Here is a 144,179-nt window from a genome sequence, read left to right on the forward strand (position 1 = left end):
TGTCAGCTGTTTGATGATATTTTGACTGTCAACTGTTTCATTTTTCATCAGTGTAGCCAATTTAGCTTTAGGGGTGTCTGACCAGATACAACCAAACATACCATTACTTTATTCTGTTCAGATTGGTCCTTTATGCATGGAACATGCAAATATTGATAGGTCAAAACGCTAGTACCCTATCTTCCGAAAAGAAGAAGAAAAGGAATTGTTTTCTGATCAGTTAGGCGCGAAAACGACAGTTGTCTGCCCTCCAGGTGTTTCTGGTTTTGTTCGGCTGACGAATCCTGAAGTTATTAAATGATCCTTAGTGGATATTTCGTTCTACCCATCTTATTATCGACCACTACGTCCTGGCTTCTGATAGAAGCCTATATTGAACATTTACGACAATTTGGTGTTTGAATATTTGTACCACGCCAACGCCTTTTTTGTTACAAGATAAAACCCTTCACAGAAGGTGAGTTTTCTTACTTTTCTTTTCATTGTTCTCTTGCTAGCAATAATATAGGACAATTTCTATAAAAAAATATTCATAGAGTTGTTGTACACGGAGGATTTTCACCCAGGGAATTGTCACGGTTTCTGTTCTGGTTGGTTATCTCCCAAGCTTTGGTTTAACCCCTCGTTTACATTTCAAGGATATTTTTGATATTATGGTTCCAATAGGACTCATTTGCCCGAAGTGTACACTCCATGGTTCAGCCCGATAAACATTTGATTGCATTCAGAAAGTATGACGCTATCGTATTATCGTCCCACTCATCACTCCAGTCCTGGTTGGCCTGGGATTCCGTATTCAGTTTTCAAAGTGCTGTGGCCAGAGAAACAGGTTTTACTTATATATTTCATATACAGGATAAAATCCTACTATTTAAATTTTTTAATTATTAATGTACATTCAATCTAGATATACTCAGGTTGGAGTATATGTTTTTCAACGAATAGATGTAAACCACAAGATAGTACTATGCGCTGGGAAATTGATTTCCTAAATCATTTTCTACCTAATCAAATAACCTCTCGAAGTATCTAATATTGAATATTATTATTAGAAATACAAGTCTTATTTCTGGGAACTTTTGCTTTGAACCATTGAAGAGTTATCAATAATAAATGTTTGTATGTTTTACTATGTTTTATTTATTTATTGATTGACACTCATCAATTTGATAACATCATATGGTAAAGTCTCTTATAGTTTTGGGTATAACAACTATTTAGTCATTACTCGGTTGCTCAACTTTCCAAGTAAGTACTCTTTGACATAGACATTTTAAAAGTTGCAGTGGCGCCCCTCCTATTTTTTTGCCCAATCAGTTGCTGTACTTTTACTGTACAATACTTTCGTTTGTAAACGAACCCATAGTGCCAACCGACGAAGAGCTGCCGTCGGCATTAGCTCCTTTTCATTAAATAGAAAATTGTTACAAATGGCGCCCAACGTGGGGCCGAGTTAGAATTTTGCATATTTTATATTGTTGCCAGCAATTAGAAAGTTGAGAGTGTCCATATCGATAAATAAATGAACAATATATCAGAAAATATCGACAGGAGTTTTAGAGAATACTTTGGTGGTGATTTTTTACTAGTTATTATTGAAATTTCTATGCGTTGTTGGAGTGTTGGAGTATATTGCGTTATTGGAGTATATTGGCGTTGTTTGAGCATATTATTGTTTCTAGCTGCTGTGTTTTCGAGAGTTTAGGTATTGATTCATTATGGATATAGCATTCAGAGTTAATCATTTGCTTCAGGATGAAACAAATTATGAATTGAGAATCAGGGGTGTAATTTCAAATCGTTACCAAGATGATAAAAGAAAAATCCTTGGTAGACTTCTTACTAAAGAACGACAAGCTGGTGCTGATGTACATATTTTGTTTGATCCTCACTATGACTTTTTTTATAGAAAAAAAAATAAATTCAAGCTACTTTAGATTCAATCAAGTTACTTATAGAAGGTTTTGAAGGACCCACTACTGACTCAGTATATAAAAGAGCTAGCTCTCGTTTATATCATATCTGCCTTAGAATTCAGAGAATTAAGTTGAGTATTGAAGATACAAATTATTCTGAAGTTTTGAATTTCAAAAATGAAACTTATGCTACAGCTTTAAAAATTAGAAGCAGAACTCAATGAAAATATTCAGGAAGAAGAACATCTTCTTGCTAACTCTACAATTTTTCAACCAGCTTCTAATGTTGCAAATGCTTCAAGCGCAGTAAATATCAGTAGAAATATACCGAGTACACCTAAATCTTTTCCAGTGTATAAATTAAACATTCAATTTAATGAGGAACCACAAAATTTAATATCATTTATTGAGCGGGTGGAAGAATTGGCACGAGCCAGACATATTAGTAAGGTAGATCTTTTTTAGTCCGCTAGTGATTTATTCACTAGCGGACTTGAGGAAAGATTTTTTAGTTTCCAATTATGATGATGAGATTTGGGATCAAATAAGAACTAGGAAACAAGGTAGAAATGAGCCAATTCTTATTTTTATTGCTTGTATGGAAACTTTATTTGGTAGACTTAGCCGAGATACAGCGGAACCAAATGAAATCAGATTTATCAAGTTAGGTATCCAAGCTGAATATAGAAAACATCTTGCTCATAGTGAGATAGATAGTTTAGAAACATTGAGTGACTTATGTTAGAAGTTGAAGGAAGCTGATATACTCAGTTCAGCTTCAGGTTCTCAAAATTTTAGAACTACTCACTGTTTAATTGATCCTGAACTTGCCCATCTTTCAGATATACAGTCTTCTCATGATGACAGGAATGTTAGGAGAAGTAGTAAACCTCAAAGAAAATTTTTAGGAATAAAAAACATGACAAAAATTCGAATTTGAATCAGTCTAGAGATAAGCAGGTTTATGTTACCAATTCTAGTTCAAGTCAAGTCTTATGTTGGCGCTGCTTACAACCAAATCATAATTTCAGAAATTGTAGGGCTACAGATTGTACAGTTAAAAAAAATTGTTTCAAATGTGGTCGCCCCGATGTGACTTCCAAAGATTGTACAAAATGTCAGGGAAACTAAATAAGGAGGGAAATCAGTTAAGCTCGGGTTTTCCTCCGCAATCTTCTAGAGCAAAAGACCATTTTTATGAACAATCGAATTCAAAAATTTTTGACATTGACCTCAAAATATCTAAAACAAATGTCACTTCTATATCTAAATTATACAGTAAAGTAAAAGCTCCAATTTCAAATAAACAAAAATCCAATTTAGTATACAAAATTTCTTGTATGGATTGTTCTAAAACATATATAGGACAAACATCTAGACCTCTAAGTAGTCGCATCACTTCCCATAAGAGCGACTGTAGACGAAATGTTAATTCTTGTGCATTAACAGAACATGTTAATTCGGAGGATCATAAAATGAATTTTGAAAATCCAAATATTTTAGATAGAGAAACCAATACAACGAAAAGAATATTTTTGGAAATGATACATATTAATAACGAAGAACATTCAATGAATAAACGAACTGATATTGATAGTCTTAGCAAAATTTACACGTACCTACTGAAATATGATAAAGAAAATAAAAAATCTAGTAATTCGAGTATCATTCAGAATTTTCCCACTTGACATTGTCAGCCAAAAATTTTTATCAACTGTCATTTATTAATGTTTTTCTATCTGTTTTTGAACCATTTTATATTTTATTCTCACGTTTGTAAGTTCTCCATATTTATATATTTTTTACAAGATATATAATCTTATTATTGTAGTTGTCCTGACGAAGGTGTGAAATATACCGAAAGCTTGACATATAACAAAGAGTTTTCTTTGTAACAGCCCAGCTATTGACTGCAACCTCACGAATTAAATCGATTTATATATATATATATATATATATATATATATATATATATATATATATATATATAGATTTTATCGAGTGGGTATGATATAAAAATCAAAAATGAAACAATTAGTGGACACAACACTCCAAAAGTAGGGCAAACCGCGGACACGTGTTTCTGGCTATTGGCCTCATCAGCGCGGTGCAGCCAAGTGTAAAGATGGGCAACACTTGTTTGCCGAAAGCAGGAAACAACACATATGCACGGAGTCAACACATATATATATATATATATATATATATATATATATATATATATATATATATATATATATATATATATATATATATATATATATATATATATATATATATATATATATATATATATATATATATATATATATATATATATATTAACGTACAGTAAAAAGTATTTCTTTTAAAGAAGATCATAGGTTGCTCTGAAATTTTTATCTCTATTGGAGAAAATAGTACTTTATGCCAACAGCGCCATGTTCCACAAGAGAATTATTATTTTTTAAACGAAGAAATCAAATTTCTTGGCCTTTCAACGACATAATTCGTTTGATTATATTATTGCGAAGATGAACTATTTTGAATCAAGAAAATATATCATCATCTCAAAATCTACCACCTATGTGAAAAGAAAAATAAACTGTTTCAAATAGAGAGCAATATCAGCTTGATCTGAACAATATTGTTTGTTTGAATTCAAAACTGTTTTCCTTCAAATAACAAATTCGTTCATAACAAGAGTTTTGTGAATCTATATGTATACAAAACTATATTATGATCGACTAAAGATAACAGGAATGTTGTATAGAGTGAATAGGGTTTCTTTTGAAGAAGTATTTCATTCCTTTCGGTGTGAAAAAAACTGTTTCATTTGAACCTAAATATTATTGAAGAGAATTTATATTTAGTATTATGAGAAACTAACAATGTAGAATAGTGTTCGCGTACGCGCCAGTATGTATTGGAAAGTGACGTTGGTGTGTTGTGATTTTAGGAGGAAGTGTTTTATGTGTCTGTAGGTAGTGCAATTCTTTTCCGATTATTTTGTATTTACCATAATGAAACAGATTTTACAACACTGGGGTCTCACACAGTTAGAAGATATTTTCATGGTAAGTATTATAATTGGATAATATTGAGGTGTTTGGGTTACTTGAGAAAAAATCTCCGCTATATCAGTAAGTACTGCATTGTATACCTTACTTTGACAGTAACTCTTGATTTTGCCCCCATTTTGCGAAAATTATATCAATTCTTCGTAATTTTTCACACATGCATTATTACATTTGCCGAGCTTTGTAAGTATATATTAATTTGAAATGAAATATCCTCCACGTTGATTCAAATTCTCCTATCTCTTGTTTTAAACATATATTTTATCTTGTTTTAAATAAGTATATTTTCTGTGAATAAAATTTGATTTTCTCTTAGACCGAATACATTTTTTATTGAAAGAGAGGTACTTATAGTTTCGACAATACAATATGATACAAAAAATACCAAAATAGGCACCAGTCGGTATAAAAAGCACCTATATATGACAGCCATTTTCTGATTTCAACATGAAAATGTTTGTTGAATCCCGAAACGTATTTGCTTTCTGTAATCACTTCAGAAATGTTTTTATGTTATTCATTGAGAACAAATTGAATATACCCTACTCAGCTTGAAATTATTTAATATATTTCCTTTAGGAATGTAAGAAATATGTGGAAATATTCTAAACCCACTAGAGGAGAAATCAGAATTTCCAAAAACGAAAAACAGTGAATTTTTTTATTTAAATAGCGAATCACATACTTTTAAGTACATTAAGTAAGTGAGTACTTTTAAGTATTATACTCACACAAAACTTTGAATTCTTATAACGGTTTTGAAAGGCAATTTTTCTGTAAAGACTTCTGTCCACTTCAAAGGGATTTGTGGTACGTCTTTTGGATTGATTATTTATTTCTGATCAAGGAATGTTTAAGCGCCTTTTAACTTGCTAGGAATCGTATGTTAAAGAATAAGACCTCAGACAAGTTTAAAATTTTGAGGATTGTTGTTCGTATGCGGACAACAATTGGGTTGGTTAACAAAATATACCCACTCATATAGTTTTTTAGTAAAAAAAAATATTTTTGTTTGATTAGGTGGCAGCTGTTTTCATAGTTTTACCTTTCTAGATATTTGAAATAGTGGCTAACGATGATGTGCTGATTTCTTCTTTCGTTTCAGAATCCAAGTGATGCTCCGAATTATAAACAAAAACAGAATGCAGAACTTGATAGACGATAGTGATTTTTTTAATGTTTGACTTTCAATATGACTTTTTGGTAGTATTCGTTTTATCTTTCAATTTAGTTTTCAAATTCTTCATAGTTTTAATTTTTTTGTTGCATATTTTAATATTTTGTTCATTAAGAAAAAAGATACATTTCCAAGGTTAGGTATATAGAAAAATTAATAGGTGAACAATCATTACATACATTTCTGTTGATCGAAATTTGTATTACTGCCAATACTGAAAATTATTTTATTGAGAAGTTTTCTGGGATAAGAATTTTCGATCAATATGTGTCTAAGAAGTCTAAAATTTTTTTGCTTGAGGAAAGGATGTACTAATTTTTCTATTCTTTTTTCAAACAGAGTATTAAATTGATTTTAACTGATTTGGGTATCAATGCCCAGAAACACGTATTCGCGATTTCTCATCAATGATGTTCATCAAATGCATTTCTAATTTTGAGTTTTGCTTATAGGATTTCTTGGTTTTCTGATTTACTTTGATCATATATGTGTATATAATCTCGAAAGGTTAATGCACTCAAGCTGCTGGAAAATAATTTCATGAAAATAAAAAGATGAATAGATAGTACTATTCGGATCATTTCCATATTGATTTCAATTTAACAGCCATTTCATGGTTTCGTGATTATTCACATTTTGTCTTCGATTGAGGACCGCCTGCCCGGTACTGACGATTCCCAACATGCTGTAACAGCTGTTTACCGGTGGCTCTGAAATTGAAATCGATATGGGAATGATCAGAATAGTATAATAGTATATAATATGTATATACTATTTATATAATATGTATAAAATATGTGAGAAGTATTCGACAAAGAGCCAATTTCTAGTTTCACTAATTTGTGTGTCTTGTCATCATTATGTAGACATCTACCACATTTATTTCCCCAGAAAATAAATTATTTCTAGTAATTATTGACATGACGTATACTAATGTGAACGACAACATGGGTAGGAACCACATTTTTTATGGAAAATTAAAGATTATATATATAGAATTCTAATCAGTATTAGCATAAAGTTTATAACGGGGATATAAGAATATTCATATTTTTCACATGGACCTAGTTGAATCTACTTGTTTAAATAAATAGTTGATAATTCAACTGGCGAAAGTTTCCATAGAATATTTCCTCAAAAGTTGAAATGAACAAGTCTAACAGGTCTGTTTTACTATACGTGTTCCACTTTCCTCATTCAGTGTTGATTTCACTATTAACACCTTCAATATTAGTCAACCATCATATATTTTTCAACAGAGCTCGTTTGGCACATTACAAAAAATGGAAAATGTTTTTTCAATGGAGTGATCCAAAAATGATTTTCTGACCTCTAAAAAGCTATATTTCCGACTCTGAATTCTGCTATTGATACAAACTTGATAGGAGGAGTATTTTAATATGAGTAACATAAATTTTTTCAGTCAGTAACTTCTAATGTAATAGGAATACACTTCTGATCTTCTTCTTCGTCTTGCGAAGTTTATCTTTCATCCTGCAGCAAAGCCCTGCTGGAATCCATCCAATAGATCACCTACTTACCGCTTTCGGATTATTACATCTCATCAGTGCAGGAAAGATTTGATCCAAATAATAATAATTAATGATGATAATAATTTCAACGCGGCTCGCGTTGTTACATCCTTCCTCTAAGAGAAATATTGTTAAGCAGTAATAGCAGAAAAAAACGTTACACGTACACTTTTTCCTGCAAACTAATCTCTCCAAAAATATCATCTTTTCAATTGAACAAAAATTTATACATATATCAGTATAGTATAAATCAATAAATAAAAAAAAAATATAACCCCTTCAATTATCATCCAAGTACAAGGTTGTCAATACTTGGTTGCAAAAACAGCAGGACTGCACGAAGTTATCAACGGAAGCCACTTGCAATTTTTCATTTCGATCAGGTCACCTCGGGACGACCACTGATAGACCGGTTACAAAGTACTAGCTCCTCGTCAGTACCGGGAGGGTTATTTCAGACGGAGTCTGTGTATCATATCCCGGAAAATATTAATCATTCTGTCTCCCACCTCGGGGAATGTATTCGTGGAGTTGCTTCCGGACTCTGTCTGCAGGTGGCGCATTGGTACATTCTACCTAATCAACTGCAAATAGAGTTTATTACTAGTTGGAATCAATTTTGTTTGTTCGGGACATACAACAGATCACCAAGTAAAAGCATCTAGAGGCTGACTTTCGACCAAAGAAGGTCAGATGTAATTCTTGCTGAAGTGCTCATCAGTAAGATGAGGACCGCTCCGGGGGAGCGGGGATGGATGGACGGGATGGGATGTTCTGCACACATTAACCGTGTGGAAAAAATTTTAACTCAGGGTACTCAACCCGGGAGGGGGCAAAGGGGAGAGGGAGTTCGTTAGGGATACTCAGACGGTTCACTCTGTCTAAAATGACCCTTCTGGTACTGACGAGGCGCTAGTATTCCGAAACCGGTCTATCGGTTGGTCGTATTGATCAAACGAAATTAATTTCCGCTTTTCATAGTGGAAAATAACTTGCGACGGATCTTCCAAATCGAAGACGTTGCACAGGTGCCTGATGGTTTCGCTTCAACTTTCTGCGTGCCATTAGCTGGGTAAGTTGTTGTTTTTCCATTAGATATCTACCACACATACCTACCTGCAAAGATGAAGGTCTACATAAGAGGCAAGGGGAAAGTTGTTTCCACCTGAACCTGGAGCATGTCATATGCACTCCTCTGGAATATTAATCACTATTCCGACTCTCACCCCGGCGTGGTCTACATGAGAGGCAAGGGGTAAGGTGTTTTCACCTTCACTTATCCGGAATATCATTCATTATTTCGACCCCCACCCGGAGTACGTTAGTGAAGTTGTTTTCTGGCTCTGTCTCCAGGTGGCGCAGTGGACAACCCACAGAACCAACTACAGAGAGATTCTGGAATTATATTTGTTTGGTCGTGATACTCAGACAGTTCACACCGTTCTGAACAGACCATGCCCGGTCGTGATGGGGAAATCACCCCGAAACCGGTCTATCGGTTGGTGGGATCGACCAAACAAAATTAATTTCTGCTTTTCATAGTGTGACAAAAATTATAGATCACTTACATCATTGAAATCTCACTGCATTTGCAAATATCTTAATAATCACAATGGTGCTGTGACAAAATTTTCAACGTCACATTTGCATTCAACTATTCGGCTTTTTGACGTTTGGAATAATATGCTTTTTATTTTTTAACTAAACTTTGAGAGTCTTTTGTAATATTTTAATTACTATATAATGTTTGAATCATATTTTTTCTGTAGATATTCTTTATAAAGAAAAAAATTAATTTCCGAAAGCTTGAATAGCAGAAAATAGTGTTTTTATAGCCACAGAGATTTGACTGAAATACCGTGGCTGATAAAAATAACCACACACACCATATATATATGATATATATATATATATATATATATATATATATATATATATATATATATATATATATATATATATATATATATATATATATATATATATATATATATATATATATATATATATATATAAAATTAGTCACACTATATATATATATATATATATATATATATATATATATATATATATATATAGTGTGACTCATTTTTAATGGAAACACCCCCCTAAAATTTGAAGTTGTGAATCGATTTCAATGATTTATTTTTCAAATGTCAAGTACTAAAAGGTTCACCTTGATACAAAATTTGAGATGTTCATTGAAGTTTCAGGGCATACTACGATATTTTTTCTTGATCGAAAATCGGATTTTTAATTAACGATTTTTTTATTGAAAAAATCACTCGCCACTAGATTCAGAGTGCCTCAAAATAGGTGTGACCAAAATTTCATGCAAAAATATTCATTATTAACAAAGTTATGACAACTCAAAAATTCGAAAACTCACACAGCTAACAGTCACAATATATAATTTTTTTTATGATTTCAACAATAAAGTGCCGCCTGATGAAAAAAAACAAATAGCGTAAATATTTTTAATTAAAATAACGAAATTACATTCACACAATTCAACTAACAATTAAGGCAAAAATTTTGATGAACGTAACTAATAACTAATTATTGAAATGTTTCGATTCTGTGCAACAATTCATTCTAACTCATATTCTAGTAGCCTCTACTAATCCCCCACGTATTTCGATACATGTTGTTACCTCACAAACCACAAGAGGAGACTAAATCATCTGTCGGTAACAAATAAGATGGGTATCCGCGGCTAAGCTAAACAGTGGAGACGGGAGTGGGTTGAACAAATTAGCAAATTTCAAATAGATCTTAATGGGCGCCAGGTAAATTTAATCCTCCAGATACCCTAAGTAACTCACAATATCAATAACTCACCAATTAATATTGGAAATAAAAGATAAGATATGATTTATTCAGTAATCCTAACTTACATGGATTAACCGATAACGCTTCTAAGACAACAATGCGATATTCACACTACTACGCGATGTTCAAATGGCGCGGTGTATATAACCACACATTCAATCAGTCATAAATTAAGGAAGTGATGACGCTTAAAAGAAAACTACAATACGTCAAGTGAAACTACCACGAAAATTGAGTAGGTGAAATCGTAAATACTAGTATTAGAAGGTAAGACAATCTCGTTTGCGTCGCGTGATCTCAGGCGTAGGCGCATCGGTATCAACAAACAATTGTAAAAGAAAGAAAACACCTCAATTTGCGTTTCACAAATGAATCACTATATCAATCAGGTATCAATAAACAAACACTATATTAATAAACGATAAACAAACACTATACCAAACAGGTATCAATAAACAAAAGGGCAAACAATTATTTGAATAACTCAGTATATCACAAATATTCAAATAAACCAATAACTTGCGTGCTCCTTCTGGGCCACCCGGTGTTAGGCTACCCCGTAATTCGACGGAGGTGGATCACCCTGTAGTACGGCGGAGATGGATCACTCTGTAGCACCGCATAGATAGATCACCCTGTAGCACCACCAAGATATATCACCCTGTAGGGCACAACAAGCTGGACCAGTGATGGATCACCAAATAGGACCCCAAAAGAAAATAAAATAAAACCCTACGAAAGAAAATTCTCAATCAGAATCAGATAAAACCAAAATGAGATTCAACCTCATTCAATAGGGACTAGTTGACTAATCGATACACTTGGTATATTTTCATTAAGAAAAGTAGCAAGATAACAAGAGTATATTTTTAGGTGGCCTGTATAACCATATAACCCGTAAAAAAAATCAAGAAAATTGAATGAGTGTTGAAACCTCTCTTCAAAACTAATATTCAGTTGAATTACAACGATGGAATAAAAAATTACTAAAATAATTAAAAACACATTTAATTGTATAATTCTTACCCTGGCCAAGGGGTAAGAATTATACAATTCGTGTGCGATGCTCTGCACGGAAGTCCTACTGGGACGAGTGACGAAGGGCCTTCTGTTTCTTATGAATCTAGGGACGAGAAACGAAGGTTGTAGAATTGAAGAGATGATATCATTGCTAAGACCACATGAGAGATGCGATAGTGATTCAGACATACCTGATTTCGGAAATCCTTCCACCTGGCACAATGAGTTCGGTAACCACCACAAATCCTCAAAAGAGTTTAAGTTTCAGACTGCAAATGTCCACACCAAAATGACCAATCAGTCTTCCACTATACAATCCTGACTTGTAGAAATAATCCCCGTGAAGGATGGCACAAATACAACCATATATATCCTACAAATCAGACTGATGGTACACTTGAACTCTCAACCAAGCTCATCGAAGGTCAACCCCGAAATCCGGGAGACTACCACATCTGACAGCTAACCAGTTGTTGCCACAGTGTGTCCAAACTACACTACAAGCACCAAGGGGGCGCTGTGCACAACATCATAAATCTATCAATTCCTCCATAGCCACTCGAGACATCATCAACAAGTCCATTACCCATCAAAACTCCTTCTCAAAGCAATGGAACCCTAAAATAACCCTTGACAATTTGAGTAACCGATCAATCCCTCACTCGTTAACAACTGTAGAACTAGTTCGGTGTAGGTCGTCGGAACGACACTACGAAAGTTCGGCAGATGTCAACCAACAGCTTTCTCTTAACCTTGTTATTAAATATTTACAAAATTACCAACTCTAACCTATTTTCAACTATTTACCGATGGAATAGAAACATATAAGGTAAGTCGCCACATTTTTCCCATTCAGTACGAATATTTGAACATTCATATTATGCAGAATATTTACCGAAAATATCAAACAGTATTCAGAAACCCAGAGCTAACTAATATTGTTTTTCAGGCGATATGGCTCTAATATGTAGTAATCCTTCTGGAAGTGATGAATAACAATCTATGCAAGAAATATTCTTGGAAAGGTATAGAGAATGAGGCAGACAACGGCTGAAAAATGATAGGTGAAGTGAACTGAGAAACAAACAATAACAACTTTCTCAACTTAGCGAGGAATTTCGGATCTCCAACGTCGATTGGCAATAGGAGAATGCGTAAGTACTAGTCAAAGCAGTTAGTCAGGGAGCATACATATATTCTTGTACATTTCAGGTATGGTTTTCTATGGAACGGAAGATTCCCATTACTATGATGTTAAATGAATAAAATCAACTTGTAACTGAATTACATTGTTAACATCTTCTGAATAAAGATCTTAAAAGGTAAGGTAGTGTTTTGAAAGGTCACATAGGAGCAATTTTGATCTAGTGCTAAATTGAAACGTAACAATGTGTCGTAGCGCTTACGAATGTTTCTGATTACGTTCCTTAGTTCTTGAGGGCTAATATCTGCACATACCTGTCGAATTCTTGCACAAAGTTCATTTGTATCTCTTGAGCGGTTTTTGTAAACCTTTTGTGTGAGAAGTCCCCAGAGAAAAAACTCCAAAACTGTGAGGTCTGGAGATCTGGGTGGCCACTCTATAAACGGACTACCACGGCCTATCCATCGGTTTGGAAAATGTTCGTTAAGCCATTGCCTCACAGCTCTGGCATGATGAACTGAACACCCATCTAACTGGACAATTAAATTTGATCGTTCATTGATTCGCAGCTCGTGACTAGCATCCGAAAACTCTGTGTTTGAAAATTCTAGAAATTAATGTTTTCCTCGAGAAAGAAAGGACCAATAATTCGTTCTTTCAATATCCCACACCAGACGTTGATTTTTTGGGAATACTGGCTTTTACAGTTTATTACCCAGTTAGGATTATCCACTGCCCAATAGCGACAATTCTGTGATGACACTTCTACTCCATTTGTACTGAAAGTGGCTTCGTCGGTATATAAAATATTTTTTAGGAAATTTCTATTGTTTAAATATTCCCCTTGGGCACATAAACAATATTCCAGGCGTCTTGCTTCGTCGCCTTCTTGAAGTGTGTGTAAAAATTTTGGCTTGAAAGGTTTAATATTCTTCGCCTTGAGACATCTCCAAATAGTTTCTCGTGGAATATTCAAATCTAAAGTGGCATTCCTTATACTGGCATCAGGATTATTTCCGAAATAATCTGAAATGATTTGATCATTCCTGCCATTCCTGTTTCGTCTTTGTACAGGATTACTTTTCAACATCATTTTTGATACTGCACCAGTTTCATTGAATATTTTATTTATTTTATTTATCGTACCGCAGCTAATACGAGGACGATCTGGATGTCTCTCATTAAATACTCTACAAACCTCTCTAGCACTTCTAATGTCATCTTCCGAAAGGCGTACAATTTCAATTTTCTCTCTTACGCTCAATCTTGCAGCCATGACACAAAATAATTCGAAGAACTGTAAAGTGAATATTGTTGACAATAGTACACTTAAATCTTTCACAAGTGTCAAACTGTAATATAATTTCCATGGCAACTAAGATTTAAATTGAAATATTAGGTCTTAGTTTTAGTTAATTTGCGTGAAAACTTGAATGTAATTCCGTTATTTTCATTAAAAATATTTACGCTATTTGTTTCTTTTTCATCTGGCGGCACTTTATTGTTGAAATCATAAAAAAATATTCTCATGGCTATATCTGTTGATATAGGGTGTTTTTTGTGACTGTTAGCTGTGTGAGTTTTCGAATTTTTGAGTTGTCATAACTTTGTTAATAATGAATATTTTTTCATGAAATTTTGGTCACATCTGTTTAGAGGCACTCTGAATCCAGTGGCGTAGTGATTTTTCCAATAAAAAAATCACTAATAAAAAATCCCGATTTTCGACTAAGAAAAAATATCGTAGTATGCCCTGAAACTTCAATGAACATTTTGAATTTTGTTCCAAGGTAGACCTTTTAGTACTTGACATTTCGGAAAAAAAATTATCAAAATCGATTTACAACTTCAAATTTTAGGGGGGTGTTTCCATCAAAAATGGGTCAGACTGTATATATATATATATATATATATATATATATATATATATATATATATATATATATATATATATATATATATATATATATAATAATTAAATTCTATCAAAACAACGATTTAAATAAAATAAAAACAACATTAAAAATCAATTGGCGCTCCGGGGCGACTTCATTGATTTCAGTGGCGCATTTGCTTTTTCAGCTGCAGGAAAACCCGGAAAAACCTGCAGCAGTACATCATCTGGAGATCTTGATCTAACAAAGTCCTCTCTCTTATAAAACAAAATGTAGGGTGTCTTCAGAGGCTCCAATAAATTCAATGCATCGCCAGAACACTTCGTGACACGACTATCGTCGAACTTAAACCAGTCCGTTTCTTCTTTGACCAAGGCGTAATAATGACCAAATTCAACGCCAGAACCACAGTGAACAATGACTGCATGAATATTATAATAGTGGTCTGCTAGTTTGAAATGTACATCTCTTTCGAACCTTCCAAAGAGTTTCTTGCTTCCGTTAGAGGTTGAGTCTTGTTTGAAAATCATCAGTGTTATTATTAGATTGACTGGTGCCTCAGCTATACTTGTTTCCTTATAACAGTCAGTTAGTTTGGCCCATGTTTGACAATACAGTTGTCGATCAGTCGATCATCACCTGTTAAAAATTCCATTTTCAGATTCTTTAACAATGAACTTTGCACGGACTGGTTATTAGTCATATTAGGAAAAGCTAGATGAAGTTCCAGAAATTCACATAAGTTTTCGGTACTTTTTGAACATTTACCACAAAGTAAACAAGTGAAGATTTTTCCAGCAAAAGATTTACAAACACAAGACGAGATGGGCTGTACGGTATCATTCAGTCCAGAGCAGTCAGGAGTATTGATTTTGCTATTGTTTTGCTCACGAAAAGTATTCAACAAGAACCCGAAGAATTCGGAACAATCCTTTTGTTGTCCTTACGAGTATCTAGTGGACTTCAAAGACCCCAGGAAATCGGTTGGAGGGAAAGATGATACCTTCTTACGAAACTGCAGCTGCATGAACAGGTGTTTGAGTTTGATGAATAAGTAGGAAACATTCCCGTTCGCGTTCATCATTAAAACTTCGTTCTTGAAATTCTTCGTCATGAACAACACTTGTAAAATGCTATTCATGTAGCAAGTGTTTCCTAAATTATCCAATCCAATTTTCTTCTCTAGATTTTCAGGACAACTATCTACTTGAGGAAGAACATGTTCCACAGAATCTCCATAAGAACCATTTCTCAAGCTGCGATCGATCCTTCCAAGTGAAGAAGGGTTTCGTAGAGAGATCGATTCGGCTCTTGCTTCATGAAGCTCTTCCACTGAAAGGGAACCAGTTCTACGAGGACTGCAACTCATATTTGGGGGGCAAGAATGACCTGAGTCCACTGACCGCACTGAAAAAGTAGAAGGTGGATCAATCACTTGTGAATTAACCTTGATAGGAGACTGATGAATATCCACATATCTTGGCTTGTTTCGAAGAGGTTTCAGTTCCGTACTGAAATTAGGGCAATGCATGATATCATCAAAATTATGTGAAGGAGGAATAGTTCCAAGTACTGAAGCAGCATTGCCACGTTGAATAGCAATACTTATTCTTCTATCAAAAAAGAGGTAGAACGGTGATCTTTCGTTGCTTGGCCTATTCTCCTTCCGAGTTCATGTACGAATAACAGAGACTCTGGGCCATGAACACCAAAAGTTTCAACCGCTACTGGATGAAACAGATAGTTGTTTCCAAGACTTTGGTATTTTTTTCTTTTCAATTTCTCGCCAGACAATGCTGCAGATCCAGCAGACTTGAAACTTTCGGCTAGATGGGAAGCCGCGACCGTGTCAACGCAAGTGAAGTCCCAAAATATAATATTTATAATAAATATATATATATATATATATATATATATATATATATATATATATATATATATATATATATATATATATATATTGCGTGTCAACGCAAGTGGGTTCCAAAATATAATATTTATAATAAATAAATATATATATATATATATATATATATATATATATATGAAATCTAGAAAGGTTAATGGTTTCAAGCTGCTGGAAAATAATTCCATGAAAATCATAATTCATGAAATCCGGTGGCTCTCAAATTGAAATCAATATGGGAATGATCATAGAGTACTCATCTATTCAAACTTACCAAGTTTCTATGTCGGTGTTGGTGGTTTGACCAAACAACTGACAACTGCGGTAGCAGTTCTTCTTCTCCATCTCCATACAAAAAAAAAAATGAGAATTTTCAAAAGAAAGGAAGGAAGCATGCAATTCCAAAAAATTGAATGTAGTTCATGCGAAGGAAGAATATTTCAGACACAAACTGGAAGACGAAGCCCTCTCGAAACAAAAAATACTTTCGAAACAACTATGAACACATAATTATGCAAAAAACACTTTTCTTTATTCAGTTTGAATCTGATTCATAATTGAATCAGATATCATTCACAGGATTGCTACACAATATAGCAAATGATAGAGGTAAAATTTCACTTATATGGAACACGTCATTCGCATTGGTGGACCAATATGAATAACATAAGACTTCTTCATCTTCATACAAAAAAATACAAAGCGAGAATCTTCCAGAGAAAGAAAGGAATCGATGAATTACAAAAAAATATCAACTCCATACAAACATGTACAGGTCATGCAAAGAAGTATCTGACACCTACTTTCATATAAACATTCAAATACCCGAGAGAAAAATACTTTTGTAATAACTACTTTTATATGATCACTGAATTTTATAAAAAACACTTTTCTCTATTCAGTTTGAATTACAAACATTCGTTATGAAATTGAATCAGATATTATTCACAGGTTTGCTACACAATATAGTACATGAAAGAGGTGAAATTTCACTTGGAACACTGTCATCTTCACTGATGGACATAGGACACTTGTATTATTGCCTCAGTACCAATCTGGATAACGATATAAGATGAAGCACTCAATTTATTACGACTTTATGTCACAGGGCATAATTCACTCATTTGAATAAATTTGAGCCATTGAAATCTAGTTTAAATTGGGAGAAGCATATTTTTAGAAAAGAATAATTTTTGGAAAATTAATGTTTTGACTTTCTACGTTCCCATCTTCTCCTCAGTCGTTTCATTTTACGATGTTACTTTTCAGTTTGCCCTCAATTACATCTCAGCAGATTGTCTCTTGATTGAGTTTTGTTCATTTCTTGAATAGTGAAAGATTGTATACTCAAAATAAATTTAAAAAATTGACTTCTTCACAAAAAATTCCATTCAAATGATAATGTTGTCATCTTGACCGTGAATGAAGCGATACAACGGATCGTTTGCATTATTGTCGAAATTTCCATGTCTGACCTGCTAAGCCAGTCCACCCGTGGGGGCATCCTCGAACACCTTAGACTAAGTGTGCCAAGAAATGACGAGTAAATGGCCGCCACTTCTTGTATTCGCTCAGTGCCGGTCGGAGAGAGAGAACGTCCGTGTCCTGATTATGTGGTCCAGTTCTGTGTCATGTAACAAGTGAACATCTAATCTAGGATGTTGTGAAATGAAAGTGCTTTATTTTTTAACCAAAGACATGTTCAAATACCTCATTATCATATTCGTGTGCAATGTTTTCAGTGCCCATAGTGTTTCGAACGTTACTATTGACAAAGCGTTTGAAAATATTACCGCCGAAAATGAGTTGTGGTTAGGTTTGGTGAAAAATTGCCAAAAACCAACTTTCTCATGCATTAAAAATAGCATATATGACTATCTTAAGAATACTTTAGACTATAAGAATGACGTGCAGTTTACTAGTTTCATGAAATTCACCAAAAATGCCCTAGATTATACCAAAAGTTCTTCAAAAGCAATTGATTCCTATAATGATACTGAAGAAAGGTCTTCAGAAAATGAAACACCTTTCGAAGAAGTCTCAAGATCTCTCACTGAAGATACTAAACATTTTTTGATGACTCACGATCTAGAAGTTCAATTGCCGGATACGTTTTTTCTTGGTAGTACACTCAAAATTTCACCGAGATCATTGGATACCAGTGGCACAATTGTGAAGTTGGAACTCATTCCTAGGAAGCTCGACAACTCTGTTGGAGAAGGAAGGATTTTTTTCAACAAAATAAGTAAGTTATTTCACGTTGAACTTTTTGTCAGCATGATACTTAGATAAAAAAGATATGTACTTTTTTCCACGTTACGCATAGTCGTGCTTATACTGGGAATTTTCATAAGCTTTCTTATAAAAATTATTTTTTGATCTCAGATTCATATATCACTTCAAAAATAATATTATTTTCTTCATACATTCCATCTGAACAAAAATTACCAGTGTGTTTGAAATTGCTTGATAATTATCTCCTTTGAACAATATACCATCTCCATACTATGTAGTTTATTCCAATCAAGTTGGCGTCATAAGAATTTAAACTACACTGTGAAGCCGAATTAATTGATGAAATGCGAAAAGAGGTAGCGGAAAGACACACGAGGAGGTTTGTATCAAGTCAGTCACAAAGTCGGCCACGGTATCGCCCACAACCATTTCTGAAAGCATTTGAAATTATTACAAATAAAGATATAAAAGATTTCCCAATGAGCGGTTGGTCAGTTACAACATTGTTAATATGTGTATCAACTGAAGTACAAACGTACCAGGACCATTTTCAATTTGCGCATCGCAGCAATGTAGATCACTTCAACCATTGTCGCATCGATTTTTCTATGCCACAGTAGCAGAAGAAACGTCTTGTATAAAAAACTGCAGACCACGGCTGATAAACCCAAAAATATCGGACAATTACTTAGACTAAAGAAACTTTGAGAAGATCCCTCTCAAGGTTATTTTCTAAGAGTATTCGTTTATAACTGTTCTTCCTTGTATGTTCTTGAGTGAATTTTTCAGTATTTTCGAAGGTAAGCTGAGGTCCTATGAATAGAATTGATGTTCCACGTCTGACACACTCATCAACGTTTCAGAAACCTGTGATTTCCGAGTGTCGTAACATCCAATACATGAGTTTTTGAGTTTTTCTTGGTTTCCAGACCAGTGTCGATATCGCTCTTGTATCAACGCCGAAAGGGCAGCTTGGCTGTCTGTGAGAAATCGAAGTTTCGTTGAGGCTGGCAGTCATTGTTTCTCGCAGATTGCAGGATTGCTCACACTTTCACTTGGAAGAAGAATTGATAATAACCAAGTGGGTAGCTGTTTTATCTACAATATATACCAGCATCCGACATATACCAGATTTTTGTGTCTAGCACATTTTTGTGATCACCGCTCATCTTCAAGTTTTGATAATTTCTGACTTCAACTTCGTAGTTTGTGTCAAATGTAGTCATTGAACTTGTTTGGTGTTTGTTCCTCTACATATTCAAAAGTGTATGTTTTGCCCGATTCTTCATAGTTCAGTAAATTTTTCAATATGAACTGACCTCTAATTGAGAAGATTAGCCGATACTTGATCAAAATCTATATATCAACAATACATTATTTCAGTAATTATTGTTGATTGACTCTATCATCTTTCTATTTATCACAACCTGTAAGCGGAGTGCCTTTGAAAGTATTACCGTTGCTGCATATGGTGCAGTCCTCATTGTTCTCAATATTACTAAACAAGTATTTCCGGGTTTGTTTATTTCATATGCCTAAAATATCATCTTCAAATACGGTAAATATCATCGAAGAGAATAAGACAACGAAAGCAGTGCTCTGATTGTCCTCACTGCCCGCTATCTATTTCATTGTCTGGGTTTTTGGTTTTATTTTGTCGGTGGTGAGAGTGGCTTCGTTTCTTTTGATTGATTTTTCATGTGCAATTTGATGGAAGTAGCCAGACCTCATTCATGTTAATTTCCTCTTCATTTCGATTGAAATTTTCTCTATGTTTATGAATTTCTTTTGCTCCCTATATACTTTCCGATAGTAATTATAACTTTTGTCAAATACGCCTGTGTTGCTTCCAACAAAATAACGTGAGCGCCTTCTTTGAGTGCCTATTTGGCTATATCTGATTCTTCTTTTCGTGGTTTCATTGTAGACCGACACCGAGCTGGGGTGGGTGCTCCATGCCAATTCACGTAAACTTGGTATGGAGCAAGTCGGTTGTTTGCATATTTGTGCATACCTTGTTTGGACAGACGCATCTTCAGAGCAGATCTATTCAATTTTTACTGGTTCCCGAGATATAGCATAGCACTGGTTCCAAGATATAATTTCCATTGACAAGTCAGTCTGGACTTGATTTGGCGTTCTCGGTCCTGAATTGTATCGACTGCTCAAATTCGACTCTGCTATACTCATGTCCTTCAAAGATATTTTTCAGATGATTCAGTTTATCTGAGAGACTTTCACGTTCAAAGATGAGTCGGGTTCTCTCAACTGTTGTTTCCTCACTTTTGTTTTGACTGTTGGTTGGTTTTATGGACCGATCAGTTTGTTGAAAGAGGTCGCTCATTGCATTGTTCAGCTGACCTCTAGAACGAAAATCTTCATGTCATTATGAGTCAAATCATAATTGTGTATCAGCTACCATGTCTTTTCGTAGGTGCGTCTGGTCAGTATAAGGGCGATCTCCGCCTTTATTTTTTCCAGATGTTGATCCCAAATTATCAGTCTGTGATCTACTAGCCCTACCAGTTATTCGACTTTGTTCAATACTTTTATTTCATTATCAAAAGACATAGAAGATGATACAAAACTCATCTCGATACTTTTCGTGGATTCTACCATGTTCAATTTCGATGGGTAGTTTTTCTTTGGCCTATTTTATTATAATGCCTACTGCTTGCAACTCATCACAATATCATTTTACTTGCTATTACATAGGATTCCCAAGTCGATTGTATAGTCGATTACGTTATGTTCATTGTGATCCAAAAGACATAGTTACTCGTCCATTAGAAGATTCATAGAAGTTAGCACAACAACAGATGAGGACAGCCGTTGCTATCACTACTATTTCACAAATTATTTTTCACTCTGCTACCAAGCGTTCAGCCTACCCACTTGCATATTATGAAAAGTTAGGCTTTCACGATCGGAGTTACAATGGGAAAAAAGTGCCTTTGCCGCAAAAGCAAAACTTATATTTCGAAGTATCATCAACAGATGAAACCTTTGGTCCAAGTTCTATTCGATCCGGATGTTGTTTTCTCTAATCACCTCATTATTGTTTCGTTGACCTCTCATCTTGGATGCTTGCTTCCGAAAATGTAGTCGATGAACATATGTATCACATGAAATAATACTAGTTTTCTTTATGGAATGTTGATGAGGCATCTGAGATTGATTGTGTGACTGTCAAAAAATCAATTTCAGAAAATTTCTCACCTGAAATATATATGCAATTCAATGATTGAGTTCTTGACCAAATCAACTTTTTGAACCAACTGAAGAATACAATTTATGAACTTCCTCATCCTGAAAATCCACTAATTTCATTTTGAGCTTTTTCCCAAACTCAAGTTTTAATATTCAGACTAAATTACAGAAATCATGTGACCCCTCCAATCAATCAAGTGAATTGGTTAAAAATTAAAAACAAAAGAAAATTGCATTTCGCTTATTCCAATCACAAACTACTACATAAACGACGACTCATTCATTTGGTGGAAAAACTTCTTTTCACACATCATATAGATTCAAGGAACCTTATATATAATAATAATTTTGACATTCCGAATTATAAAAGCATTGTCTATAAACGTACTTTCACGTATCATGCTGTGACAAGGTTTAATTCACTTATTGAATCTTTGGAAAGGCATCACTACCGTTATTCAAAATCGAACTCAAAATTGAATTGCTCAGTCAACAGTAATATAAGCATAAACATTTGTATTCATTCAACTATTGTCCGGAAAATAGATTTATATTATGCCATTTCTTAAACTTTTTTTTTCAAGCGTGGTTCAGTAGAAGAATGGTGGTTTGCTCAATACTGCCATAAAAAAATGGAGATCATTTATTATTATCAATATTCAATTATTCGAACAAATATATTGATCAAAAGTTCGAAGAGATACGGTCAGACGAGAGCTTCTTCATTATTGATTTTAAGTTCCGCTCATGACACCACCATATTAACTACTATCGTCTGATGCGTTCTTTCATGCTATTGATCTTGTCATCGCCCTGTAAATCGAGACATCAATATTACCCATGTCACAAAAAACTAGTTATTTTATGACCATTGCAATTTTGATGATTTGTCATTCATTTGTTTTAATTTTCATTCTTGTTTGAATGTCTCTAGACTATTCTCCTAAGTTATTCAAGAAAGTCATCATGACATAAAAATGAAAGTATATGTTTTTCATCTGGAAATTTTGTCAACAATATTTCACAAATATTCAAAGACCTTGAAACCAAAGACCATGAAAGTATCAAAGCAGCAACAATAGTAAATTGATACTCCAAAACCACAAACAAATATCGACTCAATATAATGACATTCTGAGTCATTCAACCTGTTACTTGCTTTTCAAATTCTCCTTATACGTATGTGTGCATAACAGTATATCAGGATACATGACTGGTTTTTTAAATCGTTATTTTATTGTAATAGGACAATACCGTGTTCCAGATGTTGAACAATGGAAATAAATAGGCCTTGCTGAAATATGATGGGCTTTTGATTACATAAAATGTAAGGACCATTGAAAATATTGAATACAGCAATCGAACTTCATACAACAGATCATACTTTGAAATATCAGAAATACATTGAAAAAGATTATTTGATGTTTGGAAATGCAATTTCTGATATTTAGAAATAATTGATAGATTTAATGTGGAAACATTTGATTCGCATTGGTTGACTATGAATGCCAAATATCATTCGTTGAATGAAACTTCATGCTAGTAACCAATAATTTATGTCTCATTTCACAAATTTGAAAATGTCGTTCAAAATTATCTTCGTTGAGCTCATGTAGTATTTTGGATGGAAATGAAAGTTTATATGATGTCCTGTACAAAGATGGCCGAAATGACTCGAAGGTTAGGTTAGGTTGACCATAATGTGGAGCAATATTTCTTGAAGGGTTTTATTGCTGATTGGATACATGAGAAATGAGAAGCCCTGAATTGTCTGAAAAATGCAACCACCTTCGTTTTAGAAAAATCTACCTCTACAAAAAAATATTCAAGACATTAACCTCCACCTTGATCTTTACATCCAGATGAGGAGGTATTAACCTTGATGATACAAAATGAAAAATTGAACGATTAGGTTAAAAATATTCCTACCCCTCACTTATAAAATGTCCCAGAATTCCCGCAAGATTTTATTTTTCAATAAATTGATGTAGCCGTTACTACGTGGTAGAAAATCATAATGAAGAAAAGAGAATTGAAACTTTCTATGTTTTTTACCACTTTTATTTGTAACTAACGTTAGTGCAGTTTCGTCCCATAAGGACATTTTCAACATTTTCTAACTACATTAACTAAACTGAACTAGTTCAATGTTTAAGTTTGAAAATGTGGTAAAAAACATAGGAAGTTTCAATTTTCTTTCCTTCATTTCATTTTTCATTGAATTTCAAGACAAATACGATGCCATTATTTATGGAATAACACATATTCCATGACTATTTTGTCAAATAATCATAAAAAATCCGGAGAATCCCACTATCTAAGAGGCCAATTCTGTTCATCGAAGCAAGAGATTACACGACTTGGAAATGTCTCATGCAGTATTTAAATTAATTCATGTGTGGCACGTGGTACCAGATCTTCGAAACCACATATTGGCCACATCCAACTTTGGCACAAAACACTGTTTTTTTTTGTGATTGATTCGGCCGTTACTTGATGAAGATCCATAGTAATTTTAAAAACTACACCTCACGATTTGATCTTCACAAACTTTGTGGAGATCAAATCGTGAGGTGTAGTTTTTTAAATAACAAAAAACTGTGTTATCATATCACGATTTCGAGCAACAGTCACAGTTAAGGTGAAAATAAGCTTGAAATAATTTTGCTCAAAAAATCAGCATTCAGTTGTTGATGTTCAATAATCCATTCAACAAACTCTCTTTGCTGTGTATGGTCATCAGCCTTTAATTATTCTGTTAACTAAATTATATAAGCATGGAGACCTGGTTCTTTAGTGGGTATATGCTGTGAAGAGCTTCTTGAAATTTAAAATTTTTGTCCACGACGCTGAATTGATGTTTCGGAATTTTCAACAACACTTTCACGCAGTTCTTCGATTTCGACATTTGAACTACTTTTTGGACGATCACTGTGTTGAGTGTCTCCAACTAACACAGTCTGCCTGAACCTTACAATTAATCTCATCACAGTTAATGAAGTCAAAACAATACTCCGACCATATTTTGTATAACATTTTCGAATTGCAGCAGCCAAACATGCATACATTTTGAATTATGTTCAAATGTAAAAACACACTTTTCTATCGTATGAACAATCGCTCCACTTTTACAAAGCCTAAACTATCACCTGGCAAATTGTTTTTAGGGTTGCCAACACGTTAATGTATAATTGGTAGCAACTTCAAATCTTGCGTTATTTTTGGAACACCCTTTATGGGTGTGTGGAACCTTTGAATACATCACAAAAACCCTTTCGATGGAAACATTTAAAAAAATATAACTGGAATAATAACCGATCTGAAAATTTCTGTGTTCTCAATTCAACATCAAATGGTTATCTTTAATCTGCACCCCAAAAATTCGAAACAATACACATAATTATTGTACCTGTATGCATTTCAAAAGTCCCTGATGCGTTAACACTTCAGGAATTAAACCAGTGGTATTAGATAACCATTAATTGTGAAAATGAGTTTTTCCAACCCAATCCTCACTACATGGAACAAAAACTAGCCGACGATTATTACCTGTACTCATAAGAACTTGTTTCATAGCAATTAGTACAAGTTGTTTATCAAGATTGATTATCTTCAAAATCCAAAAAACTTGAATTACTCGACTCAGAGAAGGCGTATGCACATCATGTTAGTGATTATGTTGCCTGCGATTCGAATTGAAATATGTTAGTTACATTTTATTTTATTTTCAGAAAATTTTTGTGTCTAACGAAAATAACCATCGAAACAAAAATATTCATTTCAATCATTTATGGATATTTATTTCTTTCATTTATAAATTTGTTTTTAATTAGTTCACTCCTTCAATATATACAGTAATTTGACAACAAGCGCTGCTCTCAAACATCAGAACACACTCCTCTGGAGGTGCGTTTCACCAACCAAGTTGGTCCCTTCAGAAGATGAAGCAGACTCAGAATAATATTTAACGATGAATGAGAATACATATCAAAATATCGAAATGTTACTAGTTCTTCGTGGTACCTAATGTGAGCAAATTGAAAAAAAAATCAAATACGTTTCCCAATATTGAAGGTCATTGCAGGCGAGTTATATTTCATAGGATATTCTGGTTTCTACCGCAAATCTATTAGGTGGTTAGGTTAGGTCCAAAGTGAGTGTGTCTATTCGACCCTCCAACGCAACCCGCAAGGGTTTATTGTGGCTCACACCTATTCACACTCGGCAAATAAATCCAGCTTCTTCACGAAGGCGATTAGTTTGTATGATAAGTGGTCTTTCAGGTCAGATGGTGAGAGTACGGTTCTGCCGAACTCTAAAGACCTGATTCGGTCCCCAGCGGGGCAGGCATAAAGTATATGCTTTGTTAATGAGGTAGTCGGATAATCAAGTTGCAAGAATCCCTCCTTGATACTCACGACAACCTTCCCATATGAGGGTTTTTGCACGTCAGCTACACCTGACGATGCCTTAGATTCAGCCGTGCAGGGTTTTTTCGCCTCTGGTTTGTTGAATTATCACTTGAGTGCAAACGTTTGCTAATCTGCTCATGGGCGGTTTGTTCCCCCACCTGAGACAGATTCTGCGTACGCCGTTCGAAAATTTGGTGCAAGGCGATTTAATAAGATACCCCGCTCTTGAGAAGACGACTCTGTCGTTTCCTGGCTGCACCATCAAACCTTCAGTTCAGTTGTTCAGTTGTTGAATCAGGAGTTGGAGAGTTGAGAAGCCCTCGCTCCAGAAATGAATTTACAGAGAGGTCAGTTGGAGTCGTTAACTCGACATCCATCTCCTCTGTAGACTGGCTCCTGAACTAAATTTACAGGTAGGTTAGTTGGAGTCATAAACTCGACATTCGTCTCCTCTGCAGACTCGTTCCTGAACTAAATTTACAGGAAGGTCCGTTGGAGTCAAAAACTCGACATCCATCTCCTCTGTAGACTCGCTTCCGAACAAAATTTACAGGGAGGTCAGTTGGAGTCATAAACTCGTCATCCATCTCCTCTGTAGATTCGCTTCTGAACTAAATTCGCAGGGAGGTCCGTTGGAGTTGTAAACTCGACATCCATCTCCTCTGTAGACTCGCTCCTGAATAAAATTTACAGGGAGGTTAGTTGGAGTCGTAAACTCGACATCCATCTCCTCTGTAGACTCGCTTCTGATCTAAGTTTACAGTAGGGTCAGTTGTGGTCGTAAGCTCGAAATCCATCTCGTCTATAGACTCAACGTCAAGAAGAATTTTTAAATTTACTCTGTCCATAAAATCTAATAGGTGACTTCATTTCTTACATACTTTTCTGCCGCATATTTCTTCACAATCGGTATTGTTATAGTGCATTTTCCACCAGATATATCATAATTTCAACATGTGATTCTAAATATCATATACATAACTTGGTCCTGTCTTATTTTTTCAAAAATCACAATTCTCTTGAAGACATTCCCAGGAAGATTCCCAAAGAGGAAGATATTCCATGTTTTCAAATATTGTGACAGGATCTTGAATTGTCGATGATTCGTTATAAGTTATGTGTGACTTCCATCCGGTTAGTATTGAAGCTGAATTAAACCATTTCAGATTGTTGGGTACAATTATGAATCAACGAGGAAATGATAGTTTTCTATTCAACGTTTTCGAAAAAATGTGCCTTCTTTTCAAATAGTTTCAGCACTATATTGCTCATGAAATGTGCATGATTATGAAGTATAACTGGGTGGTATTGTCGACCATATCGAATCTGTTTGAAAAATCTGTTTGAAATATGTTTTTCCGTTAATCAGCTGTCGCCCCCATACGAACGACAACTCTCAGAAGTTGAGAAACTTGTGCGAGCTGAGGACTTACGAGGTCTTACCTTTCAACGTGTGATTCCTAACACGGTTGCAGAATTATCCCAGCTTTAACCAGATGAATTTTCTCAAGAAAAATATCTGGTCGAGACGGGAATCGAACCCACATTTTCCGATCGTGAGTCGGGCGCACTACCACCGCGGCCAATTCCTCCATACCTGTTTGTAACTAACTTCCAATTAAAACATCACATTTCATAGCAAAACACCAGATGGGGTGAAACTAACAAGAAGCAATAAAATCTTTGAAATGAAATCAAAATCTTGTTAATAGAGAGACGTTGTTACTACAGTTACAATGATTTTTCGAATGATAGCTTTGATTCAACAGTAGCCTGCTAGGTTGATGTCGGTGGTTTGCTCCACTCACTCAATCGACCGCTGTGTGAACCGGTGGTATGAACCGCAAGACCGGACGATCGATTTTCACTTCCTATCGTCCAACTCGTATTAGGAATCACATGTTGAAAGGTAAGATCACGTTAGTCCTTAGCTCACACAAGTTTCGATTCATGACAGTTGCCGTTCGTACAGGACAACAACTCATGACTTGAAAAAAAAAGGTTTGACTTCGTCAAACTTAATTGAATATTTTTGAAAGTCGTAGTAGAATGAGATGCAATGAGTCTTAAATCACTAATGTTTTAGAAATAGTGGTTTCTGAAAAAGTATTCGTACATATTTGCTCAAATATTTATTTGAGCACCATCATGCATAAAAAACATATCCCTTCTGACGCCCAAAGGAACTTCCTCCAGCAGTACTGGATGCACTTCTCTTAAAAATTGTTATTTTGTCGAATGTACCATATTCTCGTAATCGAGGAGGTAGAAAATGAGGCCCAATTGAATCATCCCCAATAACTTCAAGCCACACGTTAAGAGAAAAAAAAACTGTTCTTGACGGTAAGTTTCGGCAATAGCGTGAGGGTTTTCATCAGCTCATATGTGGTAATTATGAAAATTAATAATCTCGTCCCGAGAAAAACTACATTCGTATGTAAATTCTAACGTCTTTAGAAAGTCATAATTTCTTTCAATCATTTCCAGCATCTAATTGCAAAATTCAAGACGATTCGGAAAGTCTCACGGTAACAGTGCCTGTACTCGTTGCAGATGGTGAGGGTATAAGAGTTGTTCCTTTGAAATTCGAAATACCGTCATATGATCAACATTTAGCTGGAAAGCAATCTTTTTAGTACTGGTAGTAGGTTGTTCTTCAATCAAATCAATGGCGACTACAATCCTTCGTTATTTTGTCGAATGTACCATATTCTCGTAATCGTTGATGAAGTCGAGCAAATATTCTACGTGAAGGATGCTGCCGTTGAGGATACATTTCAGCATATCTTCTAGAAGCTTCTAACCCATTCCCCTGCGACAGACCGTAAACGTAATGCATATCAGCCATTTCCTCATTTGTGTATGCCATTTTAATAACAAGTGAATTATTGATGTAACAAATTTAGGACAGAACAACAACACACAATTAGTGATAATTCAATTCCGAAAATTCACAAACTGAGAGCGTCATACCAATTCAATGCAGGTACTAACTACAAAATAACAATAAATGCAGTTCGCATTTATGACGATGTATCTCTGTAGTTATTCGTAAAATCATTTCTTGCTGCGAACTGGTTTATTTTGGGCAAAAAACTCATGAGATATTTTTTGTTTAGAATGAAACAGGCTATCGGAAGTAAATTTTTAAATGGTAAACAAATGATAAGACAAAAAGTTATAATGGAAATAAATTTTAGGGGTTGCGTTTTCCACCCCTTACAACCATGGGGTGAACCAAATGAATTGCTGGCTAAGTGTCTTTTTGGTAGTACAAAACGTCAGGTCAATTCCAATATTGTAACTTTTTTAGTGCTTGTGAAAAAAATTGTTATATATATTTTATGTACCCCCTTCAAGGGGCTGTATCTTAACAAGGGATGCTCCAATTAAATTTCTTTATATGGAAGATCCTATCTTTTTTTCGATGAGAAATCACCTCCTTGAATGTTTCACACTTATTTAGTTACACCCTGCATAAATTAGAATGTGGTTACTGTTCAGCACCTATTACAGGCCAGACAGGCAGAAATTTCAACATAAGGTTCCGTGTTATCAGATAAAAAAATTAGCCTAAATAGACATCTACAAAAAACAAACCACACAATTTATAAAGTAAACGTGAAAATTCCCCATACGTGCAATAAAAGAAAGGGGATGAATTCGTTGGAAGCATTGGAAATAATTAATTGTATAAAAACCCCAACTTCAAAACTGTTGATGACCAACTAGAACTATGTTGCTGTCCCCTTTTTGATTTGTGAATTTTTACCACTAGTTTAGGGTACAATGGTATTTAGAGCAATCCACAGGTACTGTTCTTGAATCAATAGTCGGTAGTTTTGATATGTTATAGGAGTTGAATTATTATTATTTTGGTATTTCAGATGAAAGATTGGTAATTCTGGTAACATTTTCTTATTTCAGGTAACTAGTGCAGGTACCAATATTTGTATCAGTGTATATTTAAGGGCTTGTTTGTCAAAATGCGTCACTAACACTATAGGTATAAACCTATAGCAGGGTTCCAACAAACATCCAAATACTTTGTAAACTACTAACCCCTTGATAATGAATAAACGCAATCATACATACAATCATACAAAATGCGTCAGTTTACTTGCAAAAGGTTTGATGAACCGAAACCGATCGTAAAAAATAAAAATCGTTGTTGAAATAATACAAAATCTATTTTCTTTATTCTATATTCACAACGAATTTCTACAAAATAAATAAGTCAACCATGCTTGTGGTAATTGAACCAAATGTTAAGATGAAAAATATGACTTTTGGTGAGGAAGTAATCAATTTGAAAATAAGTAACTCTATACATGGATGTGTAGATCATGCAAAGAAGTAACGTTCAGACACAAACTGAAAGAATGTCCACCTGAAACAGCTACTTTCATATAAACATTGAATTACACGAAAGAAAAAAAATCTTTCCAAACAAATACGTCTACATGAACACTGAATTACACTCTTTTTTTTTTGTATCAAGATGGAGTAGTAGAAAGCCAAAAACTTTCTTTTACAAAAATTAATCACTCCTAAAAATATAACCCCTTCAATTCAAAAATATGACATTCTAACTATTTCAAATTAGTTTCTCAAAACTCTGGTGACCGGAAAAACGATAAAAAACACCAACAATAGATGATAAGATATGCGGAACTAAAATAGATGTTTGAATTGAAGGGGTTATATTTATAGGAGTGATTAATTTTTGGGCAATAGTTGGTGAATGAGTGTGTACACTCTATACATTTTTATGCTGAAGATCACGGAACGTTTCAATCTACTAATCGAAATAAAATACATCAGGCTGTAAACAATCTAGGTATCGATACCAAAAGTTCATTCTGCTTGGAGAAAGTGAGAAAAGAATGTTCTCTATTGAATTTCATTATCAACCAAATTAACCTGAATGAGGCTTTCGCGGTCATCATACATTTTTTTGATATTTTCAACGTATTTAATTTACTAGTTTCGTCAACAAGATAAAGTGTTGATCAAAAGCAATGACACATATTTACATTGTATAAGTAAGATGTATAATTTATAGTTATTGAATTGTGGTTTCGCGAAAAGAAGTATTGATTGTTAAATTACTTTGAAAGGATTTGGATAACATTTGAACAAAAATTTCAGTGATAGATGTTTCTCATTTCTCGAATGAATTAACCGTATAAAGTGAATGTAAAAAACATCATAATTAGGAATTTTCAATATTTTTTGTTAAATGGTTGTGATTGGTACCATTCAGTTGCCTGCTCGCATTGAAAGCTATAGTTAAAGGTAAAAAAAATGTTCAATCCGGCTGAAATAAATTTTTCATACGGCTGCAGTTTTAACCATTCTACATTTACTCACACCTTTTTTGATGAATTATATAATTTTATCGTTAAATGAAATGAAAAATGAATAAATAATTCAATAAATGAAAAAAGTGTCACATGACTGATTCCCGGTTATTTGAACCGGAAAGTGATATTCGATTCTGAACAACATTTGGAATCTTGAATTGAAGGAGTTATATTTTCAGGAGTGATTAATTTTTGGAAGATTCCCACTTTTTTTGTATCAAGATGGAGTAGTAGAAAGCCAAAAACTTTCTTCCCCAAAAATTTGATATCTTCTTTTTCGAAACGAGTATGTTTGATGATTGAATATTTTATTTTGCTGTATGAAAGAACTGATTAGGTTTTTTCATTGTTTCAATCATTTCGTCGTTTATTTTCATCATGCTTAGCGTAGAAATGCATAGCCTACTAAATTCTATATTCGTGACATACTAAAAACATCATAGATGGATAATAGATCTCCTCCGAAGAATACTGCCCAGAATTATTATATAACAATATTATGGTGAAAATAGAGAATACAATTAAAGTATAAGCCCTTCTGTTGCAGGTCATTTAGGAATTAATTATATATAAGCGTTTTTTTATGATTGATTCGGCAGTTACTTGATGAAGATCCATGGTAATTTCATAAACTACACCTAACGATTTGATCTTCACAAACTATAAGCATGTTACTATGTATCCTTATATATGTTACCGGCCAAACCCGATTCCAGGATGAACTAGTTTTGCCTAGGCTCAACTCATTCTTCCTACATGCAATAGGATAAACTGGTATAGCCTAAGCTAAACTGGTTCGTCCAAAGCCCGATAGAATGAGTTGCTTGAGAAAGCTATTGTATAGCGAAATGCGTGTCGAGGTTTTTGTAAAACCCTTTATAGTGAAAATCATACAATAAACTGTATTAATTAGTTTTTTTAACATTTTAGCCTAGTCCAAATTAGTTTATCCTGAAGTACACACTTTCAGAATATACTGGCCTAGTCTGAACGTTATAGAATACCAAGTGAGACAAAATAAATAGGTAAATTGAATAAAATACTATTCAATTGAAAAGAATCATTTTTATTAAAACAATAATGAATCATCGTTATAACTATTTGATAATTGGTAACACAATCATATTGTATCAAATAATAAAGTATTATATTGAAAATAATAATTATGCCTCAATAAGATAACTATTTATTTTACATGGTGTGCGTTGATGACACTTAGAATTGCAGAGTATCATTTGTTTCTGCACTTGCATCTCATTGTGGAACAGTTTTTGTTGCAGCTGTATGTCACAAAACCTTGGCCTGATCCAACTAAATGTCTCATAGCTGCAGTTCTTAATGATATTTCAGAGCCTTGGTAAACATCTGCTACCTCTTGAAATTTCTGATGAGCAACGTCAAATTCTGATCTGAAAAAAAAATTACTTCGTCATTTGTCTGAAGAATAACTCCAATGATGTTTCTGATATCACTTTTGCCTTTATCAATACCTGGAATCGGTATAGTCTCATTATCTCTGATGTTGGCAGGTGGCAACAAAACTTTCTGCTGCTGCAGTTTTTTAGTCTTTATAATGTCATTTTCACGTGAAGAAACTTGGTTGCTAACTTCTTCATCGTTATAATCACTGTCTTCTGTCAGGTTGATATTTCAATCATCATCAATCACCTTCCTTAAGTGATCTTCATCCTAAATATCATTTATGATTTCTTACGGCAAAGAGGAAGTCGGAAGTCCTACTCTGGGTTCAATTTCAAACAATAGGCAGTAGGCACGTTCAACGAAGCCCCGACTTTGACTGCGCCTGGGCTTTCCGTGAACAATTTTGAGTTCTGGCCAAAGACTAGCAAGTTCACTTATGACGTAACATTATTGATGGATTTTCATCAAGTTTCGGCCAATTCCGGGTGTTTGGTAGCTGGGTGCAAACCTTTAAGGGGGTAATACACTAGCCCATGTAGAACATATTCATAAAAATATTTTTATTTTCTAGCGCGTTTTTGATTTTTAAGGGAACTTTTACGATTTTTGGTACAAAAACCCAAAATTGGTCAATTAATTGCTAATAACTTCGAATCTTAACAGAAATGTCCGTTTTTTTAAATTTATTTTAGTAGTCTTATGTGTCCCCAATCGTACTAAAGTAGTTTGAAGCACCATTGTGTCCAAAAAAGTTATGTACAGAGCATTTAAACTTTACAAAAAAAGAAAGAAAATGAAAAATCTGACCTTTGATGCCAATTAAAAAAATAAATAAAATACATACAGGTGTTCAGACACCTTTAAAAACATACTTGATTATTGCTCTTTCGTTTGAGGTATCATTTACCTAGCTATGTCTTGAACTTTTTTAATTAGGGTACCTGAACCAGTTAAAAGTGGTAAATATGGATTTTTGTGGAATTAAAGAAAAAATTGTTTTGTACTGTAAAAATTTATTATTGGTGTTCAAAATGTCCTTCACCATTGCGTATACACTTTCTACAACGATTTCGTACTTCAGTTGTGGTTACTTTCATTTGCATTTCCTGTTTCATAATTTCAAACGCTGCCTCTATTCGCTGAAGTAATTCTTCTCTTGTGGTGATTTCTTTAGTGTATACGAGTTCTTTCACCCGACCCCACACAAAAAAATCCAACGGAGTCAGGTCGGGCGATCTGGCAGGCCAGGGGATGGGGCCGTCTCTCCCGATCCAGTTGCCAGGAAAACAGCGGTTCAGGTGTTCGCGGACGCTTACAGTCCAATGTGCTGGGCATCCATCTTGCTGAAATGTGATCGGCCTGTCCGTGTCGAATATTGGCACTTCGGCATCATAGAGTAACATTGGCAAGTCGTTTATCATGAATTCGAGGTAATTTTGTCCATTCAAATTGTCAGACAAAATACGTGGGCCAACCAATGTGCGTCCGATGACCCCAGCCCACACATTTATTGAAAATTGTCTTTGGAAAGAAATCTGAAACAAAAATGCAATAAAAATAGTCAATACAGGTAATTAAACACGTGTTGAACATGGGTAATAAAATAATAATAATAAAAATCATTTATTTATCGGTTTTTTCCAATTTGGATTGATGTCCTTATCAGCCCATTCATTAAGGTTGTGAAAATTAGTAATTCCTTTCCTGGAGAACTTTGATTCGTCAGTCCAGAGGATGGACTTTAAGAACTACGCATCGTCAATATCTGCGTTTAGTAAAAAACGGCAGAACCGTATCCGTCTCGCCGGATCCGTTTCCTCCAAGCCTTGCACACCCCTTGCACTCCTCAAACTGACCTTCAGTTTGAGGAGTGCCAGATGATGACAGTACTTATCTACGCTCGCAGATAATAGAAGATATGAAGCTTCAAATCCTTTTTGTAGAATTTAATATTGAAATATATATATATATATATATATATATATATATATATATATATATATATATATATATATATAGATATATAGAAAGATATATAGAAAGGGTAATCCAGTCAAGCTGCTGGAAAATAATTCCATGAAAATAAAAAAATAAATAGATGAGTACTCCTTGATCATTCCCATATTGATTTCAATTTAAGAGCCACCGGTATCCAGCTGTTTCAGCCTATTGGGCATCGTCAGTACCGGGCAGGCGGTCCTCGATTGAAGACAAAATGAGAAAAAACCAAGAAAGTACTTGATAAAAATAGCTGCGTAAACGCAAGCGAAACATAAGTGACACCCAAGTCAACTTGCCAAGTTTTTATACTTTTATATATATATCTGAAGATATCGAAGGAATTCCTGGACGTTTTGATGGGCGGGTCCCATGAATCGGTGGGCAAATCTATGAATCTGACTTTCAAAGTAGACCGTGTTAATTACTCTATCAGATGAATCTTCTGACCACAATTCGAACGCTTTGATTAAAACACCTTTCATACTAGAAATACTCATATTGATATATTCCATGTATTCCTTATTCCTTATTCAAATATTCCAGCAACCATCTTGTGTTTGATAAACATTGGATTACACTGTTCATGAAACAGGTGTTTCCAAAATTTTTCAACTCATTAAACCCGAGAGTTCTGACTGAAAAATATATCTCCGATCAAATGTTGTAACTATCGATACTACGTTCGCCACTGCTGTCTTCTTCGGAGTAATCACGGATATGATGATTCACCCCTTTATTGGATCGGTGGGATAAGGAATTCAAAGCTAAACTTCCTGAAACCGAACTGGATATTACTTTATTTTGGGGACTGTGAGGGCTCAGCCAGAAAACTAAACTCAGCCTCATTTAGAGTTCCCACTTCCTCTTTTGTCAAAGCTTGACCGTTTTGCTGCGAGTCTTCCACCACACTGCACAACCCCAGTTCTTGCACTGTCTGTACATATTCTTAATCACTGTTGTTCAGGTAACTGTGAACCATAGGATTTTGTTGCGTGAAAACATTTATATCTGAAAGAAACTTCTTGTTATATTTTGAAACTTTTGAAGATGTGTAGGGTTTTTATTGAAGTAAAAATCAAAAAGTTTCTTCTCCAGGATCGAATTTGTTCATGAAGAGGACTAATTCTGACCTAAAATGAAATTCAATACATTCAACCCTCTGCTTGGTAATGAGAAAATGACCTTCAATACCCTTCCTCAATACTGTTTGACATTTAAATATAAGTTCAGTTGTACTAAAAAAATAGTTTCGACTCCCGAAACGGTATCTTCATTATTTATAATTTCAATTTAACGCTGAAAATAGCCGTCTACGCGCCACTTTCAGGTTGCTCGCATGGCCTATAAGCGAGTAAGTAACTTGGAAATAATTTTTTTGAGGTACTTAAAGTAAATGAAAAATTTTAAAAATTCATGATATGATCTAAACACCATAGAGAACTGATTCCCGTTGAAATTTTTCATTTAAGTTAATTTTTCAATAATCTAGACAAATGTTAATTGACAAAATTTTCTGAAACTTTCTTTATCGTTCAAAGTAAAATAAATATTTAAATAATTACCGGAAAATTTTTTCGCTTCTTGGAGCCCTTCTTAAATACATACAGAAGAAAATTGCATGATAAAAGTTCTGAAAATTTCAATACTTCCTTTATAATAATTTTTAAAGTAAAGAAAAACAGAAAAAACACTATAATGTTGTAAAAAAATGTATCCTCATTCATCATTATTTTATCGTTTTCATGTCAATAAAAGACATTTATAAACCAAACCAAATAATTTTTATCTCCATTTGTTTATATTTTTTTATAAATAAATGGACTATTTCAATATTCAATAAAATTTTTTTCACAACTTCATAGATAACTGTCAATTATGATTAAAAAAAATCTTATTGATATTCTTTTCTAAAATCATAATTAACAGTTCTTTACAAAATAACAGAATAAAATTCATCAACATCATCGAATAAACAATTTGTTATAAACAATTTCTCCTCTCAGCTTTATTTTTTCTTGAAAGTTATAAAAATTAAAAAAAACAACCAAGAGCATAAAAATACCCCGAAAACAATTTTTTTTCAGTATTCATTAAATTTTGAAAATACACTTGCTGCAAAAGTTGCAGCAGCTGATCCATTTGTTGACTTTAATGTTCATATACCTTTAAAACTATCAGAGATACGACAATAAACATTCAGATCATTTTTGTATATAATTCAATTATTTTTCAAATGTCTTCGTATATATATATTTCAGTTGTTGTTAATTTGTTGTTTTAGGCATTTGTTTATAAAAATTTTCCTCGGGTATTTTCAACTTTTCAGGCTTACAGCTCAGTAAATAATGCGAATTCGGATATTGACCTTCAGAGCAATTTTGTTAAATTATAAATTATCTTACAATTGCAGTTAGTTATTTGTTTATTTGTTCATTGTTTCATAAGCTAATAATAAATTTCGCTAAATTTTAGGAACTATTATATTCCCACCTAATTACTCACTTCTATTTCACTGTATTCTAGTTTGTAATTGAAAAAATGCTTTACAAATGCAACAATTCCATTAAAAAATACAAGGACACGGGGTTAGAATAATATTATTGAGTAGATATGTTACTTATATAACTGAAAGCAGTTTATTCCTTCCAAATACAAAATTTTAATCGTAATATTACAATTAGCGTCGATAATATTCATTATTTTTATATCAAGAATAATAAAGCAGTCAATTTATCATATTGATTTCGTCTTTTCCTCTGTTTTTTGTGGGGAAGTTTTTGAAGTATGTGCTTGCAATATCTAGGTTTGGAAGTGAACGTGCTTTTCTTTTTCCTTTGTCACTCGGGAGATTTTTGATTTTTTTATTTTCTTTCTCTTCTGCTTCATCTTCTTCTTCTTGATCTCTAGATTCTTTTATTTCTTCTTCTTCTTCTCCTATCTCATCTGGCTCCGTGTTTTCTTCAGACTCGGAATCTGAATCTGCTCCGAAGATTCCGTTAATAATTTTTTGATAAGCTGACTTCTTTTTATTTTGTTGATCAGTGACCATGCCGTATTGGAAATCCTCATCTCCATCATCAGAGTCATTATTTTCATCTTCATCTCGATAACAAAATTGCTCTGAAGTTCAATAACCGAATTCGCTCTAAGCCTGAAAATTTGTAAAATAATGGAAAAAAATTGTTTTCGATATTTTTATGCTCTTGGTTGTTTTTATAATTTTTATAACTTTCAAGAAAAAAATTGAGCTAAGTTGCGAATTTGTTTATAACAAACTATTGAGTAGATGAACAATGGAATTGTTAATGGAATTCTTTTGGTTATTTTGTAGAGAACTGTTAATTATAATTTTAGAAGAGAAAAAATGTCTTAACTAATGTATAAACAGTAGATATATGAAAAAAAAACGATTAAAAACTATTAATATTATTATTGAGAAATTTATTTTCAAATCATAATTGACAGTTCTCTATAAAGTTGTATTTTTTTTTTAAATATTGAAATAGTCAATTTTTTCATAAAAAATTTATAAACAAATTACAAGTTACAGTTTATAAATGTCTTTTATCGACATAAGAACGATGAAATAATGATAAATAAAGAAAAAAAATGTTCACAACATTATTGTGTTTCTTCTTTTTTTGTTTAATTCAAAAAATCATTATAAATTATTAAAATTTTCAGAACTTTCATCATGCAATCTTTTTTGTATGTATCTAAGAAGGGCTCCACGAAGCGAAATAATTTCACGGTGATCATTTAAATATTTATTTTACTTTGAACGATAAAGGAAGTTTTGGAAAATTTTGTTAAATAACAATTGTCTGAATGATTGAAAAATCAACTTCAAAGAAGAAGTTTAACGGGAATCAGTTCTCTATGGTGTTTAGATTATATCACAAATTTTTTATATTTTTTCATTTACTTTAAGTACCTCAAAAAATTATTTTCAAGTTACGTACTCGCTTAGAGGCGGTGCGCGCAACCTAAGAATAGCGCGGACATCTATTTTCAGCGGCAGTCGAAACTTTTTTCGATAAATTTCCTCCTCTTCTAGGATCTTTTTTTTAATTCAAAAATATTTATAGTTTACGAACTATAAACAACAAAACTGAACACTGCTTTTTAGGGTTTTTAATTGTTTATAACTATTAGAATTTTTCATGAACTAATTTACTTTTTTCACTCACAATGATCTAGACAATATTCCGGATCGAATGAGCCTAACCACTTAATTTTACTAAAAGTATGTCCATTCAATACGAATCTAAACTTAAAGCCCAGACTAAATTATTGATTACAGGTTGATACCAATGGTTGTGAAATTAAACAGAAAACAAAATGGTCTTGTATTCGAATGTGAAATTACCGATTCAACTCATTCTATTCCATTTGTTGTTTTTGTTTTGGCATCAGCGACGTTCGAGAAAAATATGTAGTTAAAAGGCAGATTCAAATTCAAGACCTGCTGGCACACTATTGCTGTGCTCAACATCAGTTGAGTATGAACCCAACTAGCATTTTAAAATAGTTGCGGAAACGTTTCGGAGAAAGAAATTATAAAACTGTATTCCTCACAGAAATGTTTTCGAAGTGTTTATAAAACTGCTATAAATAGGAAATTGGCACCGTTTCATAAAGCATTATAGTCATTATCATTATTTTATAAGGCCTTTTACAAACACTAGAAAACAGTTTTATAAACATTTTGGCAGTTACTATAAAATTTGTCTAACACTCTTAAAAAGTAGTTTTATAAAGACTTCCTTTATTGCACTTTTGCAAGATATTTAAGCGACACATAAAATAATCAGGAGACAATTTTATAAGAGTTTTTTAGTAGTTCCAAGTAGGCGTTATAAAATATAATACAGCCGAAAACGATAACAATAAAATAAAAAAAGTGTTATAACTGTTTTCTTGAAGACGCAAGTGGTAATTTTGTATTGGACACTAGGAAAATATAATAGATATGTCACCAACTGAAAACTAACAAATAGAAAGGTTGGAGCCATTTTAAAATTTCACTTCTGCACTCATAAAACTTATAAAGATATTGTTCGTGTTTCGAAGATTGATATTTTCACTGCAAATGAAATTTTATTGACAAATATATAGCCTATTATTAGCTAAATTTATAAATGTTGTCGGTAAAATTATTCTAAAGATTTGCGACCGTATTTTTTTCAATAGATGGATTTTCTGAAATAACTTGAACAAAATCAAACTAGCCCAAACCAACCATTATCCCTTCTTTTACTAAAAAAAAAATCATAAAAAAATATTTGTTACAAATACGTCAATCAGTCAACATTCCAACATCAAAGGCATTTAAACTAACGAATACCTATGGATATGAACACTGTCACGAAATAATTATAGAAAGCGGGTAGCGAACCCATACAATCGAATTTGAACGCGAACGCATACGCTCAAATCACAAAATTATCGGAAACCTAGATACTCCCAAATGAATAAAAATCCGTGAATCACTTTGTATGGTTTAGCTGCTAAAACTGAACTCCCATCCAACTCATTTCTATATGAAATATTTTTTCGAAACACAACTAAGCACCCCGTTATTTTGATGTTTTTTTACACAGCCCTGTTAATATTTGTTTGCCTTTCTGCTCTGCTGTGGCTCTGCTGTCGGTACACAACTATTGTGATTGTTATAAGTTAGTTGGCAACATTTTTGCTAATAAACGACACTTTGGTGACTCTTATAATATAAATTACTTATATTCATCACATATTACCTTAGTTATGATAAATATCCGTTGCCTAATGCTAAATATATGGTGAATATTAGACATAACCTATATGATCGCCGATGAATTATTGTTGATATATAATTACAATGTGTTTAGAGGAAATGAGGGGTAAGTTTTTGATGTCAGAATATATGTTTTAATCAGCTTCAATAATTGACCAGATATTTGATAATTCAGGCCTATATTTTCAGTTGATATTTTTTTTAAAGCTGGATTTGACTCATTTCATCTACGTTTTAGGTATATATGTTCACCATAGTTCCGTCGTCATGGGTAAATAATAACCAACTCTCATGGCCAAAAATTGATGCTGATAAGCTTATACGAATCCACAATTCTATGTGGATGAAGTCATTGGATGACCTACCAAATTGCTGAAGAAGAACTATTAGAACGAATGCTGAAGAATGACGATACAGAACAAGAAAAAATTATCAATTCTATGCAACCCAAAAAGCAAGCAGGGTTATTTTCATTCACACAAGTTATCACAGAAAGTGTGAAAAAGCCAGAGTTATGTATCTTTTATGGGACACCGTCTATATGACAGTAGGTATTATTTATTCGAGGAGTTACTTCTGAATACTTTCTGTAAAGCAAACCTTGCTGTACCTGAATTTGTCATCATTTAATGGGTTGTAACACGAAACTGCTTCACTCAGAAGAAAATATTCAGGTTTTCTAAATAGATAACTAAAAACTGAAACTTGAAAGTGCAAACCCTTTGTATTTTACAGTCCTCCAAATTGTGAATAATAAGGTTGATTTACTAAACCCAATGCCTTGAAAATATTGAATTTACTTACGGGGTACCTATACTCAATAAAAATCAAATATTTAGAAGTTGCTGAAGAACTAATTTCCACCACGATATCGATGGTGTCCCATTTGAATAACTAAATAAAAATATTCTTACTAAACACAACTAAAATTTTGAAGATTTTTTCAAAGCTGTGATTAGGAATCGATGTCAGCTGGTTGTTCTTAATTGCTGCATTTTATTCTTGGTGGCAGCAAATGTATATTAGCAAAATCAATTCAATTTTATAACAGTTATATTAGTGTTTTTGAATTGTTGTGAATATATCATACTATAAAATAGTTGGGAAATTATCATTGAAGTGACAATATAGTAATGAAAATAAAATAGTGTCTGAAAGCATTCTAATAAAATAATTTCATTGAAGCTACAGAAAACAGTTATAAAATAAGCTTGAAATAGTTTTATAACTATCATAAAAATCTCGCAGAAATGTGTTATAAAACTGCTACATAACAATTTACTTTTATAGGAAAATAAGTTTCATAAGTTAGTTTTAAAAACGTTTCTGTGATAATTTCCTGACTATTTTATAATGGTTTTTTAATTTTATTTCATAAACGTTTCTATGACAAATTTATAAAATACTTTCATTGCCTACAACTGTATTGTGTTCACCGATCATCTAATACAATCAATTAGCATTTTGGAAGTAATTATAAAATATTAATAAAATAAAACTGTTGCAACACCATGGAATTATAAAACAACTTTGCTGGTTGGGAATACTATATCAGTTGAGCATTGACTGCTATAGTCATTAGCTTCTTCTGAGTAGGGTGTGTCACTAACTCTCTGAGCCACACCTGGGAGCATGATGGCTATTTGTAGTTCCGCCAGCCATATTACGTAGGAGAATCAATTCACCTTCAATTAGATAAATAATAAATGGGGGGAGAATCTGAAAGCAATTAATTGATGGATGTAGCCGTTACTACGTGGTAGGAGATCATAATGAAAAGAAAAATAATAATTAATCACGAAGTTTGACTTCATGATAATTAGCTGTTGAAAGCATGGTTCGAATTCTCTGTCTATATATCGGGTACCAACGAAAACATATGTAACACATGTGGCCATTTCTATTGAATATAGCATGACATCACAAACAGAAATATTGTCAAACTCGATGTAGGATGCTAACTTCGAAGTTTGCTTGGTTTTTGAATAAAAGTTTGAAAATTGAAGTTTTTGATTCACCCACGTACTTCTTAGCAATTTTATTTAAACGCCATTATCTCGAAAATCTAAATGGAAATTTGTATTTTCTGTACTTCAACTTCGAAATGACTCTCTTATGCTACAAAAAGGTGACTCAGATGCAGATAGCAATCTGTTTATTTTTCTCTGCCAGTGAAAAAGTGAAAGTGTCAAAGCTCTCATTATGGGATAATAACTTCATAAAAATGACACTTTTCACCGGTACAGATAAATGGACAGCACAGTATCATTCTTTGAGGTACACTTCGATGTCGAAGTTCAGAAAATACCACTTCCTATTTTCATTTTTGAGATCAATGAAGTGAAAATTGGCATATAATAAAAGTCGGTAAAGAGTTCGTTGATGTTGATAAGTGAAAAATTTCAATTGTTGACTTTTATTTGAAAACTGAGAAAATTTCGTCGTTAATTTCTCCTTATATCGAGTTGTTTGACGTCATAGTACCGCCATATTCAAATAGAAATGGCCACATGTGATATATCATTGAAAAGAGAATTTTATATCTGATCAAATGGTTGAAAAAAATATACGGAGTCTTTGGTCGGTTTTATTTCCGGTTGACCCTGTGAAGATTTTCACGAGTTTTATTATAAAAAATATCAGCTTCGAAGAATTCCGAATTTCAAATTTCTTACTACATAAACAATTGAATGGCGCCGTGTACAATGATTTCGTTATCACCCGGTATAGTAACTTCACAAGAGGAATCGACATGCCCACTTTCTATTCATAGTCTAGTTTAAATGTACCATTTTTCTTGAAAATATGAAATTTTTTTATATAATCTCCGAAAATTATGATCAGGAAAATTAAAAGTTGTGCTTTAAGAAGACTTGGATTTTTTTTATAAACAACAATAAAAATAAAAAATAGAGCTAGAGCAAATGAAAAGCTGAAATTGTTAATGAATTTATAATAAGACTTGAAGCATTATTGTCATATCTGTAATACTTCAAAGAGTTATCATGATTTTATATACAAAAGAGCGGATGAAAAAGACAAATTTCAAGGCAAATCATGTCAAAAGCTATATAAAAATATGAAAAATAGAAAAAACAATTTGAAAAATAAAACATATATGGCTACTTCTATTGCGCAATTGAGTATCGAAAAAAAATAAACGGAAAAAACTAATTTATTTATGAAAATTGTTTTTGAAATATACTTTTGAAAAACTTTTTTTTTCAATTTCGTAGAACAATAAAATTCATGATTAAAAAAATGGTTCCTTAATTTTGATATTTGGTCGCAAAAAACGATTGTTGATAAATGAACGCATTTTTTAGCACAAATAAAATGTTACTCTAAAAATCATAATTCTAATCAATAAATACCTATAAAACACCAAACCGTTATTTTCAAAACTTCGACACGTATTTCAATCACAAAGTGATCATCTTCAAGGGGAAGATTGATCTTCCTCGTGAATAATGAATATTATTTCAGTAATATTCGTTATTACACCAAAGGTTCCAAACAGTGCATCACCAGTATTCTGGTTCAGTCAACTGAACTTGACTCGTGAGAACGCGCCTTTAGCACGACAGATGAATTGTTCCAGTGATCTGTGATCACAACACATTATACTATTATATTATTGCATTAATCATAATCACCCATAATCATTCGTAGTTGAAGAGCTCACTCCTAACTCCGCCACGTTGAATAAAGATACTTTATTATTATTATATATTCCAACAATTCTTTGATCTTTCTTATTGCAACATTGTTGTATTTCTTGTGCTGCGTCACTGTGAATTCTGAAAATAAAATCAAATTTAATGATATAATATCAATGGAAATTAAAAAAATATTGATTCATTTATACAGTTCATCCCCAAAGTATGCACTATATGGGAAATTTATTTATTAAGGATTTTTCGACAAAAAGTTATTCTTGATAAAGTGCATACTTTGGGGATGACACTGTATAAATGAATTAATATACTACTAGATGAATATTTCTTGAATTTTCAATAATAAAAAACATCTCACAAAAAGAAACAGATCAAAGAGCCCAGAGCTTTCAATTGTTGTTTCAGGTGTTGAAATTGTATATTGTCTTCAGTGGAATATCGTCTTAATGGTCGAAAGACTACACAATTGTATACAAATGCTGTGCGCAAAGTATCGCGGAAATTATTACCGTGAATTCTTTTACCATCCTTTAACATCGTAAGTACATACTTTCCAATTGTTCTTAGTCATGAAAAGAAATCGTTTAATGTGTATAAGTTTCTTACCCTAGCTTCGTGATTGTTTGGCGGATAAATAATTTATCAGATCAGAATTATATATAAATATATCTCTATGTGATCTGTGAAGATTTTTGTGCAAACAGTTTCCTTTATAAGGATGCGAATTCAAGAATTATAGATATAACATCTGATTGAATAATACTGTCCGATACTTGAGGAAAATTTATATTAAAACTCATTATTACAGTTTATTGTGTGATTTTCACTAGAAAGGGTTTTACAAAAACCACGACACGTGTTTCGCTATACAATAGCTTTCTCAAGCGTTAATAAATGATTAATTATCAACGTTTGAGAAAGTTATTGTATAGCGAAATCAATCAATGAACTATATTACCGGTTTTTATATAAAATTTGTTCCGGATTCATTCCAGCTTCGAACTGCAGGTGTCAATAGCTTCATATCCATTAATAATAATAAATATAGGCTAACAGAAAACAATATAGTCTCAGTTGAATTTTATTTTAACAATACGTAATACAAAAATGTAGAGAATAGTCACTAACATAGTAGTCAGGTACTACTAACAGGTAGTAGTTAGGCCACTTGCACATAAGAACACTAACTTGGTAGTAAAATTCAGTCATACTGATCTCCTGAGGACGCTAACTTGGTAACAAAACGCCCGTCGAGAGACGATGATTTTGTTTCGGTCCTACACCGGTCCTTTCCCTAGAAAGTGTTTTCGATAAATTTATTTTGAACTCCTTCGAAAATTTTCAGATTTTTGTTCTCAGAACTTTGAATACATAAAAAAAACGGTACTTCAAAACTATTTCTTTTTAAATAGTTTTTTTTTCAGAGAATCTTACACACTTCGATTATATGTATATATTATATTATATATATATATGATGCTATATGTATTGGATCTACATTGTGACAAAAATTATAAGTTCTTAAGCAGTATGTTTTCCCTTATTGTTGCATCACAAAAAAGATATCTCATTAGTTTGGACTTCCATAATATAAAATGATTTGAAATCTCTGTAAGAATCTATACGATTGAGAAATTATAAAAGAATATCTGAAAATAACAATCATATTAAGCAAAAAAAACCTTGAAATGAAATAACAGTGGAATGAAATACAAGCAGAAATTGAAAATTGAACAATTAAACGAAAAAAATTCAAGTTACTTCACGACGTTCCGATTCTTAGAGATGACTATTTATAGGTCATTCGAGTGCTTTCACCTATGAGTGAGTGCGGCAAATGCTATATCTGTTGAACTAAGAACCCATTGCCAAGCACGAGGAACACAAACACAAAAGAGAAACTAGCAAATCGACATGTTTGGACCCATCAACATCAAGTAGTCCCAAGCTAATATCATACACAAGGAGGAACAATGGTTTAAGTTTGAAACTTAAAGAAGCCGCATATATGTTCTCCAACAATGTATTTAGCCAAGCTATCGTAGAGATAGATAGATATTTGGAAATCCATAATCAAGCGGAAAACGGCCAACTCCCGCCAAACGGTCATATTCCGCTAATTCGATGAAGCGAAAGGAGGGAAGACGGGATACATGAAAGCAATCGAATATAAATAGTCATCTCTTGAAGGACGCAGTCCAGTCGTTAGTTGAGGAAGCTATAGACTATGCTGTAGACGACCCTACCCGATATAAAAGGTCCAGACACTCTGTCGAATGAGGCCCTCATGTCCCCCGTTAACAGATGACCAAATTTTTATCCATCTCGCCCCAGGCCAGGGGTTCACCGTGAAGGGCGGTTCCGATGTCTGCGAACATTCATGCAGCCATCCCATGATCAGTTATGACCCATTTGTCCTTCTGACAAACGCCAGTCGTTAATGGTAAGGGAGCCAGGCTTCATCCTGTTTGAAATTGAGATGACTTTGGTCGACTCAGTCCAGTCATCCAAAGACGATTATGGATACTGACAATGAAAACGTCTTGAAGTAACTTAGCTTAAAATTTCAAAATTTCATTTCTTTTTTTTTGTTCAATTGTTCAACTTTCGATTTTTTGCTTGTATTTCATTTCAATGTATGTCATTCCAAATTTATTTTTGCTTAATAAAACTGGTATTACCATCTATTCATTTTTAATATCTCAATATTGGTTTTTTCAGGGATTTCAAATTATTTTATGTTATTTTCTAAGGATACACTACAAAAACACACTTTTGTCTATTTTCAAAACTGAATCTGATTTAAATGTAATCTGGTTCGTTTTGAAAATGGTGTTATGACCGAAACTAGAAAATAAAGAAAAACATGGAAAATAGATAAAAGTATGTTTTTGTAGTTAACACGAATTTCCACAAAACGAACAAGTCGTCAATCAAAGAAGTTATATTATTTTATTCATATTATATTGTTAATCACCTTCAAACAAAAAAGATATATTTCATATGAACAATTTGTTTGTAGTTTTCTTCAAAAATGTGATTTTATTACTGTCTCGAATTTTTTGAGTAGGTATCTTCCACGAATTCAAGTTTGAAATCCAATAAAACACAACTTTCTGAAGTTGAATCAGTTCAAAAAGTCTAGAGAGTTCAGAATAACTGAATTGAACATATTTTTCATTTGATTATTTTCCATACACCTCCATCTATTTGTTCACAATTAGGGTTAACAGATCTAATTGTATCCTTCAAAATACTTTGTTCTACCTCTGAAAATATTATAATACTGAAGATTTTTCCTTTTAAATGTCCTCAAATTTCAGTATAATACGACATTAATACAATATTATTCTCAAATTGAAAGGGTTTTATTTTTAGGAATGATTCATTTCAGGGGAAGGAAGTTTTTGGCTTTTTACTACTCGATCTTGATACAAAAAAATGTGAAAATCTTTCGAAGAAAGAAAGAAAGCAATCAATTTCAAAAGAAGCAACTCGTTCTCAGATAATTTGATTTATAGCCAGTCTTCAAGTATACGAGGAATTGGGCAAATTTCGGATATGCAGTTGGTTACCTCGTTCACAGGCAGATGGGGCGACGACAAACCTGTTGTTTGTTGTATGCTTCAGCTTAGTTCGAGGAATGATACTCTGACGGAATTCGATTTTCAATTATCGGAAATCATCGACTTTATGTTGATGATATACACTACCTTGCACTAACGAGTGGCCAAACAGCCCGAAACCGGTCTGCAAGTGTGTTCCAATAATTGAAAATCTATTGCGGCAGTTGTATCGCCAACAGCATATGCAGGAATAACTTTTGTGAAGAATCCTGCACTGACACCTGTCGGATATAATCCAACGCCCTTCGTGGTATTAGCCAGGGGAGTAGTTATTTCTGATAGGTGTCAGTCCATTAACCTACTGTGTAGGGAGTTGAGACTGGTCTGAACGAATTATTCTTAAATAATTCGATTTATAGCCAGTCTTCAAGTATGCCCACTGACTATATGTGAAAATATTGGTTATTGATGATTTTGCCAATTCATTACCAACCAATTTGTTTGAGACACTCTTAATGACTTTTTATCTATCGACCCAACTTTCCAGTTACTTCTGCAGTCTGTCCTCAATAAAAATTTACGCAGTTTATTCGCAGACAGGTTTCAATGACATTCACTTACACTTCTCGGTAATGAAAATTGCGATTGATGGCTAAGAAAGCGTTATCAATTAAGTAATTAGCATGTTCGAAGTGAACCGATTCGCCAATTATTTGATAAAAAATTATCGTTCTAATTAACCCGAAACACTTTCCTTAAGTAGATCAGTATGCCATCTCTTTTGAAGAAGATAATAATTCACTACGAAACACAATTTGGTATGCAAGGGATATCCGCTTTTCTCCTTCCGATTCTAGTTTTTTTTTCTACTTTGTTCTCCTTTAACGCAATCTTCGAAATTATAGTTTGGGAAAAGTACCGAATTTGAATTAAATGAGTATACATTGAAGTGTGGTATTTTTTGTAAACTTCTTTTTTTTAACTTACCTTCATGATATATCTTGATTTTTACTATGAAAGGTTTACAAAACCGCGACATGTGTCAACACAATAGCTTTTTCTAGCAGGATTTGAGTAACCACTTCTAGACATTTTATTTCCTGAAAATATTACTATGTTCTACATTCCAATCGAATAATTCATTCAAATCCAATTTCAACTACCTACCTGAGAAGAGGTGAGAGAGGTGAATATAGGCGGAAAAGGTGAAAATACTCATTAATTAGTGAAAATTAGGTAAAAACTACATCAACAATAAATAAATATTGAAGCCTCTGGAGACACCCTACATTTTGTTTTATGAGAGAAAGGACATTGGCAGATCAAGATCTTCAGATAATGTGATGCTACAGGTTTTTCCAGGTTTTCTTGTAGCTGAAAAATAAAATGCGCCAGTGGAATCAATGAAGTCGCCCCGGAGTGCCAGTTAATTTTTATTGTTGTTTTCATTTTCATCGTTGTTTCATAATTTCACTAATGAATATAACATATCCATTGGGAGTTTTAAATTCATGATTGAACTCAAGTCACTCTCTGAGGATGTGAGTAGCATGAGTTGTTTCTATGTTTTTTCAAGCGTACTGCAAATGTTCTTCTAGTTTGTCCCATGTTAAACATCGGACATTGATCAAAAAAAAAATTATACACTTCTAATCTCTCAGACTCCAAACTTTTGTCTTTGTTGTTCTCAATATGCAATTATTAATATAGTAACTATTTGAATCTGATAAAACAGATTGCGATCAACAATAGTTATAATGGCAGTCTCATAGATTATTTACCATTCAAAAAGCAATACAATGAAACTGTGAAGGAGATTCTCCGGATTCCAGGAGACGATGTAAAACATTATCGAACTTAAACATATTTGGGCCAACCTACTTCGAATATTTCTAATTTACTAGCGTTCAAAACCAATAATTACTTGAGCATGCCAATTGAAAATAACAAAGACAAGAGTTGGGTGATAGATATATCAGGAGTGTTTGGATTGTCTTGTAGGTTAACATATGTCAAACTCTCAGAAAATGTGAAGCACGCTTCAAAGCACGCTTTTCATTTCCGGAAGAAAGGTCCTTCTGGAACGGAAAACAATGAGTACAAAAAATTCCCAATATCTGATGAATGATCAATGTTTTCACCAGATAATCGCCCTATCGCCTTAGAATAAACAATATGTATTATTTATTGAGAAATAATTTGTTTTTTTCACTTGAGTTTTACTATTGAATAGGTATCACTATATCCACCTGCTTGATAATTAATTTTCTGATCGGACCGTAGATGATAGTAGTGTTTTTCGAATATAAAATGTTCCAATCTGAAAATAATTAAACCAATCCTGCTTGAGAAAACTATTGTATAGCGAAACATGTTCCTGGTTTTTCCAATTCTCCACGATGCTCTATTTTAGACACATTATCTCCAAAGTAGCGCCGTATTGAACGTGCGTTTTTCAAAAAAATCTTAATATTGTTATTAAAATTCAATAACATGAAAAGACTAAAATTTTCAAATAAAAATTCATGTAATGAAAACTAAATGCTTTTGTATTTTGACCATTTTGTTCATTAACGAACAATAGTGATGTATATTCACAAATTGTTATTGATACGAATAGTTTCTGTAAACAAGAACATCATTAGTTTCACGAATCAATCCCAAAATAGTTCTCTGCAGATGATGAACATTTCTTCGAAAGGCAAAACTTGGACATTTTGTCAGGATGTGCCTAACACTAAGTACTTCTTTACAGGTTTAGCACATTGCTTGGTCTGTATTCTTGAGAATTGGGTTGATCGAGTTCAACCAAGACGTAGACGTGTGAACATTATTTGAACCCTACGTCTTTTTGGTAAATTCTTCCACGGTTTAACTGATGACTTCACTCCATGATGATTTGAGGATGATTCACCCCACATATTTCACCACCAAGATGACACATCTTTTTCAGTCGCATTTTATGAATCATTTACAGTTACTCGATGAAACTTTTTCAAAGTTATTACTGCTCAGAGTTTCTTTTCCATTTCTGCCAGCTTTCTCGTTAGCTAGATTTTCTGTATGTGATGTGATACATTTGAATTTGGTAACTGTTTTCCTCCGCTATGCCAAGTGAGCATGCTTGCTTCACATCAGCTACTGATGAATTGACGAGATACATTTTTTATATACTTCATAGAGAGCTTATTGAAACTGTAAAATTTTAAAATTTGCGGTTTTCACCTTCAGTTGAGTGGATGAATAGGACAGTACGGACAATAGCATGTAGTTCACCAGTGTATAAATTACTAACAGAAATAATCATTTCCGATCTGTTTTGTTAACCATTATTTCTCTGGGTTACACTCAATAACTTTACTCCTGAATATTTTCGAAGCGTTTTATTTGGAGTTTTGTATTATAGATGAAAGCACCATTACACAGCTACCATAATTCACGCCTTTTTCATTCAAAATACTTCCTCACACATTTGTTTCACGGAATACTAGGCATCCGATCATATACTTTGGAGTTTCTGGAGCTCAATTTATTATTCTGAGAGCTATTACAGCTGTATATGATGAAAAATATAGCCTCGTCGATCCACAAAACGTGGAAGGGAGAGAAATATTGTATAGCGAAAATATTTCTTCAGAATAAATAGAAATTTCAGTGCAAAATATTCGTTACACTCTCTTTCTCTCTCTCGAAGGTTACCAAAAAATATCTGTTCATTCACCCAGTCGCAGTAAATTGTTGAATTCTTTCACCTTGATGCATTTATTCAAGAGTGTTATTTTCTACACAATTACTTGCGTCATCTTCTCATATGAATACAATTTCCTCCAATTTTTTCCTCTGAAGTAGACATTTTTTATTCAATCCTATGACGAGCATAAAGCAATTTCACTCGCATTATTGAACTTTAATTTTCGTCGAATTATGGTAAGCTTCAGTACTCATTATTTTTTCATTAACACCTATTTTATTGCTGAATTTTTTCATAATCTGAGTTTATAATAAATTTCCAAACAGGGATTTTGAATCAAATCGTTGATTCTAGATAAACTTTTTGTTGATTTAACGGTCGGTAGAAGGGCGGTTCAACGTGGGTGCTTTGTTCAGTCAGTCAATCCGGCCAAAGGTAAGATCTCGTTAGTCCTTAGCTCGCACAAGTTTCGATTTCTGAGGGTTGTCGTTCGTAGGGGTGCGATAGTTGGTTAACAGAAAAACATATTTTTTTAAATTCATTTTTACTTTATTCATCATAACTTTCACTTTTACAGCCTTATTTTGATTCTGTAGAGAAATACTTGACAAGATATTAGGTTCGTTCCAACCTTGAGTCACAAACAGATTTCCAACTGTTTGTAAATCGTTGTCAATGCGCATGTCTGGTAAATATTGGTTTCTGATTGATTTGAAATTTCTGATTGGAACAGCTGATAGTTCAACTGAAGTTTGGCATGGAATTTCAACATAACCTTTGAAAATAATTTGGGAAAGAAAGTTTTTGGCTTTCTACTACTCCATCTTAATACAAAAAAAAGGGATGAGGGAATCTTCCAAAGAAAGGAAGGAAGTAATCAATTTGAAAATAAGTAACTCTATACATGGATGTGTAGAACATGCAAAGAAGTAACTTTCTGACACAAACTGAAAGAATGTCCCCCTGAAACAACTACTTTTATATAAACATTGAATTACACGGAAGAAAAAAGAATTATTTCGAAACAAATACTTCTATATGAACACTGAATTATACAGAAGATATTTTTCTCCACTCAGTTTGTATTTCAAAAATTCCACAACGAATGTCACTCCTAAAAATATAACCCCTTCAATTCTTTAAAAATAAATCTAATCAAGTGTATTTCTGGAGAGTAAAAGAAGGTTGCAGTATTTTATATCTCTATTCTATTTACTTATCAACATGGAATTGGGAGGTCACCACAATAATTAATTTGTGTAATTAAAGATGTTCATATTACAGGTTCACTTAAAGAATTCCCAATTTTTCCTGCGCCAGCAAATACATAATTTATTTTATAACAATTTCTGGAGGTTATGTTGTTTGTAAGTTGCATTAACATAAAACAGTAATACGGAATACGCATGCGTCAGATTGATGGTTAGAAGATAATCCTCAAACCATTCTGATAGATTTCGAACAGGTTTGAATTTTGGATGGAACAGAAAACTGATAGTTTACTAATAGTTGGAAACTCACGTTGGAACGCAATCACATTACTGCGCAGAATCCTGACTGTCAGAAACTGTTTCTAACGCTGGTTGGAACGAACCTATTATTAAATACCGTGTCCGTCTGTCTGAACGCAATAAACACAACTATACAGTTTTCAGTTATTGATTCCAGAAGAACGTTGGTGTGCATAATTTATTATTATTACATGTGAATCAGTCGAAATATCAGCTTGTTATCCTTGTAAAGTCGGAGCAGCGATTCTACCCATGTGAAACCAAGGAAAATGGTGCTCAATACTCTAGAGATGTAACAAAACAATTCACTACATATTATTCGTTTTTTTTTTAAAGTCTGCATAAAAATCACCATATACGTTGGTTGCCTAAAGCATTTCATGCATATGGCCTAAATCGAAGGTCAAAATCTGCTTCCGTCCTCAGAACTGATGAAATCAAATATAACGTGCAGAGTATTCCTTTGATTTATTTGTTGCATTTACAAATTGTTTTGACAGATATCAAAGAGATGTTGAACTCCTCTAAAAATATTATTTGAAGAAAATGATCATAATGATAACCTTTTCTCCCAATGAAATTTCTCTATTATAGAACATGTAAATGATTTATCAAATGTTGTGTTCTGCATTTTCATTGGCCATAAAAATGATCAATGTTGATATTGAAATATTACTTTTTTTCTTTGGAAGTGTTCAGTACGTACAACTGAAACAAAAAAATTATTGAAACAGAAATAATTGTGAATGTATATTATTGTATTCAATTATTGTACAACAATTGTTGGACCGAACAAACCCCGTGGTATTTGGTTCCAGTTGAAATTAAACAACGATGAAATATGTTTTGTCCAGTTTCATGAGTCTACTTTTATGAGTCAAGTCGATTGATTTCGCCACCTCAGGATTCCATGAAGTCGACGAAGGCATAGTCTTTTTGGTGGGTTCTTCCAAAGGGAGAGTGCCTGGGTGGCTCGTTGGTGTCCAAACATTGTTCTGAACATCTTCTCTATCGTAGATGATCCACTTTTCATCATCCATAATGATCCGATCTGAAAAAATATCATTTTGGTTGCGCAAAATCAATGAACCAAATTTATTTATCTAAAGACCACAAGTTGTATAAGACATGTCAGAAATTTGGAGTATAGAGACGAAAATCAAAATTACAAAGTGAAAAGTTGAATGTTAATATGATAAGTACAAGTACAGACAGAGTACACTACAATTTTGATATTAAGGTAAAATATACAATACACACAGAGTTCGACAGAATACACTATCAGTGATTCATGTACTGAAAAATGTTTCCAAAGTATAGAATGCGCCCCCCAATTAGTACTTTTTTAGTAAATTCTTGAATCTGAAAAAGCAAAGAATAAAAGACCTCGAAACGTGACAATTACTATCGATTGTTCAAATCGTGGGACACCCACTTTTCGAGCTTTTTGACCTTTCCAATACGTTTTAAACCATCAATAACCGCATGTGAGCTGTGCCTAGTTCTAACGCCATCCCACGCACCGTTTGTGATGGATCAGTCTCCACCAGAGTCCTCACACTCTCGTTCTGGATTACTATAGGTTGACCAATTAGGGATTCATCTTCGAGGCTAAAATATCTAGAAGGAAATTTTGCGAACCAACGTCGAACAGGGAATTACGTTCATTAACACTATCATTACCAAATGCCTGGTTGAATTTTCTGGCTGTCTCGAGAGCGATTTGCTTCAATTTCAATTCGAATATAAAAATCGGCTGAAAATCGCACAACGTCATCATATATTAATAAGCTGAAAAGAGAGAAAAATTGAAATTTGGAAAAAATAACAGTATCAATTATATACTAAAAAATTCTCTAACAATCAGATCATATCGCGACACAGTCGAATGAATATTCATTCAGATGTGTGGTTACAAAAACACATGACATTGAAACGAACAAAAATTTTGAAACATCCTGATTGAAAAATGTATTCCATTATTCCTCATCTAGTAGAGATTTTCCATTATATTAACGCATATTTCTTTCACAGAAAAATTCATCAGTGAAAGGCTACTTTTCGCCCTCCTTGCCATTCTTCTAGTCATCAAACTGCTAGCAGTCAAGATTCTTTTTGTTCTTCCTGCCATAATCGGTGTGGCAGCTGCAAAGAAGCTCATCTTGAAAGTTTTGCTGTTCCTATTTCCTGCGCTTCATCACCTCTTCAAACTTTGTGCCTATACACCGTATGGAGCAAAACATCATATTCACAAACATCAGATTTCACATGTTCACCAGATTGGGCACAAACATCATCCCTCATATGGACATGGTGGATATGTAGAAGTTGCTGCACCTCATTTTGAAGGGCTCCCAAATTCACATTATTTTGACCGAAAGAAATATAACGATCCTTATGGTGAACCAGATTTGTATCCTAAAAATGAGTGAGTATCTAATTATTAATTCATTTGTAGATTGGGATACTAACAAGTCAAACCTGATGAAGTTTCCACTAATAAATTTCACAATAGAAAAAAACATTTGGTGTCCTATCAATCAATAACGAAGGAGAACAAATACATTATTAACCTACTAATGATTATTAGTTTCATGACTGAAAATAATTTTGTAAGTGTTTTTGAAGGCAAATGAAAATATAGAGAAAACACCAAGATTACCACAGAATTTATTGATCGAATAGTAATTGGGGTATTTTTACCAAAATATGTATTACAGCCTGTACCTACTAGCGAGTAACTGTATATTTCTGGTGGAATCTCATGAAATTATTTCTGAACTCATTGAAATTATAATATGAATTCCATAAAACGCTCCCAAAAGTCAACTCATTGTGAACGATTACATGGTGAACATATTTCATTATTGCATCATTATCGGATACTCTACATAGCTTACAGAAAAAACTGAGAGCTTTGCCACACGAGTTCATGACGTAATCGATATGATAATTGGAGCTCATTTCAGAATAGAAGTGTATACTCAAATATTTCTTCGGTCACTCTGTTTACACTCTCTTATCGAGTGTGTACTAAAAAATCATAGAAGTGTAAATTCTGAAGAATGAAATACAAGTACATTTGCTAGTATTGAGTTTCAACTTGTTACGGTTGCAGAATTCGAATAAAACTTTTGGATCTTGCCGAATTTTCAGTCTCTTATTTTGATTACTTTTTTGATAATGTTTGGGTCATCAGTATGTAAAAAAATATTTGAACATTCAAAGCATATTTCTAATTTTTTTTCAAATATAATTTTCTTCTATATATAATTGATAACTTGGGACTTCCAGTAGTTTGCTGAAGACGAATAGTTTGCTAATACTCCGGTGATTTTCTATTGTATTTCTATCACCAGTATTTTTACAAATTTATTATTTTCATCAATAATGAAAGATAATGTTTCAAAAATCTGCTTTCAGTAAAACTTTGGTTTGAAAAATGTATTACAAAAATGACCAATAATTTTTTCAGAAATTAAAATTATTTTTATGATTGGAAAATGATACAATATTCACAGAATGCTTGTAATTGTTTCAAATATATTTCAATTCTATTATAGAATTGAAGTTTTCTGCTGCAAAAATCTGCTCCATGCGAGTATACTTTTTGAGTGAACATTTACTTTTCCAGAAAAAAATATTTCTTTTTATCGAAGACTGATACAATATCAGAATATCATATTCGTAGAGTATTTCTTATGTTTCGACTATAACATTCGAATTTACAGATCTAAACGTCTCATTCCATAAAGCTAAGAGAGTTCACAAATAGTTGAATTTCAATAAAAAATTAAAGAAAGTGAAAATTTGTGTTATCATGAGATATCATTTCAATATATTTTTTCGTCTGCAACAATGACGATGGAAATAAATATAGACAAAGCAAAAATTGAACTTCCTATGATCATCCATTGATGAGAGTTTACACAAAATGTATTGTGCAAAAAAATTATGTTCTGATAGACTTTCTATATTTTAATAATATTCAGAAAAAGTAAACTTCAACTCAGAGAATAAAATATCACCACTCTTTTTTAGGGAATGAGAACATACATACAGTGTGTAGAAGCCAAATGGAATAAATTCATCATTTCGGTTACGGTACATATTTTAACAAAATCCCGAAAATTCGAATTATCAGTTGACATACTTCAACGGAAAAATGCTACTCCTACCTTCAACCTCCGTCGAATGACAGGTACAACCCCCAATTTTTCAAATGGGAAGTATAGGCTTGTGATATATCGTTTGAAAGGTCTCTTTATTCTCTATTCAAAACTGTTATCGCCTTCAAGTTTATTGCACTAATTGAGATAAAATAAGTCAAAATCATGTTGTTACCGAAATTCGATAAGATACACTCATGGCAATATACTCAACTTATTTCATGTTCAAGTGAGTATTGATCACAAGAAAGTACACAAAAACCATAGCAATGCTCTTTTCAAATAGTATCTTAAAAAAACTGTAAATAATTTCCGTGGCAACGTTAGTTTAGTTTAAAACGCGTTGTCAACTTGTTTTGTATGTTACATCAGTTGTCAGTATTTTAATTCAAGTTTGAAGTTCATTAATGTCAAGTCTAACAAATGGTTAGATTAACGGAAATTCATAAAATAACAGTTTCACAAATGATTGGTTACGGATATAAAACCCGAACACAACAGGAAGTATCTCGCCTATTTCATGAGAAATTTCCTTATCACCGCCAATATCTCAAGGAACAATAAGCAAAATAGAGGAGCAGTTTCGAAAGCTGGGTCTTGTGGAGCAGATAAAGCAGCTGCCAATGCATGCAATGATGTGATGCTAGAGTTTGAGGAAAACCCACATACATCGAATAGACAGGCATCCACTAATTATTTTTTTTAATAAAAAAAAATTAAATGCATCCTTATAATATGATACCTACTCAAGAGCTAATGAAAGACAATTTTGATAGGAGAACTCATTTTTGTGGGCACATGATGGACATGTTAGAAGACGTTATGTTTTCTGATAAATGTACTTTGTCTCTTAACGGTCATGCTAATCGGCAAAATTGTTGCTACTGGTCAACGGAAAATCCTCACCGAATGTCAGAACACACGCAGCACCCTCAAAAGGTTAATGTTCGAGCAGGGATTGTAGAAAACCATATCATTGGTCACTTTTTCATTGGGAGCAACTTGAATGGCACTATTATTTGGCACTACTTCGAAATGGTGTCATTCCAAATTTAGCAAATTTATATCCAGATGCAGAAAACCCTCAAGTTCCAGTGGATACGATATGGTTTCAGCAGGATGAAGCACCACCACATCACCAAGTTAATATCCGGCAATACCTCGATACAACATTTCCCAATCGGTGGATAGGGAGGCGAGGATCGATTGAATGGCCTGATCTTTCATCATTAGATTTATTTCCATGGGAATATGTAAAGAGCAATGTGTACAAAACTAAACCTTCAGATTTGAATGACTTACAAGAACGAATAACGCTTGCGATTAGATCAGTCACCTGATATGTTAAATAATGTTAGAAGACAGTTTTATTTGAGATTAATATATTGCCAAGACATTCGTGGTGAACATTTTGAATATCTACTCATCAACGTCTATAGTTCTTTTTCGTATTCTACATTTCATTACGTTTTGCATTACATTTTAGTTTTTTCGGTAACCACATGATTTTGATTTATTTTATCTTAATTGTTACAATAAACTTGAAAGCGATAACATTTTTGAATAGAGAATGAAGAGATCTTTCAAACGATTTATTACAAACCTATACTTCCCATTAAAAAAATAGGGCGTTGTACCTGTCACTCGAAGGGGATTGAAGGTAGGAGTAGCATTTTTCCGTTGAAGTATGTCAAATTACAATTTGAATCTGACGTGTTTCGGATTTTTTTTAAATATGTACCGTAACCGAAATAATGAATTTATTCCATTTGGCTTTCACACACTGTATAGATTCTTTTTTTGATAAAAACTAATAAAATATCTTCCTGAAGCGACAACCTGAACATTCATTGTGGAAACAGGAAAGGCAAAACAAAGTGATGAATTACAGTCTAATGATTTGAACTCACTATAACCCTCAAATTGGACCTAATGTTCCGAATGAAATTACAACCGTTTTACCGAGGGTGTCAAATATTCAGAAACCATGCGGAATTTCAACTATCTGAAAGCGGTGATAAGCAAATGAAAATAAACGTCACCTGAATCTATTGGTTCAGTTTGATAATAAAAGTGATTTTGAGAGTTTCAATTATTATTCTTCAATTAATTACGTTTTATGGCCTAATCTTTGAAATATATTAATTCTGCTCAATGTTTCTGAAATATAATTTATTTTTAAAATTACTCCGATTTAAATGAATATTATTGTGAAAAAGTTATCATTGATACATTATTAACACTTAGTGCCACAAGAATTCATATGTGAAATCATCTTCATTTTCATTTTTTATTGCTTCTATTCTTCTGGGGAAGTTGTAATATAAAAAAAGGTTTTTTAGAATCATAGGTGATCGTATCTACCACTGATTTGAGTTGAACTGATTGTAAAATCCCTTCGAAATTCAAAAGTGGTGCATAACAATTTTCAACAAGGTAATCAATATCAGATTCAATAGTAAATACCAGCTCGAAACAATCATCTGTGCTTCATATAGGATTTACATATCTGTTTCATTAACGAATAGTTGAAGATATGATCATGGCTATAATTTTGACAACAGCGTAGTAATTTATTGTAAACCAGAGCCAAAATACAACGTATTTATGATTTCACAACTGTTTCAACCCGCCATAGGTCTGTCTCATCAGTGCTGACTCGACTGTCTTTGAAATACATGCATAAGTGAGTAGGAGCGATGACATGCCCTCTTACAAATACGTCATCTACGAAATCGACAGAGATATACGGGACTCCCCAAGGCGATTAGTTGCAACATCAATCTTTGCCTTTGACTTTCGACGAGAGTCGTGCTGTGTCTTTCACTGCATCTATCACTGCCAATCAAACTATTTGTGAACCAGAACCAAAACATAACGCATTCATGATTCAACATCAGACAGTGCTGTTTCAACCCGACATCATCAGTGGTGCTAGGCTGAGCCACAAATGCATTTCCCAACTCAACAAGCCTAAGTTGGTGAAGGTGATGACATCTCCCCTTTCGAAGATGCCATCTATTGGATTCACAGAGAATTTCCTCTTCGAATATCAAAGAAACGAGATAGCCTAAGGTGGTCAGTTGGAGAGTTAAGCATCGACATCGACCACCGACGAGATACGTGCTCTTTCACTGCAGACCGATGGTGTCAAATATTCAGAAACCATGCGGAATTTCAACTATCGGAAAGCGGTGATAAGCAAATGAAAATAAACTTCACCTGAATCTGTTGGTTCAGTTTGATAATAAAAGTGATTTTGAGAGTTATAATTATTATTCTTCAAATAATTACGTTTTATGGCCTAATCTTTAAAATATATTAATTCTGTTCAATGTTTCCGAAATATAATTTATTTTTAAATGTAACTCCGATTCAAATGAATATTATTCTGAAAAAGTTATGATTGATACATTATTTTTAACACTTAGTGCCACACGAAAACATATGTGGAATCATCTTCATTTTCATTTTTTATTGCTTCTATTCTTCTGGGGAAGTTGTAATATAAAAAAGGTTTTTTAGAATCATAGGTGATCGTATCTACCACTGATTTGAGTTGAACTGATTGTAAAATCCCTTCGAAATTCAAAAGTGGTGAATAACAATTTTCAACAAGGTAATTAATATCAGTTTCAATAGTAAATACCAGTTCGAAACAATCATCTGTGCTTCAGATAGGCTTTACATATCTGTTTCATTAACGAATAGTTAAAGATATGATCATGGCTATAATTTTGACAACAGCGTAGTAATTTATTGTAAACCAGAGCCCATATACAACGTATTTATGATTTCACAACTGTTTCAACTCGCCATAGGTCTGTCTCATCAGTGCTGACTCGACTGTCTTTGGAATACATGCATAAGTGAGTAGGAGCGATGACATGCCCTCTTACAAATACGTCATCTACGAAATCGATAGAGATATACGGGACTCCCCAAGGCATTTAGTTGCATCATCAATCTTTGCCTTTGACTTTCGACGAGAGTCGTGCTGTGTCTTTCACTGCATCTATCACTGCCAATCAAACTATTTGTGAACCAGAGCCAAAACATAACGCATTCATGATTCAACATCAGACAGTGCTGTTTCAACCCGACATCATCAGTGGTGCCAGGCTGAGCCACAAATGCATTTACCAACTCAACAAGCCTAAGTTGGTGAAGGCGATGACATCTCCCCTTTCGAAGATGCCATCTATGGGATTCACAGAGAACTTCCTCTTCGAATATCAAAGAAACGAGATAGCCTAAGGTGGTCAGTTGGAGAGTCAAGCATCGACATCGACCACCGACGAGATACGTGCTCTTACACTGCAGACCGAGGGTGTCAAATATTCAGAAACCATGCGGAATTTCAACTATCTGAAAGCGGTGATAAGCAAATGAAAATAAACTCCACCTGAATCTATTGGTTCAGTTTGATAATAAAAGTGATTTTGAGAGTTATAATTATTATTCTTCAATCAATTACGTTTTATGGCCTAATCTTTAAAATATATTAATTCTGCTCAATGTTTCTGAAATATAATTTATTTTTAAATGTTACTCCGATTCAAATGAATATTATTCTGAAAAAGTTATCATTGATACATTATTTTTAACACTTAGTGCCACACGAAAACATATGTGGAATCATCTTCATCTTCATTTTCATTTTTTATTGCTTCTATTCTTCTGGGGAAGTTGTAATATAAAAAAGGTTTTATAGAATCATAGGTGATCGTATCTAACACTGATTTGAGTTGAACTGATTGTAAAATCCTTTCAAAATTCATAAGTGGTGAATAACAATGTTCAACAAGGTAATTAATATCAGATTCAATAGTAAATACCAGTTCGAAACAATCATCTGTGCTTCAGATAGGCTTTACATATCTGTTTCATTAACGAATAGTTAAAGATATGATCATGGCTATAATTTTGACAATATCGTAGTAATTGATTGTAAACCAGAGCCCAAATACAACGTATTTATGATTTCACAACTGTTTCAACTCGCCATAGGTCTGTCTCATCAGTGCTGACTCGACTGTCTTTGAAATACATGCATAAGTCATCTACGAAATCGACAGAGATATACGGGACTCCTCAAGGCGATTAGTTGCATCATCAATCTTTGCCTTTGACTTTCGACGAGAGTCGTGCTGTGTCTTTCACTGCATCTATCACTGCCAATCAAACTATTTGTGAACCAGAGCCAAAACATAACGCATTCATGATTCAACATCAGACAGTGCTGTTTCAACCCGACATCATCAGTGGTGCCAGGCTGAGCCACAAATGCATTTTCCAACTCAACAAGCCTAAGTTGGTGAAGGCGATGACATCTCCCCTTTCGAAGATGCCATCTATGGGATTCACAGAGAACTTCCTCTTCGAATATCAAAGAAACGAGATAGCCTAAGGTGGTCAGTTGGAGAGTCAAGCATCGACATCGACCACCGACGAGATACGTGCTCTTTCACTGCAGCCCTAGGTTTATATAACGGACCTATGTTCATATGAACTTTTTATTATGAAATCAGTTCCTGAACACGCCCTCAGAAAACACCCGCAATCAGCAAACACCCTTTATTCAGCAAAAAATAGTGCATTCCATTTGAGATTTACAAAAATTTCAGGAAAATATTGATACTTTTTGTGACGAACAAAAGTCCGTCCGTCCGTCCAAAACCATAGCCGCAGTTTTATCAGTTGAATATGGACTCAGCTGATACTGTTTCAATGATAACATATAATGCGGAAGTCAATAGTCGCCCCCATATTTTTTGGGCCTGCAAGGAATTGGTCGCATCCGTTGCATATGAAGTGGTAGGCGCAGTCCGTTGGAATAGCCTGCTCGTTTGACTCTTCTGAATTTTTCCCTTTGGAGCTACATCAAATCCAAAATTTATGTTACATATTCTGGAACAATATGGCAACTCAGCGACAGTATTATCAAAACTTGTGATAGCATTACCTCAGAAATATTCCTAAATGTTACAACTGATTTCTAAAATACACTGTTTTACTGTCAAGAGATTCATGGAGAACATTTTGAAAATTTGTTCAAATCATTTTTCACAAATATGGTGAAAAATAACGAAGTGAAACTGAAATGCTGTCGTTTCATGTCCTTGAACATTTCCTTAATGATTTATTTCTCCTTCCATTGAATATTCATTCTGAAAAATCTCAACTACATAGGGTGGCGGGGTTACGGAATTCCTGGTTCCAAATTCAAGCATCCTAACTCCGCAATCTGTTATCGAAATTCAAAAATGGTCATTGAAATGTAGCAAAACATTTTTTCCGTTTGACAAAAAAAATTGTGATGTCAAACTATTGGTTTCTTCATGAGAAAAGTACTTAAAATGATTTCTTTTGATGATAATTTTGTCCGACTCTGATATCTTGCCCCCTCCGAAAGTTAAAAGGGCGAGGACTATTTACATACTCACGAAAATATAGCCCAAATACTATAAACTTCAATGTGTATTACTGGAGTTCAAGAGGAAAATCAAATCAGTTTGATGATCACTTGGTGATCGAAACACGTGTCGAGGTGTTTAAATTACGGTTTGGTGTTGGGAAAAAACTCCAGTAATATTCATTACTACACCAAAGGTTCCAAACAGTGCATCACAAGTATCAACTTCAATACCGATATATGAAAACTGAATTATTGTAATATCTGGATGTAACTAGATAAGAATTTCTCCGTTCATAGCATCACAATGCAATGCGATACATGTTATCGGAAATGAATAGAATGAATATCAATAAGATCAAAATGTATAGTTTATTCAATTCATGGAACTAAATTGTGAAGAAATATGAATCTAACGCTTCTTTCAGGGTTTTGTTAGACTAGTTTGCGCAGTGACGCAGAAATTATTGATTGAACTATATTTGTCACATCTGAAAAAAAAAATAGGCGAAACATTAAGGTTTTGAACTCACTACGTTTTCTTCTTTGTCTTTTGTGCGTCATTAAAATATAATCTGTTCCATAAATAACAATTCAGATTACTATAGTGTAAAAACGTTACTATATTTTCCGCTTTTTAATTTCAGTAAGTGATCGGTGAGAGTTTGAACGCAGTTCATAGCATGAAAAAAAGTATCATTTATAAAATGACGCTTTTAATTCTTTACCTACTTAGGCGGTTTGACAAAATGGGAGATTTCGTTCTTCGATATGATCAACAAACATTCAATTTCAATAAGTTGAAATAATACTTCATACTTTTTCTGAAAGTATCCTTTAAAAAGAGAAGATATTTGAAACAACCGTCTTTCTCTCTGTGACACGAAAGTTTGGGCTTTTCATTCTTCCAAACAATGTTTTATTGATTGCATTTGGTAGCATTCATGACTTGAATATGAACATGCTTTTTTACAGCTTATGTCGAGTGCTTCTGAGAACAATGACAGCACGATCCATGAAATTTCTTGTAAATATTATTCAAGAAGTATTGAGGATCGCAACGAAAATGTAAGAATGTAGTGAAAATTAGTGGTGGGTAGATAACTAGCTGCAACCTTAGATGCTTTTAGATTTTAGAATATTCTTTGAAATATCTTATTTCACAGGATTCAACATCAGATAGCGCTGGTGGTCGTTGTGTAAAACAACAGTGTATTCTTTCATTTCAAGTATATTTGCTTCAGAATGGCAAAATATATCAGAATTATTTTCTTGTTTTGAAACTTGTTTCACTTAATAGAATTACTTTTGTATATACTTCAAGACTCATGGATATTTCAGTGACTATTCTGATTGAAAGTTAGTAGACACCAAAGGAACTAATGATACGTCAAATCAAGTGAAAATATCAATGGTTCTCAAATTCTGACACCTGTCTATTCTGGCTTATTCCTCGACTGAAATTTTTATTGCTAGTATTATATTTATTCATTTTTTTTCAAGTTAATTGTTTTGGCGTGTTAGAAAACACCTATCTCTTTTTATGACTCAGGCAGCTGTTTTAGGCAACATTATAAGGAAATAATAATGTTTTGAAGGTCTCAAATCTATCAGATGAAAAGTGTTTATTTCTAAACGTATTTCGAGAGTGTTTATTAGAATAATCGAACAAAATTTTCGGTAATGAAAAAAACTAAACTTAACATGATTATTACCTTGCACAAATTCAATAATCCCGCTTTCCAATAGAACATCTTCATTATATCATCATACTTCTAGTTCTGTGTTGAAATCGTCAAAATTTGCTTTTCTATTCATTCAAAATGATTCTTATTTCTCAAGTAGATGTTAATGATATGTTCCCTCTTTTGAATCATGGATTGGTTAGGTAATCTTAGTGATTAGATTTTCTTTCATTATTTTACCATGAACCTATCATGCTTTAAAAAATGCATCCTGCTTGCAGTTGCTACTAGATGAGGCTAAATGTATTGTTGAAATGTTCACAAGGTTCACTACCTATCTACGAAGTGAAGTCTCAAAATTGTGCCTTTTTGTCATTTGAAGAATTTCAGAGAGTTTTCATCATGGATCAATTCCATTCATAATACAACAGTTATGAAACTTCTAAAATCTCTAACCTGATGAAAAAAAAAATCCGAAAACAATGACATCGTTGGCTGATATTGAGTTTTCTACGGAAACTATCGTTAACAAATTTTATTTTTCGAGAGCGGGAACCTTCTGAACTTAATGGAGAGTAATGCAATATCTGTGATGATATTAGCCGAGGAAATATTTATTTCTGATCATTCAGGAAAATCCGCTGTGAAAGATTACTGAAACAAAATTCCGATTTATGTGAAGGGTTTAACGACTGGTGCCTAATGAACTGTCCGATGATTTCAGGTTTATTAACAGTGGTTTTTATACCTGTCGTTTGCTGCTACTGCGGCAGATATTATCAAGTCGCATCGCAAACTGAATTTGTGCATCGCAGCAAGGTAGATTACTTCAACCGTTATCGCCTTTTGATAATGTCTGCCGTAGTAGCAGACGAATGGCTGGTATAAAAACCTGCAGATCACGGCTAATACTGCTAATACCGGATAATTGAGATATTTCTTATTGAGTCTCTCTTTAATAGATATTCAGAACAAATAACTCGCTCAATGCAATCGAGTAATCATCAAAACATAAGTTCCACATGTTCAATTTCAGAATGGTTTGATGAACAACTTTCGGATGTAATTTTCTATATCATTTCAATTTCATCCATTAGAATATTGACAATTTGTATGTGTTGGTGATTGAGATTGAAGTATCTTATACAAGCTCCTGAAAACCCAAAGACCATTTGTGAAAATGTTGATATCAACTTTACATTTGAAATTTTGACTTTTATCTGAAAATTCACAATTTTTTCTCAAAATTCTATCCCTAATCAAATTTTTTAACACTATACCTATCATTGTGTAATGAAAAAGTCACCCACCCTATTCGTATTCAAGACATCTCTTAAATAATAATCCTCATCATCACTTCCATTCTTGAATGTTTCAGATTTATTTCTCATAGAAACGACCCGGAAACAGAAGAGAACGAAGTTAATCCATGGGTTCAAGGTCAAACAACGAGACGTCCACAATCAGTGAGGCCGCCTACTCCGACTGAAATTGAAAACATTGTTCTGAAGGCGGAGAAAGAAGCTCTTGTGAGTAAATTATACTTGTACATTCTGTGTTGACCAAAATTTTCAGTGAAGCTTGAACTTCATCATCGTTCATGAGTAGTATTATTTCTTAAACGCGCACAATGATCTGATAATAAAAAAAAATATTCAAAGAGAAACATAACTTTGCCTGTCTATGGATTGTTTAAGGTTTCGATTTCTATTGTCTGAAAATTATTGAACGAATTGAAACCTTGAGCAGAGAAAAATTAAATAGTGTCATAGAAATGAAAACACGGGTATACTGAGAACAAATGCCAAAATATGGATAAAAAAAATCAAAACTAATTAATGAAGAAACAAATAGTTTTGAGATAATTTATTCTCATATTCTGACAGCACAAGAAAGTAAAAAAAAACATTGTTTGCCAGTTCTTTGGCACAGAACACAGAAAACAAAATAACAGATTGTATTAAGTTGAACAAAAATTAATGAAATAATAAGACAACCCTAACAAATGAAGTAAAAAAAATCAAACTGAGTTCTTCTCAACGTTAAAATTTAGAAATAAAAAGAATATATTTATGTATTCATATGACAGCAATTGTATAAATTTTACCAATTTCAATCACGTGACTAGAAGCTACCAAGTCACTTCATTCAATCATTGAATATTGAGGAACAATGATAATTTTACCAAGTACAAATGATTATCTGTCACTACCGAACGTAAGTAAACTTTCCATACTTGAAACATCGACGCTGAAACTTCTCTTTTAACGCAATAATGATTAATGTGTATTATTATTGACGCACACACTTGTTTACAAAAAATCATTCCCAATAATTAACAAAAAAGCGTGCTGTGAATTCATTGATTCTATTCGAATTTCACACAAATATTTGGATACAAAATTTAAAACAAGTCACTACATTTATGATACAGTGATCAGTTAGTAGTTAGTATAACTTATAAAATTATTATGAACCAAGAATTAGAAGTTCCAATAATATCATTGTGTATGTTACATAATTTAGTGAAATTTTCATTATATCACACTAATGAAAACAAATTTCATGAGTTCTATGGTCAGCATTGTATCGACCTTGGTTGAAGAAACACCATTAGGCGGTATATGGAAAAAATGACAACTTTTTCAATTTTGAGTCTCACTTATTCTTGAAGTATTCTATGGATCAAAAATGGAAATACGAGCTACTACTCAAAGAATCATAGGAAGGAGTCTAAGAAACAGGTCTAACATGCTGCATATAAAATTGTGCACATTGCTAATTGCACAAATAAATTTAATACAGAGTACAATGGACTGATTGACACTAAAATTAACAGCATTCTGGAAATGACCTCTGACATTATGTCTACAATTGTCAACTACAAACTTCCTTATACAATACAGTTGCCGAGTAGAGAGGACTGGATCCTCCGGGAGAAGGACATATTACAAGCATATAGTTATTGGATCACAGATGGATCATAAACACCTTTAGGTTCTGGTGCAGGTGTTTTCAGTTGCAAACCCATGACAGAGTTATCAACCTTCCTAGGGACCTATGCGACTATATTTTAGGCGAAAATCTATGCTACTGAATTTTATGTGGAGAGATTCGTAGAATCCAACCTCATACACAAGTCAATGAAAATATTCTGGGACAGTAAAGCGGACAGGAAGCTCTTGGCTCCTATCGAGCAACGTCTAAATTGGTAGCAAATTGCCAGAAATGACTCTCCTTAATAGAAAGAACTAACAAATAGTATCTGGTCTGAATTCCTGGCCATACTGGTCTGAAAGGCAATGAGGTTGCTGACTCCCTTACGAAGGAGGGTGCTGCAAGCAGCTTCATCGGAACCTGTCATTGTAATCCCTTCAGGCGTTGCCAAACAAACATTTATGAACTTCTGGCAAAATCTTCCAGGATTGGCTTACTCCAAGGCGTTTATTCACTTTCCAAAGCTTGAAGGCTTGAAGGGCTACAGAAGGGATGAACTACGATGCCTAACAGGCCTTCTCACTGGTCACTGTCGTCTGAGTCATCATTTGCAGTGACTCGGACTGTCGGAAGAGAGTGTGTGTCGCCTCTGTTTGAAAATGATGGAACAGCAGAGCACATACTTTGTGCCTGCCCTGCTGCAGACCGAATCATGTTTTCAGAGTTTGGCAGAGCTGTACTCTTTCCATCTGGCCATACTCACCATATAAACTAATCGGCTTCGTCAAGAAGCTGGGTTTGTTTGGTCGGGTGTGAAGAGGTGTGACCTACAATAAACCCCTGTGGGTTGCGGTGGAGAGTCGAATCACCTACTCAGATTTGAACCATCCATGATTTCAGATCTCTCAAGTGATTCATTAAACAAGCGTATTTTTTTACCGAAATGAAAAACATCAAGATACAAAATCTTTTCACGTTTTAATTGAAACCAATACACCTTTTTCAGCATCACTGAAGAGCAAAATAGTCAAGAATGCTTCAAGACATTTGAGGTGAGAGCTGAGATACGTGATATTTATAGATACAAAAATGTTTCTGAATCTGCAATGAATAAACGACTGTTTTGAGCAGAAATCTCCGCAGCGCTGTTTCACTATGAAATGATCAGTAGTCTAGAGACAAAATTTGCAAGTTTAAGGTCTAGGAACACACGAATAAAAAAGTTATCAACGAATGACAAAAACTTCACTAGGTTTGGATCACAAAATCCAGTCAAGAAATATAACTGTCGCTTCATGAGAAGTAATTTTAAAAGGTTACAGACAACCGAAATACGACTATTTACACCTGAGCAAAGATTTTTCAACGGGGTTCAAATACCCAAAAACTTTATTACCTTCACGACTAAGCATTCACGGGTAAATGTTGATGCAAAACCTATACAGAATCCCTTGGAAACCAACAAGAGAAACATTGTTCCGCACGTTTCTGATGAGATCTAAGACAAAGTGAAAAAAAACATCGCAAGTGATTTTTCCTGGAGCGTTCAGTGTGCTTCTTCTGCAGAACTTCTGTAGAAGTATTTCAACTTCTCTGAATGTGGTGACTTCATTCAGTTTCTCTTCAACTACAGAGTGTGGAAAAACAAGATACATGTGAAAAATATGTAATAGAAGATTATTCTCAGCTAACACTCATTATGTCCAACAATTTTTATATTTTCACAATTAAACAAATATATGATTTGAACATATTAAATTGTTAGATTTTCAGTAAATCAGAACATGCGCTTCGATACATACAATAGCTTTGTCAGGCTTTGTCCTTATTCAATAAGGATTAGACTCACCTAATCTGAAGAAACTATCTATGCACGCGTACCCCTCATGCGTTTGCCAGTTCGTATATCAACCATTTGATTCAGAATATGACAACCAGTTCTCAACGTACTTAATACGTATCAATTATCTAGGAATTTATCACAAGATCTGCCACGCGATAGGAAGAAAAAATATCAAACTTCTGGGTATATCTGGGTTATCTACTGTGACAAAGAATTTGAACGTAACTTCACAGAAGTAAGAACTTTACTAGAGACTGCAATTCACGATCTAACTGATGATGCAGAAATTAAAAGTGAATATATTCAAAAACTAAAACGTGAAAATGAAATATTCACCCAAGAAGCTATATGAGTTGAAGCAGAATCAAACGATCTGATAGCATGACGAAAAAATCAAAAAACTGAAAAACGAACTGCGAGAATCGAAAAAATCGAAAACAAATGAAAAACAAGCAACACCGACGGTCGGTACCCAAATAAATGAAAGCATGAGTCATATGTCACAATGACTGACAATTTCTCTTCTAGCAGCGTTCATTGGGTGATAAGCTCACAGTATCAATTGACAATCAATTTCAGACAAGACAAAAACCAGAACATCAACATAGAATGAAGATCATAGGAGGACATTATGAGCGAGATATTGCAAAATTCATATAATGGGTTTGGTTATTCTATATAACTAATATGAAGCCAAATTGCACTTTGGATGTATTAATTGAAACTGCCGTGACTAAAACAGAGGGTATCACAATGGATAATTCAGTCATCCTCAAGGCAGTTATCGAAGAAAATGACTTACCTGCTAGCGAGAGCAATCCACATTTCTTAGCTGCTGAACTCCAGGAAAGTCTCAAAATTGCTTCAGAAGAGCAAAATGGTGAAAATAACTGTTTTTTTCACCCTCGCCTATCACAAGTTGCACCAAAAATGTGATAGATCACGAAACCTTATTATGTGCCATCATTATATTCAATTCTTTATGATTCTTTATGCAACTTTCTATTTATATCAGAACACTGGCAAAATGGTGAACAACTAGAAGTGATGAAGTTGAAAAAGTTCAGTTTATGTTCTTTCTTCTGTAGAAATACAAAGAAACGAAAGAGTAGCATTTCACAAACATGGTGATCTATTCCTGAAATTATGTTTGCTCGATAGGTTTCAATTTCAGCTCACCACCAACTAACAAAGGGGTGAATATACCAAATTTACTTTCAGATATTGAAAACTTGATAACTGGGTTTTGTGACAGCAAAAAAAATCTTTTCAAAACAAAAATTATAAATATTGTTCTTAGAATGTATCAGTCGGGTGCGACTAGACAACACGATAGTCCCATGAATATAGGCACATTTGACGTAACATGCCGCCCCCTTTGAAAACCTCCAGGTTTTCAATTGACACTTTCATCTGGCGTAATGTCATTGTCTGAAGTGGAAAGAACACAAAGTTTGCAAGTTGGACGTTGATAAACACCATTAACAGTTTTTATGGATGCGGTACGAATCACTCCATCGAAACCGGGAAACACTTTGATGACTCTACCCATAAGCCACCTTAAAAAAGGAAGTCTGTCCTCTTTCACAAGCACCAAGGATCCAATCTTCAACAATTGGGGATGTCTCTCCTTCCATTTCTTGCGAATTTGTAAACTAGCTACGTATTCTTTGGTCTACCTGGACCAAAAATGCTGGAGCATCTTCTGAAGATGTTGATAACGACTCAGTCGATTCACTGGGGTTGCAGACCAGTCATGGTCGGGTATTGAAGTCAACTCATCGCCAATCAACAAGTGTGCTGGTGTCAAAGGTGAGGGATCATTAGGATAGTTGGATAAAGCACAAAGAGATCTACTATTGAAGCATGCTTCAATTTGTGTGGCGAAGGTCAAAAACTCTTCATAAGTTAAAATGGTATCACCAACAACTCTTTTCAAATGATGTTTTACTGATTTGACACTTGACTCCCACAGACCGCCAAAATTAGGAGCTTTCGGTGATATGAAACTCCAAAGTATACCATCTTGACTCAATTTGGTCGCGATAGTCTCACATGATTTTTTAAGAAAAGTCTTTAATTGAGCTTTAGCTCCCACAAAGTTACTGCCGTTATCAGATACAATTTTAGAACACAACCCTCGTCTTGCAACAAATCGTCTAAGTGCAGCAATAAAACATTCAGTGGATAGATCACTTACAACTTCCAAATGCATGTCCTTGGTTGCGAAACATATGAATAGGCAAAATAATTTCGAATCTTTCTATATCTAATAGGAAATGGACCACAATAATCTACACCTGTTACCGTAAAGGGTCGAGCTGGAGTGAGCCTATCCTTGGGAAGATCACCCATTATATTTTTTATATTATTTGCTCTAAATATGTGACACTTCATGCATTCGTGTACCACCTTGCGTACGAGACAACGCCCTTATATTTGCCAAAAACAGTCTCTCGAAGATGCCAATAAAGCTTGAGGTCTTGCGTGAAGACGTTTTATTAGATGCTCGTCACGAGCGATCAAAACCGTAAGCCTGTGCGACTTAGATAAAACAGCAGGATGCTTTTTATTGAGGTCGAAATTAGAATGTTTCAATCTTCCACCCACTCTGATAATGCCGTATTCATCCAAAAAAGGATTGAGATTCAATAAAGGGCTTTTATTATTCACATGTCCGAATGAAGTTAACTAGTTTATTTCAACAGCAAAAATTTCAGATTGTGCTAATCGAGTTAATTTTTTAATTGAGTTATTTAATTCTTCTGGGGAAAGAGGGCCAGTTTTTCTGAAATTTTCAACTTTGACATTATCAACACATCTAATTATATAAGCAAAGACACGTTTGAGCTAATTGAAGGTCGAAAATTTGTTTAATTCCGGAAATTTGGAAAAATCGTGTGTTTTGCTAGTAATGGAAATCAAGGTAGTCGAGCGAATTTCAGGCATTTCCGTGGAAGGAATCGGAAAATGTGAATTTTTAGGCCACTCATCACGAAATGACGCGAGCCATTCAGGGCCGGACCACCATAGTTTGGAATTTATGAAGGTCGTGGCAGAAGTTCCTCTGGAAGGAAGGTCTGCCGGATTATCGCGAGTACTTCCAATTTGAAGGATTGGACAATTCTTGAATACGAGCAACTCGATTAGCGACGAATACCTTCCAAGTGTTGTGTGGTCTCTTTATCCACGATAAAGTTATTGAAGAATCACTCGAAAAATTAATGTTCTCAATTTTTACAGATGTTGAAATTATAGCTAATTTGACCTTACCCATCAGTTCAGCCAAAAGTAATACGGCACATAATTCAAGTCGAGGTATAGTAAGTGTTTCAAAAGGTGCCACTCGGGTTTTTGAACATAGAAAACGACATCGAAAACGCTCGGACCTATCTGAAGATCTCACGTATATACAAGCAGCATAAGCCGTTTGAGAGGCGTCCGAGAAACCATATAGTTCGATACCTGTATTGCTCGGAGAGATAACATGTCTGGGAATTTGAATTTCGCCTAATTCATTCAAGTCCATTTTGAACGTCAACCACATTGATCGAATGTCTAATGGGACGGATTCATCCCAAGAAGCGTGCAAACTCCAGAGTTTCTGAATTATAATTTTAGCAACTATCGTGATAGGAGATATTAGACCTAACGGATCGAAGATTTGGGCGAAATAACTAAGAATATTTCGCTTAGTTATATTTTCTACGACAGTTCCAGCTCTTATGGAAAATGTTAAAACGTCTGTGTTGGGATTCCAAGCAAGTCCTAATATCTTACCGAGATCTTGATTACCAACGGTGATAATATCTCGCATTGTGTCCTCGGACATGACCGCAGGAACATCGGAAACCCATTTTCTGAGCATAAAACCATATTTTGAAAGTATTTAAACTATTTGAGTTTTTATATGCGAAACCTCTTCTAAGGTACTACCGCCAGTAAGTAGATCATCTACATAAAAGTCTCGTAGGATAATGGAACTTATTTTGGGATTTTCATGTTCAACATTGAATGCTACTTCATGTAATGCACGTATGCATAAAAACTAGCAGAAGTTGTATCGTAAGTAGCTGTATTTAGCTCAAAAGCTGATAAGGATTCTGAAGGGTTCGAACGCCATAGAATTTTTTGAGACCTTTCTTTTTTTTTTACAAGAACTCATCCATACATTTTTTCAATGTCACCAGCAAGTACTACATTGTGAATACTCAGCCATTGTGAATACTCTCAGGATGCAGCCAAAATATCATTAAGAGAAAAACCAGATGTAGACTTTGAAGATCCATCAAATACAACGCGTATTTTAGAAGTAGTACTATTATTTAACTACACAATGAAGATAAAACCCATCATTAGAAATTTCGTTTAGACGTGACATATGGCCGAGTGCGAGATATTCCTCCATAAAATTGCCGTACGGAATCTTCAGATTTTCATTTCTATTTAATTTTCGTTCTGATGAGAGAAAAAGTTTTTCTGCGGTTTTGAGGGAATCGCCCAATTTGTTTGTGGGCTCTTTGAAAGGTAGACTCACTACGAAGCGACCTGACTCATCTCGAACAGTATTTGCTTTGAAATGATCTTCGCAGAATGATTCTTCCGGAGAATATGCTTGTTTATAGGGGAATTCTTCAATCTTCCAAAACTTTTCGATTTGATTGTCAAGATCAGTCGAATTCACGCTTAAATTGCAATGAGTTTCAGACAAGTAATCTTCGAAAAATATAGGCCCTGAAACAATCCACCCAAAAAGAGTTTTTTGCAAGATAGGTAACCTTGGACCTAACTTTATTGTCCAGTACAAAACAAATCATAAAATGAATCATTGCCAATGAGCAAGTCTATCGAGCTGCTGGTAATGAAGTTCGAATCAGCCAGAATCAAATCAGGTGGTATTTCGACAATTTTACTTGCCTTACATTGTTTTGCAGTGTGACCCTTTCTTAGGCAATTCACACAAAGGCGTAATCGCTTCACTTCATCGAACCTTGCAGCGGCGTCTAAATCGATAAATTTAGAACAATTATTGTAATACGCATGACCTTGATCATAAATGACACATTTTGTTGTATACGTTGCGACAAGAGATTTCACCGATTTAGTGTAAGTTTTTTCCGAAGTTTTCTCATTATGTATAGTTTCCAAAAGACAACATTTCTCAGAAAAACTGAAAACGACTGTAATGTGGGTAATTCAGATTTAGTATTTTTCATTTCCCAATCCCTCCTTGTAATAGGGTCGAGTTTTATTGCAATTAAATGAATAATAATTGTATCCCAATGCTCCGTTGGCAATCCGAGGCTTTTCAAAGCGAGCAAATGCAGCGACATTCCATCTAATAATTGACGCAAAATCGTACACGATTCTTTCTGCACTGACCACGCAGGTAGCTATAGCTACTAAAGTAATCCTATACATGTTCAACTTCATTAGTCAATTTATATGTTCAATTTATTGTTTTTGATTCATTTTTACTGCCCTGAAGAAGCTTACCATTAGAAGCGAAAGCTTGGCAAAGTACAGCGAGGTTGTGATTTTTGTTTTTTTGACTCTTTTACTGTTTTTTTGTTTTTCAAGTAATTTTACTGATATAATATATATATATATATATATATATATATATATATATATATATATATATATATATATATATATATATATATATATATATATATATACTTCAATATTAAATTCTACAAAAAGGATTTAAAGCTTTATATCTTATATTAATTATCTGCGAGCGCTTTCGACAGTTGGTAGTACTGTCATCTTCTGACACTCCTCAAACTGAACTGGTCATCTTGTTGTCTGTCTCTTTATACGGTCAGAGCGTCTTAACTCAGGTATTTCAGGTACTTTAGGTAAATTTGCCTGTATTTGTTGTGCATCAGGTACTCTTCTTCGTGTTACATCTTCTCTAGGAATGTGTATGGTTTTGTTTAATATATTGAATATGAGATCTTGTGACTGTTGAGTTTATGGACGTTCAAGTTTTCCCAAATATCCATGCGGTTTCCCTTGTTGATTTGTTTTATTAGTTTTCAAATTCTCTGGTGGGGGGAAATTATGTTTGTTTTGTATGGCGTGTGTTGCAAGGTTTGATTTATATACTGTTGGATTTGTGTATGCCTTTTTGTGCTCATTGTACCTTTGGATCAGTTTTTTCTTGGTTTGGCCGATATAGAATTCGTTGCAGTCCGAGCATTGAATACTGTATATCCCGTTTTGGTCTTTGTCTTCTTCTTTTTCATAGTTGTTTATTTTTTGTGTTATCTTCGTGTTCGGCTTGTATGTGATGTTGATGTTCAGTGGTTTGAAGATGTTTGTTAGTTTTTTGGTTTGGTGTCCTACGTACGTAAATGCTGTCCATCGTTGTGTTGTTTTGTCTGTTGGGGTGGCTTGATCCTTGTTCTGTATTTTTTGTTCAATTCTGTTTTCTAGTTTATCCATTGTCTTTTGGGTGTATCCGTTTTCGTTCGCTATTTGGTATACGATTTTCCGTTCTTTGTTTCGGGCTTCATTGCTGAGTGGTATCCTTGAAATTCTATATATGAATGCGTTATAGGCAGCCATTTTGTGTGATGGTTCAAACCACTGAACATCAACATCACATACAAGCCGAACACGAAGATAACACAAAAAATAAACAACTATGATAAAGAAGAAGACAAAGACCAAAACGGGATATACAGTATACAATGCTCGGACTGCAACAAATTCTATATCGGCCAAACCAAGAAAAAACTGATCCAAAGGTACAATGAGCACAAAAAGGCATACATAAATCCAACAGTATATAAATCAAACCTTGCAACACACGCCATACAAAACAAACATAATTTCCCCCCACCAGAGAACATAAAACTAATAAAACAAATCAACAAGCGAAACCGCATGGACATTTGAGAAAACTTGAACATCCATAAATTCAACAGTCATAAATCACTTATCGAGGAACAAGTACAAATCAAAACACAACAAGATCTCACATTCAATATATTAAACAAAATCATACACATTCCTAGAGAAGATCTAACACGAAGAAGAGTATCTGATGCAGAACAAATACAGGCAAATTTATCTAAAGTACCTGAAACACCCGAGTTAAGACGCTCTGTCCGTATAAAGAGACAGACAACAAGATGACCAGTTCAGTTTGAGGAGTGCCAGAAGATGACAGTACTACCAACTGTCGAAAGCGCTCGCACATAATTAATAGAAGATATAAAGCTTCAAATTGTTTTTGTGAAATTTAATATTGAAATACCCAAAATAAAGGAAAATTAGTTGCATCAATCATAATATATATATATATATATATATATATATATATATATATATATATATATATATATATATATATATATATATATATATATATATATATATATATATATATATATATATATAGATTGTATATCAAAAACAACTTTGCTGAAAACACTGATTGATTTTCATGTATGTTTGAAATGTTTGTCCTCTGAATAGATAAAATCCCGTCTCCAGAAGGAGAAACAAAGAATTCATGAAGAGAACCTGAGATTGCAGGAACAGTTGAACAATGCCCTCAAAATCCAAGAGAAGCTGAAACAACATACCAGATACATCGGAAAAATTCCAAGCTCAACCAAAACTTATAGCTTCCTATCGCCTCCGTTAGCTCGTCCTTCACCAACACCCCCTGAGTTTCCTCAGACATCATTTGCAGAACCTCCTTCTAACCCTGTTGGTGTTGGATTGCCAATTCAAACCGTGAAAGCTGTTCAAGGTGAGTAAACATATGATACAGTTCATTTGAAGTTTTGCCAAAATATGAATATCAGCCTCTTATTTTTACTCATACTCTCCACTGTCATGATTTTTATTGAATATGATGTAAAACAAATAATCTGAAATATATGATTGAGTTTAATGAATAAAATCTACCAGAGAAACAAACGATTCGCTTTTATGGTCTCGAAAAAATGTTCATTACATACATATATATATATATATATATATATATATATATATATATATATATATATATATATATATATATATATATATATATATATATATATCGAGAGTGGAACTGATGAATAATTTACATTACATTCACACACAATAAATTACTCAAAAGTGTATTGTGGCATTTTCATATTGTTTTATTCGATTGCAGAACGAGTGCACAAACGACAATTTTGCGAGTAAATGAATGAATGGATGATAAATAACTCATCTTTTTAGTTCAATACCTGTTTTTCGGATGAGTTTTTATTTTTTGAACGCCTGACAAAAACCCATATTTAGTTCCCGAAGCTCAAACAAAAAATCCTGGAGAGCGGAACATGTGAGCTGAAACTTATAGCTACTATGTTGTTACTTTTTTTCTTCTAGGAATACTTTCAGAAGAAATTTTCTTGAAATTATTACAAGATATCGTCAATTTCGTAATGGAAAACACAAAGTTGGAAAAGTAGGAAGCATTTGACTTCGAAAGGTTGAATCTCATACCGCTGAGAAGATGAAAGTGACAAAAATGATGAATCAGATTGATGTTTTGTTCTTATTCGCCTACATTATAAGCGTTTAATGTTATTTTTTCGAATAAAATAATTTCCCATTTTCAGATTTTGTGAACTATAGAACCCCACAAAATCTACAACAATCACAAGTACAGCCTATATACCACCACAGTAAGTTACAAGAAAATGCCGTTCAGAATCAGGAAACACCATCTAAGCAAACTGAAATAATGAAATCACCTTCTTTTGATACACGCCAAGGTTTCGAACCGTCAAAGTCAATTGGAATATCAAAGCTATTCCAAACTGCAAAACCTACCGTGACATTCCAGTACCCTGATGATTTGGAGCACTTCGAAACTGTCGATGCTGCAGACTCTACTAAATTTGAACAAACATTCAAGTTGACACCAACGTTTGAGAAACCAGAAAAACATGGCTATGAAGATGAAATCTACAAGGCAGCTTCAATAACTTATGATAAATTCTACAGTCCAATTCTTGAAAAGGTGGATAAAATTTTAAACGAGCTCGAGTTCTTCGAAGAACCCTGCCGAGAGAGGTTGATTTGCAGCATGTATAAGTATCCAGACAAATTTAGTCCCCACAGCAATTTGATATCAGCAGAACTCAGTAGGTGAGTAAAATAATATATCAGTATCACAAGAGTGCTCGTTATCAATTGATGTGTAAGTTTTTTATCGTATTTATTGCATTATGCAGTCATTCTCATCTATGAAAGTAGATGATGAGAGTTCAGTAACTCCAAACTGATTAGTTTGTTATTCTTATATGCCAAAAATTATAGAGAGAAGTAGTGTTGATACCCTAAACCTTTTCTGATAGAAGATGAAGTGATATCATCCAACCTATACGTGGCTTATCAACAAAATTCAATACTGGTCCCACGCAGCATCACCCGATAAGATACAATTACACTTTTTTATTTATCTGAACATCTCGCCCATCAATAGGGGTGTACAATCTAAGTATCAAAAATCGTATCAAGTTCTCAAATGCAAATTATTGATGAATGAGAATAATGAATTCCGTAGCCAAAGACTTTCAAATTAATCAAAAATGAACTTCTTGTCAGTCCCAACATTCCTAGATTATTCCGGGCAAAAATTTCACAAATTATACAAGTAGATGGTTTGATAACTGCGACAGTGCTAAAAAAAATGTACTTGCTGAATAGTTTGCATTTTACAAACTTCACTGTTCAAGAACTCTTTCATCTGGAGAACTGCGTTTATGTAGAATAAAATTCCTTAGATTCCTGTAGCACTTGTGTTTTGTCCTTCAAAATAATTATGAATTGTCTGACGTTTCCAGGTTTATTTGCTAAGCTCTGCATCTTTATACCAGAAGTTTCGTCTGTTCCTACAGCAGACATTATCAAAGGCGATGCGGTAACGATCGAAGCAATCTACCTTGCTGCTATATTCAATCTTTATCGATCATCATTTTGGTTTCCAGAAGCGAATATCAGCAGATAACCTTCTCGTATATAATGAAAATAATAATAATTCGTCTTTATTATCTCCAAGAGTAAATCAAGAAGGCGAATTTCAGTTTATTTTCATCTAAAGGCAATAAAAATCACCTGTTCTGCCACTCAACCTAGTTCTTCCACTTAACCTCCAGAATCACGAAATAAGGAGAGTTTGATATTTTTGCAACCTTCAACCTTGTCTGGTATTTGGTTCAACTAATGACACTTTTATGTGGTTTGTTTGATCGTCTTTGTTCATGGCTCCTCGACTTTCCTGAAAAAAACGTTCCTTATAAGTAGCCATCGATAGTTTTCTTTCAGGTATCTTCATAGCCAAAGCTACTGTCCACCAGACATTCACATTCACTTCAACTCTCGACAAAAAGGTTGAATCCTTCAACATTGTCCGGTATTTGGTTTAACTAATGAAACTTATATGTTAAGGTCATTCATTCAAATCTAATTTATTGGATTTTTTATATATTTCGATTGTGCTCGTCATCCAGAATATAATGGCTAAAACTCCGAAACGATAGAACTTAACGCTATCAAAATACATGATTTCAAATCTGCGAGTTTATCGAAAACTATTGTGGCGCCACAAGATATTTGCAATTGTCGGTTCAACGTCTGTACTATTATGCAGCAACGCAACTGATGTTTGGAATTAAATTGAAGATATGATGGGTTCGGAAATGTTTCATCTGGACAGGCACACCTAATTTATCACAGATGGACTTATTTATGGTTATGCTATATTTCAATAAGTATGAGGACTGATTGCTTCATGAAAATTAATTATTGAAAGCGTTCCTTAAGTCCGATATTGGAATTATTTTTTGCAGCAATGAAACATTAAATTGAAACAATAAGTATGAATACATTCATTTTACTTTCACCTTTTTACTATTACTTTGATATAAATGTGATATATTCACTTCAAAATGATCCTTGCAATTAAATATTTCTTTTAACGGCTCCTTTCTTCGAATAGACATTTTCAAACCTTAAAGAACTTTTTTATTATTGGTATTACTTACAAATTGTGTGATACATTTCGAGTTGAATTAGAATACTAATGTTCATTTCAAGGCATTTTTATTATCCATACATCCACAAAATTGGCAGGTGAATACAAACAATCACGGATCAAGTGAAGTTTCACTCAATAACCAGAAAGGTTAGGAAACTAACCTTTCTGGTTAGTGAGTCCTAGTCGACTCCCCATTTCGTATATCTGGTGACGTCACGTGAATCACTTCTTTGAGACTGGTTTGTGAAGCATTGGATTCAATCAGAGAATTATTTTCGCTGATTTTTTTCAAAATACATGCAGATTTCATTGTCGGACTAGAAAAAATATTAAAAATATTAAAATATTAAATTTTTCATAGTTGATTACCATTGATTAGAATGAGATACAACCTCAATCGTTTATTAAATAATATTCATTATATTCAATCAAATTTATTTCATTACCATCTATATTTGATTTATATTTCACTCGGAAATGAATCTGAAATTCATAATTATTTCAAATGTCTTTTATTACAGTTTGAATCTTCCTCTGCTCGTTTACTAGAGTCTGTTTTCTAACCTGTCTAATAATTCACTTTTTTTCCAGTTACTTTAAAATAACGGCATGCAAGTCAACGTTTTAATGTTATAACATTGTTATCCTTTACAGTTGCAAATTTTAGTTTTGCTCCAGGAACATTTTTTTCTGTTAAAAACATTATTTTTTAATTGTACTTCACCATATGTTTATATGAGGATAAGGCAGTGTTTGTCCCTACCGAGCTACTAGCGCTGCTAGTCAGTGATTTTTCGTACTTCAGGAAAAAAGTTCCTTCTGGACTTCCAAGCGAATATAGAGATGCAATAAGCTGGAATTTGGTATAGTATCGTAGCGGCAAAACTGTAAGTACGCTTCATACTTTCGACTCGCTGAACTTTGTGAAAACCAAGTACAATCACGGATCAACAGGGTGGTCACCCGTATTTTTTACGTTCGTGCGGTTGAACGTCAGGAACGTACTCAAAAACGAAATACTATGGCAAACGTAGTTTTGACTAACGAACAATTCGCGGAACTCATGTCGCGAATATCACTACTGGCGGCCATTTTTCGAAGTGATTATCACGTTTTGACGATTCTAAAGACTCTGACGTGAATGCTTTCATTGATGCCGTTTGTATATATAAAGATTGTGTTCGAGTATCCGACGCAAATGCTCTCAAAGGACTTCCGATGTTATTCGATGGGTTCGCCGCAAAGTGATATCAAGGCGTAAAGACTACAGTACAAACATGAAACGATGCGCTAGCTCTATTGAAAACCACATTCGGTCCACAAAAACCACCATATAGAGTCTATCATGAACTATTCGCAACCGAGCAAGACCTAAATACTCCTACAGACATTTTTATTTGTAAACTGTGTTCAATACTAGCACAGCTTCCTTCTGGAAATCTTACAAAGGAGGTTCAATTGGATATGGTTTATGGGTTATTGAATCGTAGAATCAGAGAGAAAGTTCCACGTGATGAAGTAAAAACTTTTAGTGAACTTTTGACAGACTCAAGGTTGATTGGAGAAACTTTCGACCGTACTGACAAACAAGGTCACGATGAAGGACATTGAAGATACTCAAAGACGCATTCGCTGTCAATACTGTAAAAACAAAGGCCACACAAAAGACGAATGTAGGAAACTTTCAAACAAAAATTCTCAGGACAACAGAAAACCTAAAACATCTGCGCGTGAGCAGAATAATTCTCGGAGTAATATCAGTTCCCCATTATCGTGCTATGGATGCGGTATGATAGGATTCATTCGTACTAATTGCCCTTCATGTAATAATATTGAAACGTCTTCAATGGAATTTTTCAGCATTGACACGCTCATTGCCCCTCGTTCCAGACCAATTATTCATGTAGAAATTTTAGGACATCGCGGTCAAGGTCTCATAGACACAGCGGCAAAACAGAGTGTTGCTGGTAAGGCCTTATATGATATTTTGAAACGCGAAAGCCAATCATTTTCTGAAGAAAATATTTTGGTGAAGTTTGCTGATGGTCAAGGTAAAATGGAGAATATCTTTGTAACCTGTGTTGACGTGAAGGTCAAAGGCAAAACTATACCTACCAAATTCATCATCTTCCCAGATGCGCCTAATAAAACTCTCTTTGGCATAGATTTCATACAGGATGCGGAAGTTATCCTAGATGCTCATAATAAGAAGTGGTACTTTTTTGAAAACCAAATGATTCGCTACGAATTGATGTTCGAATCTGCCACCAATTCTTCCGATCTCGCTTCCTACTCAACTTCCGAAAATGAAAGGGCTGATAACCTGCGTCCGGAAGAAGGAATCATGATCACAGATGATCAACGTTCTCGACTCCAATTCTTTCTGAATCAGCACGAGAATATGTTCAGTCTGGGGGGAGAACCGACTCCCTATGCACAGCACCACATCAACACTGGCGATCACCCTCCGATTGCCTTACCTCCGTATCGAATGTCCCCAGCTAAGAAATCATTACTGAAAACCGAATTGGATCGACTATTAGCGGAAGGCATAATAGAAGAGTGCGAAAGTCCGTGGGCCGCACCGGTAGTACTCGTTCCTAAGAACGATGGTGGAATTCGACTGTGCGTAGACTATCAACGGCTGAATGCCATAACAACAAGTGACTCGTATCCATTTCCGCGAATGGACGACTTACTCCATGCAGCCAAAAGGAACATTTTACATGACCACGATTGACTTGCGATAGGGTTATCATCAAGTAAGAGTTATTGATCGTGACAAAGATATGAATGCTTTCGTTACCCCCTTCGGGACATATCGTTACGTTTTTATGCTGTTCGGTTTGAAAGGAGCTCCCGGAACATTTCAACGATTAATGGACCAGTTTCGACGTAGTCTCGGCAGTGTCATGATTCGCAGTTATTTGGACGATCTAATTGTTCTTTCCAGTACATTTGAAGAATACCTACATGACTTGAAGCTCGTGTTCGATAGACTTCAACAATTTAAACTTCGCGCCAAACGTAAGAAGTGCATGTTCGCGAGTGCCAAAGTAAAATACATTGGACATTACATTACTCCGAATGGTATTTCGGTTGATCCCGAGAAGACTTCGGCGATGAGTGAACGTTTACCACCAGGGAACGTCAAAAAGTGCAATCCTTCCTTCAAACTGCTAGCTGGTATATGCGATTTGTAGAAAACTTGCAGAAGTATCTCGCCCGCTCAGCGATTCAACGAAAAAGAAGGCAGTGTGGCGGTGGACTCCCGAATACCAAACGTCATTTAAAAAACTGAAGCAGTTGCTGGTATCAGCTCCTATACTTAGACAAAGTGACGAGACGAAGCCGCAGAACGAAACTACTCCACGTCAGAGAGGGAAGCCTTAGCTGTGGTGTGGGCCCTAGGAAAATTCAGAGGCTACGTTGAAGGCTCCCCGGTAGTCGTGCAAATCGAGCACCAACCACTACGATGGTTACTCAGTTTGAAATCACCTACTGGTAGGTTAGCACGATGGGCTTTATTGATACAAGGTTACGATATCAAGATAGTGTACTAACCCGGAAAACGGAACGTTTTATCTCGTCCTCCTTGCGACCATGAAGAACAAGTGGCTTGCGAGTTGTGCGAGGTTATTATCGAATTGCCTCATAGGAAGGCGGATGAGATAAGAAACGAACAATTGAAAGATTCTGAACTGGCAAAAATAATCAAAAGTTTCGAAGATCCTTCGGATACAGAATTTGCCAAGTGGACAGATCGAGGTTATATCCTGTCCCAGGGAGTACTATATCACTAGTCTCTAGAAGAAGATGAAGAAGCACCATTGGTAGTACCTATTCATGAAAGAGCCAGAATTCTAAGTGAATATCATGACGCACCAGAAGCCGCTCATCATGGTGTTGAGCGTACTCTCCAACGCATTGCGAAGAGGTATTACTTCATAGTGATGCGCCGATACGTGACCGCCTATGTAAGTAAATGCCTTGATTGTCAGCATTACAAAGCCACAAACCAGAAACCAGGTGGACTTCTACAAACTCCTGTATATGCGCAAAGATTTGAAACCCTAGCAATAGATCTCTTCGGACCGTTACCGGAAGGACCAAGTGGAGAAAGGTGGATATTCATTGTTGAAGACATTTCTACGAAGTGGGTCGAGTTATTTTCCTTGCAACGTGATACTGCAGAGGAATGTGCCCTCACTCTAGTTAATGAAATATTTTTACGATATGGACTTCCTCGAAAAATCATTAGCGACAACGGCGTACAGTTTGTATTCGCTGTTATGCAACAGGTATGCTATACATTGGACATCAAGGAAACATTTACCTCTCTTCATCACCACGACTCGCTATCCTGGTGGGAAGCGATCATCGATCATGGCCTGAGAAGCTTGCAACGACCAGATTTGCCATGAACTCCGTATGGTGTAAAACTACAGGCAAGACTGTTGCCTACTCAACATTTGGGCGCGAGTTACAAACTCCTGAGAACTCCATGATTTCAGGGTCGTTACGGATATCGAGAACTTCATTTCTCAGATAACTCCTTATTTAAAGAAAATTCCAATCACTTGGCAAGAGGTCAAAGCGTTAAATGAAAAAGCCTAAGACCGTCGAAAGGTCTATGTAGATGTCCGAAGAACAGATTTGGATCCTTTCAAGGTTGGTGGCCTAGTGTGGGTGCAGACACACGCGCTCAGCAATGCTGTGATAGGACTCACTGCAAAGTTTCATCCAAAAAGAAATGGACCTTACGAAATACTGAGGCAGGTATCCGCAGTCAGTTATGAGGTTGCCTATCCCGATAACCAAACAACACCGTTGGGAGTTTACCATGTCTCATCTCTCACTCATGCAAAAGCCAGCGAGGTTGAGAAACCCGCACTTGGTTCAAGAAAAAGGGGGAGACCCCCGAAGAAAAAGAAGAATACAGCCAATAGAACTGGTCCCTCCTAGAGGCGAGTTTGAGACCAGGGGGGGAGACTGTAACAAATCCCTTTTACCCATCTTTGGGCCGGCCCTGCCGTGTCCTAGCAGGTGGCTGCCACTTCCAAAACACCAGACATGAGGATCTATCGAAGGACAGTTAGTTAGTTACAGTTGACACACTTACGGCCTACAAATTGTCTCCGCGTTGTGAAATAATTTCAATGTATTGTTGTGTTATCATGAACCAAAAATTCATTCAATTAAATATCTTCCTTTCTCAATGTTTCTGTGAACTTTCTATATATACCCTTTTATACCCTATTGTTTATTCAATTACCGAGATATCTTTTTTATTTTGTGGTAATTCATGATCATGTTATATCGGGAGTTTTTGGGTGAGATAGGACAGGTAGTTAAACGAACCAGGGTGCCAACTTTGAAATTCAACACTGAAGATTATAGGGGTTGTTGAACTTATGAATTGAGGCCTACAAAAATTGAGTTGCTCATTTAGGGGTATAAATTTGTGGTATTTAGTTAATAACAATGATAATACGTATAATAAGGCATTTGATACAATATCGCATGATTGCATTTGCTCAGATGCCCGGTACCCGACAAAATAGTAAGATGCATTGAACAAAGGATACCACTCTGGCGAACTCGCTTCATAACATCTGGTCAAGCCAGAGTCCAAACAGGGTGGGCCACTTTCAGAAGGGGTGTATTTCAGGGCGATTCCCTCAGTCCCCTTTTCTTCTGCATTCCTCTATTGCCATTATCCGTTGCGCTCAGAAATGCTCGAGGGTATATAACTGTGGCATCCCCGGAAACCGGAGGCACAAGGTCACCCATTTGTTTTATATGGATGATCTTGAACTTTATGCCTCTGGAGAGAAGGATATCCATCAGTCCTTGAGGGTGGTGGAAGAGTACATGCTATCGGTATGCAATTCGGGATAGACAAATGTGCAATGGTCCATCTCAGAAGAGGACGATGCGGGGACTACGGAGAGGATGAGCAGCTCGTAGATGGAAGCATCCTACACCATCTGGGTACCGAAGAGACGTATAACTTACGTATTACCTTGGGGTGGAACAACGCCACTCACAAGAGGTACCAGCAGTGTCGAACTCTATCCGAGACGAGTATCAGCACAAACTTCAACAGATCTGGTCATCGGAACTGCCGAGGAAGAACAAAGTTTCTGCAACAAATATGCTTGCCGTTCCAATCTCACTCAACTGGTTTGGATTAGTGAAGTAGACTCGGGAGGAGCTGTATCAACTCGACGTAAAGACCCGAAAAATGATGCATGCATGGTACTGGATATAGCCTGTAAACATTGAAGACTTTGGCTTATCAAAACGCCTGACTTTTGCTTTCCTTAATTCGAGTGGGCTGAAGTCGGAAACTGAGGGGTTCATCATGGCTTGCCAGGATGGTGTCTTCAACACCTTAGTTTACCGCAGTCGCGTGATGGGTATAGAGGTTCCTGATATAAGGTGCAGGGCCTGCCGTGAGGCGCCCGAGACCCTAATGCACTTGCTATCAGCATGTCCAGCTTAGTCTCAGCCTATATCCATCAACATAACGCGGCCTTCAGAGTGCTTTACCATCTACGGCACTCTTACGGTATTGACGAGGCACCGGTGTTGCCCTACGCTCCGGGGGATATTGAATTCGTTGAATGAGAAGTGCCGAATTTATCGGAACTATTCGTTCCCCACCCCCAGGCTAATGAGCCTGATGTAGTCCTTCTCGACCACCAGAGCAAGACAATATTTGTCGGGAAGTTTTCAGCTCCTGGCGAGACGAATATCGTCCGAAAAGAGGAGAAAAAACAGATAAAATATCGAGATTTTCTCTTGGAACTCCGCAGACTCTATCCAGGCCACTCTTGTTACGGGGGCAATTCCAATATTAACCTTCATCTACAATGAGATGAAAATGATTCTATAAATATCTGACATTATGCTGCATTATTGTTTCTTGACCAAAACCAGCCTGCTCACTCAGTTGTGGCGTGGGAACTCAAAAGAAAAGAAATGTTATATAAAATAAAGGGGCGCCACTCGTTTAATACGGTTTTGTGTCGCCAAGAAACTTACTTAAACGGAAAAGAAATATAATCGACAATTATAAATAACAACCGATCATAAATAATCAACCCTTAATGTCCAATAAAAAGAATTGATTTACTAGATATCCCTTACCCAATACAAGTTGATAACTATGGTTGATAACTGACAACATATCGTTCATATATGAATCTCCAAATATAGCTATAATTGGCTCACAAAATAAAACTATTATTATTATGACATAAGAAAATATGGTCTCATATATTCAGGTGATAATAAAATGTTTATAATTAAGGAAGAGCCTGCACTGGTATATCTTGGTTTTTGCAGTATCGTAGCAGCAATCCCAGCGGTAGAAATTATAGATTAACAATGAAGAAATACTCGCTTACCGGACGTATCCTTCTTGCAATATTGTCTGAAAAAAATAGACCAAATAGTTCTCACGAATACCGATCCTACGACAATATTTCGGATCTTAGCTTGGCGGGACTTGAGGACTTTTCCTATTTCACCCAGACAATCTATCGTAGAGCAATAAATCGAAAGTGATCTGTGGTGCATTCAAGGAAATGAAAAATCCAAAACTGGAACCCTCAATATTAGAGGGTTCATTTACTCAATAGTAGGTTTCCAAAAGAAAATGATAAGACACTAAATTTCCTTCAGTAGAGTTCAGTGCATAAATCCATAGAAGCAGAAGATTTCAGGATTGGTATCAATTGGAGCATCAAACTAATTCCTATATGATGATTTATATCTGCAATAATCCTCAAAACGACAAAACTTTATAACAATACCAAGTCGCTGATCTCCAGTACACTCGCTTACTGACTGAATGTCCTATTTTCACCGTGCACCGAGAATTCCAAAATTCGAGGGACGAATGATCAACAAACCTATTTGAAAAAAACTTATTATTTGCTGAAAGGATTCGAGGAAACGAGAGACGACACTTGACCGTTTCTGTCTTTGTTGAATTCGCACCTTTCATTCGAAGGAATATTGTTCAATACATACCTGTACGGTATAGAGTTGTCTTATGTCCATTACTTTTGTTTCAGAGTAAAAGGAATCACTAGAATATCTTAGATCTTTCAGTAGAATCACTTTGAGTAATTCATTTGCTAATTTCTATGGCTTCCAACAAATTTTTTTTCCTTCGTTACATATGTATAGGATTTCAAGGTTATCTTTACTTATTTTGTTTTTTGATTCTTGAAGATGTTAATACATTGTAGATTTTTTGTAGAAACCGACGTGTTCACGGAGTCTTACGTCAAAATTTCTACCGTTTGGCCTGTAAATAGGTACTGCAGAGCATTCACCACACAATTCTATGTATATCTGATATTTTCATTCTATCTCGTTTGGGTTTGGCATTAAACAGAGTTCTGCCTAAATTATTATTACTTATGAAAGCTGTTGCTATTTTGTATTTAGAGAAGTAATTTTGAATATTTTCTGAAAGTTTACCTGAGTAGTTGATGCTACTTTACTGACATATATTGTGTTTGCTGCAGTTTGGGTATAATTTACTTATAAATGTTTCATAAGTTTTAGGCAATATTATCTTTTCTATTAGAGAAACTGGTATAGTCGAAGGAACCGATATAGTAATTCTTAAAGCTATCGACGAACTCAAAGGCCAAAAAAAAACAATACAAAGAAATAATGCCGCTACGAATTAGTTCACGTGGACTGAAGAATTGGCGGTGTATATTGAATAATTTTCACTAACCGAGTTTTATGATTGGCTGAAGAGTCATTAAAGTGAATTTGAAGGTATGTTACGGTGACCAATAGAATGTAGCAGTGAGTACCGCCGTTCGTTGTGTCTGAATGTTCAATTCAGCAACTGATCGCGATTTGAGTGTTGAAATTCGATATTGGTGAAGTTATAATTACTCAAAATGTTTGTTATTTGTTTAAAGTGTGGCGTCCTTGAACAAGTACTAATAGTAATAACGAGTGTGATAACAACGCAGGCTTCTTTCATGTGTAGTGATTCCAATAGCGCTGGTGAATGATATGAAATCTAGAAAGGTGTATGCAGATTTCATATCATTTCTAGAAACATGTAGATTCGTTTTCCGATGGCATTTCAGGTTAGCTTCCCAAATGTCTGCTACCGCAGTTGTCGGTTGATTGGTCAAACCACCAACACTGACATAAAAACTTGGCAAGTTGACTTGGGTGTTACACCAATAGGTGGTTCCACTTATGTTTCGCTTGCGTTTTCGCAGCTATTTTTATCAAGTACTTTCTTGGTTTTTCTCATTTTGTCTTTCCACTGAGTTGCAGGCTCTGAGACTGGTCGAAAATACCATCGCGGAGCTGAATAGGAACAAAAAAGTTCATCTAGTCCTACTAGACATTTATATATATATATATATATATATATATATATATATATATATATATATATATATATATATATATATATATATGAAATCTAGAAAGGTTAATGCAGTTAAGCTGCTGAAAAATAATTCCATGAAAATCAACAAATAAATAGATAGTACTTTTTGATCATTCCCATTTTGATTTCAATTTAAGAGCCACCGGTAGACAGCTGTTTCAGCCTATTGGGCATCATCAGTACCGGGCGGGCGGTCCTCGATTGAAGACAAAATGAGAAAAACCAAGGAAGTACTTGATAAAAATAGCTGCGTAAACGCAAGCGAAACATAAGTGGAACCACCTATTATACAGTGTGTCCAAGATAAGGATCCTAAGCATGGGAATCTCAGTACCTGTTGGAGATGCAGCTTAGGTTAAATTAGGAAAAAGTTGTGTTCTTTAAAGCTCATTTACATGCCGTTTAGAAACTTGAAAAATTTTCATGGCCTGCTGAGATATTTGGGAAAAACGAGAATTTGACAATATCAATTTTATTTTTTTCTGACTTTATTTGAAAAGATATCAAAAAACGAATAACACTTTTCCATTGGCACTTTTAAGGTACTACACGATGGTATTTTTAGATTTTATATCCGACGTTTCGTTTTCAAGAAACCATCATCAACTTTATTTTTTTATATGACCCAAAACAAAAGTACACCCTGTATCTGATTCCATTTTTCATTACGAATTCAACGATGTATCACATGCCATTGTTCTCTTTTCAGTTTAAAGGAAAATTACATTTTTTCTATTTTAAAAAAAATCTTCAAGTAGACGTTGCAAACAAATGCTTTGACGTAAATACCTGTCACCGAGCCTGTCAAATATTATTTAATTACACGATAAAATAGTAATTGTCGTTGTTGTTAGCCTGTTTGTCGAGTTGTTGTTTTTAGAGTTATTGTTACTGTTGTCGTTATTATTGTTTATTGTTGAATAGATAATATTGTGTTATTATCGTCGAATATGCCGGGTGAGCATTATAGCCATGAAGAAAAGTTTGACATGCTAACGTGCTAGATTTTGTGCCACAAAAATACTGTAAATACAGCAGCAATGTATCTTAATACATATCCAGAAAGAAAGCAGCCATGTAAGTCCATTTTCTTAGAGCTGGCTCGAAATTTAAAAGAATATGGTTCATTTAAAAAGCCTGTTTTATCTCGAAAAAAGGAATCTTCAGAAGAAGCCCAAATTAATCTTTTACAAGCAGTTGTTGAGAACCCTGAAATATCAACTAGGCAAATCGAAAATAATGTAGGAGTAGCCAAATCCACAGCTCAATTTATTTTGCGTAAAAATAGATATCACCCCTATAAATTTAGGATTTGCCAAGGACTTAAACCAGGGGATTTCGAACGGCGCCGAAATTTTTGCGAATGGTATACACGCGCGTGTGAAGAAGATTATAATTTCCCTTCAAAAATAATATGGTCCGACGAAAGTATGGTCACTAATAATGGTATCTTCAACCGCCGCAATACGCATTACTGGGCTCAGCAAAATCCGCGTGTTAAGAAAATATAAAGACATCAAGAACGTTTTGGGTTTAATATGTGGTGTGCAATTTTAGGAACTAAAATACTAGGTCCGTTTTTTTACTATAATTCTTTGACCGCCGAACGATACCATCATTTATTGCAAAACTATGTAGAAGACTGTTTAGATAATTTACCTCTGGCACAGGTCAATAACTGTTGGTTTCAACAAGACGGTGCTCCTGCACATAATTCTAGACAAGTTCGAGAGTATCTTTCGCAGCGATTTCCTGGAAGGTGGATTGGAACCTTTAGTGAAGTGTCTTGGCCAGCGCGATCCCCTGACTTAACTCCTCTGGACTTCATATGGGGTTTTGTTAAAAACCGGGTTCACCAACATTCTTTTGAAACTGAACAGCAGTTACGAGAATGTGTAACTGTCGCATTTAACAGTATTACACCAGATATGTTACGTGATGTTTTAAGTTCTACAGTTAGAAGATCATACTTATGTTTGGAAAATAACGGAAACCTGTTTGAAATAAATAAAAATAAAAAATGCGTTAATTTCTTTGTTGTTTTCATTACTTTAAAAAAACCATTATTAACCTACTTAAAAATACATTTTAAAAATAGAAAAAATGCAATTTTCCCTTAAACTAAAAAGAAAACAATGGCATGTGTTACATCGTTGAATTTGTAATAAAAAATGGAATCAGATACAGGGTGTACTTTTTTTTCGGGCTATTTAAAAAAAATAAGTTGATGATGATTTTTTGAAAATGAAACGTCGGATATAAAAACTAAAAATACCATCGTGTAGTACCTTGAAAGTGCCAATGAAAAAGTGTTATTCGTTTTTTGATATCTTTTCAAATAAAGTCAGAAAAAAATAAAATTGATATTGTCAAATTCTCGTTTTTCCCAAATATCTCAGCAGGCCATGAAATTTCTTTAAGTGTCTGAACGGCATGTAAATAAGCTTTAAAGAACACAACTTTTTCCTAATTTAACCTAAGCTGTATCTCCAACAGGTACTGAGATTCCCATGCTTAGGATCCTTATCTTGGACACACTGTATAATAGGTGGTTCCACTTATGTTTCGTCGATAGGAGAATTATTGATGGCAATAATTCTCCTATTGACGACGAAATCAAAAGACATCTGATTCCAAGAGAGAAATCATCCAAGTGCCCTAAACTTTATGGACTCCCAAAGTCCACAAGGAAGGGGCACCACTCAGGCCAATCGTGAGCTCGGTAGGTTCACCAGTGCATCAATTAGCAAAACACGTTGCTCATGTACTTCAACCACATGCGGAAAAGGTCGATTCATATGTGCGCAATGCCGACCACCTCATAGACATATTGAAAACACAAACCGTTAGTCCTGACGACATCCTTATCAGCTTTGATGTAACCTCGTTATTTACCCAGGTACCCACCGGAGAGGCACTAGAAATAATCAAAAAGGAAATACAAACCGGAAGAGCATATCATCACCTTGGTGGAACATTGCATCAAAAACACTTACTTCATCTATAACGACCAACGATACAGACAAATTGAAGGGGCACCAATGGGCTCGCCACTATCACCCGTTGTTGCCAATCTCTTTATGGAAGAAATCGAAACCGAAGCAATAGCAACGTCACACTTGAAACCTAAACTCTGGCTGAGGTATGTCGATGACATCTTCGTGATTTGGTCTCATGGACACCAGGAACTTTCCAAGTTTTTTAATCACTTGAATGAAATCCATCCACGCATTAAATTTACGAAAGAAGTTGAAGAAGGCAACCAGCTCGCATTTCTCGATGTACTGATTATGAAAAAGCCGGACGGAACATTAGGTCACACGGTATATCGAAAGCCAACACACACGAACAGGTACCTGAACGCAAATTCACACCACCACCCAAAACAAATTCACGCGGTGGCAAAAACACTCATTACACGTTCGAGGAGGCTGGCAGACAACGATCACAGACAACAAGAGTTGAACACCATCGAAACAACTCTACAAATGAATAACTACTCAGAAAGAAGTATAAAAGCGGCTGCCAAGACCACACGGAAACAACAAAAAACGCGAGATACACCGGTCATAACAACCACACTACCATATATTGCAGGAACAACAGATAAAATCAGCAGAATTCTTCACCGACATAACATATCAACTTCGTTCGTACCAGAACGGACAATAAGGTCCATGCTTCGTAATCCCAAGGATCAGATACCACTGGAATCACAAGGAGTGTATGAAGTACCATGCCATGATTGTGACAGGACTTACATCGGCTAGACCAACAGACGAATCAACATTCGCAAAGATGAACACAAACTAGCAGTGAAGGGAAAAGTCACCACGTCTTCTCTCTTCCAACACGTACTTCAAACAGGACATAACATCAATTTCGATAACACAAAAAATGCTAGCAAGCAACGAAAACTTTTACACACGAACAATCAGAGAGGCTATCGAAATTGAAAAACGACCTAATAATATGAACAAGAGGGATGATGCGCAAAGATTACCATCAACATGGAGATCCGTTTTATCGCTTCGCACAAGCAATCAGACGGCTCAACTCCAGAGGCAAAACTCGGTACATGACAATACAGGTACAATAACAGAGACAGGAGAGGCAGCTCAGGTAATGAGACCAAAACAGGTAGTCGAGCAAACACAGGTAGTGGCAGCAACGCAGGTAAAGGGAAACATCCATCCCTATAAATTGAGACACAGAGTTCGAATTAATCAGTCTAGTTGAAAAAAAACAGACATCACCAGAAGATGGCAAATGAGACTTTGCCGAAACGTTGTGAAAATAATCCTTATGGGGAGAAAATACACAGAACACGGAGCGAAACCCGAGAAAACAGCTCATATATATATATATATATATATATATATATATATATATATATATATATATATATATATATATATATATATATATATATATATATATATATATATATATATGACTATTTACTGCAATTTGCTTGATTAATTTTCGTTCATTTTGTAAATTCTCTCCAGGTAAAGAGATTGCGATAGCTCTGTGTACCATTGACCTGTTGGAAATCAACAAAAGATACCAGAAATATATACTCCTTAATGAGCAACTCGATTCATGTAGGTCTCCACTCTTGAATTTAGAAGTTAAACAACACCTATATTCTTCAGTATTGAATTTTAAAGTTGGCACCCTGGTTTGTTTAACTAGCTGTCCTATCTTATCTATAAACTCCCGATATAACTAAGTTTTTCAAATTTCACATTATAGTTTTAAACTTGATAATGCGATAAAACCCGAAACTGGTCGGATAAATACATTTGACTAGTGATAATAATTAGACAAAAGTTTTTAATCATTCCATCAAAGTGACCAAGAGATCTCCATAACACTTATTTGATCAAAACAAACGATTGGGTTTAACTCATTCAATTATGCAGATGATGATTGCCTTCACCTTGACCTTTTGTCGAAAAAATAAAACCAATAACTTTTATTTGGGTCATCATATGTCGGTAACGTAAAAGTGAATGACCCTTGGAATGAAATTATGTAGAGGAAAGAAGTTGATTGGACATTAGGTTCAACGATTCGTTGTCGTTAGCAACTGCATTCTGAACTAGAAACGGCTACCAAAATTTCGTGTTGGGAATTTCTAAATGCAAAATTTACACTATTGTTGAGTATTTGTTTTCACGGTTACTTTCTTCTCCAAAGCCTTCATATATGGGTTCAAAATGGGTTCAACCGTTCATCAGTGCTTTCTTCCGTAAAAGCGGGGTCATAGTCGACAAATGACATTGAAATTATTTTTAATATTTGCTGAATCGAAAATTAATGAATATAAAAAAAAATGTGATTGATTGCCAACTATCTGTTTGTCTATGCGTGTGCACTAATTTAGAAAACGGCTTGACTGATTTCGCAACACTGAACACTAAATGTATTTGATTTATTTGAATCGATTCATGAAGAAATAAGTTATATCAATTGAAGGAATAACGTCAGATTTTTGTTGGAAAACATAATGAAAAAATACTGTTCATATGGTTAGGCTAAAACTTTGGTTAACTTTATTCATCAGTCCACCTGATGAAGCTACTGTGTAGTGAATCGCGTCTTGAATAAAATATCGTTTTTGGTATTATTAATTTACTTCAAGTAACGTGTCACTATATTTATAGTTTGTGAAACCATATTCTGATGATAGATAAGAACTTTTTGCCATTAACAAATCTGGAAAAACCCAAAAACTGGAGTTCTTCACAAAATATATTCTATTGTGAAAGTTTATAATTTATTTTAATTTCATTGAAATTAGATATCATTGAAAATTTTAACAGGAATACACACCAATTCAACCAATAACGTCAAACATTTTTTGGAAAAAATACTATGGAAATACTGGTCAGTTGATTTGACTGCAACTTCGAGTGACTATATTTATTTGTGAAACAAATTACATGAGAACATTTTGCTGTAAGGAAATCTGGAAAGATCCGAATAACTTCAAATATTTTGCTTGAAATCGATTGAGTGTCATCAATTAACCTTTTTCTAACTCATTCACCGTATATCAAAGCAAGTGGTCACAATAATGTATGTTATTTAATGATAGTACATAAACGACAAAGTACAATATTCCTCCTTCCCAACTACCTGAACCCTAGGTTCTGGTAAGTGTCTGCCAAAAAACAACTACTTTAACTACGCTAGATATTGAATTATATACCACAGATATTTATGCAAGATCCTCACAGAGGTTACTTCCGTTCATTATCGTTCTCGTTCATCCAGCACAGGACCATGCTGAAATTATTTGAGTAGATCACCTGTAGACCGTTTTCGAAGTATATGTCATTTCAATTCGACTTCTTTTATATTTTGAATCTCAGCATCTCGATATCTCCTCGAAAATCCGCTTCTAGTGGGAAGCTTCTTCAGGGCCTTAACTCCATTAATGTTTAACTTTTTTCGTCGATTTATATGTTCAATCAATTGTTTTTTACTCATTTTTACTGTAAGTATGATTTGTAATTTTATTCATTGGCACAAAAAAAACACAACACAATAAATTATATATATATATATATATATATATATATATATAAAATATCTATCTATATATATATATATATATATATATATATATATATATATATATATGGAACCAACAAATAATGGGGCTAAGCAGCAAATGAAAGAGTACTCTTTAAAGTTTGTCCAAGCTTTCGGAAATTTAATAAATTGTTTCCATCATCAGGGATGAACTTTTTGAGGATGTTTCATACGATGGTTATGTAAAATATTGGACACAACATGATGGATGAACATTGATACAATACATTTATAATAATGTATAATCTTTTCACAATATTAAAATCACTTATTTCACTTTTCAGGGATTCTGAGGAACTTCAAAAACCCACTTCAACCAATGCCGCTGTGATAAGGTTCTACAGATATGTTCAAGCTGCCAGAGATGGTCAAGACAAGAGGGACTGTATACGACTGTATCCATCATGCGTTATCAATACGGAATCATAGAATTTCCAAAGAACGATATTTTTGTAGAATATCAAAATGGCCATATATTAACTCACTCATTTTAGAACATATGTAGTCTATCAAAATACCTAAACTATTGGTCACTCAGCTATAGAAAGTGAATCTTTCGCACATTTCTAACTTATTTTCACCACATGAAATGACTTCTTGAGAAAATAGTTCAATCCCTCAATAACATGTAGTTTATAAAAATCCTTGAACAAATGAAAATGGCTGCGGTTGACTTTTCACAGTCTTTTTCTATTTACAGATAAGATTATGTATAATTTTGACCGTTTTGACTTCTGTCACAGAAAAGGTACACATAATTCAGTACACATCATGTTTTCTGTGTAAATTTAGTTTACTGCAAATATATTGCACTTGTATGAGCATTTCCAGTAATAGTAATCACATACAATTCTAATATGAAACATTGAATGAAGTGGAAAAAACATGCAATTTTTTTTGCCTTGGTTCTTGTGAGGAGAGTACTCAGTATTGTTCTTAAAGTGCCATGTTTCAAAATTAGGCTATTTTTTCAGATAGTGCTGAGTTTATTGTAAACTCAGAAAATGAGATTTTTATTTTCTACCAATCTTTCTATCCACCATATTCTTTTTTTCAGAAGTTTAAATTGTATAGTGATTTCATAGGTTGTCGGTTATTGTATATGGGCACATTCTCCATTCATCTTGATTTTTCAGATCGTGAAATTTTTGATCACCAGAAAATATTCAAAGTTTCCAAGAAAAAAAAAGGAGGGAGATCTGATTGTCCTCTTTATCAAAACAATAATTCCAATATTGAATCCCTTAATGATATTATTTCATAAATTCTCGAAATAGTCAAGATAATCAAATAAGACTAGACAAATTCTACTTTCATTGACGAATTTTCTGTTTTTCCATGGGTTAAGGGTTTCTAAGAGTCCAGTTCTTTTTCTCTGTTGGTTTTTTTCTCTACAGTGTTTGTTAGTTACAAGTCAGTGTTTTTTCAATCATATTTACTAGATGATCTTCATATTCCTTCTGATTTCGGAATTGTACATGATATAGTGTTTGATTTTTTGGTTTATTACAAGACTTCATTTGTATGTCTGATAAAATGTGAATACAAATAGTTATATTTGTATTTTTATATTTATATATTTTATATTTTTATATATATTCAATGTGAAATCATGCCAAGGAATTTGAGATAACATAAAATATTTATTTGTTATTCACTCATTGATATATTATTAATTTATTTATGTATTTATTGAATGTAAATAGAAATTACTCAGTAGAATATAAATATTGTGATGTTATAGTTGATTTTTTGTCAAACTATTTATGGAATAGGTACGTAAGATTGTATTTTCCGTAAAGCACAATCTGCTCTATTTAGAAGAAAATATGAAATAATGGAAAAAAACATGAGGTAATTCGAAGTGGACAACATGGTAGACATGTAAAATTTTCATGCATTATTCAAATATTCCTCAGGGGATGTCATCGAGTTATTTGATATCCACGGGGTTGATGAAATATTGCTTGTTCTAATTATTGTACAGACAGTTTGAAGTTAGAATTCATATATGAATTGTTCTCATAGAGGAAAACTACAAAAGTAAGCTCAAGGAATGTTGAATGATGTGTGATTTGGTGATTGATGACTACAAGAAACAAGCATGAAGGATTTCTATTTTTCTGATCACTTCTTTATATCATTTATATGATATAACACTGGTAACGTTGGTACGTTAATATGTCCTTGCATAAAACTCCGCTGATTTTCAGATTGAAATTTATTCAATATACTTTTCAATTCGTGTGCATAGATAAAATATTAAATTTTCCAATACTGAAGGGCGAATATTCACTTGTAAATAAAACATTCAAATATCGTAAAAGACACGCCACTTGAAAATTTCATAGAGCTCCAATATCGATTTGACTAGAGACTTGTGAATAGGGGGTACTGAATTTTATTGTCAAGATGTTATATAAAGACGATACGTAGTTTTATCTTCGCTTATAGCAAAATCATCATACTAAATTTTTGAAGTAAAACTTCTTTACGAGCGCTTGACTTGGGAAGTAAGCTTGTGAATGCGTGACGAAAGCATTACGAAACTGTGATCAGGCGAGATGAACGGAAGTTGAGAGGGAAGTATAAGTAAGTGAAGATAGAAAGAGAGAGAGATACGTTTCGTATTGATGTAGGGGCAAGGGGGAGAGGTGCAAAGGCGCATTTACGGTCGGGTTGTCTATGAAGAATTGGGAAAAAACTATCATATGTTGCCACTAGTTTCAGCAGGAAATTTCAATACTGATTTTCCTTTCGAATATGAACAACTCTAGGTGAACTTTCAACAAGATGAATAGAAGTACAAATGGATAATTACCGAAATGAGTTTGCTACAAGACATGAAATATAACTTTCGGATGTCAAAGTCCTTTTTTAAAAATCAATTTTATTAACAAAAATAGATGTTGACAGTGTGAGAGCAAAATTATAACTGAATTACAAAAGTATTCTTCCCATGAAGATAAGAATGCTTGCACATCAGTTTCCCAGAATCGCGAGATTCTGCTTCAGCATGGTCAGCGGTTCACAAGGGAACGGGCGATATAATTCCTCTCCCCGAAGATTCAACGTAGGAGGGTCAGCGAGGAAGTTGAACCCTAGACATCTCGATATCTTGACTTGGTTCGGATGGTCCATTGGTTTTGCACCCTCTGAAGCCAATCTTCTTGTGCACTAGGTACAAACAAATTGATACTAGGACCAAGTAGATAAACATCGTCCAAAAACTTGGGATATGTGCTACGTCTTTGAAAGATATAATCGGTTCGTTTTCCATTATTGCTGTTTTTATTGAATGAAGTTCGTCCAGGTTTAGGTCATCAAGTTGGATCCCTATTAATTTGGGTGGCTCTGGCTTCTCTTCGTCCAAGTCTGGTAAGATGATTGGTTCACTATTGGTAACTTGATGATCGTTGGTTATGATTTGGTTGCCACAGGATAACTGGCATCCAATTGGAATATCGAATAGGTAACTTTCAGGTAGTTGGTTCTCGATTTTGTTCTGGTTCTGGCACTTGAGTTTGGTAGTTTGTTGAGCCGGTAGGAGGACAACCCATTTGTTTGAGTTGTCTAGTTGTCTGATGGCTGCTTACAAGTGGAGGTGTTCTGGACATTGAGTAGCTGGATTTCGCATGGATTGTTTTCTGTCAGCTCTCTGATGTTGGTGGATGGGCAGATATAGGTTCGATGGGAGATCTCCAAACAAGGATCGCTCAAGAATGCATACAAATTTTCGTTTTTTGACAAATATTTGTTTTGAGGTATAACAGCCTCAAACTGACCCTTAGTTAATATCGGAATAGAAAATAGGTGATAGTAATCGAAATTTGATGGATGGGTAATTGGAATATGCAAGATATAGGTTATTCTGAAATTTGCTATATAGCTTTTGAGGCTAATAATTTTTTCATAAAGCAAAGTATTCTCGAAACTTATTTCGATTGGTAGTTGGTCTTTCTCAACAATTTTATTCAATTTTTGCAGTTCTTTGAACAAATCTTTTGTTTTTATAATACCAGGATGAAGAATGTTCGGTCTGGAAAATTGTATTGAGTTTTCAACATCTTGCAAAATTGAATTTATGATTTCAAATGTATTGATTATCTGATTCAAGATGTCTTTAATAAACATGGAGTTTTCTTTATACGTTTGATTTTCAACAATTTTTACTATTTGATTAATTTTTGATTCCAAAAGCCTTTCGTTATGTTTCACTTGCTGAACTGTACTATTGAACTGATCAATTAATGAGATTGAGAGTGAGTTTTGCTTCTTGATATTCGTTACTAGATTATTTTGATTATCTTGTAATTCTTTGATCAGACGGTCATATTTTTCACCATCGTTGGAATCTAAATTTCCTGTGATCGACTTGAAAATGGATCCAATTCCGTTTATAAGACCGCGCTTTGTTCTGAGTGGATGTGATAAAATATTGTTGAGTCTATCAGTCACCTCCTTTTCTGAAAATTCTAATATTTTTAAATAGTTAGATGTGTCCCATGAGTAGTCTTTGTGACCGCCTACAAGTGTCCTTACATTTTTTGAATGGAATTTCAGTTTATTTACCTCCATGATTATTGGATTTAAATCATAATAATGAATAAGTGAATATGCGTGCGTTTCGACTTTGGCTGTTTCAAGTTTGAGAGGAATAAGTCCTGGATTGTTCTTTAGGTTTTGTTTAGATATATTTTCCTGGAGTCCGAGAGTTCCAGATAATCTAAAAAATTAATCAATTATTAATGGGGGATGGGTATTTTTTGAGGGGGCGTTTTAAATTGTCCATGTGAATTTTTTGTTGGTTTTCTGTAGAAACTGTTTTCATTGTATGATCGACCGTTTTGATTTGAGTTGGTTTTTGAAATTTATTTGCATCCTCTTGCCTGATATGTTTTTTCACGTAAACTTTTTGTTTGGTTTTGAATACAATGGGATCATCGCGTTTTTTATTTTCTCGTTCTACAATCTTTTCCTTTCGCTTTATTAGATCCGAGTTTATTTTGGAATAGAGGAGTTTTGATCGTTCCTTGTGATCATTGGTGTAATCATTTAGTAATTTCCGATCAATATCAATATTGAAAGGATCATTGGTTGAAATGTGACCACTTGTGATATCAATTGGCTTGAGTTTTGTGACCGAATGTATAGAGTGGTTGTATGCCAAAATTGCGTACATTTTCATTTTTGGAGGGGTTTTCAAAAATCCTCTAGTGTTGAGTAGACGAATATGTTCTAGAATGGTAGAATGGAACCGTCCTATCATTCCATTGGATTGCGGATGGTGTGATGATGTGAAATGAACTTCGACTTTGTGTAAAGCTAGGAGTTCCGAAATGAGAAAGTTATTGAATTCGGTACCGTTGTCAACGATAATTCGTTTGGGGATACCATGATGAGAAAAAATTGAATGAGGTTGTCGGCTATTTCCGTACCTGTCAAGGAGTTGACTAGGTATGCCTGTGCGTACTTTGAAAAACTGTATATGATTGTGAGAAACTTTCTACTTTCGATAGTGAATGTATCCATATGTACGATTTCGAAAGGTTTGGTTGCTGTAGGGGTGATGTTGAGCTTCATTTTGATGGGGTTTCGCTCATATTTGCTTTGTTGGCAAATAAGGCATTGATTAATATATGTTTGAATGGTTTCTTTTATGTTCGACCAGTAATGTTTTTCCTTGATTCTTGCGAAAGTTTCGTCAACACCGCGGTGGTTTGACTTACCTTCATGGTGTTTTTTGATAATTTCTTGAACGTCTTCTTTTTCGTAACGTCCAGAAGCTTTTTGGTACACCTTTTGAATTTTATAGAGGGTCACTTGAAATATTTTTGAATTGTTGCCGAAAATGGTTCATAAAGTTCGGGGTTTTCAAAATAGACATGGTACTGCACTCCTGGGGCGACATATTCTTTGATAAAATTCAAAATATCGTTTTCTGTATTATTTTGCGATATTTGTACATGAATTCTCATCTTTTTCTCGAACAAAATGGTAGTTTTAGGTTTGGCCGGAGAATGGAGGACTGAGCTTATAATCAACTGCTTATAATCAACGGCACACTGCGCTATTGGAATTGTACAACAGGGTTCTGTTCAGCATTTGAGTGAATGGTGTCATCTTCAAGGTTTTCGCGTTCTGGTAGGGGTTCATCTTCTGTTTGTTCGATATCAGGTTGCAATGGTGAAGAAATGTCATTTCTTCCATTACCTGTGGAAGGTAATTCATTGTCTTCGTGTATTCTGGGTTCTGGTAGGGGTTCATCTCCTGTACTTTCGGTATCAGGTTGAACTTGTAAAGAAAGATTGTCATTTTCTGTATGACTTTTCGAATGTAACTCGTTGTCCGTATTATTTACCTGCATTTCGTTAGGGGGAATCATGATGGGAGAATATTCAGGTCCAGGCTGGGTTCCCCAATAATCAAAATATCGGAAGAGGGTTGATAATCCGGAGTTTCAAGGCAACGACTTACTGGGTTTCCTTGACCACTGAAAGTGACACTTTGATTTGTTAGACGTTGTGATTCGTCTAGTATGTCATCCAATTCCTCCCAAAAGGTTTTGGTGTCCTTAGTGTGGATTTCGACACGGGATAAAGCATCGGCGTTGGTGTTCAACTTGCCTTTTCTGTAGATTATGGTATAATCGTATTCCTCTAGTTTGATCCGCCATCTCAGCAATTTTGAGTTGGGGTCCTTCAGAGAGAATAACCACTGAAGGGGTTTGTGGTCAGTGACTATATTGAACTTTCGTCCAAAGAGATATGGGCGAAAGTATTTGGTAGCCCATACGATCACGAGAAGCTCTTTCTCAATGACTGAGTAATTTTGCTCAGAGTCATTCAGGGTCCGAGATGCGTATGCAACTGGAAGGTCTTGGCCTATAGGGCCTTGAGAAAGGACAGCTCCTAGGGCGAATTTACTTGCGTCCGTGGTGAGATTAAAAGGTTTAGAAAAGTCGGGGTACTGCAAAATCGGATCGTTGATTAACAGGTTTTTGCAGGTATTGAAACATTCCAGAAACTCTGCATTATGTTCAATTTTTGCGCCTTTCTTCAGGCATTTGGTTAATGGTTTCGTTAGTCTAGCGAAATTATTGATAAAGCGTCGATAGTAACCTAACAAATCCAAGAATCCTTTGATCAGTTTGGTGGTTTTTGGGACGGGGAAATTTTTGATGGCTGTGATTTCATCTGGATTCGGCTTGACACCTTCGGAAGTCACTACGTGTCCCAGATAGGCTACTTCCTTTCATAGGAATTCCGATTTATCCAGCTGAATTTTGAAGTTTGAGCTTCTCAGCCTGTTGAAGACAGATCTATGGCTCTCAAGGTGTTCTTGGAGGGAAGTCGAGAAGATAATAATATCGTCGAGGTATACCAAGCACTTTTAATGGCATCCTCAGGTACTCATAATGGCCATGTTCCGTATTAAAAGCTGTTTTTTCAATATCGTCCTCTTCCATTTCAATTTGATGGAAGCCACTGGCCAGGTCGAGTGTTGTGAAATACTGGCATTTTCCCAGTTTGTCCAGAAGATCTGTGATGTTAGGTAAAGGGTATTTGTTATCTATCGTTTTCCCATTGAGCTTACGATAGTCAACAACAATCCTTCATTTTTGCTTCCCAGAAACATCGACCTTTTTGGGTACCACCCAAATTGGCGATGACCAAGGAGAATTGCTTGGCCTGATAATTTTCTGGTCGAGCATTTTTTTGATCTGATTTTCGACTTCTTGCTTGTGTATAAATGGGTACCGGTATGATTTTGTATACACTGGTATTTCATCAGATGTTCTAATTTGGTGCTTTACACGGCTCGTAAAAGTCGGGGTATTTCCATAATAAAATATATCAGAAAATTCTTTGCATAGTGAAAGTATCTTAGATCTTTCCTCGTCATTCAAATGGTCACATCGAATTTTTGAAAAATCTAAATTTTGCTTAGGGGAATCATCAAAATTATGAAAATCAATTTTTTGAATTTCGTTTTTATCAAATTTTTCAACAGCGATTGGTTCTGAAAAATTCAGGGTTACTGGTTTGGTGGTGTTGTTCAAAATTTTAGTGAGAGCTCTACCTTTATTTGCAACAGTAAGACACTCTGGCAATTCACAATTATGGAAGCGTTGGTGAGGTATTATTATTTCACCATTCTGAATTGATGTTTTGACCTGTATCACTTGCTCAGATCTTGGAGCAATCGTAATTAAATTGAGATCGCTTTTTGTTTTTTGAAACTTCAGTTTTATTTTCGCATAAGGAGTGATAAGATAGCCATTACCAAAATCTAGGTTAGCTTGTAAAAGTTTTAAATTGTCAAGACCAATTAATCCTTTGAAAATGTCATGAAATTTAAAAAGAACAGAGTTTAAATGTTTTTGTTGTGGCAAAATGAATAATTTTGAAGCGGGCATAGATGCGCTATATTTATGAGCTGATTTTTGGAAAACTGTGGAAACAATAAACGGGTCGTATTTAATTAGATTTGGAAACAGTTTTTGAGCAATTTCTGGATCTATAAAAGATTTCGTGGAGCCTGAATCAATGAGAAATTTTGCGTCATATTCCGGAAATGTTATATATGATAATTCGCTAGAACAAGAATTATTGAAAGAAATGATTTGCGGAACTAGGTTTAATTGTTCGTGGTTGGCATTTCCTGAAAATTTACCTCGGAATCGTCAAAGTTACTTTCCTGATTTTCATTTTCGCAGTATAGAAATTTGTATTAAATAATTCCTCTGATATAAAATTTCTTTGGGGTTGATTTTGAAATGAGTTTGAGGGACCTGATCGATAATTAGGGGCGTTTCTTGTCGAAACACTCATTGGTACTGGTTTATTTTTTTGGTATGTATTTCTGGTGGATACACTCATGGGTGTAGGTTTTGTGAAGTTCTGATTTTGATTTTGATTAGACCTGAAAACATTTCTGTTTTGAAATGGTTGTCTGAAAACTTGCGCGTTGGTAAAGAATTTTTGGGGTTGGCTTGGTGCTCGTGGCTGAATTGGTATTGGTTGTGAAGGAAATTGATTTTGCTATCTGAAAAAGTTATTTGGTGTACTATAATTATTGATAGGAGAAGAATTTGGCTGTCTGATCTGAATTGGTGTTCTAGAAGGTTGAAAGTTTGGCCTAAATGTTTTCTTATTTGAGAAATTTTGAAAGTAATGTACATTGTCTTCTTGTAAAACAAACTGCAATGCTTCACTGAGAGATTTGGGTTGCATACAACGTATTGTAGTACCCAAGGGTTCCTTGAGCCCAGAAAGAAAGGTTTTCAATGCCAAATTGCTATATAATTCTCTTTTACACCTTTTAGATTCTTGTGCGATTTCGTGAACGTCAATATAATTGCACAATAGGTTCAATATATTCAAACACCTATCATAGAACTGTTGAGGCTTTTCATTATGGGATTGCCTAAGCATAACCATGTCTCTGTTTAGGCAAGTTTCATCCCTTTGATCGGCAAAGTTTCTGATTAATGTATCTTTGAGTTCTCTACAATTTGAAATATTCTGTATATTGGCTACTACTTTAGCATTGCCTGATAATTTTGAAATGAGACAGTTCAGCAAATGAACATTTTGAAAGCTTGTCGGCTCAGCCACATTATAAAAAGTATTGATTATTGAATCACAAACTGCTAGATATCTATTTAAATCATTAGGGTTGCCGTCGAATTCAGGCACACACCTAAGGTATTCTGAGTTGAATTGATTAGCCATTATTATATTTGAACTACTAGAAAATCAGGCAAAGAAACTGAAGAGTCAGCTGAAGAGTTTTCGTTATTGAAATTTAACTTTCCAAGAATTTGAGATAAGTTATCAATAGACATTTAAAAATTACGACTTACATTAAAATTGTAAGAACTTTGAGCATCCTTTATAAGGTAGACGACTGGTTCCTCGATTTTTGATTTCCAGAAAGACTTCCTTGCGAGACTGGACGATTCTGTTCCACTCCCCGATGATCTGCCTGTTGAGGGTAGCTAAAGGTCCACGATGGATTGGGTTTCTTGAAGTTTGAAGAGCCACTCCTTCACAAACTCCTCAACAAGACAAAAAAACAAGTTCGATACCCGATAAATCATTGAAACGAAAACTGCACGTTCGATACGTTCAATTTCGAGTATCCTACCGACTGCGCTAAATATAACTTTCTGATGTCAAAGTCCTTTTTTAAAAATTAATTTTATAAACAAAAATAGATGTTGACAGTGTGAGAGCAAAATAATAACTGAATTACAAAAGAATTCTTCCCATGAAGATAAGAATGCTTGCACATCAGTTTCCCAGAATCGCGAGATTCTGCTTCAGCATGGTCAGCGGTCCACAAGGGAACGGGCGATGTAATTCATGGAACAACATTCGATGCAGTTCTGTCTATATACCTTTCTAGTTTTCATTCGGAAACATATATGTATCTTATTTCTCACACCATAAGCCTATTGTTTCGGTCTTTCAATCAACCACAGTAATTACTAATGTATCAGATAATGAAAATAATTAAAAAAAAACTGAAAATCTATTCAAAAATGTTAATTTATCAATTAAAGTCTATATACATGGAGTTGGTCTATATAGACATTGGTTTGTTATATCAATAAAGTACCTATTTTTTCTCAAAATATTAGATACAAATGTAGGAGTTTCAGACTACTTCAACTATATATACTTTTCTGTATGTATATACAAACTTCTAGAAAACAGTTCAATTCAGAAATCACTTCTAATTCAAATTAACTTACGATATTCTTCTATAAATAGGAGGGTGTTGCTTAGTTATTGTTACATTTCTACCCAGTTTCAACGAAGATTTTTTGAAAATATTGATCTACTCTTATTGAATATTTTTTCTTTGCTATATTTGTAGAATGTGAATCACTGCCTCATCAAAAATCGACCTTTGTGTCTTTTCTGTTTGCCAGGTGTTTTGTCAATAACTGTGTTTTTGATCTTTCATTGAAGGTAGCATGAAATATTTCCACTTTTGTTTTTGTGACAAACTCATAAAATTTATAAGAATAAATTATCATTCTCAATTATTATATTGCAATACTTCTATTATTAACATGTGATATTTGAATATTTGTCATTTACTTCAGTTAGTTGAATTCCTCCAGTGTATTTGTTAAAATTACCACCGTGTGATAAAAGTAGACACTTATAGTGCAATACTGAATACATGTTATGATATTTTTGTTACTACCTTCTTCAAAATCAACTCCTTAAGAGCTAAATTATCAAGTTTTCGTAGTGGGAGATGATCATGTCACTTTTTTTTCATTCAGAACGGAAGAATCATCATAAATCATAGGAAAACACATTTTATAGAAAAGATATAGTTTGAAAAATCTGTTTAAAATGTTTTTTTGTTAACCAGTTGTCGCACCCCTACAAACGAAAACCCTCAGAAGTCGAAACTGGTACGAGCTGAAGACTAACGAGGTCTTACCTTTTAACGTGTGATTCATAACACGAGTTGAAAGATAGCAACTCGTGTTGCTAGCCAATAAGATTGAATAGTAATATTTTTTTTTATAATTCAGGTTGGACTTGTGAAAAAATATTGTTTCTGGAGGTCAACATTAATAAATACAGTCCACTGGAAGGACGTTCATATGTGAAGCTGCCTCAATGTATACAATGGAAGAAAGCTGTTGTGAATGTTCCTAATGAAGATCAATATTGTTTTGCTTGGGCTATAACATCAGCATTATATCCTGCAGATAGTCGAGTGTCCGAACTCACGTCATATCCACATTTTTCCACTGTTTTAGATGTCACAGGTATGGATTTTCCGGTTGAAGTTAATAATAAGAGTATTGAAAGATTCGAAAATAGGAATGATATTCCAATTAATGTTTACGGTTTAGAGAGTACATTTGAGAAGGGTAAAATGAAGTATGAAGTGATTGGTCCATTGCGATACTCACAGAGAAGACTCCGGAGACATGTCAATTTGTTGTTTATAACTGATGACTCCGGTAATGGTCACTATTGTTGGATCAAAGATCTTTCAAGATTAGTTTCTAATCAACTATCAGCTCATAGACAGAAAAAATATTTTTGTGACGGATGTTTGATATATTTTTCTGATGAGAGATTGCTTTTACGTCACAATATGTATGATTGTAATCACATTAGTACCACAACACCAACTACTAATTTAAAGATCAATAAATATGGTAGAATGGTTGCGGAAAATAAACTGATGTTTGAAAACTTTGAGAGACAAATGAGGGTGCCATTTGTAGTGTATGCTGATTTTGAATCAGTGCTTAAACCGATTCATGTGAATGAGCCAAATCCTGAAAGTTCATACACGATTAAAACATTCAAACATGCCCCATATTCATTTGCTTTTTTGATAAAGTGTTCATATAATGATGATTTGTCAAAATTTGTTACATATAGGGGTGTAGATGCAGCTCAGAAATTTGTGAGTAGCATTGAAGATGATTTGAAAGAGATACATGAAAATCATCTCAGAAACCCTAAACCAATGGATACACAAACTGTCGAAGAAGAAGAACAGTTTGCTGCAGCCAGAACTTGTGGTATATGTAATAAAGCATTTACTGATGGTGAAGTCAAAGTAAGAGATCATTGTCATGTCACAGGAAAGAAAAGATCACATGCCGCTCACTCGAAATGTAATTTAAATTTCAAAATACCAAACTTCATACCTATCATTTTTCATAATTTAAGTGGTTATGATTGTCATTTATTCATAAAAGAATTGTATAGGAATAAAGAGAAAGTTGATGTTATCCCGCAAACTAAAGAGAAATATATATCTTTCACGAAGAATCTCTTTACACACAGCTATACCGATAAAGATGGTGTGGTTAGGAAGAATTATCTCAAAATGAGATTTATCGATAGTTATAAATTTATGACTAATTCGTTGGAGAAGTTGGGTGCAAACTTGACCTCCGATCAATGTTTGGAGATGCACAAACATTTCCCACAAATTGAGAAATTCAATTTGATGAGACAGAAAGGTGTATTTCCATATAGTTTTGTTGATGACATCGACAAATTGAATTATCCATTACTTCCGACAAAAAATCAGTTTTATGACACACTCAATTGTGAACATATATCGGAAACTGATTATGATAGGGCTAGAAATGTTTGGAATTTATTCGAGTGTCAGAATTTGGGGGAATACTCTGATTTGTATTTGAAGTCGGATGTATTGCTACTATGTGATATTTTTGAAAACTTCCGCACCACAAGTTTAGAGATATATAACTTAGATCCGGCACAATATTACACTGCACCTGGATTATCATGGGATGCCATGTAGAAGTTCACTAATGTTGAATTGGAATTACTAACTGACATTGATATGATTCAATTTTTTCAAAAAGGTATACGAGGTGGAATTAGTCAATGTAGCGAGAGGAAACATATAGCAAATAATAGATTTTTACCGAATTATAATCCCAATGAACCTTCCACATTCATTACATATTTAGATGCAACAAATCTATACGGTCACAGTATGTCACAACCTCTACCAACAAGTGAATTTACATGGTTGACACCAAATGAAATTCTTAATCTTGATGTGATGGATGTGAGTACTGATAGTCCGTATGGGTATGTATTTGAAGTGGACATTCATTATCCACAAGAGTTGCATGATAAACATTCTGACCTTCCATTTTTAGTCGAAAAAATAATACCACCTCGTACACAATCGAAAATTCCCAAATTAATTCCAAATTTGAATGATAAAAGAAAATTTATTGTTCATTATAGGAATCTACAGCAAGCTGTCAAAAATGGATTGATTGTAATGAATACACATAGAGTATTGAAATTCAAACAATCATGCTGGATGAAACCCTATATAGATCTTAATACTGAAATGCGTAATAGGTCTAACAACAGATCTGTTAAAGATTTCTATAAAGTAATGAATAATGCGGTATATGGAAAGACAATGGAGAATGTAGATAATCGAATTGATGTTAGACTCGTTACACATTGGGAAAATATAAAGAAAAATATAGGTGCCAGCACTCTCATAGCCAAACCAAATTTCAAAAATTGTTCAATTTTCACTGATAATTTCGTTGCCATTCAATTGGGTAGAGTGATGGTTCATTACGATAAACCATTATATTTGGAATTTTCCATATTAGAATTATCTAAAACAGTCATGTATGACTTTTTCTATGGATGCATCAAACAACACTTTGATGAAAATGTCTCTTTACTTTACACAGATACCGACTCGCTCATTCTTAAAGTAAACACAGAAAATTTTTATGAATTCATAAAAACTAACACAAGTAGATTTGATACATCCAATTACAGTATAGTTAACCAATTCAATATTCCAGTAACAAGTTCAGTCTTGGGTAACTTCAAAGATGAATTTCCAAGTGATCCAATCATGAGTTTTTATGGTACAGGTGCTAAAGCATATTATGTGAAATCTGTTGATGGTGAATTTAAGAAAGCCAAAGGGGTTAAACGATCGGTAATAAAGAATGAATTGACATGCGAAGATTATCAAAAAATCGTCGAACAAGGTGGTATGATATTCAGAAAGATGAATTCATTTAGAAGCGTGTTGCATGATATGTATACTGAATTGAAAAATAAAGTTGCATTATCATACCACGACGATAAACGATTTATCATTCCGAATACTACCCACACTCTTCCTTGGGGTCATAATGATATTGAATTTTATGAAAACGATCCAAATGAGAACATTCGTTGGATAAGTAATAAACAATCACAATCTCAGGAGACTCCATTGGATCAATTGATTAATTTATTATCTGCCGAGATCAATGATTGAAATATCATTCAATATCTTCAAAACCGGAAAATTCAATATGACAGAAGTAATGTGATATTAATGTATGTATGTATATGTATTACTGTAATGAATATAAAATGATTAAAATTTTATGTATATTATTTCTATTTCCCTAATCAATTACTGCAATATATAGTATAATGTAAATGAAAGGAATATCAGTTTGAAAAGAATCATCGTGGGTGCACAATGTCTAACACAATCGATAAATTTGGCAGAAAAAGAAAATGGGATGGTAATGTCATCCGAGGTCCACCCGGCAATGGATTTAAATTAACAAAAGATGGTCATTATGACATGCAAAGAAAAATATTGAAAAATACAAGCGAACCAATTGACAAGAGTGATTGTGTAACTGTATCATACCTTGAGGGGGAAATTAACGGAACAAAGGAGGTTATACTTCTAGCCCTACAAGCTGCAATACAATCCACAATAGGCAATATTGCTCGCGATGCCCGTCAAGCATTTGACGATAAAATTGCAGACGCTCGGATAACTTTCACTCGTAAATTTGGCAAACTTACAAATGATGTAGACATAAAAATGTCTGACATAACAGCGTCTACAAATAAAAAATTTGATGCTATGTCAAACATAACAGCGACTACAATGAAAAAGTATGATGTACTGGAAGAGAGAGTTGAAGTTTTGGAGAAAAGCCATAAAGTCAGGCCATCAGGTGGACTGGGATATCCAGGACTGAACATTGATCCAAATATTAGAATAATAGAACCAAAACCAAAACCAACAGATGACGTATTAATTGAACCAACATGGTGAATAGTGAAGTGGAATAGCCTGCCTGGGCAGGGCCTGATTAGGTTAGGAAAAAAAATGTGTATTTGAAAAATTATTAATGAAAGTTATCAACAACTATTATTATATATATTTCAATGTCCCTGAAGTGGCATTAGTGATCTACTCGAATTCTGACTTGAAATATTCCCAACTGCTAAAATTTGAAAAAAAAAATTTAAATTTGAAAAAAAAATTAAATTCGAAAAAAAAAACTGCAAATTTGAAAAAAAAATTTGAAATTTGAAAAAATAAATTTTAAAATTAAAAAAATATTTTATTTTCAAAAAACTATACCCTCTTGCCCCCCCCCCACCGCCTCCTTCTTATTATTTTTTCTAGTTTTGCTATTGCCAAGTTTCGAACTTGGATAGTCTGTACGGTAGGATGATACCTTAACATCTACGCTGCCACAGGCCCACTTACTAACAGTTTAAATTCTATTTAAATCACAAGGAATAATGGTGAGAAATAAAGAAAAAAATTTTTGGTCACACGGGGATTTGAACTCATGTCATACGTCTGCATAGGCTAGGGTCTTAACCATTACGCCACAGGCTTACATATTGGTGTTAATAACATTTATTATTCTATATAAGATATGAAAGCTTCATTTATATAAAAATTAGTGATTTTTTTTATGGGTAATCCGGGATTTGAACCACTAATATCAATATTTTCCTTTTTTTATGAATTAATGAAGGTTTATTGAAAAAAAAATTTTGATCGTCAAGATTCGGAATCTTTCTCAAGATTACAACCCGTTCTTTTCTCGAAAAATATCGATCCTGCGAAAAAACCGGGATTTGAACCACTAATATCAATATTTTACTTTTTTTATGAATTAATAAAGGTTTATAAAAAAAAAAATTTTGATCGTCAAGATTCGGAATCTTTCTCAAGATTACAACCCGTTCTTTTCTCGAAAAATATCGATCCTGCGAAAAAACCGGGATTTGAACCACTAATATCAATATTTTACTTTTTTGTATGAATTATTAAAGGTTTATAATTAAAAAAAAAAATTTTGATCGTCAAGATTCGGAATCTTTCTCAAGATTACAACCCGTTCTTTTCTCGAAAAATATCGATCCTGCGAAAAAATTAATGGAGACCAAATTTGTTGGAAATTGAATTCTCTACAACTTTTGTCATTACTATTTTTCGTGTAAAATTGAAAATAAGTGTAATAAATTCAATATTACATAATGAGATTACAACCCGTTCTTTTCTCGAAAAATATCAATCCTGCGAAAAAATTAATGAAGACCAAATTTGTTGGAAATTGAATTCTCTACAACTTTTGTCATTACTATTTTTCGTGTAAAATTGAAAATAAGTGTAATAAATTTAATATTACATAATGAGATTACAACCCGTTCTTTTCTCGAAAAATATCGATCCTGCGAAAAAATTATTGAAGACCAAATTTGTTGGAAATTGAATTCTCTACAACTTTTGTCATTACTATTTTTCATGTAAAATTGAAAATAATTGTAATAAATTCAATATTACATAATGAGATTACAACCCGTTCTTTTCTCGAAAAATATCAATCCTGCGAAAAAATTAATATAGACCAAATTTGTTGGAAATTGAATTCTCTACAACTTTTGTCATTACTATTTTTCGTGTAAAATTGAAAATAAGTGTAATAAATTCAATATTACATAATGAGATTACAACTCGTTCTTTTCTCGAAAAATATCAGTCCTGCGAAAAAATTTATTGATATCAAATTTGTTGGAAATTGAATTCTCTACAACTTTTGTCATAACTAGTTTTTGTGTAAAATTGAAAATAAGTGTAATAAATTCAATATTATAATAATGAGATTCCACCACTCATTTCTCAAAAAATATCGATTCTACATGCACACTGATTATTGAATACCCTATTATTGATTTTAATAATATAGATTTACAAAAAATAAAGATTTTTTTCTCCAGTCACAATTCAAGTAGATGACCAATGCCGGTTCTATGACTGAGGATGACCAATGCCGGTTTTATGACTGAAAATTTTTAATTTCATGTTTCATTAAAAAAAAATTTTTAACAACACACTGTAGTCCCCGCCCACTCTCCTCCACTTTTAGCCCCGCCCCCTTCCCACCATTGCTCGCCTCACCCCACAATTGCGCATGCGCGCCCCCACCTCACTCCCACCACTCCCACTTCTGCCTACACCCTGAGGAGCACACTTCTCGGCATTCAGTACGACAAGTCTTCTCATCGAGTGCAGTCCAGCTACAGCAGTCTACTACAACACCAGTCTACTACAGCAGTCTTCTACAGTCTACAACAAGCGAATTTTGAGTAAGTTATCAATGTTACTTTTTCATAACAACTAACTTTGTATTATTTTACATTTTCGGACTGGAAAACTACACGCAGGAAATCGACAACGCTGTGGCATCGATCATACCTGTGGATGTTGAGGTGGAGCGACCAGGCAGCCCTGACATGTTCGAGGGAGACGAGGTGGTGATGGTCCAAGAGGTGAAGGCTTCAACTTCGGGTGGTGTGCAGCGGCCACGCAGCCCTGTCTCATTCCAGGAAGACAGGATTGTTAACAAAGCCAAGCGGCAATCTGCAGCTAAGGTTGGTCCTATTCAAAGGTATAGGAGTGAATGCAATAGGACTAACCCTTATGCAGGTAGTTGGTCGACCGCCAAAAGGAATCCTCCGAGACGTCCCACACCGCTCGCATTGACAGTGGAAAGACGGAGGGCATATAAGCCGGTGCCGAGGGTGGAGGTCGTGCCACAAGTGCCGAAGCCTGCCGGGGAGATCGCGCCACAAGTGCCACCAGTGCCGGAGCCTATCGGAGAGGTTAACCCCCAGGAGATGGAAACTTTCCTACAGAGGTGTAGGGATGTTGCACTCGCTTCACGAAATAGTGAGGACGCGTTGGCTAGCATTTCCCGGGAGGAGAATGAAATTGCTAGCCAACGGCGCGAGTTGTTAATGAGGATGGCCGAGCTAGATCGAAGGACTGCAGCTCTGAAGGAAAGGCGGAAGGCCTCTTCGATAGAGCTCAATAATGAACTAAAAATATTTATAAAGAAATTTTTAAATAAAGGGAAATAGTTTTTAGGTCAACTAGGATAGTTTTAGGATAATTAGGTAGCATGGTAGTTTTAGGTTTGTAATTATGATTTTAGGAATAAAAAACAAAAAAAAAACAAATGAAAAAAGAAGTGAAATAAAGGGTGTACATTGTTTTGGTTTGGTACACATTGAACAATGCGATGGTTGGAGCATTTTTCTTCACTTCGTCTTTTCATTATTTTTCTTTTTTTCAATTTCAATTCCAAGTTCTTTCATCCCCACTTCTCCCCACTCCCTTTCAAAAGTATAAAAGTAGGAATTATCTGTTGGAATATTCAGTTGATCAGCCACCTCCAACATGGAACCTGATTCAACTACCGAGCCCTATAGTGTCCCGGAGCCTCAGATGCCTTACTATGCATATATACAGGAAGGATTCGTGGACTACACAACGGCACCTCATGACATTCCATACGAATTCATGAATAATGAACACAGGGTGCAGGTTCAGCATGTCACTGGGAGTGATGAAGCTGACCTATCGGACGGGGATTATCCGGATCCCTACCAATGGAATGACGAATGGGGTGACCCACCGCCTGGAGACACCACAGATGAGGATGACGACGACGATGACGCTGGCGACATCAGACTTCCACCATCCCCAATCCTTATCGGGGACAGTCCTCCGCCATCTCCCATCCTAATTGATGACGATGATGTCCTAAATTCCGACGACGATATGTAATCGTTTCCCTGTTTCTCCCACCCTTTCCTTTCCTTTCCTTTCACGGAGTACACACTTTTTTGGTTGGTGTACACGAGGCACTGCGAGGCTGGGGCAGTGTCTTCCTCCCTCTCTCTTATTAGTTTTTCATAATAATCACTTAGAATTTCTCATAATAATCGCTCAGAGTTTCATGAAGATCGTCATTTTTAATGTTTTCGAATCTCAAACACTGTTCTACATTCACACTTCACCCCCTCTGTTTTATTTCTTCCAATATAAATATAGTATCAATCCCAGTTCTACATCATTCTTCCACAATGTCGATTGCTGATTCCACCACCGAACCGATGAGTGTACCAGAGTCTTCTATGATGAGTACAGGACCCATCCAGGTACATGAAATAGATTCTACGTTTGATCATTTCAGTACAACCTTCGCAGAAATGCTGCAACGCATCTACGATCTTCCTGATGATTTCCCGGAACGTATGCAAGAGGAAGTAGATGAGTTAGACGATCTACAGGATAACGAGGTAGAAGATCATGCGGACGACATAATTAGTATATCATCTGATTCAGATGAATCTGATGAATATGAGGACGACATCATCAGTATATCATCAGATACAGATGATTCAGATGATGACACCATCATGATTGTTTCTGATAATGAGGAGCGTTAGTCCATACCATTGCATGGATTAATAGGAAAAACAGCCCTTTTAAGGGTTACAATTAAAGACAATAAACAACTATTTTCAGAGCTATCATTATACTTTCAATCAGAAATAGGTCAACACTATAGTCAAAACTTATGTGAAAGTATCATCATCCAACTCTGTAGTACTCATCATTATATTCAATGATTGAGAAATTACCAACTTCGACTTTTCAGTCAAAGTAGTACTCATCATATGCACAGATATTCGATGATAAACCAAATCCTAACTTCGACTTTTTAGTCAAAGTAGTCATTTATCACATAATCTGTGAATTCTACTACTACCGTTTGTGTGAATAATGTAGCCCTGAAAAGGGCTGTTGTTTTTTTTTGACCAGTAGGTCCACGGTTATTGTGCCACAGGTTGGACATTATTACATATAATACATGTAGATACTCGGGTGAAGTTTGTTAGTGGCCTCTCGCAAGCTTCACACCAATTTTGTCCCATTTCCATAATTGAGACAGTGTTGTGGGTGTTGACATGGGCATACCACCCTCCATTATTGTTTCTATGCGAATAAAACCGAAAGCAACACCAGCATAGTTTTTTGTTCTCTCCATCTATTGTGCTGATCAATACGTATGCATCCATTGCACAATACAAATCCAAGGGATCTTCCAATGTCTCTCTGACATTGAGCGTTCGCATACCGATCCTCAAAGCACCATCGCCTTCAGTTGTGTCAGCTTCTATCCCTTCATCATCTCCTTCTTCATCCATGACCCTCTCAAACTCCATCACGTCATCATCTTCGTCGCTTTGGTTGGCCTCGTTTTCAACTTGGTCTATCTCATCTTCATCGACTCCAACATCTTCTGCTTCAACTATCACTTCCTCTAGCGGAACATTGACATCATCATCATCTGATTCGTCTATCCAATTGTTTTCATCAACAGCAGATATTCTATTTAATGCAGCATTTATTTTTGCAGAATTCATCTTGTTGTTGTTTGCTCACAGTTGTAGAGAGTGAATGAATGAACTTCAGGATCGCAAGTCGACTTATACGATTGAATAGGAAACGGAAGTGGTTCGACTCACACCTATCACTTGACGCGTTTTAAGTGGGAGAGAAGGATATGACATCTCTAGTCGATGAAAGAGTGGGCTAGTTGGTGAAGTAAAAGGTGAAGTATCAGTAACATCATCACCTTTCCTATCCACATTCTATTGCTATCACATATCATTCCTCCAAACCTAAATAATTATTATCATGAGCTCCATGCCACTATTGATTGCTGAAGATGGTTCACCACTTGTTGATATCGATCACACTAATTTTGAAAATATTCCAGTATTACATTTACAGTCTCAAGACTCGATAAGTGATTTTGATATTAGCGACTTCGTTAACTTCGCAGATGTGCCGGAACCAATTCAACAAATTATCATTGAAACTCCAATCATTTCACAATCATCATCATCCAAACACCCTTCATCTACCCCCCCTCTTGGTGTTGATAAGAATCCAGAAATATCAAAAGGAAGGTTAATATCATCTTCATCTTCATCGATTGTCACTGAGTTGAAAGAAAAAAAACAATCGAAAAGTGGTTTGCGGGAGAAAAAGCCCACAACGAAAAGTGACAGATCGAAGAGGAAGACAAAATGTGAACCCAAAGAAATGAAGGGTGATTTGATGACTGAATCGCTATCTTCTTTCACTCCATTACTTCGGTTTGGAGATATGAAAAAGAAAGCGAAATGCCGTCTTGTAAAGGCGCAAATGGCTATTGCTGAACATGAAAAGAGTGAGCAAGCTATTAGTGTCAATAAGGACACTCTTCAAGCATTAGATACTAAGATTGCATAAGCGAAAATTGAATTGGCTAACATGAGCAGAGAAGCAGATGAACTACGTTCAAAAATCATGAAAGATGACAAATTCAATCAACGTTCGAGAATGCAAGCACAGGCAGAGCTTGAGGAGTCGACTCGACTTTATGAGACGGCATTATCAGTGAGAGATAATTGGCGAAAAGAGTTGGAGAAAGCATTTCAAAGTGACAGCGATTAGTTTTGGGAATGGTATTGTGTTCTCAATTTTGTGAGTTGAAAAAATTTTAAGCGGGAATTCATATTTTTTCACTTTATTAGCATCCCAAAATGAAATGTTTCCATCTTTAAAATGCACCACTAGACTTCCCATTTTCAGCTTTTGTGTAATAGGATCCATACGTACGCCAAATGTTCCATCATATGCTGGATTTCTAGATTTTACATTATTCAAATGTTTCATTAAAACATCTTCACCACTTTCATTCATATCAGGTGAGGTGTCAGGATCCGAGGAATCGATGTGGGACGATGATGGTGTTTCGAATAGAGTTGTTCTCATATCGTCTTGAAGTGTGCTCGTGTCACTATTCACAGATGATACACTAGCAAAAGATTGTTTTCTTCCTATTGGAGTACTCATGGGATAATTTGAAGTAGATTGAACAGTTCCATGATTTGGTGATAACACTGGTGATTTAGAAGTAGCGTTTGATGATAAAACATTCAATGGTTTCATTATGGGCTCATACAATCTTTCAAGTGTCGTACGATTTTCAATATTATCATTCTTGATAGAGTTGAATTTCTGCCTGATAGCTTCTGTTGTCTCTACTAGTTGACGTTTCAAATTCATTTCATTGTTTTTATTTTCAGAATCTTTTTTTGTATTCATAATGCCCTTTTTTAAATTATAGCCTAATTCGCTGATGAAGTGACCTCTACAATATTCAGTGATCGAATAAGTGTAAAAAACAAGATCATGGGTATATAAAACTATCGAATCCTTTGCGATATCTACCTTCATCTATTTTTCTATCCTTATCAATGACTAGAAATCCATATGGTCCTCCCAGCATTTACCACACATCAATTGGAATTGTTTGAATGTTACATCGGGTGAAACATGATCTGAATAAATGTTATGTAAATTCGTCTCATCTTGTTTGAACATTATAATGAAATTGGTATTGTCACGCACTAACTGTTTGGGTACCCGTGAATATGTCTGTGCTAGATAAAAACAATCAACATCCTTATGACGTCTCATACAGAAATATGATCTAATAATATCTTGCTTTTCACATATCACATCATCGAAAATGAAAACAGAATTAGGCTTAGCGTCGGAGGGTTCCACTATTTCTGCATTATTGCTGAATGTATAAAAACCTAATCCTTTTATAGGTTCCAAAACACTTCGCAAGTACTGATATTTAGGTTGATTGAGTGATTTCGAATAGAGATACACATTTCTAAATCTCAGTCCTTGTGGATGTGTTAATAGTGATATCATTGCATTCGTCTTTCCACAATTTGAAGGTCCTATAATGAGTCCTCGAACTGATGATGGAAGTAGTGGACCATGTCTGAATACCCTTTGTCCATTCAATCCACACCCAAATTTCTCATCTAGATTATCTACAGCAAACTTTTCTTTCTGTTTTACAATGCGCATCGTGCCGTGGTTGGAGACTATATAAATGTTATTAGCTTATTCATTTCAATGGGTACCATCAAACGATACGGACGTATTGAAAGTGATCGTAAAATTAAAAGAGGTTGTGGTTTTGTTAATGATTTAATAAACAAACTTCCTTTCGAATTACATCTACCCGGAGGTTATCAATACTGTGGACCGGGTACAAAATTGAAACAACGTTTAGCTCGTAATGATCCTGGAATCAATAAATTAGATATTGAATGCAAAAAACACGATATTCAATATTCTAAGCATCCATCCGATCTTGCAGCAAGACATTTAGCCGACAAAGAACTTGAATACAGCGCTTCGGATAGGGTTAAATCGAAGGACGCGAGTATTGGGGAAAGAGCAGCTGCATTACTTGTCACCAACATTATGAAATCGAAAAGACATATGGGCATGGGTTGTAGTACCAATAAGAAAAAATGTAAGAGGGAACAAACGGAAAAATAAAATTAGAAAAGTTGCATTTGGTGCTGGGATAGTCCATAAAGTGCGAAATGTATTGAAGAAAGCTGGTGGGAATCAATTTGTGACGAATAATAGCAAAAAAGCGATCACTGTGGCATTGCAGGCAGCACGTAAATACATCAAAGCTGCCGGTGGAAAGAAGAAAATCCGCACACCACGCATAATTCCTGTTCCCAAGATCGGTGGACTTTTACCATTGATACCAATTTTTGCTGGACTATCCGCACTAGGAAGTTTGGCGGGAGCCGCTGCTGGTATTACCAAGGCCGTAAATTCGGCAAAAGCCAGCAGAGCGGCTTTAATGGAAGCCAATCGTCACAATAAAACCATGGAGGCTGTAGCATTAGGCAAACGCGGAAGTGGAATATATCTCAAACCATACCGTAAATGTTTAGGACTATATTTAAAACGATACAAAGCCACAAACAAAACAAAAAACTAATTGAACCCCTACCTCAGAGGCCTCTTACTGATCTCGATCTCAGTTATTATGCACAAAAAATTAAAATTCCACATTTTCGTGGTGTTTTTATGCGTGATAGATTACCATCATCAGGTCCAAAACAAAACGAGTCAGCTATTGTTAATTTAGATGGAATAAGAGGACCAGGAACACATTGGGTGGCATATAAAAAATGTGGGAAAGAAGTCGCATATTTCGATAGTTTTGGAGATCTACCCCCACCATTGGAATTGACTCGATTCTTTCGAAAATGTTCGAATGTAAAAATCAAATATAACTATGATCGACAACAGAAATTCAATAGAGTTCTCTGTGGTCACTTGTGCTTGCAGTTCCTCTCTGAATAATTTTCCAAATAAAAATGGATACAACACCAAAACTGGATCGGGAGGCTATCAAGGGAATGGGGTTTTCACTTAGAATGTTTTCAAAATATGGTACCTTGAAAAAAATGGATAGAGTGATGCTTGCAAATATGCCTAAGGAAGTGATACTTGCATGTGTTGCACATGAGATTGCATATGTTTGGGAAAAGTTGCCTAAGCATCTGCAAGATGACATCGATATAATGAAACATAGATATTGTTATGAGCATCACCACGATCAAAATTCAGATTCGGATGTTAATGATGGTCCTATACTTCGAAAATCTATGTGTTGTATTTGTAATATAGAGGATGTGAATATTGGCATCAATAAAAATGATACTTATTACAATACAACACATTCCAAAAAGTGTAAATTGTCTCAAATGTGCTGTTGCTGTGTACAATAATAAATTGAAATGTATTTCAAAATATTCATCAGTCATGTCACGAAAGTTCGAGCTACAAGCTGTCGGGACAAGTGTCTTGAGTGCGGATTTTTTTCCACCAATTGAATTGGATAGGAACAATCGTTATGGATTGGACTTTTGGGATTCTATGGATGCAATACAATCAATAATATAACTGAAGCTAATAACTTAGTTAGTTTTAGAATCAGTAATGACAACTCATCGATACCCCAAAAGTTGACAATTGAAATTCCATGTGGTGCTTACGAAATAGAAGAGATCAATGCCGTCATACAGAAACATATCATGTTCAGATTGTTTCATGATAAAAAACCAAATGATGTCGTTGCAGATGATATTTTCTATCTACACGCCGATAATAATACATTCAAATGTGAAATGCGATCCAAATATGAAATTGATCTGACACATCCAAATTCTATAGCAGAAATGATGGGGTTCGCTCATGGAATATTTCCACCAAATCATATACATGAATCATCATTACCAATAAACATTACAACTGTGAGACTTATCCGCTTAGATTGCAATATAATATCTGGTTCATATATAAATGGTGAAGAATCCCACATTCTTTTCTCATTCGATATTGATGTTGAACCTGGCTACAATCTTACTAAAGAACCACACAGTATTATATATATGCCTGTCAGTCCAGAAGGTCGTCAATTGATTCACAACATTACAGTGCGTGTTTTGGATGAAAAAAATAACCTTATCGATTTTGGAAGTGAAGAAGAGATTTTCATTATTTTGGAATTGAAGAAGATCGAATAACTGTTGTTATGGGTTTCATTTATAATAGACAAAATCGCATTGAACAATCCCAAACGAGTTGCACTATCAAAAAGAAAGGTGTGCATAAAAAGAAGCTCATTCCACAAGTGTATGCTAAACAGTTAGCACATAACGCTCTGTCTGTGAGTGATCTTAAATTTTTGAAATCGATTGGATTGAAAGTGAGAAAATAACAATGGTGCTCGAAACAAACAATGAAAAGTTGAATATATTCAATGAACCAGTGCTCGATCATTCTCTCATAAGTTTACATGAGCACACATATAAGCCCTATGGATCACCGCTATTCAGGAATTCGGATGAAATCAGAATTGCAATCAATAATCAAGATGTTATACTAGATATTGCCGAAGGCTTCATTTACATAGAAGGTAAATTCACCCCCAAAGATGAAGCGAAAACATGCTATCTCTCGAATAATGCAATTGCATTTCTCTGTGACGAAATTCGTTATGAAATGGGTGGTGAACAAGTGGCTGTTGTTAGAAAACCTGGGATAACATCTACAATGAAAACCATGATATCATTTGGACAATCTCATGCTAACGCATTATTGACATCTGGTTGGGGACTTTCACAATTGAAGCAAGATATCTTGGATACAAACAGTCATGTTTTTAGTGGAAAACTACCACTGAAATATTTGATGGGTTTTGCTGAAGATTACAACAAAAGTATCTTGAATGCCAAACAGGAATTGATTTTGATTATTGCTCGATCATTCAAAAACTCATATATAGGTGAGGTTGATGCTGATTTGGAAATAAATAAAATCGAATGGAAAATAAGACATATTGTACCAGATGATAAACACAAGCTCAAACTTTTGAGTAGAATAAACAAAAGCGGTCTGAATGCCAAAATCAAGTTGGCGTATCGTATGTGGGACCTCTATGAACTACCATCATTACGTGGGACTTCTTCAGACATATGGGCCATCAAAACAACTAACGCATTGGAAACTCCTCGTTTTGTCATCATCGCATTCCAAAGTACTACCACATCTGAAGATAGAACACAGGATATTACAAAATTCACAACTGCTGATATCAATAGTATTCGAGTATACTTGAATTCTGAAGTTTATCCATATGAGCGTTGGAATTTGAATTTCGATAAAAAACTTGATGCTCCTGCTTATTATGCTTTTGAGAGTTTCCAGCGAAGTTATTATGATAAAGATATGAGTGAACCTCTGATGGACATTGGACAATCTAGAGAGAATCCACTATTCGTCATCGATTGTTCTCATCAACCGAATGCAACAAAATCATCAACTATTGATATAAAGATTGAGTTTGAGACGAGGAAGACCAAGTTTCCAGACAACACTAAAGTATATGCATTGATTTTGCATGATACAGTTTTAACATACAATGCATTGGATGGTTCAGTTCATAGCAGATATTGACACTTTTTTTTTCACTCTATCATGTACTGTTTTATGATCTTTTTTTTTTTGTAACTGACTTATATCATGTATTGTATTTTATATCATATTCATTGTTTTGTTTTCATTTTCTATTGCATTTCATGAGATTTAAATAAATAAAACATGAAAATAATACAAAGTTTTTTATTTGACATTATTTATGATTTACAGGAACATACAGACTATCTAAAATAACTTCTTCCTCATAATCATCATTTTCGCGACCATCTTCAATTTCCTCTCGATTTTCATCATTCAATTCAAAGTGATGAATAATCCATTCTGGCAAGTATGGTTGGAGGCTATACAGGAATTTTCTTAGGTTCAGTTCAATCATAACCTCACAAAGTTGCCACAATTCCAATTCATTATCCAAAAATTTGTTACAAACTTCTGCACCACTCCAATAGTTCTCAGCATCACGAAGGCATAATTCGATTTGTTTTTCATCATAGCATACACTCATATCATAATTGCTTGCATGTTCGGCTCCATCACCCAACACCTTCAATTTAGACGACAAATGTTGAACCGATGATTTGAGATCCACAACATCGACCCAATCTTGACTTGCGTACTGCATCCACATCTTTAAATGGTGGAACTGAAATCGAATAAAAAAAAAACAATAAGCAACCTCCAATTTTTCAGTGATATAATACTCACATTCCCATTTTACTTGTAGTTACAAAGTGAGTGTATTCAACTAAGTTAGTAATGTTTATATTTCCATATAATTATTATCATCTAATATATGAATATTATAAAACAATAAGAAATTCATTATAATTACTATTATTATTCAATCATATTGAATTTGACTAGAGTTAGCGTTTTCACACCAAAAAACTTTGTAAGCTATGACCTAAAGAAATTCACTATAAATTATTACTATTATTACTCAATTATATTGAATTTGACTAGAGATCGCGTTTTCATGCCAGCAAAACTTTGTTGGCTCTGTCCTAAATACATCATCGTATATTTACCACCTGATGAGTTGATACAAGATATATCGTCATCACTGAATTGCAACGAAATACGTTTTGGTAGCCATGTTTTGAATAATTTATCATTGCTCACATCTTGCAAAGTTAATAAAATTAATTTACCAAATCGTGTAGAATAAGTTGACATATTTTTAATTATGTACACTTCATCAATTGGCAATGATGATAAGGCCTTTTGCTCTAGTATTTCAACCTCCTGTACAATCAAATTATTAATTTTATTTAAGTCTACTTTTGAAACGGACATGATGAAAATATATATGAAAATATAAACAATTTCCAACAGACAAATACACTCACCGTCTTCCTTCTATTACGAACTGAATAACACTCTACCAATTGCTAACTGCTGCAGATATATTCGTCTACTGATTTCATAGTGTGCCAGGCATTTATTTTATATTAAACAGTGCGAGTCACCCCCACCATGAAACCGTGAAAGGTTCACATTGCTAGTTGCTATCCACTAGAGATGCCTGACGTCACAGCCAAGCCCATCTCCCAACTTGATGCGATAACAGTTGCCGATACGAGCAAGCAATGGTCGTTGCGGTCTCGGAGAGGGTAGACGTTAGGCAGACGGTCCTCGGCTGCCGTTGTGTCACCATCGATAGCGGGGCTAGAGCGATGCGTTACGTCACAACCTTCATCGCTTCGGGAGAGGTGAGGGCAGACCGATGAATACGCATTACTCTGCCACACGTCGTGGAGTGAACATGTCGCTCTCTAGCCGTTGAACGGTTATTGCTGTGACGTCACTCCACTACTAACTTGGTGCCCTCACACCGATGGAGCATTTATTACTTGGAGGATCTTCGAAGTATGCAGACGTATGTTTGTACATAGACAAACAAGCACATGATGAAACCCTGTACCGTGCATTCTCTTACACACACACACACACACACATACACACACAAAATCTCATATGAAAAAAAAATCTGAACGATCCATGCACCAGACACTTCAAGGTCACAACGCCTTGACTTCACTGCACAACAAAAAAAGCAAATAACACGTCATATTGGTGGGGGGAGGATTAGAACCGGGAAAAAATTTCTGAACGATCCATACACTACACCCTTCAAGGTCACATCACCTTGACTTCACTAAACAACAACCAATAAAAAAGTAATTAATACGTCATAGTGGTGGGGGGAGGCCGAGAATCAGCTGTAAACAACTACTGAAATGTGCGCAGATATCGATAGTTGAACTGAAGTATAAAAAAATAGTTTATCGCAATAAATCCATAAAATCACTATTACCATTTATTGAAGCGTGAAGGAATGCAATGATCCGAAACTACAAATATTCAATAAAATGAATGTCGTTTAAGAATAACAGATTAGTCGGTTTCTCTTCCCGGATAATTTCCTGTCGTTTTGAAAGTAAGGTATTTCAGAAATCGTTTCTGAATGCGTTTGATATTGGTAAAATGCACCTGATATACACTAAGAAACTATACATTCTTATGTATAATTTTATTTAAAAGGGGTACAAAGGTTAGTTTTTTATCAAAAGTAACGACAATATCGTTGATTTCATTATTTTATTCCAGAGGTCTTCAAGAAGGAATAGAAGTGGACCAAGATTTGAACCTTTTGGCACTTTAGATATGAATGAGTAAAAATCAGACTGATAAACTTCAATTTCAGTAAGTTGTTTGCGATCAAAAATATTAGATACAAAAAGCTGAAGCAAACTATAAGTAAAACTATATTTATCGAAGTTACTGATAAATTTATGCAAATCAATCTGATCGAATGCATTCTGCATAATATCAAAGTACACCACATCTATCTGAGGATGCCCCAGAAATAAACTGTGAAACGCGGAAAATTTTGGTAACACATGATACCTTTTCTATAAAGACATGTTAACTGATCCATATATAAACTCATAAAATATTTTTTCACACAGCTTCAAGGAATCGCACCAAATTAATATAGGTCGATAGTTCGACAGGAGCGCTGAATCACCTGTTTTCAATGGGACGTACTCTAACTCTCTTCCATCGGCAAGGAAATATGTTTGTTGATAGTATCAGATAGAATAAATGAAACAAAAGTTCCATTAATGCCATACTGTTATTTTTAACTATAATGCTAGGGATTCATCAGGACAAACAATCAAATTGTTTTCAATATGTTACAGAAGCGTAAAAAATATTATTTTCAACAATCTTGTATATGGAAATGCACTCTTATTCTATAATTATATTTTGCAGGTTAACCAAAAGCGAGTTGTTATAGAGTTGTTACGCATTACTAAATGCATCGACTATGTCTTTTCTTTCTGTTCATTTTTTATAAGGGTTGAAAAAACCGTGATGCGTTCGTTTTCTGTTCATTTGCATGAGTGATGTGTCATCAAATATTTTGTATTAGTACACAAGTCTAAACGATGATCGAGAACCACACTGCCTTCCATCACCAATTACAAAAAATACTCTTGAACTTGAATGAACTTGAATGATTTCAACTCTCAAGAAATCATTCCATAACTAATCAATAGTATCTTTTCTGGAGTAGGATTATCAGTCGAAGCCTCCCAACAATGATAGCGTTTTTATTGGAGGACCATCATAAACGAAGAAAATCTTAGCTGAGAACTACAATCTATCAACAGTCTGTTTTTTTGGTAAACAGCTATCGCTCCCTCATGAACGACAATCCAAAGAAGTAAAATCGATCAGCAAGCTTCGTCACTCGTATTCATAATTAAAGATGGTGGTGGTGATTAGAGTGTGAATGTGATATCGATCGGAGTAGTAGTAGCGTTTAGTTAGACAAAATTGCATTTTCTTCATATTACATTACGGGGTTTGTTTCTGCTAAGACATGTTCTGGAATTGCCTATTTCTTTGGTTGCATAAGGCGACAGTTACGCTTGTGTAACTCATCGGCATCTAGAGCTTGGTCGGAATGACGAAGTTCTTTTTCAAAATAGTATAGCTCACAAATTCTGTTGGCAAGATCAACAAGGGTTTCCATCACACCAAGTTTATATCCTGGATGGCAGATTGAATTCTTGTTGAGATTCTGATCAGACGTAGCAGCCTCTTTATGCAACTGGCGAAATCTGCAATTCCAGAACATGTCCTAGCAGAAACATACCACGTAATAAAATATTGAGAAACTCCTTTCATGTCTCATTCAAAATACTACCACGCACGACTTCATCCCAACGGAAAAAGAAGGTATAGGGGTCAACAGAACGTGGTTTCCAGTATTCAAGGAAGCCAAAAACAGAAGAGAATACAAGTCCAATCATCATTCTACCAGCAGCATACCGGTCAACAATGTGGACCAACCTGAACAACCTAGCAGAAAAACCCAGCGAAATGAGGACCAATTCGCAATGACACTTCACCTCCACCACTACCACCAACATCTACATTGTCACAATACCATCTAAATCATACATACGAATGAACATGAAGATCGTCAGTCAGTCGATAGTTGAAGCCCTAGGCTGAACGCTCGATTTTCATTTGTTATCATCCAATCCGTGTTAGGAATAACACGTTGAAAGGTAAGACCTCATCAGTTCTTAGCTCGGACGAGTTTCGACTTCTTAGGGTTGTCGTTCGTAGGGGTGTGATAGCTGGTTAACGGAAAAAACATATTTCAAACATATATTAACACATAACTAGATTTTGCCTATTGTCATGCTCTTTGGTAGAACAGCGGAGAAAAATCGTTTTTCTGGCCTCATAAATATTGTGATAGATGTAACAGAACTTCCTTTGAAAAGAGTTACAAAAAATTTTGGCTTATATCTTGACAAAAGTCTTCGTTTAGAACACACATTTCGCAAATTCTGAAACGAGGTTACGCAAATTTGAAAATAATATATTCCAACAGAGCATTTCTGAATAAAAAAAGTAAAATTATACTCCGCGATGCTTTAGTTCTTCCTGATGCCAACTACGCAGTCGCATTTGGTGCCCAACGTGGGGCTGGTTTTTCTTGTGTTTCTTCAACATAGTACTGGAAAACACACCTTTCCAACAATACAATTTGAGATCCAGAAGACATCTGGAGTTAGCATTTGGGGGCGTCCGAGAGAATAACGATAACAATCTGCATTTAATCACACCAAAGTAACAAAACCTGAATATATAAGGTAACACAAATAATTTAAGCAGAGAGGGTCGCGGAGGAATATCCGGACCCGGGGATTTTGACAACCTACCTACTTTGCGTTCATTTCCAAATAACCAACATCAATTCGGCCTTGTCTCTTGGCAGAGTGCACCAGGCCCGGCTCGAAATTTTGGTATCCCAGGTATCCCTCAGTTTCACCTCAAGATGTTGCAAATATAGTTTCTCAAATCACTGAAAAAGTACAACATAACAATATTTGAATATAAAATAGTATGAATTCAGGACAATTGAATAATCCAAATATGTTCAGCTTGAACGCCTCAGATGCACATTTACCAATAATCATAAGTGCCCCTGAGGCAGCTCATAAACAAACCTTAGGAATCAGAACGAAGTCAATTATGTAGTATTACTCCACACATAATAGATAATTTTTCCCTAGATGAGGCATATGTGAAATAATAAAAATGCTTTCACATTTTGATAATCAGGGTTCATTGCACCCCTCAGATTTCCTGAATATATTGGAGACAACTTTTGATGTAAATAGTTATCCTTTTCATAAAGTGGAAATAATTTTAAATAATTGCTTCAAAGATACAGCTGAAGTATGATTCGTTACATTTTTCTTATTCAAAAATGCTTCTGTGAAATACATTTGGTATAAACAAATTCAAGATGATTATAGATCTAAAATAGAAAGTGACACATGTAAAGAGGGTGAAACTCACACAGACCATTTCAAATATTGCGTATCTCTAGTAAAATATCTTTGAGAAAAGCTGATTATTTTTTTAACTCGAATTACAGAAAAAAAATTACAAAAAAATACTTCGGAACAACATAAAACAAATTATAAATACCAAAAAGAAAACAAAAAATTCCAGTTCACATAACCAAGAGAATTTGAAGCTTCGCACCGATAAGTTCGCAGGGTGTGAAGGTGAAGGTGAAGTGTGAAGTCGAACTATCGACATTAACATTTTAGAATCCAAAATAATCCCCATGATAATCTCCTTAAGGAAGATTATTGCCATTTTGATCATTCTCCAGTTGACGATCACTTACCAAAGATTTTATTGAATATACTCTCACCCACCACTCATTGATAATGGCAATCCAATTTCAGCAATTTCTTCTGAAGTTTGAACGCAACTATCAGACTTTCATAGCAAGATATCCCATTTTCTCATAACTAGTATTAAGGTGGCTGAGGCTTTCAAAACAAAAATGAGTAGGGTACTTTCACTTCTTGAAGAAGAACAATTTCCACATGAATTTTTACTGATGAGTGATTTATCACACCCTATTATTATTGGCATTGATTTTTGAGTATTTTATAAAGTACTTATTAATTTTTAAAAAAATATTTTCTTTGCCAAATAAATGATAAAAATAAAACTATTCCAACGACGAAGTCGTTGAGCTCACTTACTCCGAGAAGTTAGTTTTAGCTGAAGCAACACTGAGGAGAAAAGCAGCACGACGTGCCTCATCTAATCAGGGTAGACCAGGAAGGTTTTTTACTGTCGGTCGGCGATATAGTACTGCCTGAAGCCAATAACGTTCTTTCACTCTCCGCGCTAACACAATTTTTTTTATTACTTTTAGAAGGACCATGTGATCATACTTACATCTTGGAGGGAGTAGAAACTTCCAAAAAAAGGAGAGCTTTTCACGCCTCACACTTGCAGCTTTACCGCTCATCATGTGCCCAATAATTTTGGGTTCTAATAACGATTTTCTTCTTCTCATTACAGCTTGGTACCGTTTCGATTTTTTTTTATTTGACTAGTGAGTATAAATTGTACACAAGAAGAAAGGATTCGAACATATAACGAAACATGCATAGGTAACTGATTATGCATGATTACGCAATTAGACTTCTTACTATAAGATCATCCCTGAACCGGAACCTATGCTACTCTTCAATAAATACCGTCAAACGCATGATTTGAGCATTTTTAAATTTGAAATATAAAAAGGTTTTTCCCTGCAACATTTCTTACAGTTTGTTAGTTTTCATTAACTCAGTCGTTCTTCGCTGAAACTACGTTCTTATTGAATCACAGTAATCATCTCAACTTGGCTGAACCGTGTAACTAATACCAAAAATTCATTTTCAATCAAAAATATTGCTTTTGTTATACCTTAAGCTTTCAAGTTTTTGTTGCTGTACATTGTCCTATTTTTTTTTGTAAATAACTTGCCTACATCATTTTCCTATTTTTAGTGTTCAGTCTTACAATAAAAAATACCACTCGAGTTACAACGAGCATCCGTCTTTTATCAAATTTGTTAACTACACCACAGTCTAAAATATATCCATACGTATCCATGAATTTTTTAATCAATAGCAAAATATTATATTTCACCACCATTCAACTCACCCAAAGAAGAACCCCAACATCATAAGACCCGTTTCTCTGACCAACATTCTGAATGAAAACGAATATCTTCGATAACGAAGAAATTTAATCAGCTCACGTCCAGCCTGATTGTTTCTTTTAGTTTCTATTTCCGCCCAAGAATATATAAAACAAACCCAATATTAACGACCTCCTCATTCACGTTTAGATTTTGATTGATTAGTTGTCAATATGAATTTTTTATTGGCACTTACCGCTTTAGTGGCAACCGTTGCAGCCAATCCATCAGCTGTTGATGTCCTTCAGGATGTTTACTATACTTGCCTGCAGGACTTTTCAGTCAGTTGTGTTAAACCGAAAGCACTACATTGGATCAGTGAGGTGGCAAATAATCAGGAAATTCGGATTACTGATGATCTGACTATCGTGAAAAAAGATAATCCTGGAAATGTTGAGGTGTGTATAAATTGAAATAGAAAGCATGTGTATTTGTTTCAAAGCAGGTGAATGTGTCAGAAATTTTTTTGATTTTCCTGAAGTTACAATGAAATAGAACTGAAAAATATCTGTGAGATCTTCATTGAAGCAATTGAAAATTGTATCGAATAAAAATGAACTGAAATGGTAGTTGAAATGTCAAGTACCATTTCACTGTAGTTTATCAAATAATGTAACATTTTGTTAAATTGATAGATATAGCCGTTGCTACCTGGTAGGATATCTTCTTGAAAAATGAGAAATAACACTTTCATGTTCTTCAACTAATTATTTGTAACCAACATTACTGCAGTTTCGTCCTATAAGGATATTTTCAAACTGATTTTAATAGTTTGGAAATATCCTTAAAGGACGGAACTGCAGTAACGTTAGTTACATATAAAAGTGGTATTTTACAGCTTTCCTCCTAAAGTTCATGTCATGATTGCAAGTAAATGAACTTTTGTTATAGAAACACTTGTTGCTATTATCAAACAATATTATGTGGTTTTCCTTTCTCATGTTTCACATAGTCGCACAAATAATCTCCACATTTTATGTGTACCATAAACTCATTTTCCTGAATCAAGATGTACTTTGATGTTGATAACTTCTGGGCAAGAAACAAAAGTTCACAACATCATTTACTCTCTCTTTCTTAAGTTTTTCCTTCATATTAGGTCTGTGAAAAATTTCGAAACACGTCAACTCTAGTTTTGAGAGAGACTCATTGCTGCGTATAAATCAAACTTTCGATAGTAGCCCTCTCCCCATAATGGCCAATCATGTCAAACATTTCAAATGGAAGTGACACCTCAGTTGATAGGTATTTCAATTCTATATTCACCATGTGGTATTTTCAGATCAATACAATAAGCAATGTCAGAAAAACCCTTCAACTATTTGAAATTTATATCATCAAATGTTCAAACTGAGCACAATTATTTTGCATACAATGGTATAATAGTTAGACAGTAGCCAGCAGTACCTGGTAATTTTCAACCAACCTCATAAATAAGCCAGTGGGGTCAAATCACTGGATATGAGTGGCCATTCTGTAGAACCTCTTCTGTCAATGCATCGACAGTGGAAGGAACTATCACACTGTTCCTTAGCAATGAAGAGGAGCCCCATTTTCCATCAAAGCAGCATGAGCTAAAAATTATGTGTTCAGTTTGACCTTGTATTATAGCTGAACAAAAAGTCAAGAGAAATTTTTTTATAATTTTATTGCTTATTGTTAGAATGTCGAATATGTTAGAGGACTGAATACGCCATTGAAAGACCTTTCTGATAGAGTATAACTCGACTGTACAATTTTGACATTGTTGAGAGGGGATGTCTCCCGAAAATCGAAGATGGTGTATTTCACAATTTCTTCATAGTTTCAAAATCAACTGACTTCAGGGTGGCTCGTTTCAACTGGAATGCCCGATGTATGCCGATATCACCGAAAATTTTCATTGCATAAATTTCACTTCTGTATAAATTTCATTAAATGTTGTCATTTTTGTTTCCAGGATCGTGGATTCTCCGATGATATTTTTGAAAAATTCGAAGATTTTCTACAAACCCACAATCTGGTTGTCAGAGCTCCGGCATTTCTTCGTGATAGGGATAGTCATACGGACAGTCTCATACCAAGATCTTTCCAAGCTCAAAATCTCGAAGTACCATTAGCAGTAACTGGTAAATATTTTTTATATCATGACCCAATGGGTTTTGAAAGAACTTTGAAAAAGACGTTTATGACTCCTTTCAAGTGTGGTGTTTTGAAGCGATGGTCCAAAATCTGATATTCCAACAGGAACATGAGAGAATTTCAGGATTCAATGCTCAAATATTATAATATAGTGGCTTTCGAAAATATATGTTCATTCTTCACAATTGTCAACGTTTTGACAGCGCATGTACTATCTTCAGGGTTACAAAAAACGGACACATTATCAATTTTGAATATTCAGAAAAACCACTGTAGTAATAAATTCAACAATACGTGTTGTTTGCAGACGTTTGTCTCCAAAAAAACATCATCAATATCAGAATAGTCACAAAAATGCAGAAATCGATATCTCAGAACTCAAAGATACATCAACGCAACACATCTTTCAAAACTTTGCAAGCAGATGTGAACACCCATGCATTCCAGGAATTTTGTATCAATATGGAAAAAGATGTTCATAGAATATTAAATGAATGTTCACTCCAAAAAGTAACATAAACCTTCAAAGAGTCTAGTTATGCAGTAGTTCATTAGTAAGCCACAATCTTCTTTTTTACTTTTGCTGTTTTCGAAATAAAAACAACAAGCTTTCTTTCAAATTGGCTGACCTTTCGAAAACTCAACACCTGAAATTATTAGTAAAGAAATTATATATTATAAAAGGGTATTTATAGAAAGTTCACAGAAACATTGAAACAGGAAGATATTTAATTAAATGGATTTTCGGCTAATAAATACACAACAATACATTGAAGTTATTTCACAACGCGAAGACAATTCGTACGCCGTAAGTGTGTCAACTGTAACTCAATAAATGTCCTTCGACAGATGTCTGGTTTTTCGGAATTGGCAGCCACCTGCTAGGGCACGGCAGGGTCGGCCCAAGGATGAGTAAAAGGGATTTGTTATAATATGTAATATTTCATTAATTCCCAATAATTTGTCTTATTGGGTGAAATTTGTAAACACAAGTTATCAAGGTTATCAAATCTTTCAGAGATTCACATTACGCAGTAACTTCGTGACATGAATCTTCATCATAATTGGTAATCATTTGAGCAGATTCTGTTGATGTAGTTATTTTTCAAACGGTTTTATTTAGCTTGTTTTGTTTATTTGTTTGGGTTTGCGATGTCACAACTTTCTACGTGACGGTAAATTGAAACGAAGGCAGATATTTAGCCTCCAAAACGTTAAGCTAAGTATCAATAAAATTATAAGCTTTTTTTCATATATTCATACAGTACGACAATTAACTGATGAAACTAATATTTTTTACAAATAAAAATATTACAATTTATATTTTTCAGATTTTAGAGAGTGAAAATATTCAAAGGGTTAATTCAAAAGGGGAAATTAATTCAAAATAATTTTCCAAAATAGGATTTTATAAATGATGTTTCACTCAACTGAAACTGAGTATTTTGTGTATTGTCAGTAATAGCACGGCCAGAAGAATTTGTTCTGAATAGTCTGGTCATTTCTAAAAGTCTGATGTGATATTAGTAATCACAACTGTGAAATCCTATTAACTTTCTAGAAACTCATCTTCACTTTTTGAGTTTACAATGAAATGCGCGATCCCACTCTAAAAATAGTTCTTTCTAGTATTAGACATATTTTTCTTTCTAGGGCGGTCTTCAAAACTTGTGAAGAAAGTGATTGTACCATTCCTCCTGGGTTTGAAATTCAAAACTGCTGTGCTTGTACCACTTGCCTTGGCTCTCATTGCCTTGAAGACGTGGAAAGCTCTCACTTTGGGATTATTGTCTCTCGTGCTCACAGGGGCACTGGTTATTTTCAAGTTCACGAAACCAAAGGTGAGTAACAATATCAAGCTTGATGACTTTGGTACGGCTTAAAGTCATTCATGTGTTACTTGTCAATGTTAACTTCAAACAGGTTTTTGTCTTGGGTAAAAGTACCTCTAAATATCAACTGGCAGAGCTAATATGGTTCCATAACTAATTTATTCGATTGTTGGCCAATTTATTTTGAAGAAATCCTTATTGAATAGAGGATATGACTTTTGTCTAATTTCTACTGAGTTTATCATTTGTTACGACCAGGTTCGGTTTATTAGACCATTTTCAAGTAACTAATACATCAAGACAAGACAAGTACTTAAAAATCAGGTCAGGTACCTATTACAGGTGAACATTTAAGTACTTGTCTTAGCTTGGTGTATTACTTACTTGAAAATGGTCTAATAAACCGAAACCGACCGTAACAAATAATAAACTCGGTAGAAATTAAAGAAAAGTTATTTTCTTATATATATTCTATATCCAAAACTAATACCTTCAAAACTGATAAAACTAATTGTATGTTTCACTACAATAACTAATCAAAATACCGACCTTATTTGATAAAAATGTATTCAGAAAGACCTATTTTGATCTGTTTTGGTGGATAAAACTTTTATGTAATGATATTTACGTAAACGCAGAATTGAAACCTCTGGAGTGGAACCTTTGGAGTTATGCATTCCGGAAAAGTAACACCTTTTTCAGCAACGCCCATTTCAACAACTAACTTGGTGTCATCATAAGACGATCTGAACTAATGACGTCAACTTGCTACCGTTTTGAAAAATTAGATTTTTTATGACTATTGAAAAGTCAATTATTTCACGGTTGCTTGTTGAGTAAGATTTGCCAAAATTATCCAGACTTTCAAACCAATCACAATGGATCAGATTCATAACTCACTACCTTGAGGCGAATCACATATGAGCAAATGTATAACTTCACAGTTGTTTCAATTATTTTCAATCTTTAGTAAGCCTTGAGAATTCCTTACTTCAAATTATTTTCCAAAACGTCAAACTTAATCATTGAACCGATGATTTGTTTTGAAATAAATGGTTTGAAACGAAACACAGAAATAAAAACATTTATTTGTAAAAGTTCGTCCATTAATATCAAAATGAGAGCGAGCAAAAACTCAATCTCAGATCAGGTCACATCTCTTGACAGCTTTTTTCACTTCCTTCTCAAATCACATTCGAAATTTGATGAAATAAATACTGTTTTTAGATTACTTTTTGTTATGAAATGTATTGGTATCACTATGAGTGGAGAAATCCTTCATAAATAAATCTTATTTCAAAATATTTCTGTTAAGTCATAGAAAAAGAGGAGTAATCAATTCGCAATGAAATGATCATTACTCATTCACCTTCGACACATGTCAGAACCATTCCCAAACTTTATTTGCATAAGTAATGGCTACATTTCTCGCTCGTTGAATAATGAATATGTGATTAGTTGGGATAGAAACAAATCATACATGAAAGAAAAATAATTTGATGTATTGAAAAAAAATTGCACGAACATATCGAACGCGTTTTTTATGAATATTTGTGCTTCCATTCTCAATAAAATTTGGGAATATTGCTCATTGTATACACTGTCATCCCCAAAGTATGCACCATATGGGAAACTTATTTATTAAGGGTTTATAGACAAAATATTACTGTTGATAAAAGTTTGTGCATCACCTGAAACTAAACATGCACCAACAAAATACAGTAAAACACACGTAATATACAAGGAGCCTTCAAATTTGATTTTGGGATGGGAGAAAAGTACTCTTATTTTGAAAAATTTCGTAAAATGTTATTCAGAAAAGTTGTTCAGCATCAAAAAATACATCTAGATTTGAAGTCATGGCCATCTAAGGGAAGTTTAAATTTTCTACCCATTTTTTTTTAATGGGGACTACGTAAAAAAAATTTGCTAAAACGACAAATAGACAGCATCCTGTATGCGACGATTAATTTTGAACGCCCATAATATTACGAATCACACAACTGTGGTGTTAACCACGGTTAATTTTTTTGAAGAGTAAAGTAATTTTCGAAGTTACTCGACAATTACTCAAAATTATACTGTATTGTAACAAGAACTCAATATTCAACAATATCATATCACAAAACATCAAAATAATATAGGTATTTTGGAACAAACTCATTGATTTTCTGGAGATTTTCTGGTCCAAAATAATTCTCCAAAATGATCTCAATAAAATCAATGAGTTTGTTCCAAAATACCTATTTTAAATTGATGTTATATGATTTGATATTATTTAATATTGAGTTCTTGTTACAATACTGTATAATTTTGAGTAATTTTTGGTGTTAACCGAAACTAAAAATAACTGTGCACCAAAAACTTTGAAAATCATTTTACTCTTCAAAAACATTGACCATGGTTAACACCATAGTTGTGTAATTTGTAATTATGCAGGCTTTCAAAATTAACTGTCGTATACAGGATGCTGTCTATTTATCGTTTTGACAAATGTTTTGTCCTAGTCCCCATTTAAAAAAAATATTGAAAAATCAAAAGTTTCTTTTGAAGGATATGACTTTAAGTCTAGATGTATTTTTCAATGCTGAGCAACTTTTTCGGATAACAAATATTTCAAGGTTCCTCGTATATTACGTGTGTTTTACTATATTGTGTTGGTGCATGGTCAGTTTTAGGAGATGAACAAACTTTTATTAGGAATAACTGTTTGTCGAAAACCCCTTAATAAATAAGTTTCCCATATGGTGCATAATTTGGGGATGACACTGTATATTCCCGAAAAAAAATCTCAAATGCATTTCATCGAAGTGGAATAATTCATATACGAAAGATGTGTGAAGATCACATGATTAACCTATACTACATCCGGAATATAAAATAATCAGAAAAAAACACTCAATCAGAAACGCCGAAAGTGAATAAATGATAGAATAAAGTCCTGTGATCTTCATACCCTAGAGAGAGTTAAAAGTTATCAAATCTTCCGTGACAAACTTAAACGGATTTTATTGGTGTCATTTCATTTTCGTTTCACTAAAAAATTCACACGAACTACTATCTATCGAAATTTTTCAATACTACTTCAATACTGCAAACAGAACATCTATCTGGTGGAAATTCACATTTCAATTCATTTCTTCTAGGTTGTCAATTATGAAATAGTTCATGTACCACAACACATCGAGCATCATGTTGAGCATCCACCTTCATCTGGATGGGAACATCCTGGATATGGCAGGCAGCTGAATGGAAATGAAATGGCATATAATGCGTATATCAACTGAATGTTTGAATGGCTTATTTATTTATTTATGAAGTGAAATAAAAGTTATTTTCTGTTAAATCTGTTTTTTATTTATTTTTCTTTTCTTATAATTTCATTGATCACTATAATATTACTGTAAATTGACAGTTTTGATGTCAACTTGTTCATTCAACTGATTTGAATGAACATCAAAATAAAGTTTATTTAATATCATATTACTGTCCATAAGTCTCAATCAACTATCGGGAATAAAACATTTTCTCGTTATGTTTTCATAAATGAGTTTTTCAATTTCAGTTTTGAATTAATAAACTGAGTTTTTATTGTTTCAATTTTCGTTTGATGATTTTCTCATGTGAATAAGAAAAATATAACGTTATTTCAACTCCTAGGTTACTTGTGAATACTTCTTCGAATTCTTCAATTTTTTTGATAGAATAACTTTCACGATAAAATACGACCAATTGTGAAAGTAATATATCCCAAGTATTATTTAATTGAATTCGTATAGGTAGCATTGCGAATATGCCTATAATACTTTCTAATATTGTCGCGTCAGCTTAAAACTTATAATAATATAAGTTTAAAGCTGACGCCCGATGAAGCCATTGTATGGCGAAACACGTGTTGCGTTTTCGTAAAAATCTCACAGTGAAGTCATTTTTGAATACGTTGAAAATCACTCAAACAAAACGACTACTCCATGCCAAAACACATGAAGCCATTGTATGGCGAAACACGTGTTGCGTTTTCGTAAAAATCTGACAATGAAGTAATTTTTGAATACATTGAAAACCACTCAAACGAAACGACTACTCCATGCCAAAACACAAAATGTGGACATTGATAATTTATCGAATACGCAATAAAAATTTTTATTGAAACGAGTAAATATTGTGTTTTGATTATTTTATATATCCGAAACCAGTGCTATATGATACACGAAGTTTGTTAACAACTAATAATTTCAATTTTGAAATAAGTGAGTAACTATCTACCTGAACACAACAAAAAATGCGACTTTAATCTTCAAAATTACTATAAATACGGGTAGTACCGCCGCCCCGACTTCCCAACCAGCAAAGTTGTTTTATAATTCCATGGTGTTGCAACTATTTTATATTATAGTATATTCACTACAATTCAAAAACACTAATATAACTGTTATAAAATCAAATTGTTTCTGCTAATATATATTTGCTGCCACCATGCAGCATTTAAGAACAACCAGCTGACATCGATTCCTAATCACAGCTTTGAAGAAATCTTCAAAATTTTAGTTGTGTTTAGTAAGAATATTTTTATTCAGTTATTCAAATGGGATACCATCGACATTGTGGTGGAAATTAGTTCTTCAGCGACTTCTAAAAATTTGATTTTTTTTGAGTATAGGTACCCCATAAGTAAATTTAATATTTTCAAGGCATTAGGTTTAGTAACTCAACCTTATTATTCACAATTTGGAAGACTGTAAAATACAAAGGGTTTGCACTTTCAAGTTTCAGGTTTTAGTTATCTATTTAGAAAACCTGAATATTTTGTTCTGAGTGAAGCAGTTTCATGTTACAACCCTTCAAATGATGACAAATTCAGGTACAGCAAGGTATGCTTTACAGAAAGTATTCAGAAGTAACTCCTCGAATAACTAATACCTACTGTCATATAGACGGTGTCCCATAAAAGATACATAACTCTGGCTTTTTCACACTTTCTGTGACAACTTGTTTGAATGAAAATAACCCTGCTTGATTTTTGGGTTGCATTGATAATTTTTTCTTGTTCTGTATCGTCGTTCTTCAGCATTCGTTCTAATAGTTCTTCTTCAGCAATTTGGCAGGTCATCAAATGACTTCGTTTTAGTTTATACATCATTGTAAACCAACTGGCTTCGGGCATAGAATTGTGGATTCATATTAGCTTATCAGCATCTATGTTTAGCCATGAGAGTTGGTTATTATTTACCCATGACGACAGAACTATGGTGAATATATATACCTAAAACGTAGATAAAATGAGTCAAATCCAGCTTCAAAAAGACAAAACTATCAATTGAAAATATAGGCCTGAAATATCAAATATCTGGTCAATTATTGAAGCTAATCAAAAGATATATTCTGACATCAAAAACTTACCCGTCATTTCCTCTAAACGCACGATAAATTAAATATCAACAATATTTCATCGGCGTTCATATAGGTTATGTCTAATATTCACCTTGTATTCAGCATTAGGAAACGGATATTCATCATAAAAAAGGTAATATGTGATGAATATAAGTAATTTATTATTAATAATAATTTTTGTGGTGGGTTCTAATACTCTATTTGTAACAAATATTTTTTTAAATTTTTTTTTTAAATGAAAAAAGGAGTAATGGTTGGTTTGGGCTAGTTTGGTTTTGTTTAAGTTATTTCAGATAATCCATCTATTAAAAAAATACGGTCCGAAGTTTTAATAGTGGATCTAGAACGATTTGGTGTTGGGAGAAAACTCCAGTAATATGAGGTAACACTCTTGCAAAATACTTCCATATTTTTAATACATCGTAGTTTACGGCCAAAAAAATATCGAAAACTCATTTCTATAAATTATAATTCATTGATACATTTTGTCAATAACTAATAATCAGTTTTTATTGTTACTGTATTCAATTCTGATTCATCTTCAATTTTTGACACTATGATATGCATATATTAGTGTATTAATTTATACTTTCAATTTGATAATAATTCCACTGTATGGATACTATATACTGTGTCGATTTTTCTGTTTGTATCCCGAATATATAAATAAAAATAAATGATAACTCAATGGCAGCCATTTTGAGCATTTATTGGGGGGTATATAATAGTTTTAGATTCAGTTCGAGGTGCTTCAAATGGACGAAGAAATGACTTGGTGTTCCATAAAAACAACTTTCTGAAAGCTTTTTGAGTCGCCCTGTATATTGGAAATACTAAAAACACACTTCAAATTATCCTTCCTAACCTAGTGCTTCAATTTTTTCCTTGCGAAAAACAAGAAAAGGTTATTATAATGGTTAAAATCCGTCATTTGGACTTTTTAATCGATGAAAGAAACTTTTTAGCCAAAACATCAAAGACAGAAAATGTTTATCCAAACTATATGTGACAAATCTTTTATTCATACAAGCACTTTTGTAGAAACCTATAGCTTTAAAAGTAGTAGTAATAGGCTATATAATTTGTCAATGAAATTTCATTTGCAGTAAAAATATCAATCTTTGAAACACAAACAATGCCTTTATAAGTTTTATGAGTGCAAAAGTGAAATTTTAAAGTGGCTTCAACCTTTCTATTTGTTAGTTTTCAGTTGGTGACATATCTATTATATTTTCTTAATGTCCAATACAAAATTACTTCTTGCGTCTTCAAGAAAACATTTTTAACACTTTTTTATTTCATTGTTATCGTTTTCGGCTGTATTATATTTTATAACGCCTACTTGGAACTACTTAAAAACTCTTATAAAATTCTCTTTCGATTATTTTATAAGTGTCTCTTAAATATGTTGCAAAAGCGCAGTAAGGAAAGTATTTACAAAACTACTTTTTATAAGTGTTAGACAAATTTTTTATAGTAACTGCCAAAATGTTTATGAAATGTTTGTAGTGTTTGTAAAAGGCCTTACAAAATATTGATAATGACTATAATGCTTTATAAAACGGTGCCATTTTCCTATTTATAGCAGTTTAATAAACACTTCGAAAACATTTTTGGAAGGAATGCAGTTTTATAATTTGTTTCTCCGAAACGTTTCCGCAACTATTATGAAATACGAAATTGCTAGTTGGATTGGTACGGATAACATCGTCATTCAACCAATTTACACAAAACATAAATAAATTAGACACATAATCCTGCCTCTTGAGTCACTTCATCTATAGCGAAAAAACAATATAGAACCCATTCGGTTGATTTGAGTTTATCGCATTCAAAAGGATGGTAGCCGGTCGGGTTGAAATGAGTTGTTTGCTGTACTCACTCAATCGACCGCTGTGTGAACCGGTGGTTCAAGCTGCGGGGCTTGACGATCGATTTTTACTTCCTATCGTCCAACCCGTGCTAGGAATCACACTTCACAAGGTGAGACCTCATTATTCCTCAGCTTCCACAAGTTTCGATTTTTGAGAGTTGTTGTTCGTAGAAAGGCGACAGCTGGTTACCGAAAAAACATATTTTTTTTCAACAAAAAGACTCGGTGTGTCACGCCTTTTATTTATCGTTGACCACTTAAGTCAATTCGTGAACGATTTCTCGTTGTTCCACAACTTGGCGTGAGGGTGGCCACTAG

General features: G+C 34.4%; 2 protein-coding genes across 2 annotated transcripts; both read left to right on the forward strand.

Moving 5' to 3' along the window:
* Window positions 1-18,040: 18,040 nt before the first annotated feature.
* LOC111514352 (uncharacterized) lies at window positions 18,041-99,227 on the forward strand. The gene is made up of 6 exons (XM_074175221.1): window positions 18,041-18,726; window positions 55,383-55,776; window positions 66,996-67,146; window positions 77,889-78,168; window positions 79,013-79,544; window positions 97,771-99,227. The coding sequence occupies exons 1-6, from the start codon at window positions 18,150-18,152 to the stop codon at window positions 97,913-97,915; spliced, it is 2,079 nt and encodes a 692-aa protein (XP_074031322.1). The 5' UTR covers window positions 18,041-18,149; the 3' UTR covers window positions 97,916-99,227.
* Window positions 99,228-132,768: 33,541 nt separating this feature from the next.
* LOC111512766 (uncharacterized) lies at window positions 132,769-139,943 on the forward strand. Its single transcript, XM_023168919.2, has 4 exons — window positions 132,769-133,042; window positions 134,584-134,752; window positions 136,419-136,606; window positions 139,744-139,943. Exons 1-4 carry the CDS (start codon window positions 132,818-132,820, stop codon window positions 139,882-139,884), a joined length of 723 nt encoding a protein of 240 aa, XP_023024687.2. The 5' UTR covers window positions 132,769-132,817; the 3' UTR covers window positions 139,885-139,943.
* The last annotated feature ends 4,236 nt before the right edge of the window (window positions 139,944-144,179 follow it).

Source organism: Leptinotarsa decemlineata, unplaced genomic scaffold, assembly GCF_025532065.1.
Source record: "Leptinotarsa decemlineata unplaced genomic scaffold, Ldec_3_MD MMD2_tig00000882_RagTag_RagTag, whole genome shotgun sequence".
Lineage (NCBI taxonomy): Eukaryota > Metazoa > Arthropoda > Insecta > Coleoptera > Chrysomelidae > Leptinotarsa > Leptinotarsa decemlineata.

Bases quoted from the DNA above. Each gene is read 5' to 3' on its own strand.
- LOC111514352 (XM_074175221.1), top strand. From the start codon at position 18,150: ATGAAAGTGCTTTATTTTTTAACCAAAGACATGTTCAAATACCTCATT. The intron at 18,727-55,382 runs GTAAGTTATTTC...TTTCTTTCACAG, and splicing joins GATTTTTTTCAACAAAATAA to AAAAATTCATCAGTGAAAGG. The intron at 78,169-79,012 runs GTGAGTAAACAT...TCCCATTTTCAG, and splicing joins AACCGTGAAAGCTGTTCAAG to ATTTTGTGAACTATAGAACC.
- LOC111512766 (XM_023168919.2), top strand. From the start codon at position 132,818: ATGAATTTTTTATTGGCACTTACCGCTTTAGTGGCAACCGTTGCAGCC. The intron at 133,043-134,583 runs GTGTGTATAAAT...TTTTGTTTCCAG, and splicing joins ATAATCCTGGAAATGTTGAG to GATCGTGGATTCTCCGATGA. The intron at 134,753-136,418 runs GTAAATATTTTT...TTTTCTTTCTAG, and splicing joins AGTACCATTAGCAGTAACTG to GGCGGTCTTCAAAACTTGTG.